Source organism: Schistocerca cancellata, chromosome 2, assembly GCF_023864275.1.
Source record: "Schistocerca cancellata isolate TAMUIC-IGC-003103 chromosome 2, iqSchCanc2.1, whole genome shotgun sequence".
NCBI classification, from domain to species: Eukaryota; Metazoa; Arthropoda; class Insecta; order Orthoptera; family Acrididae; genus Schistocerca; species Schistocerca cancellata.
In genome coordinates this window covers 166,208,266-166,352,444 of record NC_064627.1, presented here as the reverse complement: position 1 = coordinate 166,352,444, position 144,179 = coordinate 166,208,266, and the positions used below count along the sequence as shown (strand labels likewise).

Here is a 144,179-nt window from a genome sequence, read left to right as displayed (position 1 = left end):
ACACTACTGACCATTAAAATTGCTACACCACGAAAATGACGTGCTACAGTCGCAAAATTTAACCGACAGGAAGAAGATGCTGTGATATGCAAATGATTAGCTTTTCAGAGCATTTACACAATGTTGGCGCCGATGGCGACACCTACAACGTGCTGACATGAGGAAAGTTTCCAATCGATTTCTCATACACAAACAGCAGTTGACCGGCGTTGCCTGGTGAAACGTTGTTGTGATGCCTCGTGTAAGGAGGAGAAATGCGTACCATCACGTTTCCGACTTGGATAAAGGTCGGATTGTAGCCTATCGCGATTACGGTTTATCGTATCGCGACATTGCTGCTCGCGTTGGTAGAGATCCAATGACTGTTAGCAGTATATGGAATCGGTGGGTTCAGGGGGGTAATACGGAACGCCGTGGTGAATCCCAACGGCCTCGTATCACTAGCAGTCGAGATGAGAGGCATCTTATCCGCATGGCTGTAACGGATCGTGCAGTCACGTCTCGATCCCTGAGTCAACAGATGGGGACGTTTGCAAGACAATAACGAACAGTTCGACGACATTTCCAGCAACATGGACTATCAGCTTGGAGACCATGGCTGCGGTTACCCTTGACGCTGCATCACAGACAGGAGCGCCTGCGATGGTGTACTCAACGACGAACCTAGGTGCACGAATGGCAAAACGTCATTTTTTCGGATGAAACCATGTTCTGTTTACAGTATCGTGATGGTCGCATCCGTATGTGGCGACATCGCGGTGAACGCACATTGGAAGCGTGTATTCGTCATCGGCATACTGGCGTATCACCCGGCGTGATGGTATGGGGTGCCATTGGTACCCGTCTCGGTCACCTCTTGTTCGCATTGACGGCACTTCGAACAGTGGACGTTACATTTCAGATGTGTTACGACCCGTGGCTCTACCCTTCAATCGATCCCTGCGAAACCCTACATTTCAGCAGGATAATGCACGACCGCATGTTGCAGGTCCTGTACGGGTCTTTCTGGATACAGAAAATGTTCCACTGCTGCCCTGGCCAGCACATTCTCCAGATCTCTCACCAACTGAAAACATCTGGTCAATGATGGCAGAGCAACTGGATCGTCACAATACGCCAGTCACTACTTTTGATGAACTGTGGTATCATGTTGAAGCTGCATGGGCAGCTGTACCTGTACACGCCATCCAAGCTCTGTTTGACTCAATGCCCAGACGTATCACGGCCGTTATTACGGCCGGAGGTGGTTGTTCTGGGTACTGATTTCTCAGGATCTATGCACCCAAACTGCGTGAAAATGTAATCACATGTCAGTTCTAGTATAATATATTTGTCCAATGAATACCCGTTTATCATCTGCATTTCTTCTTGGTGTAGCAATTTTAATGGCTAGTAGTGTAGATGAAGATGGGTTCAGTGTTAATGATCACTTTTAAAACGATGCGATAGTCGATAATGTAGTGATATTTTGGGAAAAAATAAGCTACCTAAAACAGAGTGCCGCTCGAACGGGGCCTGTTGTGTTTATCCCAGAAAGAACGACGGATAACGGTTAAGTGCGAAAAATGTAACAGATTTATTTGTGTATGTTTGCAGGTGGGGCTATTCAACCACCAACTTATTGTTACAATTCGTGGTTAAACCTTCAGCTGTCATTTATTTTGGAAAATTCGCTACCAGTTACGGCCAGTAACCATAATCAAGCTCAGCCTAAAACGAGTAAATCAAACCGTTAGAGATTATACAGTTTACAGGGAAATGTGAAATTGAATAGTATTTCATTGACTGGCATAAACGACGGGAAAACTACGCCAAAATTTGAACAAAAGTAATTTGCTCTTTTAAGTCCACCATAATACGTAAAAATTTCTCAGAATAATAAATGTGTACGATAATTTTTGTCAAGAAACAAGTACACATCGACAGCTAGTAACACAGTGACAGATGTAACTAGGCTAAACATATAAGGATAAATCAAACACAATGTCATGTCAGAGATAACACTATAGTATGCGCTAGCAATTGCAGTATCAGTTTACTAAGAGGTAGAATATAATTTTTGGTTGCAAATAAGCACTGTACATTAGTGAGCTAGATTGTTAAATTCCGAACATAAAAACGTAATATATCAAGAAATGTTACACTGGCGACTCTAAAATACATCGTAAATGCCGAAAATAAATGAGCTTGAACTATAGAAAATCATTTAATGACATTAATACATCAAGAAAGCCACATTAGCGAAATTTTATGTATTACGAAACATCGTAATTGCCGAAAAATAAGTCAGCCAGAACATACAACTGGACTAAGATGTTCTTATGTTAACAGATAAAAACCAAGATAGCATATACAAGCAAGTAAACATCAGCTCACTTGCTAGTACAGCAACTTACTTGCTAGTATATGCTATTTTGGTTTTTATCTGTTAACATAAGATCAACTTAGTGCAATTGTATGTTCTAGCTGACTTTTTCGGTAATTACGATGTTTTGTAATACGCAATATTTCGCCAATGTGGCTTTACCTGGTGTATTGATGTCATTAAAAGCCGGCCGCGGTGGCCGAGCGGTCCTAGGAGCTTCAGTCCGGAACCGCGCGACTACTACGGTTGCAGGTTCGAATCCTGCCTCGGGCATGGATGTGTGTGGTGTCCTTAGGTTAGTTAGGTTTAAGTAGTCCTAAGTTCTAGGGGACTGATGACCTCAGCAGTTAAGTCCCATAGTGCTCAGAGCCATTTGAACCATTTTATGTCATTAAATGGTTTTCTGTGGTCCAAGCTGATTTATTTTCGAAATTTACGATGTATTTTAGAGTCGCCAGCCTGAGATTTCTTGATGAACTACGTTTTTATGTACGGAATTTCATGATCTAGCTCACTAATGTACAGTGTTTACTTGGAACCAAAGATTATAATGTACTTTGTAGTAAACTGATACTGCATTTGTTAGCATGTACCATAGTGTTATCTCTGACTTGGCGTTGTCTTTGACTGTATCCTTTACTGCTTGGCCTAGTTACGTGTGTCACTGTCTTACTAGCTCTCGATATGTACTTGCTTCTTGACGATAATTATCGTACACACTAATTTTTGTGAGAAAATTTTTACGTGCTATGTTGGACTTAAAAGAGCAAATTACTTTTGTTCAAATTTTGGTATAACTTTTCTGCCGTTTATGCCAGTAAGTGAAATACTATTTAACCTCACATTTCCCGGTAAACTGTGTAATCTCTAATGGTTTGATTTATTCGTTTTGGGCTATGCTTGACAATGGTCATTGACTGAAACTAGCAGGGAGTTTTGCCAGATTTTAGTCCAGCTTGTGCAAAATTATGCTATTGTTTGACACACAGTTCATGAGACATGACTTCATAAACATTGACATGGGTGAGATTTGGAAATCAGTCGCCTGAAGCTGTCTTATACATCGGAGTTCGTTTCTTTAAAGAATCGGAGGTGGAGGGGAGTGGGGTTACTTGTAGCATATTATAACATTTAAAACGAGCGACTACAGTAGAATGTTGCAAGTTCAATCACGAAATGAGGGAAGAACTAAAAGGGTAATGAAGAGACGAGGAATAACGAAGTCTACTGTAATTTTCCACACGCATAAATTAGTTGCGTTATTAGTTCATTATGAATTCACAGAACTGTAATAAGCGGGAGAGCAGAAACTAGATTTTGCACGGGAATGTACCAACCACATTAAGAGATATACTAGAAAAATCCATACATTATCGATATCAGTAAGAGCGTAGTTTAAGAAACTTGCGATTAACTTAAATAACCATTATTAATTATATGTTGACGATGTTGTTTCATGAGAGACGTAAGAAATGTCAAGAAAATCTTAGACCTACTGCTAAATGGAAGAAAACAACGTGTGGTAAGAGATTACGAGGCAAGGTTTTTTAATTTTCAGATTCATCCGTTACCCCAACAATATTTCGAGCTTGAGAGTTGGAAGAAAAAATGAGAGGGGGGGAGGATATTTTCTAAAATTTACTATCGTTATTTTTCATAACTACACATCTAAATGAGTAGAGTCACCAATAACTTTTTTTTGAGTCATCGGTCTTCTGATTGGTTTGATGGGGCCCACCGCGAATTCCTCTCCTGTGCCAACCTGTTCACCTCAGGGTAGCTCTTGCAACCTGTCCTCAGTTATTTGCTGGGTGTATTCCAATCACTGTCTTCCTCTACAGTTTTTGCCCACTACAGCTCCCTCTAGTACCACAGAAGTCATTCCCTGACGTCTTAATAGATGTCCTTTAATCCTGTCCCCTCTCCTTATCAGTGTTTTCCACATACTTCTTTCCTCTCAGACTCTGCGCAGAACCTCCTCATTCATTACCTTATCAATCGAACTATCGAACTAATTGTCAACATTCTTTTGTAGCACCACATCTCAAATGCTTAGACTCGCCTCTACTTCGGTTTTCCCACAATCCATGTTCCACTACCATACAATGCTGTGCTCCAAACGCACATTCTCAGAGATTTCTTCCTGCATTTAAGGCCTATTTTTGATACTAGTAAATTTCTTTTGGCCAGGAATGCCCTTTTTGCCAGTGCTAGTCTGTTTCTGATGTCCTTGTTGTTCCGTCCGTCGTTGGTAATTTTGATGCCTAGGGAGCAGAATTCTTTAACTTCCTTATCCCCAGATCAGATGTTAAGTTTTTCGCTGTTCTCATTTGTGCTGCTTCTCATTACTTTCATCTTTCTTCGATTTACTCTTAATCCACATTCTGTACTCATTGAGCAGTTCATTTCATTCAGCAGATCATGTAATTCTTCTTCACTTTCACTCAGTTTAGTAATGTTCAAAATGGTTCAAATGGCTCTGAGCACTATGAGACTCAACTTCTGAGGTCATTAGTCCCCTAGAACTTAGAACTAGTTAAACCTAACTAACCTAAGGGCATCACAAACATCCATGCCCGAGGCAGGATTCGAACCTGTGACCGTAGCGGTCTTGCGGTTCCAGACTGCAGCGCCTTTAACCGCACGGCCACTTTAGTAATGTCATCAGCGAATCGTATCATTGTCATTTTTCACCTTGTATTTTAATTCCACTCCGGAGCCTTTCTTTTATTTCCGTTATAGCATCTTAGATGTACAGATTGAACAGTAGGGGCGACAGATTACATCCTTGTCTTACACTCTTTTTAATCCGAGCACTTCGTTCATGATCGTCCACTCTTAGTATTCCCTCTTGGCTCTTGTACATATTGTATATTACCCGTCTCTCCCTATACCTTACCCCTAATTTTCTCCGAATTTCGAACATCTTGCATCAGTTTACATCGTCGAATGCCTCTTCTAGGTCGACAGAGCCTGGGAACGTGTCTTGATTTTTCTTTAGTCGTGCTTCCATTATCAACCGCAACGTCAGAATTACCTCTCTGGCGCATTTACCTTTCCTAAGGTCAAACTGATCGTCATCTAACACATCCTCAATTTTCTTTTCCTTTCTTCTGTATATTATTCTTGTAAGCAACTTGGATGCATGAGCTGTTAAGCTGATTGTGTGACAATTCTCGCACTTGTCAGCTCTTGCAGTCTTCGGATTTATGTAAACGATATTTTTTCCGAAAGTCAGATGGTATGACGCAAGACTCAAACATTCTACATACCAACTTCAATAGTCGATTTGTTGCCACTTCCATACTTATCTCAGAAATTCTGATTGATTTAATGTCATCTATCCCTTCTGCCTTATTTGATCTTTAGTCCTCCAAAGATCTTTTGCGTTCGGATTCTAATACTGGATTCTATATCTCTTCTAAATCGATTCCTATTTCTTCTTCTATCACATCAGACAAATCTTCCCCCTCATTGAGGTCTTCAATATACTCTCTCCTCTTCATTTAATAGTGGAATTCCCGTTGCACTCTTAATGTGATTATCCTTGCTGACTTTCCTGTATGCTGAGTCAGTACTTCCGACAATCATTTCTTTTTCGATTTCTTTATATTTTTCAAGCAGCTATTTAGTCTTAGATTCCCTGCACTTCCAGTTTGTTTCAGTCCTCAGCGACTTGTATTTCTGCATTCCGAATTTCCCCGAACGTTTTTGTTCTTCCTTCTTTCATCGATCAACTGAAGTATTTCTTCTGTTAACCATGGTTTCTTCCTATACTGCCTACTGAGCTATTCCCTCTTGCTGTATCTATAGCCTTAGACAACTTCAAGCGTATCTCGTCATTCCTTAGAAGTTCTATATCCCACTTCTTAGCGTATTGATTCTTCCTCATTAATGTCTTGAACTTCAGCATTCTCTTCATCACTACTACATTGCGATCTGAGTCTATCCAATATTTGATTCCGGAATCTTTGTTTGACCGTGACGTAATCTAACTGTAATCTTCTCGTATCACCTGCCCTTTTCCAAGTATACCTCCTCCTCTTGTGATTCTTGAACAGAGTATTCGCTATTACTAGCTGAAATTTATTACAGAACTCAATTAGGCTTTCTCCACTCTCATTCCTTGTCCCAAGCCCAAAATCGCCTGTAACCTTTTGTTTTCCTCTTTCCCCTACAATTGGCTGTTAGATTTTCATCACCCTTTACGTACTGTATTACCCTTTCAGTACCCTATATACTTTACCTTTTCATCTTCAGCTTGCGACGTCGACTTGTATACCTGAACTATCGTTGTCGGTCTGATAAGAACAACCCTACCATTGAACTGTTCACAGTAACAGCCCAACCTTCCTATGTTAACGAATCCTACTCCCGTTATACCATTTTTTGCTGATGTTGATATTACCCTATACTCTTCTTTCCATTTCACTTCACTGACCACTACTATATCTAGAGTGAACCTTTGAATTTCCCTTTTCAGATTTTCTAGCTTCCCTACCACGTTCAGTCTTCTGACTTTCCACGCCCAGACTCGTAGAAAGTTATCCTTATGTTGGTTAACTTATGAGATGTGTTTTATGTTCACACCCTTCAGACGACTCTTCAGGAACTGCTGTCACATTATTTTTACTTCTAATACATAATTTTTCGTTTCTGTTCTTAGTTTCTAGACAAGAGCCATAGACTTTTCTCCTTCTTCAAGCAGACATTACGGACGTTGGTTTGTGTCACTGTGTAACTCCTATATTCGTGGTAGTGTACTCTGCTGTTCTGAAAATTGTTGCGATAGTAGGTTTAGATTTGTTAGAATGTTGTATCATTACTGTCGTTGTTCACTATGACTCGCTTCATAATTCCAGCCTTTTGATTCATAAGAAATGCTTATGATGTACTGAGCTAAACGGCGGAGAGATCTGAGACTCTTAGCTCTGCTGATACATTTAGAGTACTACTTGATTTAAGGAGCAACATTCTTTTGATTTTCAAAAGTTTGCGGCGTAGAGATTTTTTTATTTATACTGGAAGGCTTCCTTACCGCAGTGACTTTTAAGGTTATTCGTTTCTCGATTTTACAGGTTTGCAGGAATACAATAAACGGTCAAGTAACGCAGCGTTGTATCAGTTCGGAAGAAGATATTTTTGTGCAGTCTGATTCATCCGCCGCTGGAGTTTTGCAATGAATTGCATTTTGAAGTCTTTACCGCAAAGGAAACAAGTCGTCGCAGTACACATTTGTTTTATCACGGGAAACGCTGCTACTGCTCTCGCAACAACCGCAGACGAAGATAAATTCTCCAGGAACTGCAACTGTTGCGAAAAATTTCGGGATATAAATCGGGAAGAGCTTCTTGCAATAACCTTCGGTTACCGTTTCTGTCTAACTCAAAGCAACAGAAACCGTAGCTAAACTCGTAGGTTTCCGCCGCTGATGTCAATGTTGCTAGCGGCATAAATTTTCAGCCCTTATTCGAACGATACTTAAGTGTTGCTCCTCTGTCTGGCACCCTTAACACGCAAGACAGAAAGAGAAAAGAGATGAAATTCAAAGAAGATCACCACGTTTCTTCAACGGTTCGTTTAGTAAGCACAAAAGCGTCACAGGAACTCTGGAGCCAGACGCTACAACGTAGGCGTTGCTCATATCAGTGTGGCTTATAATTAAAATTCTGATAGCGTACGTTTCTAAAAGAGTTGAGCAACGCGAGAAACGCTGAAGCTACGATCAGGAAAGCTGCAATTCATACTGAGGTTTACCAACTATAATTGTGCCCGAGTACCATTCGGCACAGTGACAGTGATAGTGGTACACATAGTACTCTCCGCCAATCACCTTAAGGTGGCTTGCGGATACGTTGTAGACATTCCAGGAGGGTAAAGCATATATCCATGTGCCAAGTCAGTCCCGAATTTGTGCTAACAGTCTCTAATGGAACACATCATAATGGATTGTCTGCCATGATCGGTCGCAGTTAACTTTTAAGAGATGTACGCCAGGGATACCGTACTCAGAATCCTATATCTTTCCAGGCGAAATAAATGCATAAATGGATTTATCTAACAGGCTCATCGTTGAAACTATTCTTCTAGATATCTTTTGTCAATTCTTTGATACTTTGCCATTCTGAATTGTTGCATATCATCGAACAAGGTAGGAACAGAAAGGAAACAAAATAAGAAAGGAGTAGAAAGTTAAATTAAGGGTGTACATTTCAACCTACCGATAACAAACATTTCCGTTCAGTGTCATAATGGAATTGTTCAGATTCCTTTCTGAACTCCTTGAGTCACGGTCCCAGATCAGCAAACACACCCAGTAGACTCCCAGTGGAAGATGTTTATTGAATCTCATCGTTCGAAGTGACTATGGTACAGGATGCTGCTGTGTCTGTCTTATCCCCCTGGCGCCTCTGCCATGCCGGCAAGTACATACGAACAGTATGTTATCAGAGCACGAAAGCAAGAGTAATCTTCAGCAACCGTACACTTTCTGAGACAAACAATCTGTAATTTAAGCAGGGACCGTATGAAGAACTAATCAAAATGTTTTTGTTGCGCCCTGCATATACACTGACAATGAGATGACAATAGTCATGGGATACCTCCTAATATCGTGTCGGACCTCATTTTCCTTGCCGGAGTGCAGCAACTCGATGTGACACGGACTCAACAAGTGCTTGGAAGTCCCATGCACAAATATTGAGCCAAACTGCCTCTATAGCCGTCCATAATTGCGAAAGTACAGGGTTATTACAAATGATTGAAGCGATTTCACAGCTCTACAATAACTTTATTATTTGAGATATTTTCACAATGCTTTGCACACACATACAAAAACTCAAAAAGTTTTTTTAGGCATTCACAAATGTTCGATATGTGCCCCTTTAATGATTCGGCAGACATCAAGCCGATAATCAAGTTCCTCCCACACTCGGCGCAGCATGTCCCCATCAATGAGTTCGAAAGCATCGTTGATGCGAGCTCGCAGTTCTGGCACGTTTCTTGGTAGTGGAGGTTTAAACACTGAATCTTTCACATAACCCCACAGAAAGAAATCGCATGGGGTTAAGTCGGGAGAGCGTGGAGGCCATGACATGAATTGCTGATCATGATCTCCACCACGACCGATCCATCGGTTTTCCAATCTCCTGTTTAAGAAATGCCGAACATCATGATGGAAGTGCGGTGGAGCACCATCCTGTTGAAAGATGAAGTCCGCGCTGTCGGTCTCCAGTTCTGGCATGAGCCAATTTTCCGCGGGCTACGCGTGAAACTTGCCCGCACGCGTTCAACCGTTTCTTCGCTCACTGCAGGCCGACCCGTTGATTTCCCCTTACAGAGGCATCCAGAAGCTTTAAACTGCGCATACCATCGCCGAATGGAGTTAGCAGTTGGTGGATCTTTGTTGAACTTCGTCCTGAAGTATCGTTGCACTGTTATGACTGACTGATGTGAGTGCATTTCAAGCACGACATACGCTTTCTCGGCTCCTGTCACCATTTTGTCTCACTGCGCTCTCGAGCGCTCTGACGGCAGAAACCAGAAGTGCGGCTTCAGCCGAACAAAACTTTATGAGTTTTTCTACGTATCTGTAGTGTGCCGAGACCATATGTCAATGAATGGAGCTACGGTGAATTTATGAAATCGCTTCAATCATTTGTAATAGCCCTGTATAGCCAGTGCAGGATTTTGTTCACGGAATGACCTCTTGATTTTGTCCCATAAATGTTCTAAGGGATTCTTGACGGGCGATCTGTGGGGCCAAATCATTCGCTCGAATTTTCTAGAATATTCTTCAAACTAATAGCGAACAGTTCTGACCCAGCGACATGGTGTCCTGTCATTCGAAAAAAATTCCATCGTTTTTATGTGGCTGCAGATCGTCTCCAAGTAGACGAACATAACCATTTTCAGTCAACGATCGATTCAGTTGGACCAGATGTCGCGAAGTCTCCACGTAAACAGACTATACCACTATGGAGCCACCACCAGCTTGGAAAGTGCTTTGTTGACAACCCGGGTCCATGAATTCGTGGGATCTGCGCCACACTCGACACCTACTGAAATCGGGACTCATCTGAAAAGGCCACAGTTTTCGAGTCGTGTAGGGTCGAATTGATACGGTCACGAGCCCACGAGAGACGCTGCAAGCGATGTCACGCTGTTAGCAAAGGCGCTCGCGTGGGTCGTCTGCTGCCATAGCCCATTAACGGTAAATTTCGCCGCACTGTCCACCGAATGCGTTCGTCGTACGTCCCACACCGATTTCTGCGGTTATTTCATGCAATGTTGCTTGTATGTCAGCACTGACAGCTCTAAGCGAGCGCCACTGCTCTCGGTCGTTTAGTGAAACCGTCGGCCACTGCGCTGTCTGCGGTGAGAGATAACGCCAGAAATTTGGTATTCTCAGCACCCTCTTAACACTGTGATCTCGGAACGTTGAATTTCTTAACGATTTCCGAAATGGAATGTTCTATACTTCTAGCTCCAAATACCATTCCGCTTTCAAAGTGTGTTGACTCTCCTCTTGCGGTCATAGTCCGACCCCGTTAGCTGAGTGGTCGACACCCATTCCTCCTCATGGTGGCAACACGTATGAGGTTCCCATTACTAAAGTCGATGTCATTCACCGGTTACTACTTCCTCCGGTTTCGATCGTACAAGTCAATGGGAGGCTTGTGGGACAGATTCCTATACTCCGCTCTGTGCGTCAAGGATGCCCTATGTCTACTTTACTATATGCCATTGCACTTTAGTGCCTCATCACTGGTCTTACCTCTAGAGTGTAGGGTCTCACTTTACGTGACTGCACCTTTCACTGCAGGGCTTACGCAGACGACCTCCTCTTTCTCACCTGCTCCTCCACGGAACTCAATGATGCCATCCAATGGATCCACCAGTATGGACGTATTTCAGGTAGCATTATTAATGTCCGCATATCGAGTATGATGCACATTGGGCGCTGCCTCCCGGTTATGGTGCCGACCCCACTCCCAGTCAGTACCAACCTTCGTTACTTGGGTATCGAATTTACGAGCTCCACACACTGTACAGGGACCCTCGCTTACCGGCGGCTTTTGCAGTCCATTCGGCACCATGTTCTCGGTCAGGTGCACCGTAACTTAAACCAACTCCAACGTCTGTCCTACGTCAACATGTATTTCGCCCCTAAACTGGTACACGTCGCCCAGATCCTCCCAATGACGTTACTCCTTGGCCGCCGCATCCAGTCAGCCTTTGGATATTTCGTGTCAGCGGGGACACTTTTCAAAAGTCCGCTACGACACTCTAACACTGCCTCCTGCAAAAGGTGGCCTCGGAGTCGTCAACGTGCGGGCACGATCTGCACTCGTTGTCCACTCTATGTTGCGGCACTGGCCGGGCCGGTTCCCTCCTTACTATGCAGTCTCTTAGATATCCTCCGACCAGCTTCCGTCGATCCATCGATCAATGTGGCAGCTATTTCTCCATTATTGTACCATGTCGCCAATTGTTTCATAGAACTCAGCTACGTTCGGACCTCCCCGTACAAAAGACTATTGTCGTTTGTTTATGCTGTCCAACCCTTGCGACCCCATGGTGCTACAGCACCCTGACATAAACTGGCGAACGGTTTGGGGGTGTGTGCATGCATCCTTTTTACCGTCGTCTGTGCCTGCACTCTGGTATGTTTTAGTCTATGGCAAATTCCCGACTAATAGTGGCCTTTATCGCGTAAGACTGGCCACCTCCCCACTCTGCCCTGAATGTCAGCTCGAAGACACCGACGAGCACTGTCTTACGTGCCCCCTAAAACGAAACGTTTGGCTCCTCATCCATCGAATCGTGGGCCTTTACCTCCGTGCCCCGCCAACGACGGTAACCCGAGATTTCTTATAGTTCAAAAATGGTTCAAATGGCTCTGAGCACTATGGGATTTAACATCTGAGGTCATCAGTCCCCTAGAACTTAGAACTACTTAAACCTAACTAACCTAAGGACATCACACACATCCATGCCCGAGGCAGGATTCGAACCTGCGACAGTAGCGGTAGCGTGGTTCCAGACTGAAGAGCCTAGAACCGCTCCGCCATAGCGGCCGGCTATGAATCTGTAAATGAGAGGGTATGCACACTAACCTTAGCACTACAATTGTGGACGAAAAGAGTAAAGTGAACAGCTTCCGTTTTGAACGACAAGAATGACTTGAAGCTCCTATTTCATTATGACAAATGATTAGCGTAGATTACACTAAAATACATTCGGTGTTCGTACCATTACAAGAGGTGATAAATGAGGCAGAAAAATCGTGTGAATCCATTGAAATGGTAGCGCGAAGAGTGATTACTGCGCTGACCTTCACGGTGATTATTCGCTTGCCAGGTGCATGCAGTCCCATCTCTAGTTCCTGGAGGTGCATGGTCAATGAACGACAGAAAGTCGCGTGACGTCAGAAACCGGCTTCTGTGACGAGGCCAGCGGGGAAGCACAGCGGCTGGGCAATGTCAGGATCACTCTGCTGTGTATCGCAGACTCTTGCTACAGACCAAGAGGAATAAGAAACGTCAAGGCCGGCGGACCGAAGTGACATAATACGAAGCGCGTTTGCAAAACAAGTGCCACTTTGTTTTGAAATATTGCCGCTGGAGTTCTGTAGACCCCGTACGGCGCATATTCGCTAAGTACCTTCAACTGTTACAGTAGTTTTCGTTTGCATGAACGTTTATTTACACTTCTTTAAAATTGCTCAGCACAGTCTAAATGCTGCCATTTGTGAAATACTTGCTCTTATTCGTTTCTTAAATGCAAGAGACAGAAAGCTACCGAAGTTCCTCCTCAGATTAGCGAGGTGTATGGAGAAAACGTATGAGCATTGATGGAATGGTTAGAAAATTGTGAAGAGCATTTAAAGAAATGAAGTTGGTGACAGTCTGTCATTTCTGGTGACCTGGAGAAGAATGATGACTAAACTGTTCCAGAAGATGGACGCTACACGATTTCACCATTATCTGATGCTTTTCCTCCCGTTTCAAGAAGCTTCCTGTATGAAATTGTGCTGAACACTGTGTGCTTCCAAAAATGCTGATTGATTTGGACAAAACCAGTCGTTTAACCAGTGCAGTGACTTTCGTGCAGAGAAAGTGAACATAGGTTGCTCTTTGCAGTGGAGGTGTTAACCATCCCCCGCGTAACTGAAGTTGCAGCAAAAAATTTCAGTCCGAAAAATCAAGTGCACTGTGTTTTCGAATGGGCAGGGTGTTGTGCTAGTCTGCTCTTCTTTTTTTTTACCTCGGTGTAGTACCGTCAGTCCAGACAGATATTTTGAGATCATAAGGAAACTGCGCCGTGCAGCCCAAAAGAAAAAAATGGCTCTGAGCACTATGGGACTCAACATCTTAGGTCATAAGTCCCCTAGAACTTAGAACTACTTAAACCTAACTAACCTAATGACATTACACACACCCATGGCCGAGGCAGGATTCGAACCTGCGACCGTAGCAGTCCCGCGGTTCCGGACTGCAGCGCCAGAACCGCTAGACCACCGCGGCCGGCCCCCAAAAGAAAAGCGAGCGCGGCATGCTCAGTAGAGAAGCCATTTCCCTACATGACAATGTCTCCGTCCTTGTGGCCTAACTTCGCTGTTTGGTCTCCTCCTCCGAAGTAACCACCACTGCCGGCCGGAGTGTCCCAGCGGTTCTAGGCGCTTCAGTCTGGAACCGCGCGACCGCTACGGTCGCAGGTTCTAATTCTGCCTCGGGCATGGATGTGTGTGATGTCCTTAGGTTATTTAGGTTTAAGTAGTTCTAAGTTCTAGGGGATTGATGACCTCAGATGTTAAGTCCCATAGTGCTCAGTGCCAGTTGAAACAGTGAACCACCACCATGTGGCCCATCGCACGCAAGGTCTCATCACTTCGTATGGTATGGAACAATCTGCCGTATAGTCGTTTGTTCTTGCACTTACGAACAGCACCTTGCTTGTCAGCTCTGCGAGAGTCCCAGGCAGCAGATCTCTATGAGGATGGGTGTCGGAAGCAGGTCTTTCGACACGATAAGTGCCTTAATATAGGTGGAAATTATGTTGAAAAGTAGATTAAAATCCAGGCTTTCATGTAAATATAAAGCATTACACTTTTTTAGCTTATTATTTTATGTTAAACGTTATATATCTTAGTAAAGTGCCTCCTATGATTCACCACGATAGTTATTGTTTTCTTATTTAAAACCATTTACAGAGGACTGTAATAGAAAAATGAGGGTCAGAGAGAGTTCTGAGTGCATTGACGTTCACGGAGGACTGTAATATAAAAAAAGAGAGTTTCAAGAATTCTGAGTGCATTGAAATGACAGTTTTAGGAATTTCTTAGAAATGAAAATCTTGCACTAGAACGAAGGAAGTTTTGTATGTCCAATGTCCATCAAAAAAAAAAAAAAATGGCTCTGAGCACTATGGGACTTAACACCTTAGGTCATTAGTCCCCTAGAACTTAGAACTACTTAAAACTAACTAACCTAAAGACATCATACACATCCATGCCTGAGGCAGGATTCGAACCTGCGACCGCAGCAGTCCCGCGGTTCCGGACTGCAGCGCCTAGAGCCGCACGGCCACCGCGGCCGTCTGTATGTCCATCCTTTCGGTTGAAGATTTGAGGGATTTCGGCCGCTCACATATGCTATAAAATGGAACACCTACAGCCGTCCTTACGATGTAATTTATTAAATGGTTACCGTTTTCGGAGCTTCAGTACATCGTCTTCGGAATTTAACTGATGCTGAGGCGTTTAACTCAAATCGTATACGCGATACCATTAGTGGCCAACATCTATGAACTGACATTCGCAGACTACCTGAAACTATGATGTTGTGTCTCCAACCGTCGGCTACCATTTGACAGGAGAAACATTCAAAATAGAGCGCCCAAGGACTGTTTCTCCAGTTTGGTAGTTGATGTTTGGGGACACAATATCATTGTTATAGGCAGTCTGCGGAAACCAGTTTATTTATAGATGTTGGCCACTAATGGAATCGTGTATACAGTTTGAGTTAACCGCCTCGGCGTCAGTTAAGATATGAAGATGGTGTACTGAAGCACCGAAAATGGTGACCATATAACAAATATCATCCCAAGGACGCCTGTAGGTGGTCCGTTTTTATACAGGATGAAGAAACGTTTTCGCCACATTCAGGGACGTGGATACTCGACCCAAAATTATCGAACTCCCGCGGTTTGAGTATGAAATGTGAATTGCCAACAAAATAAAGAGAATCCTCCTGTTGTATACCCTAACTTTTTCCTGTAAAAGCCAGGGCGGCACTTACCAGAGCTTCAATATCATTTTTTTTAAAAAAAAAGAAAAATATAGAGTTGACGACGGCGTCATTAGAGACAAACTCCCGTCAGGGAAAGAAATCGGTTGTGTCTTTTCCGAACATTACATCTCAGCGTTTGCCGCAAGTGATTTAGCAAAACCACGCAAAATCTAAATTTAGAGGGCTAGACGTGATTTTCGATTCTCCGTCCTTCGAATGGGAGCCATTGTCTTACCACTGTACACCCGCCGTCAGTTTCACCGTCTTTGATAAGAGTGTGTAATATGCCAGGAAGCTCATCTCAACTCATAATCACATGGGTAAGGAGAAGTCAAATGGAAACAACATACACGCGTAAAGTAAGTAAACTGTCTATTATCCCAAGAGTAATCGCCATAACTGTTAAAACATGTATTCCACTGTGAGACAAGACGGTCAAGCCTTCACGAAAAAACGTTTGCGGTTGCCTGCGGAATCATGATTGTACCGAGGTGTGATGTAGCTGTTCGACCGAAGGAAATCAACAGCTAAAAACATGGAATTAGCATGGGGTGGGACCAGGACTGTACGGGGGATGTGAGCGAGCCCTCATATTGCCCCTTTTTGTTTTGACTACGCTGCAGAATTTTCGCTGGGTAGCCCTTACGCATCTTGCACACCGTCCCGATATCTCTCCAAGCGAATTCCACTTGTTAGGAGTCTTGATGGAAAACATTTGTGGCCGACGATTTGTTTCAGAAACCTGGGTACAATCATGGTTCCGTACACAACAGAAAACATTTTTCTATAGAGGCACTGAACGTTTTGTCTCACAGTGGATTGAATGTATTGACATTTAATTTTGAAATAATAATAAGCTTATTTACTTCGTATTGACATTTACCTTTGGAATAATAATAAGTATACTTACTTTTCCCTACCATTCTGGTTGTAACTGGTCTACTGCTTGTAAGAAAATGTCCGATATAGACTTTGGTATTCTGGGGATATTAGTTTCGTTGACTTTCAAATTCCGCAGGAAAGACTCAGTAGGAAAACAGGCGTACGTTCATCGGTGACGGTACTGACCATTCCGAAGTGAAAATCTCGGATATACCTTAGATCCATTCTCAAAAGTTTCTGCAATATAGGTATTAGTAGCTGTCAGTATTTTAGCTGTGTAGACTGAAAGATGTTATTGGAGTAGAGGCGGCATGTTAAAGCACCACAAAAAATGGTTCAAATGGCTCTGAGCACTATGGGACTCAACTTCAGAGGTCATCAGTCCCCTAGAACTTAGAACTACTTAAACATAACTAACCTAAGGACATCACACACATCCATGTCCGAGGCAGGATTCGAACCTGCGACCGTAGCTGTCTCGCGGTTCCAGACTGTAGCGCCTAGAACCGCACGGCCACTCCGGCCGGCTAAAGCACCACAAACCAGGGTCAGCTGTACCAGGCTGTATGCTACCAAATAAGTCATCTTGTTTTACTCTTTTTCTTTTATTGGGCCTCCGTCCTCTCCTTACAGCCCAATCCAGTCTTACCAAAATTGCCTTCGTCGGTGTTAGCTAACGATGTCTTCTTAAGAAGGTTTGCTAAAATACTATTGGAAATTAATTTTTTTTTTTTGAAATCAAATGTGTTCTTTAAAAGCAAAACTCTTTTCCAAAACTAAAACTCTTGTAGGAAAACAAAATTTTTATTTTATCCTATATTCACATCAGTAAAAAAAAAAAATCACTGTTAGCCATAATATCTTTGGAAATAAACGTCTTCTCGTGAAGCCAAAATCCTTTAAAAAATAACAATGTTCTTGGAGACTGATACCCTTTTGTAATCGAAACTTATTTCGACAAATAAACTATATATCTAGTAAAGTAGTACTATTATCATATTGTGGATAGAATAATCTTCTTATTCAGTGAGGAATAAACCTCGGGTATCGTACACAATTTAATGATTAAAGGGAAAACAAAACGAATTAGAAACAAAGCTACTATAAGCTGAGTTGAAGTGAACAAGATACGTGATTCCAGCCTCTCGATGAGGAAATGAAATCCTCATGGAGCAATACCAACGCGGATACATTCCTAAGTACAATAAATGGTTTATGCTTGCAGATTAACCAGTTACATTAATGTGACCACCTATCAGAAGCCTGAATAATCGCACGAGCCGCTGCGAGAGGTGCAGGAAAAGAGTCAGTGGACGTTCAGGAAGGTACCGCCGCCGGCCGCTGTGGCCGAGCGGTTCTAGGCGCTTCAGTCCGGAACCGCGCTGCTGCTACGCTCGCAGGTTCGAATCCTGCCTCGGGCATAGATGTGTGTGATGTTCTTAGGTTAGTTAGGTTTTCCGTAGCTCTAAGTCTAGGGGACTGATGACCTCAGATATTAAGTCTCATAGTGCTTAGAGCCAGTTGAAGGTACCGCCAGGGACGTGGAGTCATGCCGGCTGCAGCGCTCTGACAGATACATAACGGGCTGGCCAGAGCACTGGAGCCTGCCTACATGGCCCCACACATCCCTGGCGGTACCTTCCTGAACGTCTATTGACTCTCTTCCTCCATCTCTCGCAGAGGTTGGCTATACAAATGTGGATATTCAGGCTTTCGTCAGATGGTCACCCTCATCTGATTGTACAATGTACGTTGTTACGATACGTTGCAGAAGTAGCCTGAAGTCTACTTGAATGTGTAACTTCACTCGTCCTGTATCACGGAAGGATCTTTTCAAGATGGAATCTATGCAACACGATGCGTAACTGACTGAATGAGTGAATCTAGCAACTATTTCCCAAAGGCCTGAGATCCTTTCGTATCCTTCCCGAAGACACCGAAAATTGCAGTTAGTGAAGGAAATTTGCAAAGCTAAACAATACTGTGGCACTCATGTGATTGTTTCCACTTTACCTGGGTAGCAAGGAGAACTACGGCTTTAGTGTCTAAATAAAATGACTAAGAGTAGTAATATAATCCACACATATTATAAAAATGGATGCACATATGTATGTGTGTATGTTTGTATGTTTGTGCATTTGTGTATGTATGTTTGTACGTATATATGCTCCACATCTCCTTACAAACCACTTGGGGGGGTTTCAAAAATACTTAATACACGTATCACTTACTGTCTGGAAAGAATCACTGTGGGGGTAAGAGCCCCCTAACTATCAAAAGGGTGGGGGTGAGAAATCAGTGTAGCTCACGACCCGCGAATATTCATTATTTATTCTTGTACAATATTTGAGAACGAGAGCACTTAGTGACTTGCAACAAACCTTACACATAATTTCAAATCTGTACCAAACATTTTCTCGCTAACAGCCCCCTCAAAATGATGAAAGGAGAAAACTTTATCGCTTACTATATTTTGGCTGTTCATACAGAAAAAATGCCACGTGAAGAATGAAGTTTTAATTTTTTGCTTCTTTTCTACTAATTCTGTTCGCAACAAATTTTATAGATGGTATTCGCATATACCGCTAAATCTACCAGCAAAACTGTGTAACAGTGCAGAAGATACGATGTCATAAATACTAAGATGCGTGGAAAACTGCTGCATCATGGACGACGTTTTGATTTGTTACTTCTTTGCCATTAACTCTATTCGCAACATATTTTGTAGATATTATTTACATATGACGCTGAATGTACCCATAAGAATAATATTTTTATGGCATATAGTTCACGAGGTATGACCTCATATAATGAGCTGCATGAAAAACTTTCACATCCTGCAAGGCGTTTTAATTTATTACTTCTTTATTACTAACTGTATTAGCGACTATTTTCGCAGATAGTATCCATATATATGCCACTGAGTGTACATATAAAATAGTGGTACTGTACAACAGAGTTCGGGATGTATGACGTCATAAACCTTGATCTGGTGAAATCGAAACTGCAGGCCGAGATTCGCTAGAGATACATGTAGAATACGAGTACAGATATAGGTAAAATATATTAAATGTTTATGATATGCGCTTCTGCAGGCAAAACTGTGGGTAAAAAGCTCCTCCTAAGGACCTGGATTGATTTCAGCCAAGCTTCGTACACATGTTACCTATTATAAGGGGTAAGAGCCAGTAGCCTCCTGATCAGATGGGTGCGAAAACCTCGAGAGAGAAAGGGGGGGGGGGCAGGAAGAGATGGACAGACAGGGAGTGTCAAGACAGGAGAAGGGACAGGAGGAGAGGGACATAATAGAGGGTGAAGTGATGATAGAGTGGGAGAAGGAGACTGAGTTACAGGAGAGAAGGATAGAGAGAGGGATAGGAGGAAGTGAACAGAGATAGGGAAGACGAGGAGATGGTAAGCGAGAGGAGAGGAGGAGAGAATGGGTAAGAGGAGAGAGAAGGGCGGAAGGAGACAGGGAATGAAAGATAAAGTGGACAGAGAGTGGACGACAAGAAGATGGACAGTCAGGAGGGCGGAAGAAAGGGATAGAGAGCGGGGGAAGGAAGAGATTTAGTAATATAGCTAGTAATATACTCAGCTAGCATTGAATATAAGCACAAATAACTACCACCAGCCACTTAGAAAATATTTTTTTATTCCCTTCACCTAATTTTCCAGCCCTTTCAGGCTCCTCTTCAGATGGCACATGCAGAAATTCATATTTACGTTCTTAGCGTGATGCTGGGAAGTGGCTCTGTGACAAGAATATAAGCTTAATAGCAACGGGACTGGTAAGGAAACCGAATAGAAATAGTGTCATATCACACAGTTGCTAGAAATGGTGTCATAAGGTGGTTTTGTAATCCACAACAAGCAGTGGCTTTATCAGTGAGCTGGAGAGATACAATGGAGCTTACGAAATGGTGCGAGGTGCTCTGCTTCCTATATTCTTTTCCTGGTCGGGTTCGTTCACCGCACGACTCGTCGAAGAGACCACTAAATAGGTACCAATATCAGTAGCACTGCATAAATGATGCAAAAACTACCAAGTGGCATCACTGATAACAAAAACTATCGCGTAACAGACTGTTTGCAAGTTGTGAATGAATCGGTTATTGAAACAGTGAGTATGAGTCATCTGCGATTCACATATAATGAAAACTCTTGTGAGTCGCTTTGAACTAAGTCTGTACTAATGCCCCTTAACAAACAGAACATTAATTCAACGTATATTAGAATACGGAAGAATACATGCGGCAATTGAACAACCTCCAGCATGTGTCATCAGGGTAGTGATAAATTCAAAATTGAAAGTTTAATCAGACAAGATTGCATATCACCAAAACTATACTCATCAGCCCTGCAGCAAAGTTTCAGATTCTTTAACATGAAAAACGAAGAAGAACTCCATGTTAAAGAACATCTGAACAACTACGCTCCGATGATGACGTTATACTACTGGCACATGAACTGCAAAACTATTGGAAGAAGTTAATACAGCTGTGTTGAGAGTAGCGTCGAAAATGAACCATAATACCACCACTGATATACAGCGGATGTATCGAAAAGTAAATGAAATCTTAAGAGCATTTGATGTGTTTTGGTTTACAGAGCAAGTATACGTAACGATAGCGTGGATACCAAACGAAAGAAACTGAAGAGTAAATATGATCTGGAGTGATTCTGGAATTTATAGAGCCTTCAAAACTAAGCTTCAGATGCACACTAGTGTCCAAAATTAAAGCAACTAACGGAAATTCTGCAAGGTTGCCTTTATTTTTCCACGAAACAGTATAAACAAGTGATAGTAAAGCAGAAACAATGTCAAGAATACAGATAAAATTAATTGCTGTATTCATAACGGTAGACAAAAATGTTCTTCGTTTCTTCCAATATAACAGATTTGCACACACATTCCGGCAACTGGTTAATGCGCTCAGTATGGGGTGTGACCCTCTGGCAGCAATACAGGTCCGACAACGAGGGGCATGCAGTGAATGATGTCATCAATCTTATGTTGAGGCAATAACGCCCTTCCTCCCTGCAGAGCTGTTCGCCAGTGTTGGAGAGTGCTTGGTGGATGCTGACGGGATGCAACCTGTCTCCCTAGTGCATACCAGACATGATCTATGGGAATCAAATCGGGAGAGCGAGCAGGGCACGCTTTGCGTGCAACATTTTCCGTTTCCAAGAAAACATCAACCACCCGTTCTGTGTGAGGTCGGGCGTTATCGTCCATCAAGACGAAGGCTGGGCCCACACCAACACGCAACAAGCGCACATGAGGTACCAAGATTGCGTCACGATACCTGGCAGCAGTTAAACCTTGCCGATTCATCCGAACAATTTCTTGAAGAAGTGTTCAAGTGGTCCACATAATCCCTGCCCATATCATTAGGGATCCTCCTCGATATCTACAACTACATCTACATCCATACTCCGCAAGCCACCTGACGGTGTGTGGCGGAGGGTACCTTGAGTACCTCTATCGGTTCTCCCTTCTATTCCAGTCTCGTATTGTTCGTGGAAAGAAGGATTGTCGGTATGCCTCTGTGTGGGATCTAATCTCTCTGATTTTATCCTCATGGTCTCTTCGCGAGATATACGTAGGAGGGAGCAATATACTGCTTGACTCTTCGGTGAAGGTATTGTAAGTAGGCTGTTTATGTTTTCTTATTGGCAACCTTACGTAGTGCTCTGTATGAAAATCACTGGCTGTGCTGTGTGCAGTCTGTAGCCAGTTTGCATTGTTGTCTGCCATTGTAGTGTTGGGCAGCGGCAGCTGGATGTGAACAGCGCGTAGCGTTGCGCAGTTGGAGGTCAGCCACCAGCAGTGGTGGATGTGGGGAGAGAGATGGCGGAGTTTTGATAATTTGTAATACTGGATATTATGAACTACTATAATTATTATGACTGTTAAGGTAAATACATTGTTTGTTCTCTATTATCATCTTTCAATTGCTAACTATGCCTATCAGTAGTTAGTGCCTTCTGTAGTTTGAATCTTTTATTTAGCTGGCAATAGTGGCACTCGCTGTATTGCAGTAGTTCGAGTAACTAAGATTTTTGTGAGGTAAGTGATTTGTGAAAGGTATAGTTTAATGTTTGTCTGGGCCATTCTTTTGTAGGGATTTTTGATAGTCAGATTGCGTTGCGCTAAAATTATTGTGTGTCAGTTTAAGCACAGTCGTGTATAAATTTTTCTAAGGGGACGTTTCATATGTCGACCCTTAGCCAAGGATATCTCACTGGAAACTTCTGATTTTTTCTTCTAGTTTGTGTAATTAGTGTAGCTTTTGTTTATTGCTAGTGCGTAATTGTATTGAGAATCACCTTTGTAGTTGCAGTCTTTCATTGTTGTACAGTAAAACAGTTTTGGCATGCATGTAGATTTGCACCAAGTATTTCGCAGCTGCGCTTGCAATTAACTAGATATTATTTTCAGTGCTATGTTAATGTATTTCCCTATTTTTGCTCTTCAAATTGTGTTTTTCTGTGTTGTTCTGTGAAATATTGTGACAATAATGGCGTGTGAAAAACGTAATACTAGGCTCCAAAGTAAACTGAGAAATGACAGTGAAGACGAAAGTAGTGTGTTAGCGCCACCATGTAATGAATTAACTAATGTTCAACATAGTAATTTGGTAACTGTGCATAGGGAAATGGAGCGGGCGGCAAACAATGGCGTAAGCAGTGAAACAATTAGTGAACAGGGAAGCATTATCGATCGATCGCTCGGCAACAGCTCGCCTCAGGAATCCGAAATGATAGGACACAATTTTGCAAATACTGTAGAGTCAGGTTTTGCGTCCTCACCATTTTCTCAAATAAGTCAAGATACATTTTCTGCTTGTCAAAATGTGAATGTTGCTGGTGCAAATGCACTGCCGAAAAGCGTAGAGGAACAGATTCCAGACACTAATGCATTGTTATTACAATCAATGCAACAAATGGGACAAAATCTTCAAAAATTAGACACAATGGAACAGAATCTTCTAAAGTTAGACACAATGGAACAAAATCAGAGACAAACACAGCAAAAGCTTCAAAAGTTAGACACAATGGAACAAAATCTTCAAAAGTTAGACACAATGGAACAAAATCTTCGGAAGTTAGACACCACACTTGAACAAACACGTGAAGATTTAACTACTGAGTTACATAACATTGAATCGAAATGTCAAAAAGTCTGTAGTGACGTAAAAACACAAATTTGTGAGCATTTTCAACCTATTTTTTCGCGGCACGAAAATGCATTACAGAATCACGAAGCAGCCATAAAAGAACTGCAAACCATTGTTCATGAAAATCATGAGACCTTGTGGGCTAAAATTGACTCAGTTGCATCTACCGATTCGGTTACGCAACTTGCAAAAACTCAGGAAAACTTAAAGGACACAGTAGATTCGATTTCAACACAAATGGACACTCTGAAGCTTGGTTCAGAAAAACACACTGAGGAAATGTGTTCACTATCGGAGAAAGTAGCCGAACTTTCGGATCAGGTCACTAACTTATTTACGAAGGTAGATGATAATCTGAATGACACAAAACCGGTAGTCTTTAATGACACAGAAGAGTGCGAACAAATTAGGAAACTGAAACAAAATCTGAATCAAATTAATACGCAACACAAAAGAGAAATCCGGGAAGTACAAGATCAGCTGACACAGGTAATACAAGAATTACGTATTTCAGAGGACACTCGCGCTCCAATATGGGAAGAGGGACATAGAAATACGGAACAGCCACAAAATAATAACACAGGGCACTTCGGAAATTATGAAAGAAATTGGCAAGGTACACCGAATTTTGAGATGGAACCGCCGAAACGACGTAACAATGACCGACATGCGACTCGCCGACATGATGATTTTGATTATAAGCTGTTCATTACTACACGTAAATTCAAAACGTTTAAGAATTCTGCCAACGACATTCATCGACAAGCGTGGCTCCATCAATTCTCTCATTGTTTTCCTCACAACTGGTCATTGGAGCACAGGTTAGAATTTATGTGTGGCTACTTGGAGAATGAACCAGCTGTAAGAATGCGATCGGTCATTCACGATTGTCACAGTGAAGGAGAATTTTACCATTCGTTCCTCTCAGCATATTGGTCTCAAGCTGCACAAGACCGAGTAAAACATAGTATCATAATGATGAAATGTTTCGAACAATCTGAATTTTCCAGTCTTATGAAATATTTTGAAGACATGTTGCATAAGAATCAGTATCTTTCAAACCCATACAGCCCCTCAGAACTCATCCGCATTTGCTTAATCAAACTGCCTGAACATTTACGACACATTATTTTAGCAGGACGTTGCAAAGACGACATTGAAGCTTTTCAGGGACTGTTACAAGAACTGGAAATTGACACTGACAATTGCGGAACGCGAAAACAGGAGCACAACAATTGCAGGTCACATCTGTCACAATTCCGTGATGACAGAAATAATACACGACAAGGCTATTCTTATAACGTAAATCGTGACCAAAACAGACACCTGAGGGTATAATTACATTAATCCTCAGGGGGGTACACGCTTACTTTGTGTATCATGTGTTTGGCAAGCACAAGGAGCCCTAGCTAATATGGTATTTGCTTATACAACTTTACACTTCGGTACCATATTTCTCTAACACAGAATTACACAGCTATCTGATTATTTAACAGAGAAACAAACATTTTTTTTTACTACATCAGTGACACATGTTTACGCAATCACACCGTCGGATAACTTCACACTTACGAAATTGTATTTTGTCTGTACTTTGTGAACTGTTCATATTTTTTCGGAACCATTGTGATACTATGAGAGCTTTGAATGGTGTATTTGGTAAGGGAGCATGATTTTAAAGTACGTTTGAGGTAGATGACACTCTTGAAATGAGCAGAGAATTTTTTTTAGGTTTTGAAATTATTGGGGGAAGCTACGACGATTTTGAGATTTGACTGAGGCGTTATGATGTTATTATTACGACAACGATGTGTATTATGCTGTTGAGGAATGGGTATTATGATATGTATTTATTATGATGAAATATTGAAGAAGTGTCAACGAATATGTATATGTGTAATAAGGTAAGGAATAATGAGTAGTGGTTAGGGACTCTGGTTTGTGAAAAAGGATGTTGGAAACCAAGAATCGTACTTTAAGAGTTATGAAATGTGTGTAAATGCGAGAATGTATCACAATGCCGACGAAAATTTTCATGGACACTGTTATATCAATAAGATTTTGTTTCTACCGATTTGTAACGCAAATTCTTGACCTGTGAAATTTTTTATATGAGACTGTCTCTGTAGCGGAAACTGCTGTCGTAAATATTTCATTAAGAAAGGTAAGCGACCTTGACGTAATGCGTTTTTGGCGCCCAGCTGAGAGGTAGTCGTCTGACAAAAGAAAGCCATTAGGTGGAGAAAAAAAAAAGGCCATTATCCTCGCCATTGACATTCCTTTGTAGAAAGCATCGCTAATACGACACGCTCATTACTTGGAAAGATACTTACATCTGCACACCTGATTATGACAAGCGTCTTTCCACGAGAATTGAGAGAATTTTTACTGCTTTATGAAATGCCATATGGCTAATGAATGATGTTTCATGCCGTCCTTTGTACATATTTGCTCATTTTCTTTAATATCTAGTTTCTAGCTGCACTGCAGCATTGGTTAAAATAAAATTTTATGAATGTACTAATATACACTCCTGGAAATTGAAATAAGAACACCATGAATTCATTGTCCCAGGAAGGGGAAACTTTATTGACACATTCCTGGAGTCAGATACATCACATGATCACACTGACAGAACCACAGGCACATAGACACAGGCAACAGAGCATGCACAATGTCGGCACTAGTACAGTGTATATCCACCTTTCGCAGCAATGCAGGCTGCTATTCTCCCATGGAGACGATCGTAGAGATGCTGGATGTAGTCCTGTGGAACGGCTTGCCATGCCATTTCCACCTGGCACCTCAGTTGGACCAGCGTTCGTGCTCGACGTGCAGACCGCGTGAGACGACGCTTCATCCAGTCCCAAACATGCTCAATGGGGGACAGATCCGAAGATCTTGCTGGCCAGGGTAGTTAACTTACACCTTCTAGAGCACGTTGGGTGGCACAGGATACATGCAGACGTGCATTGTCCTGTTGGAACAGCAAGTTCCCTTGCCGGTCTAGGAATGGTGGAACGATGGGTTCGATGATGGTTTGGATGTACCGTGCACTATTCAGTGTCCCCTCGACGATCACCAGTGGTGTACGGCCAGTGTAGGAGATTGCTCCCCACACCATGATGCCGGGTGTTGGCCCTGTGTGCCTCGGTCGTATGTGGTCCTGATTGTGGCGCTCACCTGCACGGCGCCAAACACGCATACGACCATCATTGGCACCAAGGCAGAAGCGACTCTCATCGCTGAAGACGACACGTCTCCATTCGTCCCTCCATTCACGCCTGTCGTGACACCACTGGAGGCGGGCTGCACGATGTTGGGGCGTGAGTGGAAGACGGCCTAACGGTGTTCGGGACCATAGCCCAGCTTCATGGAGACGGTTGCGAATGGTCCTCGCCGATACCCCAGGAGCAACAGTGTCCCTAATTTGCTGGGAAGTGGCGGTGCGGTCCCCTATGGCACTGCGTAGGATCCTATGGTCTTGGCATGCATCCGTGCGTCGCTGCGGTCCGGTCCCAGGTTGACGGGCACGTGCACCTTCCGCCGACCACTGGCGACAACATCGATGTACTGTGGAGACCTCACGCCCCACGTGTTGAGCAATTTGGCGGTACGTCCACCCGGCCTCCCGCATGCCCACTATACGCCCTCGCTCAAAGTCCGTCAACTGCACATACGGTTCACGTCCACGCTGTCGCGGCATGCTACCAGTGTTAAAGACTGCGATGGAGCTCCGTATGCTACGGCAAACTGGCTGACACTGACGGCGGCGGTGCACAAATGCTGCGCAGCTAGCGCCATTCGACGGCCAACACCGCGGTTCCTGGTGTGTCCGCTGTGCCGTGCGTGTGATCATTGCTTGTACAGCCCTCTCGCAGTGTCCGGAGCAAGTATGGTGGGTCTGACACACCGGTGTCAATGTGTTCTTTTTTCCATTTCCAGGAGTGTAGATATTTTATGCCTACAGATCCAGTAAATAATTTTATGATCTATTCAAAAAAACGAAGGAGCATAAAAAGACATTTCCCTTCACAGGAATTGCATATGGAATTTTCTTTTCAACTACTTGGTAATTTTTTTTGTAGAATAACTTCTTGTGGTGCACCACTTTAATTACATAGACATTAAGATGTGAATATACATTTCCCTTGTCTGCATTGTTGTTTTTACTGTAATATTTTTTCTGCTTGAGCTATGTCATATTTAGGTATAAGTTACTGCTGTTTGCCAGGCATAGTGTTACTGAATTTGACTTTGTGTTACCCTGCTAAGCCAGTTTATTACTGATTTATTTTTCTTGTTTGCTGCTCATTGCATATTAGTTGTAATATTGTTGCTTACTTTGCCAATTTGAATTTTTTGTCATTGCTGTTTGTATTAATTGTTTTGTGCTGCTGCATTGCCTCGTCCCGTAGTTTATGCATCTGAGCTCAGTAGATTTAAGTTAGCTTAAGAGTGGGTAGACTATATAAGAAACTAACTATGATGAATTGGAAGAAATGCATTGAGAAGCTATAAGAAAATGGTGTGGCCAAAAAAAAAGAATTTTGAAAGAGGATATGAACAAAAAAAGTAGGGTTTAGGGACAACAGGTTTAGGTAGGATTTTCTTGGAAATAAATGTTGAGGTAAGATAATGGTAAATAAATAATGAGGTAAGAAATGTGTGAACAGAATACAGAAAGCATGCTTGGATAGAATTTTTTGGCTGGAGCAAATATCGAAATAAGACGAAAGATCTATGGAATGAAGTTTTGGGTTGGACTGTAGTACCAAATGTTACACTGAAAACGAACCCTGTCCTTTCCTTTTGTGTTATTCCACTATGTGTTTGTGTACCCTTGTGTATTTGTTTTCTTCCTGTCTCTGTGTAGTTTCATAGAATTTTTTCTTCTTCTAATACTAAGCTACATTCACTATGATGAGGAATACTGTTATCCTCAAATATAATTGGCATTAATAATATGTTACTTACCTTGTAAAGATCCTTAGACATTATTTATTCTGTTTTGTTTTAATGCTCATGTGTAAAGTTGATGTTTCAAAAGTTATTCTGATCTTTTATGTATATACTCATGTCATAATTCCTGTAACACTGATGTATATGTTATTTCGATTCTTCTGTAAAGCCTGCGTTACCACAAATGTTATCTGTATTGTTATGTTCTTTAATGATGTATTTTGTACCTTTGTAATTGTATTCTTATGTTATAAAATTGTAATTGACACCAGTTCATCAAATTAAGTAACTTGTAAGCATTCATTTCACTGCACACGTTTCTGTTGGTCATAGTATATGGACAATATGTGAGAAGTAGGGACTGTTAGTGTTTGCACGTGTGTTGATAATTCAGCAAGGGACTGGATAACAGCATTGCTGGTTCTAAGGACAATTCCAAAAACTTCGTGAGTGTACAAGTGGTGGTTTATGGACTTGCTATATTGTCTGCAAGACTTCTAAAGACAAACCCAAAAACTTTGTGCGTGCACAAGTGGTGGGTTATGGACTTGCTATATTCTCCGCAAGACTCTTCAATGATGATTGTGCACCTGCACAGTCGCAGCAGATGGCTGCTGGCCGTCTCTACAAGGACTGAAGTGGGTCTACACCTTTGATGACCCACCAATATCATTATTTCTACAAGGACTGCAGTGGGTCTGCACCTCTGGTGGCCCACCAATACCATAATCTCTACCAGGACTACAGTGGGTCTGCTCTGTGATGACCTACCTACCAATCTTCTTCAAAACGCCGAATGACTCTGCTGTGGGTTTGCTCTGTTGTGGCCCATTACCTGTCAGCATGTCAAGAGTCAGCACTGTCTTTCCGTTGGAAGGACAACACTACTTGTTCAAGACTGCATGGAAATCCACTACTTCTGTGTGCAATTTCTTTTACTAATGAGACTTTGTGAAAAAAAACTGTAATTCCTGTTATGATGAATGATCAGGACTATCTTTATGGACTGTGAGAAAATTTTAGCTTTTGACCAACATTGTATCAATAAGTGTGTGCATTTGATTTCTTTGTTATTGTAATTATGAAAAATTTTATCAAATCATTATTGGCCACTGTCCAAAACAATTTGTAAAATTTTTTATGGGGAGCATGGGGCTATGTAAGTAGGCTCTTTATGTTTTCTTATCGGCAACCTTACGTAGCGCTCGATATGAAAATCACTGGCTGTGCTGTGTGTAGTCTGTGGCCAGTTTGCATTGTTGTCTGCCATTGTAGTGTTGGGCAGCGGCAGCTGGATGTGAACAGCGCGTAGCGTTGCGCAGTTGGAGGTGAGCCGCCAACAGTGGTGGATGTGGGGAGAGAGATGGCGGAGTTTTGATAATTTGTAATACTGGATATTATGAACTACTATATATATTATGAATTTTAAGGTAAATACATTGTTTGTTCTCTATTATCATCTTTCATTTGCTAACTATGCCTATCAGTAGTTAGTGCCTTCTGTAGTTTGAATCTTTTATTTAGCTGGCAATAGTGGCGCTCGCTGTATTGCAGTAGTTCGAGTAACTAAGATTTTTGTGAGGTAAGTGATTTGTGAAAGGTATAGTTTAATGTTTGTCTGGGCCATTCTTTTGTAGGGATTTTTGATAGTCAAAGTGCGTTGCGCTAAAATTATTGTGTGTCAGTTTAAGCACAGTCGTGTATAAATTTTTCTAAGGGGACGTTTCAGTATGTTCTCGAAACTTTGACAAAAGACCGTACCGAGCTACTGAGCGCCTCTCCTGCAGAGTCTTCCACTGGAGTTTATCTATCATCTCCGTAACGCTTTCGCGATTACTAAATGATCCTGTAACGAAGCGCGCTGCTGTCCGTTGGATCTTCTCTATCTCTTCTATCAACCCTGTCTGGTACGGATCCCACACTGCTGAGCAGTATTCAAGCAGTGGGCGAACAAGCGTACTGTAACCTACTTCCTTTGTTTTCGGATTGCATTTCCTTAGGATTCTTCCAATGAATCTCAGTCTGACATCTGCTTTACCGACGATCAACATTATATGATCATTCCATTTTAAATCACTCCTAATGCGTACTCCCAGGTAATTTATGGTATTAACTGCTTCCAGTTGCTGACCTGCTATTTTGTAGCTAAATGATAAAGGATCTATCTTTCTGTGTATTCGCAGCACATTACACTTGTCTACATTGAGATTCAATTGCCATTCCCTGCACCATGCGTCTATTCGCTGCAGATCCTCCTGCATTTCAGTACAATTTTCCATTGTTACAACCTCTCGATACACCACAGCATCATCTGCAGGTCATTTATGTGTATTGTGAATAGCAACGGTCCTATGACACTCCCCTGCGGCACACCTGAAATCACTCTTACTTCGGAACACTTCTCTCCATTGAGAATGACATGCTGCGTCCTGTTATCTAGGAACTCCTCAACCCAATCACAAAAGTGGCCTGATAGTCCATATGCTCTTACTTTGTTCATTAAACGACTGTGGGGAACTGTGTCGAACGCCTTGCGGAAGTCAAGAAACACGGCATCTACCTGCGAACCCGTGTCTATGGCCCTCCGAGTCTCGTGGACGAATAGCGCGAGCTGGGTTTCACATGACTGTCTTTTTCGAAACCCATGCTGATTCCTACAGAGTAGATTTCTAGTCTCCAGAAAAGTCATTATACTCGAACACAATACGTGTTCCAAAATTCTACAACTGATCTATAGTTCTGCACATCTCTTCGACGTCCCTTCTTGAAAACGGGGATGACCTGTGCCCTTTTCCAATCCTTTGGAACGCTACGCTAGAGACCTACGGTACACCGCTGCAAGAAGGGGGGCAAGTTCCTTCGCGTTCTGTGTAAAATTGAACTGGTATCCCATCAGGTCCAGAGGCCTTTCCTCTTTTGAGCGATTTTAATTGTTTCTCTATCCCTCTGTCGTCTATTTCGATATCTACCATTTTGTCATCTGTGCGACAATCTAGAGAAGGAACTACAGTGCAATCTTCCTCTGTGAAACAACTTTGGAAAAAGACATTTAGTATTTCGGCCTTTAGTCTGTCATCCTCTGTTTCAGTACCATTTTGGTCACAGAGTGTCTGGACATTTTGTTTTGATCCACCTACCGCTTTGACATAAGACCAAAATTTCTTAGGATTTTCTGCCAAGTCTCTTTCCACCATGCTTAGGTCCCGAAATCGTGTTCCACGTTCCTTCCAGATGCGAATCCATCGAGAATCCAGACCAAATCGGGACTCATCTGTGAAAAGAACATTGACCCACTGTTCGACGTCCAGGTGGTATGTTGAGGAGTCCACCCTAGACTTTCCCTTCTGTGAAGACGCATTAGAAGTAGACTTACAGCAGGTCTCCGACAATAAAGACTACTCTTCCGAAGCCTTCTGTCAGCGTTTGTCTCGATTCAACACGTCCAGTGGATGCTGCAAGGTCTAATGCTAATTGCTGTGCAGTATTAAGGTGGTACCGTCGTGCCCTTACAGCCAAATAACACCCTTCTCGTTCTGATATCGGCCCTGCCCCGGTCTTTGGGATAGTGTTTCGGTCTCCAAAAAGTTATCCGAAAACAACAGAACGATTAAGATTAAGCCCTCTGGCCACATTCCTGCTTCCATTCTTATTATGGTCCTCCAGCACAGAGCGCCCGGTAGGCGTCTTCTTTGTGCCATCCCACCCCGTCTGTGACTGTATACACAGCGATTGTGGATGTCTTACTACCTGGCACACACTACCCAGTTTGATACGTGCCCTGACGGTATCGTTGGTGTGGTTGTCCGTTGACCGGAATGCCACATTCGGTTTGTTGCTTTAATTTTGGACACCAGCGTATTTGAAAAGGAAAGCTCACAATCGACGTGTATTACCATTGTGACACATTAATCCCTAATTTATGTATTCATTTCAAATTAGAAACTTTATTTACCATCAAAAACAGTTTTGAATTTATGCATCAATGGAACATATTCACATCTACAAATATTTTTGCAGGAATGACTACCACAAACGAAAGCACGAAACTGTAATAAGTCTTTGTATCTTTGAAAGTATCGAAAATTAACGGCTTTCGATTAATACGCGGATGAAGTAGGACAACGTGGCTGATACAAGTACTAAGCACCCTCCTCTATGTACCCTCTCTACCCAATTTCGCACTGTTGTGTACAGTGAACAGCGGTTTGTAGCATATATTAGTAGATGTGGCTGGAGAAAAAAAAAAGGTTGACGCCTAAAGTTGACAGGAGTCCTACTTGAACAAGTATGCTTATGACATAAACGTAATGATGCCATGCGCTTTCTACCCACAAAGAGGAGGATAAAGTACCGTGTCTACCCAGTGCATGCACTTGAGTTATCCTTGGTCAGAAACGTATTGTTGTTGTTATACACTTCAGTCTGAAGAATGGTTCGAAGCAGCTCTCCACGTTACCTAAGGGGACACGCCCCTGAATGGGCTGCATTTTTATCATTATCTTCACCCTTGAACTGCAATTGATCTATAAATGAGAGATAACTCAAAATTCTTACACAAAATTAGGGTAATTAGTCAAAGCATTTCCCAAAAAATCATTGACTTTTATTATACTTTGGTAGTGACAACAATATTTATAATAGTATAAAAAACGAAACACTATTTCACTGCAGTACCATTTTCTTTGAAACCACTGACTGCACAGCTTGGAAAAAGAGTCAGAGTAGAGACAACATACACATAAGTGTTTTATGCCTCCAGTTTCCTTCCCTGATGCTGATCTGTGGAAAAGACAAGTAATTTATTTTACTACAACAAAAATATTTAAAAATATTGCTCAAATATTACCGACATCATCATTATGTTACAAATTTTTCAGGAAATAGTAGGCAAAAGAGGTAGAGGAGGTCATTTTAAATATCTGTAACAATTTTTGTGAGTTTAATTTCAGTCGTTTAGGAGAAAAGTGTACCCGATGATGAAAATTCAAGTTTTCGGTAAATCGCAAAAGAAGATTTACAGATTTATTAACTTACCACTATGCTCGTTTAGAACATTCCAGCTGCACACTCCAGTTGTGCTACTGTTTCCTTTTCCTCCATACTCTTTCTCTTCAGTCTTTTATTTATCCTTGACTCCTTGGTACCAGCTTCTGCAGCTGCCTCTGCTTCGGTTACCCGCTGCTTATCATTAGCAGTTAGAGCTTAAACCATATTCCTTCTTTATAATATTGATCCTTGAAATTGCATCATCACTGAATGTTATTATTGCATCCATTACACCAATCTTCAGCACTTTCAGCCCAACAAATACAGTTTTGGGTAGTCCCTCCCACATACAACTGTTGAAGCTTTCATTTGCGTTCTGAGAGAGACCATGCATACATTTCCTAAGTAGATTTTTATTTGAAGTCCCTATATATAAGCGTTATTGCCTCCATTACAACAAGTGGTAAGGAACGCTTGTGGGTATATTGTATGCCTGTAACATTGCTCTACCAGTACTTGCACCACTAATCTTCCCCTTTTGGATACAAAACACGCTGTGGAGTTTCATCTGTTGACACACTGTGAAACCATGTTGCCCAAACAGCTCATCTCATGTTCGCAAAATCTCATACATTTCTCCTTATTGTTAGTCCATAATATTGAGCTAAAGAATCAATTTCACTTTTTGTAAAACGACCTGGACCAACTATGTGTTTTCCGTCTGAAAGATTTCTTCCGCGGAAGTCTTACATAATTTTCTCAGCCGAGCTCCCATTCTTTCCTGTACATGCCCAACACATTCAAGCTTTTCTATCAGAGTGACCCCATATGGTCTGTCATTAACAACAGCAGTGTGTCCTTTACAATCTCCATCCCCAAGGAAGCCTACATACCTCACACCACGACTGACCTCTGATCTTCTAAAAATGTTTAGAACTCCTTTCGTTTCCATGTTTCCACTTGGGCCATCAAAGTTCTTTATACAAACATAGGTGCCAATAAATTTACTGGAACAACCCTGGCAGTGCTTTGTTAGACATTCATAATCTAGTATCTTACCAGTTTCAATAAACGTGGCAGTTACAAGCCCATTCAGAGAAGTATGACCTCTCTTCTGCCAAGATCCATCAAATGCTTCTGGAATGTCTGTATTCTCAGACAAGACGTGTTTCAAACTCGAGCAGTTCATCCACACATGGAGCACCTTCTCCCTGAGCATTACAATGCCAGATCGCACACGAGCACTGTGACATCTGCAACAATCCAGTGTCATCGACAATCCTCCGTACAGTCGTGACTTGGTCCTATCCCATTTTTACCTGTTTCCAAAATTAAGGAACACCTTCGAGGACTTCATTTTGATAGTGGTGAAGTGGTGCAAGCAGAGGTGAGGTTGTGGCACCGTCAACAAAGTCAAACATTCTACCATGACGGTATCAACAAACTGTTCTCTCGTTGGAAGAAATATTTTCGTCGCCGAGGTGACTATGTTGAGACATAAATAAGTAGGCCTAAAGAATAAACAGGTAGAGTGTTAACATTTCAATGTTTTATTTAGAAAGCTGTAAGAGTCTTCACACAAAAAGTTTGGAGGCATTGGTTTTCAGCACGCCCTCTTAAAACTCAGGCTGCCAAAAGGGAGAAAATTATTTCTCAGAAAGAGGAAATTGTTAACATGTAATACAAATTTAATTGGTAGGAAGTCTTCCCTGGTATTAAATATCTTCAACATTTCGCGGCCCTGTCAGCAACTGTATAAATATTAATTTTAATTTTAATAATCAACAGCCTCAGTTGCACCGTTTCCCTAGAATTTACTTCGGTTTCAGTCGGGAGAACCCAACCTTCTTCAGAATAGCTTTAACTACCGTTTGACCATAGTGGACATCGTCATGCTAAAACTACAAATCCATAAATTATCGTCAGACTGTAAAAACTTATCTGAAAATGCCTCGGCCCCACTTCGCGACCACGATGCGGCAGCCACGAGTGCTGTACTAGGATTTGTAGTTTTAGCTTGACAATGTCCACCATGGACAAACGGTAGTTACAGTTATTCTGAAGAAGGTTGGGTTATCCCGACTGAAACCTAGGTAAATTCTAGGGAAACGGTGCAACTGAGGCTGTTGATTATTAAAATTAAAATTAATCTTCCTGATGGTATTTGCTAAAGTGTAGGCTTGTACTGAATTGAAAAATGAATTGCAAGTAGTTCAGAGAAGAGAACAGAATCTCTTAAAAAGTGGTGCTACAAAATAATGGTGAAAGAACTAATGTTGACGTGCTCAACCCAAATGAGACACAAAGAATTTTGTGATACATTTGACTACAAGAAGGAATTGTAAGATGGAAGTCGTCCTTAACCATCAAAGAATCGTTAATTTGCTAATCAAGGAAAGCGAGGGGTAGGTAAAAACTGCAGTCAGAATTGTTCACGTTGATGTAGGCTGCGGTAGTTATTAAGTGATGAAGACGCTAGCACACGGACCTTGAACTGGAACGTTGAGCGTGCCATGTTTCTGACGTCATAGCATTGAAGAAGCGTGGAAAAAATTCGGATGATTTAATTTTCAGCACGCTGTTGTACGTCCTCCATACTTCAGCAATAATCACTTACTTTTTGCCCAAAACGCAAAACTCATCTATAATTTTTGATGACATGCTTCTCATCTAATTCTCTGTATATCGCCTAATTTAATATGACTACATTCCTTTACCTTTGCTTAACTTTTCTTAACATTCATTTGATGTTCTACTTTGAAACACTGTCCATCCCTTTCCTATCTCATTTCGTTTACCACCTCTGAAAGAATTACAACGTTATCCTCAAACCTAGAGGATACTATTTCTTCTCTCTGAACATGCTTTCCCTGTCGAAATTTGTCCTTGGTTTCCTACACTGCTTGCTCAGTGTATAGAGTGAATAATAGTCTACAACCATTCCTCAATCCACATCAATTACTGCTTCCCTTTCATGTCCTTCATTTACAATCAATTATAATAACTCGAGTTTGGTTTACGTACAAGTAGTAGATAAACTTTTGCTCCCTTCAGAATTCTAAAGAGTGTTCCGTTCACATTGTCAAACGCTTACTCTAAATTTACAAATACTTTAAGCGTAGGTTTGCCTTATTGCAGTATTACCTCGAGTATGTCTACATTTCTCTGGAAATCAAACTGATCTTCCCCGAGTTTGACCTCTATTACTCTTTCCATTCTTTCGTAAATAATTCGTCTCAGGATTTTGTACCCTTGACAAACGGTACCGTTACATGTTCATCTGTGACTACGCACTTTCTTTGAAATTTAAATTATTCACATTTTTTGACGTCTGAGTGTATTCCGCTAGTGCCACGTATGTTGCTTACCATGTGAAATAGTTTTGTCAACTTACACTACTGGCCATTAAAATTGCTACACCAAGAAGAAATGCAGATGATGAACGGGTATTCATTGGACAAATATATTATACTAGAACTGACATGTGATTACATTTTCACGCAGTTTGGGTGCATAGATCCTGAGAAATCAGTACCCAGAACAACCACCTCCGGCCGTAATAACGGCCTTGATACGTCTGGGCATTGAGTCAAACAGAACTTGGATGGCGTGTACAGGTACAGCTGCCCATGCAGCTTCAACACGATACCACAATTCATCAAGAGTAGTGACTGGCGTATTGTAAGGAGCCAGTTTCTCGGCCACCATTGACCAGACGTTTTCAGTTGGTAGAGATCTGGAGAATGTGCTGGCCAGGGCAGCAGTCGAGCATTTTCTGTATCCAGAAAGGCCCGTACAGGACCTGCAACATGCGGTCGTGCATTATCCTGCTGAAATGTAGGGTTTCGCAGGGATCGAATGAAGGGTAGTGCCACGGATCGTAACAAGTCTGAAATGTAACGTCCACTGCTCAAAGTGCCGTCAATGCGATCAAGAAGTGACCGAGACGTGTAACCAGTGGCACCCCATACCATCACGCCGGGTGATACGCCAGTATGGCGATGGCGAATACACGCTTCCAATGTGCGTTCACCACGATGTCGCCAAAAACGGATGCAACCATCATGATGCTGTAAACACCTGAAAAAATGACGTTTTGCCATTCTTGCACCCAGGTTCGTCGTTGGGTACACCATCGCAGGCGCTCCTGTCTGTGATGCAGCGTCAAGGGTAACCGCAGCCATGGTCTCCGAACTGATAGTTCATGCTACTTCAAACGTCGTCGAACTGTTCGTGCAGATGGTTGTTGTCTTGCAAACGTCCCCATCTGTTGACTCAGGGATCGAGACGTGGCTGAACGATTCGTTACAGCGATGCGGTTAAGATGCCTGTCATCTCGACTACCAGTGATACGAGGCCGTTGGGATCCAGCACGGCGTTCCGTATTACCCTCCTGAACCCACCGATTCCATATACTGCTAAGAGTCATTGGATCTCGACCAACGTGAGCAGCAATGTGGCGATACGATAAACCGCAATCGCGATAGGCTACAATCCGATCTCTATCAAAGTCGGAAACGTGATGGTTCGCATTTCTCCTCCTTACACGGGGCATCACAACAACGTTTCACCAGGCAACGTCGGTCAACTTCAGTTTGTGTATGAGAAATCGGTTGGAAACTTTCCTCATGTCAGCACGTTGTAAGTGTCGCCACCGGCGTCAACCTTGTGTGAATGCTCTGAAAAGCTAATCATTTCATATCACAGCATCGTCTTCCTGTCGGTTAAATTTCGCGTCTGTAGCACGTCATCTTCGTGGTGTGTTAATTTTAATGACCAGTAGTGTATGTTCTCGCAAAGACCTAAACATCTCTGAATGAATTTCATCCATTCCGGATGCCTTCATTCCAGTTAGGTTTTTCGGGTATGTGGGAGCTGAAGAAATCATTTTGTATTGTTTTTACTGTACTTCTATAGCGTTTCAGATGGTGCTGCGAACGCAGAGGGGAACCCTCCACTTTTAACGAAATGTAGCTAGAATGTTTCAGTGAATACAGAGGGACAAATGAGTGGCGAAATGATGCTTCCTGCGCGCTGGCACAGGTGCAATGCAATCCCTGAGGATTCACAGACACGTGTATCCGGCAGGAGGCGACGTTGACGATCAGTGCGGTAACCCAACGCTTCCTTTCGAGATAACACTTTTGTAATACCACGGCGAGACTCCAAAACCGGATCTTTCCACAACACATGCTGAGTCTAGAGCCCCACTGCAGACTGTTAACGAATGTGCGAGCATACGGAATAGGCTCCCAGATATGTGAGTGGCTAGAAGACATCTTAAGCAATAGAACCTGTTATGTTGTCCTCGACGGCGAGTGTTCGTTGGAGAGAGGAGTAACATAAGGGGTGCCCAGGGAAGTGCGATAGGTACGGTGCTATTTTTTTTTATATACATAAATGATTAGGCGGACAGGGTGGCCAGCAAATGTGTATTTGACCACTAATGCTGCTGTGGTGTACAGGAAGGTGTCGAAGATCAGTGGTGGTAGGATGATACAAGATGGCCTAGCCATAATTTCTAGTTGGTGTGGTGAATGGTAGCTGGCTGTAAATGTAGAAAAATGTAAAAACGTAAGTTAAAGCGGATGAGTAGGAAAAACACACCCATAATGCTCGGATACAGCGTTTGTATGTTAGTTGCAAACTACAGCGTGCACACACTTTATTCAACATGTAAACGTCACTACAGATATTCGAATTTAGATTATGATATGTTAGATATGCTGCCATTATCGGCGATGATGTGGTGCAGACGAATAGCAGAATTCTGCATGACCCGCTGAAGTGTGGAAACAGTGATGCTATCGCTGACTTCCTGAATAGGTGTTTTCAGCTGAGCAATGGTTTTGGGGTTATTCCGCCTTGAATATATCCTTACAAAAAGGAGTCGCATGTGTTCAGCTCCATAGAATATCGAGGCCCATGCCAGTGGCCTCTGGATACCCCAGAGCCAGAACGTGGTCCTCAAAGTGTTCGTGCAGTACATGAAACACTCTCCTGCTTCGATGGTGTCGAGCTCCGTCTTGCACGAACCACGTCTTTTAGAAATCAGGGTCACTTTGGATAATGGGGATGAAATCATCTTCCGAAACCTTCATGCTCCGTTCGGTAGTCACAGTGCCATCGAGGAATATCGCACCGATTATTCCGTGACTGGACACTGCACACCACACAGTCACCTGTTGCGGGTGAAGAGCCTTCTCGATCGCGGAATGCGGATTCTTAGTCCTCCGAATTTTGGTTACTCCCGAACCCAGATAAATAAAAGTTGGATTCGTCGCTAAACCAAACCACAATGATCACACTAATTCTCACCATGCCCCACGGGCAGCTGTGCAGTTTGAACGTCCTAACGCAAACCGTTCAGAAGTTACGGCGATTTACTTCATATAGTTCAATAATTGTCACCTTGTAGATGCAGAAGTAGGACTACAAAGCTTGTAACGCACAAAATACGTAAGTCGGATTAAGAAATTTGGAAAGTAACCGATTAAATCGAAGCTAGATAATCACAGTAGAGGTTTCACAGCTCTATATCACATGTCACTCAACAGCAAATATTAACTATGACCCAAAACATAAACACTGCTAAAATTATGTTATTTAGCATTCAAAAACATCTGAAAGTAAATAACTGATTAAATAAAACATTCTAATACAATATTTGCAGCATGCTGTCACATGTACATAAGTGTAACACAGTATTCTTACTATCTATTTTTTTTTTTTTAATTGAGCGCACTGTTGCCTACGCACAGTCACTGTTCCAGCTGGACTGCTGATAGTGCTTAGGGTCAGTACGTGACGTCTGCCTGATCTTGGCTTAGTTGTGGTTGTTCCTTTGCGTTTCTACTCCACAGTCACCTCACCAACAACCCGCCAGGGCAGCCGAAAGCGCTAATGCGCTGCTTCCTGGACTAGGGTAGGCGTGCCCGCCCCGGATCGAATCCGCCCGGCGGATTGACGATGAGGGTCGGCAAGCCGGCCAGCCTGGATATGGTTTTTAGGCGGTTTTCCACATCCCGCTGGGTGAATGCCGAGCTGATCCCCATGTTCCCCCTCAGTTACCCGACTCGCAGACATCTAAAGACATTCAGACTATTTCATGGCTTACACTAGACACACACAGCTGGGGTACACTACTTACGTCCTGAGGGGTTCAGGGTGGTGTCAGGAAAGGCATCATGCCACCCTTTGCAACTAACACTGCCAAATGTGTAATAACACGGCCGACCCCGCGATGGCGAGGTTCAAAGGCCGACAGAAAGAAAGAAAAGAAAGTCACCTCACCAACATACGACTTGGGCAACTAGAAGGGTTGAAGTGTCCTGGATTGATCTGTTACTCAGGTGACAAACAACGAATAGAACACGTTCGCAGTCACTGAGCGCTAGTGACCGACACTTCTGGCTGTCACTGCTTCTCTGGCAGCATAACATACCCCACCTCCTTTTAGGGTAGCGAGTCCGACTCTCGTGACATCTAGTCGACTACTACACATCATATAGAACCGTCAGGATGGTTTTGATCACTTAGTGTATTCCATTGTAAGGTGTCAGGCAAATCCAACCCCTTCCATGAAAACCCTGACATGATAGCAAATCCAGCAGCATGTCACATAGCTCCAAATAAATCTGACATTAAATTAACCAAAGTAATATGATCAATGAGTGAGCAAATGGAATACCACAGACTAACACAAGAACGCCTAAATGCATGTCATACCTTCCCACCGTGAAACAGACGCAGTTCCAAGGGAAGAAACGAGAACAGAAGCCGAGAGCAGAGTCGTGTAGGCTAGGAGGCCCTACGATAAGGGACGGACACCCACGTCTCCAGCCGACCGTCAGGACCACCCCCCAGCCCATGTTAAAAGATAGAGCCCTCCAGAAGAACGGTATAGATCTTACGATAACACTAAAAGGACCACACCAGCTGAAAGTTTTAGTGTGAGACTATACGCGTCTCTGTTACGTTGCCCCACCACGAAAAGTATAACGTTTCTCATTGGATAGACAGAATTTTTGTAGGCAGAGCTTAACGTTAACATTGAAACCCTGATTGGTCAGTTGAAAACACAGCCAGATACCTTTTTTTAAACCAACTTCGGTAAATTGTAGTAAGGAGAAGTTAGGAGAGAGTTGCTTCCGAGAAGGCGAGGTGCGTGGAGCTGCGCTGCCCGCCGCCCCCTGACGCTGCCTAAACACCGACAAGGTAATGAACGCACGGGGTGCTGCCATAAGGCTTCACTCAGAACTGCAATTGGCTCATCTGTTATATCCCCTTTTTACGTAATACTAGTGTCGATCGTCAATTGAACTTCGTGGTAGTCACATTTGCTACTAGAAGTTAAAATGTGAAACGCGATGATTTTTCTGTTATATAATTATTGAGAAGCCACATCAGCCACTGTAATTTTCGACATGTTAAATAAGTAATTAAAGATAATTGAGGGTCACTGTAAACCATTTTGATAGTTTTCTCTTTTATGAAACTTAATTTAAACCTAGATTATAGATGTGATATGGCATAGGTCATCCTTCGATCTATTAGAGAACTTGGAAACCCATTCAGGGAATATTCATTCACATTTTTGTTGAACGCAGTTGGTTTTTATCATCCTGTATTAAAATATTTCCTTTTATCAGTAGTGCAATTTATAAACAATGTTTTGTGAGTAGAATAAAATTTCCAGTGGTAAACTTAACTGCCTTTTCGACGTTATTTTACCAGCTAACGAAAAATAGGAAAGCCTTGAACCCCTTCCACTAAATTTAGTTAGTATTAAGATTCTTTTACAGGGAGTGCAGTGGAGCTGACGCTAGAATCATTAAGTATTTGATTATATCATCGCTAGTCTCACTGAACTCTTCTGAACTCTACATGTCATGTGTGGTCTGGCGTCTCCTTACCAGCAACAGGTCCCAGGTTCAAACTAATCAATTCCCTAAAAAACACGCTCAGAGCGTCGTTGCGCGAAAGTGGTAGGGAGACACGACTTAGAACAAACAGACACCACGCAGAATGTTAGACCATCACGATTGTATCTTAGTTACCAGCCACAATCACATACAATGCCTAACTCCTTTTGGACATGTTTTAGATGGAAACGATCATCTGTTATGTTACAAATGATATCTTTGCGTGAAAGTCTCTAGGTTTCTTACAACTGGCTTTTCTTGGAGCTGATCGTTTGAGAGAAGCTTATTTTCTTTTAGGAATGCCATAATATTGGAATTTGCAAGTGGGAGCCACGACGTTTGTATCATGGATTTACTCCGAAATTTTTTCACCTTCAGAAGGCCATTAAAACAACATAATGTGCAAGTAGTAAGGTGCACTACTCTCGCAGTTCCGAGAAAATCGCAAGAGAAGTTTTACGAGTCTATTATGTGGGCTCCGTATCTGTGAGCAGGTGGCGGACGTGAGTCCTTGGTGATCAACTGGTTAAGTTGGCGCTTTCCGAGAAGCTCATGGAGGAGGCAACAGTTAGAATCCCGCTGGCACTTACTTTTAATCTATATTTTTTCATCACTGATCACATTAATTAATTTATATGATATCTGAGAATTAATGTGACGAATAAAATACCTCGAGCATTTTCATGAAGTTGTAGTGAATTTTATGTGTGATTTGCCTATTTACCATTTGCAATCAAATTTTCAAGGACGACGGACAGTCTTAGAGAGCCCAAGTCAAAATAACGATGCGAATGGCGTTATTCAGTGATATAGCAAGTCACAATGTGCCAGACCACAAGCGTAATGTACAATTACACGTCCTCACATGCTCGACATCACACGTTGCAGGATGCTATTTGTCATACAGACGTGGAAAACATAAACTGATACTTCATGTAAATAGCGTAAATAAAAATTTTCATTATGCCGGCCGGTGTGGCCGAGTGGTTCTAGGCGCTACAGTCTGGAACCGCGCAACCGCTGCGGTCGCAGGTTCGAATCCTGCCTCGGGCATGGATGTGTGTGATGTCCTTAGGTTAGTTAGGATTATGTAGTTCTAAGTTCTAGGGGACTGATGACCTCAGATGTTAAGTCCCACAGTGCTCAGAGCCATTTGAACCATTTTTAGCAATTTCGAAACGTTGGATTGTGGGTCCAATATTTTTCAACGAAACAACAAACGCACAACGATACTGCAGTGATATCCTGTACTCATTCATAGGAGGACTTGGGGTAAGTGAAATACTGAACGGTTATTTTCAACAAGATGGTGCAACCGCGCATACAGCTCGCGTTTCAATGTCACTGATTGCTGATGTTTTTGGTGATCGCATAGTTTCACAGGGACTTTGGCCTCCACGATAGCCTGACCTAACAGCACATGACTTTTTCGTCTGCGGTGCAGCGAAAGCGACTGTCTATAAAAACCGTCCAAAATCGATCGATGACTTGAAAACTGCAATTTCCACTTTCACTGCTTCTGTTACAGAAGAAATGTTACAGCTTGTTTTTGGAAATAAGATTGGACGAATTGAATTGCGTATTCAACAACAGGTAGGACACTTTCAACATTTAATGTGAAAATCTGGAAGTAAAAATGAGTATTTAATAAATTAATAATTTGTGTTTCACTGAGTTTCATTTCGGTATATTAACTGCGGCATACGGCACACGCGGCTTACAATCATACGACACTGCGGAGAGACTTTTTGAACACCCTGTCTATTCGACACGCTTTTGTCTCTACAAATAACAGTAATTTCGAGTAATGGTTGTTTGTTACTGTTCAGTACTCGATGTACATGAGAACAATATATTGAAATACCTCACTGCCTCAGTGTTGCCACCTTCATTTTAAATGCCAAATTGAAAACACACGTGTCTGTAGCTGTCAACATGTCTGTTTGTTACGTCCGTCAATATCGTGGAGTGGCTGTCACCGCAATTACCCAAATGAGTTCCTTCAACTGAGGCTTCTGCTTTTATTCCAATACTCTGTGATATTATTCCGATGGTATCAGATTGTTGTATAACGTATTGGTACCACCATGCCGTCGTATCACAGTTAGCAACAGAACTGCAAGTTTCCGTCCATTGCTAACAGCGGTTGTGCACGATCTGACGGACCCAGTGGAGCACACCCATTGAGCCACGCCTACAGTGGCTCTGGCTATGATCGCCCTCTACCATCTGGATGTAGGATTGCCGGCGGCAGCGACTCAGCTCACTTGCACTTGGGGTCACTTTGCCTCGTGACGCTAGAAACACGCCATCTAATCGTGGCTCCATCACCACAGTTCGGCTTAGTACATTGAGACTCTTTCTTGTTGACACTGATGAGTTGGAATCTGTTCCCTGCTGTACTCTTTGTATTGGGTATTCGTTTGTTAGGAGAGATAAGAGTTAAGAAAATCTTTTGTTTATTGTGTCATCCTGTCCGCCAATCACTTCTGCTCCTGTCCAACTTTTCTACGACGACAGTTGCCCCGCCACTCTGTAGCCCACCTCTCCTTACCATTGTGTACGCATTACCAAACAACACAGACAATCGCTGTGTCACAATTACTACTCATCTTATGAATTAAATTTCATATAATTTCAAGCTGTTTCAATGCCCAATTATACTGATTATTCAGTGAATCCAAATAACATTGGGAGTCCATTACGAACTATAAGTCTGTCCAATGTTTATATCTAACTGATTAAACCGGTTTTAAAGGGGTGGAAGATCTGAAAACATACAAAATAAAAAATCACAATACAAAATTAAAAGTAAGCAGGATGTTGCCGAGATGTAAAACAAACAACTCCGTTTGATCAGAGGTTCAAAACTGAATATGCATTTTGCCTAGGCAAATTATTACGACAGTTATCAATATCTTGACTGATTAACAGTAATTAAACATCCCATTAAAAATAAAATGAGCTTTCAGAATAAAAGTATTTGAGCTTCTGTTTCGAATGAAATACATTAATTGCTTGAAAAGGCTTTTCTAAATAGGTGCTGAAATTAAGATGAACAGTTTTCTCATAACAGGCTTTTTTTAATGGAAGTGATCCCCAATGTCACTCCCGGTAAGAGCTGGTTCTGACATCCAATACCTGTTATTAAACCTGGGAATATTCGTCTCGGTAGCTCCAGGGGCAGTATGGCTGGATGCCACCCAAAAGGACGCTGGTTCGATTCCCAGCTGGGTCGGTGATTTTCGCCGCCGTTAAAATAGGTGTGGTGTTGTCGTCATCATTTCATTATCATCAACACGCAAGTCTCCTGAATAGCGACAGCTAAAAAGACTTGCACTTGGCGGCGGCAAGCCGCCACACGACGTAAAGGGAGTGCTGAGAATACTTTCCAAAAGACAAACCAAATACGAAAAGAACCGATAAAATAATTATAAGTAAAAATATGCATGAATAAACTGAAGGACAATTTCAAGTAAGTTTATGTAGTGACCGAAAGTGTATGATGTGTTACATCAGAACCCAGTTTAGTTGTGTAGATTTTTAGGTTCTAGCTTACAAAGAATTTTTGATCTGAAACAATAGATTTGCAGTAGATCTCAGATTTATGAAAAGATCAGCGAGTTCAGTAGTATTATATAAGAGAGTGGGCTCGTGGCGATGTGTAAGTTTCAACTAGCCTCCCTGTCACGTAGCTGGAAGCCACGATGTTGTACCTACGAAATGCTTGGGTAGTAGCGGGATTATGTTTTAAGGGGGATAGGACGTCAAACGGGCCGCCTTGGAGCAGGACAAGCATCACATGACATTTTAATTTACAGTAATAATAATAATAATAATAATAATGAGCGTATGGCATTGGTGGTCCGGAGACCCCTCGCGGGGTGGTTCGAAAGCCGCTCCACAAGTTCTTTAACGCCAGTACGGCGACTTGTAAGTGAATGAGGACGAAATGATGATGAAGGACACCTAACACCCAGTCATATCGAGGCAGCGAAAATCCCTGACCCCACCGGGAATCGAACCCGGGACCCCGGGCTTGGGTAGCGAGAACGCTACCACAAGACCAGGTGCCGCGGACTTAATTTCTAGTGTTTATACTTTTACAAATAAGTTCACAAAACTTTGTCAGCATCACCAGGAAGGATTCAGGATTCACATTCATTGCAGTGGAAGTTCGAAAACATAACAAAATAATTTTTTTTTACTTGCGAAATTTCATCATTTTTTCACTTACTAATGGCTGCATTTGTTGCTATAGGTACACTTTTCTTCATAAGTTAGAGAGATTCTTCGATGAATTTTGTACAGCATACATACCATACTTACAGGTGTATGAAACTCTAGAATTTATTTAATTTATGAAAAAACAAATGAGCTGTTGTATTTTAAACTTCACGTTTAGAAAAAACACAAATTTTGTAGTTAATTACCTCAATTTTTACCACAGTTTTTAATAGATTTCGAAAATTCTACACTTTCATACACCTTTAAGTATGGTTTGTATGCTGTGCAAAATTCATCGAACAATCTCTCCTACTTATGAAGAAAAGTGTACCTATAGCAACAAATACTGACATTTATAAGTGAAAAAAATGATGAAATTTCACATGTAACAAAAATCATTTCGTTATGTTTTCGAACTTCCACTGCTATGAGTGTGAATTCTGAATCCTTCCTGGTCGTGCTGAGAAGGTTTTATGAATTTATTTGTAAAAGTATAGACAGTGGAAATTAAAATGTCCTGTGGTGCCTCTCCTGCTCCAAGTCAGCCCGTTTGACGTCCTACCCCCCTTAAATCGAAGGACTTCTAATAACATTTTGTAAAATTTCTACCCTTCATGATATACACTCTTCGAAGAAAAAGAAACGCACTATGAAGGAATTATCCGAATGGGGTGGAAATCGATGGATGTGTTTTACATGAACAGACAAACAAATGATTACTATTTCATAAAAATTCGATCATTTATTTAAGATGACGAGCTTCACAAACTGAGCAAGTCAATAACGCACTGATTCCCCACTGGCCCCTATGCAAGCAGTTTTTCGGCTTGGCGTTGACTGGTAAATTGTTTGATGTGATCCTGAGGGATATCATGTCAAATTCTGCCCAACACGCGCGCTAGCTCGTCAAAATCCCGAGCTAGCTAAAGAGTCCTGTCCATAATGCTCCAATCGTTCTCGATTGAGGAGAGATCCGGTAACCTTACTGGCAGGATTCGGCAAGCACAAAGACAAGCAGTAGAAACTCTCGGTCCAGGTTGGCTTGCCACAAAGGGCAACAAAACGTGTAGTAGAATTTCGTCGACGCACCGCGGATGACAACCAAAGTAGCATTATTAGTAGTATGGTGTTCTGGCTTACAGCAGGTCTTGTCATGGGTTAAGCCTCTTCCACTTTTGTCTGTCCCTAGCCAGTCTTTTCATTTCTGAATATCTGTCTCCTTTTATATTGTCCAGCATTTGATATCAAAATGGTTCAAATGGCTGTGAGCACTATGGGACTTAACTTCTGAGGTCATCAGTCCTCTAGAACTTAGAACTACTTGAACCAAACTAACCTAAGGACATCACACACATCCATGCCCGAGGCAGGATTCGAACCTGCGACCGTAGCGGTCGCGCGGTTCCAGACTGTAGCGCCTAGAACTGCTCGGCCACCCGGGTCGGCATTTGATATCTTATTTTTCCTCTTCCCCTTTCTCCTTCCACCTTTCCTTCTATTCCTTCCTTCAATAAACAGTCCCCTCTCAAACAGTCCAGTTCCGTTTCCACCTTGTGATAACTTTCACCATATTTCTTTCTTCTCCAACTCTTCTTAATATTTCTTCATTCCTTACTCGGTCTTCAGGTTTCACTTTTTGCATTCGTCTACATATCCACACCTCTAGTGCCCCCAATATTCTTTCATATTCTTTCCTCAATGTCCAGGTCTCCGCACCATATGGTGCAACGCTCCAGATGAACATTTGGCAAGTCGTTTCCTCAGATCTTTGTTTAGTGGTCCACAAAGTAATTTCTGTTCCTCTTGAATCCTTCTTTTGCCATTGCAAATCTTTTCCTAATTTCTGTTGAGCAATACATATCATCCATTATTACACCACCCAAGTAATTGAAGTTATTCACTTGCTCTGTTTCCTCTCCCCCTATTTTCATACGGCATTTTCTCCCCTGTCCTCCAAAGAGGTCGTGGTATGAAAAGAAGTGGCACCTCAGACCACCACTCCTGCTTGTCGAGTCGTGTAGCAGGCGTCAGTCAGGATGGTATCTCACAGCTGTCCGGGACGTCGCCAGACACGTCTTCGGCTTTGACGCTCATTGACTGAAGTAGAATTTTCTTTAGTCAGTCCCACTTCGAAAAGAACCCCAATGGCCAGCGAAGACGTATTTGGAGATGCCCTGGACAGTGGTGTGATACCAACTTGACTGTCACCCACCATACTGCACGCCAACCAGGTGTGATGGTCTGGGGTGCCATTTCATACCATAGCAGGACCCCTTTGGTTATCATCCACGGCCCCTTACAGCACAGCGATGCGTGGACGATCTTCTGCGCCCCGTTTTGTTGCTCTTCGTGGCAAGTCATCCTGGGTTTTCATTTCAGCACGTTAAGACCCATCCGCACTCGACGAGAGTGGCTATTGCTTGTCTTCGTGCTTGGCAACTCCTGCTTTAGTCAGCAAGTTCGCCGCGCCTGTTCCCAACTGAGAACACTGGAGCATTATGGACAGGGCCTTTCAACCAGCTCGCGATTTTGGCGATCTAACGCTCCAGTTGGACAGAATTTGACCAGATATCCCTCAAGAGATCATCAACCAACGCCGTCAATCAATGCCAAGCCGAATAACTGCTTGCATAAGGGCCAGAGATGGACCAACCCATTATTAACTTGCTCAGTTCGTGAAGCTCTTTCTCTTGAATAAAACATCCAGTTTCATCTGAAACTGTAATCATTTGTTTGTCTGTCTATTTACATCAAATCTGCAGATCTTTGTCCCACTCGGATAATTATTGTTATCTTAGAGTGTATTCGCCGCTTGAAACTGGTATGCCAAATTTAAGGACGAAAATACACGACTGGCCATTAAAATTGCTACACCACCAAGATGACGTGCTACAGACGCGAAATTTAACCGACAGGAAGAAGATGCTGTGATATGCAAATGATTAGCTTTTCAGAGGATTCACACAAGGTTGGCGCCGGTGGCGACACCTGCAACGTGCTGACATGAGGAAAGTTTCCAACCGATTTCTCATACACAAACAGCAGTTCACCGGCGTTGCCTGGTGAAACGTTGTTGTGTTGTCTCTTGTAAGGAGGAGAAATGCGTACCATTGCGTTTCCGACTTTGATAAAGCTCGGATTGTAGCCTATCGCGATTATAGTTTATCGTATCTCGACACTGCTACTCGCGTTGGTCGTGATCCAATGTTAGCAGAATATGGAATCGGTGAGTTCGGGAGGGTAATACGGAACGCCGTGCTGGATCCCAACGGCCTCGTATCACTAGCAATCGAGATGACACGCATCTTATCCGCATGAGTGTAACGAATCGTGCAGCCACGTCTCGATCCCTGAGTCAACAGATGGGGACGTTTGGAAGACAACAACCATCTGCACGAGCAGTTCGACGACGTTTGCAGCAGCATGGACTATCAGCTCGGAGACCATGGCTGCGGTAACCCTCGACGCTGCATCACAGACAGGAGCGCCTGCGATGGTGTACCCAACGACGAACCTGGGTGCACGAATGGCAAAACGTAATTTTTTCAGGTGAATCCAGGTTCTGTGTACAGCATCATGATGGTCGCATCCGTGTTTGGCGACATCGCGGTCAATGCACATTGGAAGCGTGTATTCGTCATCACCATACTGGCGTATCACCCAGAGTGATGGTATGAGGTGCCATTGGTTACACGTCTCGGTCACCTGTTGTTCGCATTGACGGCACTTTGAACAGTGGACGTTACATTTCAGATGTGTTACGACTCGTGGTTCTATCCTTCATTCGATCCCTGCGTAACCTTACATTTCAGCAGGATAATTGACGACCGCATGTGGCAGGTCCTGTACGGGCCTTTGTGGATATAGAAAATGTTCGACTGCTGCCCTGGCCAGCACATCCTCCAGATATCTCACCAACTGGAAACGTCTGGTCAATGGTGGCCGAGCAACTGGCTCGTCACAATACGCCAGTCGCTACTCTTAATGAACTGTGGTATCGTGTTGAAGCTGCATGGGCAGCTGTACCTGTACACGCCATCCAAGCTCTGTTTGAGCCAATGCCCAGACGTATCAAGGCCATTGTTCTGGGTACTGATTTCTCAGGATCTATGCACCCAAATTGCGTGAAAATGTAATCACATGTGAGTTCTAGTATAATATATTTGTCCAATGAATACCCGTTTATCATCTGCATTTCTTCTTGGTATAGCAATTTTAATGGCCAGTAGTGTAATATTCGCATGACATGTGACAGACAAGTAAATGACAATACATAGCAAGAACTGCTACAGTCTATTGCAGAACAGAAACGACACTTTTATTCAAAGATAGTGATTACCTGAAGTAACCGCAATTCATGAAAGTCTCCTGGACATTTCAGAAGGCGAAACATGTCATGATAGGGTGTATGCTGACCACGAACGGCGATACATGGTCTGCAACGCACCCCCATGCAGGCCACAAGGTTGGTAAGGAGTTGGTGTGGTTGGGTGCTCCATTTCTCCACCAGTGCGGCTGACGACTGCTGGATGGTCTTTGGTACAAGTGGACCTGCTGTAGTACGACTCCTAAAACGCACTGCATAGTTGCTCAATGAGGTTTAAGTCTAGGGAACGGGCAGGCCAGTCCATTCCTCGAACATCCTCTCATTCCAAGATTTCCAGCTGCGCACTTCGATCTGACGGCGAACTGTCATCCGTAAAAAAGAATGAGACCTGGTAATTAAGGAAGCCAGGATTGGGTCAAGATTGTGGACGAGGCCCGAAACAATTACTATTGGTTTGCTTTGCAATTGCGCTCATTTATTTTAGTAAATATTTTTTGAAAACAGGTCAATGAGGTCGCAATCAGACTTTCAAGGCACGTAACCACAATCACGGCCGAAGGCCTTTAACGCCCAAAATGGCAATTATTAAAAAAATAGCAAACATATATAAAATACAGACAGCAAATCCAATGTGGTCGCAACCAGAATTTTGAAGCAAGTAACCACAATCACGGCTGAAGCCCTTTAACGGCCAGAATGGCAATTATAAAAATTTAACAAACATACTGTCAAACGGCGAGTGGCATAGCAAAAGTTAATTAAAAAAAACATATCACCAAAAAGTGAGACAAATGATGGTAACTTAGTAATACAATAATAAAATAAAATACAAGGGCCAGTGACAGACTGTTCAAATGGTTCAAATGGCTCTGAGCACTATGGGACTTAACTTCTGAGGTCAACAGTCCCCTAGAACGTAGAACTACTTAAACCTAACTAACCTAAGGACATCACACACATCCATGCCCGAAGCAGGATTCGAACCTGCGACCGTAGAGGTCGCGCGGTTCCAGACTGTAGCTCTTAGAACCGCTCGACCACCACGGCCAGCTGACAGACTGTGCTCCAGCAATCGACCTCTAAGTAGGTCACACCAAAAACACTTTCGCGAGTGAAGGGCAGCCAAGAGTTGCATTCAGATCACAAGATGGTAACTCGGACTGATGGATGTCTAACGAGCGACTAATGATGATCTTGGTGAGGCTACCTGACATCCAACAAAAGAAATGCAAGATGTAAAATTACGCCAAAGCCGGAACCGGTGGTCTGGGCTCCGCCCGCAGAATACTGTGCTTAGAGCGCCCGGAACAAGAAGGAATGACTATCACTGAGGTAGAAGAACGCCATCCAACCTACAATCATGTAGCTGTCAAACGTACACGCCTCACCGGACAGCGACGGCAAGGCGAGGAAATGTACACTGCCGTTACATACACTGACCCTCAGGGCGTTGCCACAAGACAGAAAAATACCGCTGGTTGAACTTAAGAATCTAAGAAGCTGAAAACAATAAATAGTCATTAGAAGCTCAAGAAGGCTAATCAGATCCGCCTTCCCCAGGTACTATACTCACTGCTTTTCGCCTCGGCGACACTACGAGCAGCAACCCGAACCCAAGACACTGGAGAATTGCGAAATTTCACGATAGAGGAGGTTCCTCTACGCGAATTGCTACGCACTCAACTTAAACATGCAGGATCCGGTTTGGACGAGGTCGTGTACCCTCGTGACCACTGCCCTTCGATCCGGCAGTCCATACACGCCGTCAGTGGTCCTGGCGTTTTGGCGCTCTGCGCGGACCTCCCTGCTCCTCGTCCCCAACCGAACTCCACACTCACACCACACGGAAGAAGAACGAGGTTGCCCCAAAGACAGGGCAGCAGAACTACATATCCATAAGCGCAGCTGCTGCCACTAGCGGACAGGCAACGCTTACGAAACCAGGTGGCGCCAGTGAACACGAGAAGGAGACGAACAACACAATCATGCCAACTACACGATACAGTCTGGCCGAAACCTACACACGGCACCAACGCGAGCCGCAGCACGGCTCAATGAAGTCAGGGCCGAATGCAACCGTGGAAAAACGCACATGGGGAAGGAGTACAGTGTCACAATAACGTTTACCGGTGTGTGTACCATGATCAAAGATTTGGAGGTCAGTACGCCCACGCAACATTATGCCTCTCGACACCGTAAGACCTGGACTACCAAAACGATCGGCTGGTCCCGGCGGAGGTTCGAGTCCTCCCTCGGGCATGGGTGTGTGTGTTTGTCGTTAGGATAATGTAGGTTAAGTAGTGTGTAAGCTTAGGGACGGATGACCTTAACAGTTAAGTCCCATAAGATTTCACACACATTTGAACATTTGAACCAAAACGATTATGTCCGACAATATGCATATCTGCTAATCCACAAAATGAATATCGTGCCATATTTAATCGGAATACTTATTATGCATCGCAGGAGAAACGTCAGATATAAACTAGATCAGATATAAACAAATGTCATGTGTAAACACGTCTCCATAGCAGAATATCGTCAGCGTTGATACATGTGCAGATTGACATGTATCGACAATATCATTCGACATCGTAACAACATGGATTTTATTAGTGATTACATAATTTCGCTAGATTATTCGCCTAAATGTGTTGCCCATAAATTTTCCTTAATCACTCAAAAACGAAGGATATTAGGTCATAAGTTTATACAGTTTCTTTTCCTGTTTTGGTCTTAGAAATCCGAAGCAAATGTCTGTAGAATTACATGTTCTTCGCACTACAGGATAAAATGAAACGCGACCTCTTATTGTTAATTGTTACTAATCTGCCAACATACTAATTAATATAGGAAATAAATATCCTAAATGTGTCTACGGTTTTTATGAATTAACCGATGTAGTTCGCTTATTATATTTCTGTGTTCATGCTCCTTTTACCGCCGCCATCAGATCTAAATGTGTAAATTCTAAAGCCGCCCGCTTAGACACAGTTGTTATTGCGACTGACAATGAACTTTGTTTTGTATGTTCTAAGTTTTGATATGATGATGATGGCAGCAGCCGGAACATTATAAGTGAAGAAATACACTAAGCGGGGTGGACGGCTTCATTAACAAAAATCACCTGCAAATACGTATTTTCAGTGTGAATAAGGTCCATTGTTCCGATATCCATTACTGTGAAAACTTGAAGAAGCTCTCAGAAACATCATCTGAATGCAGAAAGTTTAGGGCTTAACGTTCAGTCGATGATGAGGTCAAGGACGGACCTGAAACGTGGGTTGAAGAAGGAAGTGTTAGGAAACTGACCGTGTCTTTTTCAGGAAAAGCATCCCAAGCGATATGAATAACTCATGGAATGAATATTTCCTGCGTAATTTAGTAAAACAATAAACTTTTTATCTCTCTGGTTAGATGCGGTCCGCCATTAATACCTTTCCTGTGCCAACATCTTCATCTCAAACTAATACTTGACACGGCGTCCTCAATTCTTTATCGGATGTATTCCAAGGTCTGACGTCGTCTGCGCTCTACATCTCCCTCCTTCTTGTCATGTTCCTCTCCTCGCTGATCCTGTGAAGAAACTCCTCATTCTTTATCTCAGCAATCCACATTACTTTCATCATCCTTCTATACTACCACATCTCAAATGCGGACCTTCACCTTTTTACCCTCAGTTCGCATTGTTTTCGCGGAGTGTACTGCTTTATCCATCAGTACTTCTTGGACTCCCGATGAAAACAGCTGCCGTTTCCTCGGTATTTTGGTATACGGGAGACCGACTACGTCATCCGAGATATGCCCATGTCGTTGTGACGTCCTCACAGCACCTGCAAGGCGGTCGTATTATGCTTCTGCGCACGTCTTGACTCTCATACAGAGCTACGTGCATAGTGTGCAGCATGCAACACTGCATTCTCGAATGCCGTACTAATTCCCGAGTCTTTCTGGGTTTGCTAAACATGCTACGTGCCTTGGACGAAGAAGCCCTGCGGAAGGCTCCGGACTCTGGTAGGAATAGAGTTCAGTATTTCCGTCTCTCCTTATTTACCTCTTCCGAGGTTTCCCTGGTAAGACTTAAGAAAAATCAAGACACATTCATAGTACTTATTCATCTAGAAAATACACTCCCGGAAATTGAAATAAGAACACCGTGAATTCATTGTCCCAGGAAGGGGAAACTTTATTGACACATTCCTGGGGTCAGATACATCACATGATCACACTGACAGAACCACAGGCACATAGACACAGGCAACAGAGCATGCACAATGTCGGCACTAGTACAGTGTATATCCACCTTTCGAAGCAATGCAGGCTGCTATTCTCCCATGGAGACGATCGTAGAGATGCTGGATGTAGTCCTGTGGAACGGCTTGCCATGCCATTTCCACCTGGCGCCTCAGTTGGACCAGCGTTCGTGCTGGACGTGCAGACCGCGTGAGACGACGCTTCATCCAGTCCCAAACATGCTCAATGGGGGACAGATCCGGAGATCTTGCTGGCCAGGGTAGTTGAATTACACCTTCTAGAGCACGTTGGGTGGCACGGGATACATGCGGACGTGCATTGTCCTGTTGGAACAGCAAGTTCCCTTGCCGGTCTAGGAATGGTAGAACGATGGGTTCGATGACGGTTTGGATGTACCGTGCACTATTCAGTGTCCCCTCGACGATCACCAGTGGTGTACGGCCAGTGTAGGAGATCGCTCCCCACACCATGATGCCGGGTGTTGGCCCTGTGTGCCTCTGTCGTATGCAGTCCTGATTGTGGCGCTCACCTGCACGGCGCCAAACACGCATACGACCATCATTGGCACCAAGGCAGAAGTGACTCTCATCGCTGAAGACGACACGTCTCCATTCGTCCTTCCATTCACGCCTGTCGCGACACCACTGGAGGCGGGCTGCACGATGTTGGGGCGTGAGCGGAAGACGGCCTAGCGGTGTGCGGGACCGTAGCCCAGCTTCATGGAGACGGTTGCGAATGGTCCTCGCCGATACCCCAGGAGCAACAGTGTCCCTAATTTGCTGGGAAGTGGCGGTGCGGTCCCCTACGGCACTGCGTAGGATCCTACGGTCTTGGCGTGCATCCGTGGGTCGCTGCGGTCCGGTCCCAGGTTGACGGGAACGTGCACCTTCCGCCGACCACTGGCGACAACATCGATGTACTGTGGAGACCTCACGCCCCACGTGTTGAGCAATTCGGCGGTACGTCCACCCGGCCTCCCGCATGCCCACTATACGCCCTCGCTCAAAGTCCGTCAACTGCACATATGGTTCACGTCCACGCTGTCGCGGCATGCTAGCAGTGTTAAAGACTGCGATGGAGCTCCGTATGCCACGGCAAACTGGCTGACACTGACGGCGGCGGTGCACAAATGCTGCGCAGCTAGCGCCATTCGACGGCCAACACCGCGGTTCCTGGTGTGTCCGCTGTGCCGTGCGTGTGATCATTGCTTGTACAGCCCTCTCGCAGTGTCCGGAGCAAGTATGGTGGGTCTGACACACCGGTGTCAATGTGTTCTTTTTTCCATTTCCAGGAGTGTACATTACAGGGTCAGTTAAAAAGTAATACCTCCAATTTTTTCTCTTCATCTAAAGTTTTTTTAGAGGAAAGTTGGTATTTTTCGCTATTCCAAAAAGCTTATTCCCCAATGCACTGTAGTAGTAACTTCCTGGGTCAAAATGATAGTAGTGCAGTCACTTGCAAAATGGTCGTCATCGTTGTTCGTCTTATGCAACGCTATGTGATGGAATTCTTGAATGCAGAAGGTAAAACGCCCATTCGCATTCATAAACGTCTGAACATTGTTGACGATGTTGCAACGGAGAATATCAGTACTGTTAGACGACGGTTTCGTCGCTGTAGCGAAGCTAAAAGGCAAACACCCTTGACTGACAAAACGCGGATCGGTAGGCCGGTTGATTTCTTTGTGCAGGAATGCACAATAAATTCTGTCCAATACGTGATAACCCACAAAGAGCTTAAGGCACCTCTTCAACGACTTCGCTCAACAAAAGGCATGATGGATGGTCTTCTTTTGCATGACACTGCAAGACCACACTCCAGTCTTCACACCACTGAAGAGACTGTGAAAACTGTATGGGAAGTCTTGCCTCATCCCCTATACAGCCCTGATCTGGCACCATCAGACTTCCATCTGTTCGGACTGCTAAAAGAAGCTCATCGTAGGATTCACTTTGAAGGTGAGGGGGTCGTGAAATCTTCCGCGAGTCACTGGCTTCAGAAGCAGAACCGTGCGTTTTAGCACACTGAAACACATCTCCTTCATAAAATACGGACCAAAACTGTGGAAATGGATGGAGGCTATATTGAAAACACATACATTAATTATCAATGTTGTAGTTTCCAGTCTATGTTGTCCATTTGAACTTTTTGACAAATAAAAAAAGGAGGCATTATATTTTAGCTGACCCACGTAAAATGGTGCAAGATGTTTTAAATTGTCGGGAAAACAGATGTAAGCTATTGGGAAAGACGAGTAATATACAATATGTAGAAGAACCAAGAGACAGCAACAAGAACAGAAGACCAAGAACGAAGAACTCGCATTAAAAAGGGTGGGGTGCAGTCTTTTACCCTGTCGTTCAAGCTATATAGCTCAGAGCCAATGATGGCAATAAAAGAAAGTTTCAGGAGTGGAATTAAAATTCAGGATGTCAGTGACAGGATTCGCTGATGACATTGCTATCCTCAGTGAAACTGAATAAGAACTACACGACCTGCTGAGTGGAAGAAACAGTATAACGAGTATAGAATATGGACGAGGGTAAATCGAAGGAAGAGGAAAGTAATGAGAAGTATTCTAGATCAGATTAGAGATTAACTTAGCATCAAAGTTGGTGACCACACAGTAGACATGGTGAAGTAATCCTGCTACGTTAGGAGAAAAGTAATTCATTATGGACGAAGCAATGGGGACAAAAGAGCAGATTACCAATGGTGATGAGGTCACTCCAAGTCAAAAAGAGTCTGCTAGTCTCAAACATCGACATAAATTTCAGAGAATGAACGTTTGTAGCACAGCATTGTATGGCAGTGAACGGTGGCATTAAACGATTTGGAAAACTTAGAAGACCTCTACCTATGTGGGTGGACGGAGTTATGAACCACTGTCCTACTGTTTTACCGCTGTACCTCGGTCCAAGGAATACGCCACTGCACCTCAGACACACAGAGCAAAATGCTAACTACCGGGAAATTAGAGGATTCTATCTCATGCAAAAGTGCGTAGCTAATGTTCTAAACGGGCATCTTCGCGAGTTGCTTAAAACGCTAATTAATAATTAATAATGTCGTGTGACTAGGGCCTCCCGTCGGGCAGACCGTTCGCCTGGTGCAAGTCTTTCGATTTGACTCCACTTCGGCGACTTGAGCGTCGATGAAGATGAAATGATGAAGATTAGGACAACACAACACCCAATCCCTGAGCGGAAAAAAATCTCCGACCCAGCCGGGAATCGAACCCAGGCCCTTAGGATTGACGTTCTGTCACGCTGACCACTTTTTTTTTAATCTTATTTTGTTCTATATTGTTCGTTGGATTTGTTCGTGGCGGACGTCCGATGACACTCGTTCAGGTTGTTCGTTGATACGTTTGTAAGTAGGCTGTTTATGTTTTCTTATTGGCAACGTTACGCAGCGCTCTGTATGAAAATCACTGGCTGTGCTGTGTGCAGTCTGTGACTAGTTTGCATTGTTGTCTGCCATTGTAGTGTTGGGCAGCTGAATGTTAACAGCGCGTAGCGTTGCGCAGTTGGAGGTGAGCCGCCAGCAGTGGTGGATGTGGGGAGAGAGATGGCGGAGTTTTGATAATTTGTAATACTGGATATTATGAACTGCTATATATATTATGACTATTAAGGTAAATACATTGTTTGTTCTCTATTAAAATCTTTCATATGCTAGCTATGCCTATCAGTAGTTAGTGCCTTCAGTAGTTTGAATCTTTTATTTAGCTGGCAGTAGTGGCGCTCGCTGTATTGCAGTAGTTCGAGTAACGAAGATTTTTGGCGAGGTAAGTGATTTGTGAAAGGTACAGGTTAATGTTAGTCAGGGCCATTCTTTTGTAGGGATTTTTGCACGTCAGATTGCGTTGCGCTAAAAAATATTGTGTGTCAGTTTAAGCACAGTCCTGTATAAATTTTTCAAAGGGGACGTTTCACGTTTACTCAGTTTTTTTATTACAGAGGTAGCTAAAACCACTCAGCTACCGGGGGCAGACGCTTAAAGCGCTGAAAGAACAGTACGTATCCTTCGCACACATTTACGGTGGATTCTGGAGCGCCGGCCGCGGTGGTCTCGCGGTTCTGGGCGCTCAAGTCCGGAACCGCGCGACTGCTACGGTCGCAGGTTCGAATCCTGCCTCGGGCATGGATGTGTGTGATGCCCTTAAGTTAGTTAGGTTTAAGTAGTTCTAAGTTCTAGGGGACTGATGACCACAGATGTTAAGTCCCACAGTGCTCAGAGCCATTTGAACCATTCTGGAGCATGTACGAGCAATTATGGTGCAGTCATGAGTAGCTGTGTATGCGAACAGGTTTCGCTAGTTACAGCTAATAAAGCCCCCCCCCCCCCCCCCCCATGAACCATGGACCTTGCCGTTGGTGGGGAGGCTTGCGTGCCTCAGCGATACAGATACCCGTACCGTAGGTACAACCACAACGGAGGGGTATCTGTTAAAGAGACCAGACAAACGTATGGTTCCTGAAGAGGGGCAGCAGCCTTTTCAGTAATTGCAGGGGCAACAGTCTGGATGATTGACTGATCTGGCCTTGTAACAATAACCAAAACGGCCTTGCTGTGCTGGTACTGCGAACGGCTGAAAGCAAGGGGAAACTACGGCCGTAATTTTTCCCGAGGGCATGCAGCTTTACTGTATGATTAAATGATGATGGCGTCTTCTTGGGTAAAATATTCCGGATCTCCGGGCGGGGACTACTCAAGAGGATGTCGTTATCAGGAGAAAGAAAACTGGCGTTCTACGGATCGGAGCGTGAAATGTCAGATCCCTTAATCGGGCAGGTAGGTTAGAAAATTTAAAAAGGGAAATGAATAGGTTAAAGTTAGATATAGTGGGAATTAGTGAAGTTCGGTGGCAGGAGGAACAAGACTTCTGGTCAGGTGACTACAGGGTTATAAACACAACGTCAAATAGGGTAATGCAGGAGTAGGTTTAATAATGAATAGGAAAATAGGAATGCGGGTAAGCTACTACAAACAGCATAGTGAACGCATTATTGTGGCCAAGATAGATACGAAGCCCACATCTACTACAGTAGTACAAGTTTATATGCCAACTAGCTCTGCAGATGACGAAGAAATTGAAGAAATGTATGATGAAATAAAAGAAATTATTCAGATTGTGAAGGGAGACGAAAATTTAATAGTCATGGGTGACTGGAATTCGAGTGTAGGAAAAGGGAGAGAAGGAAACGTAGTAGGTGAATATGGATTGGGGCTAAGAAATGAAAGAGGAAGCCGCCTGGTAGAATTTTGCACAGAGCACAACTTAATCATAGCTAACACTTGGTTTAAGAATCATGATAGAAGGTTGTATACATGGAAGAACCCTGGAGATACCTAAAGGTATCAGATAGATTATATAATGGTAAGACAGAGATTTAGGAACCAGGTTTTAAATTGTAAGACATTTCCAGGGGCAGATGTGGACTCTGACCACAATCTATTGGTTATGACCTGTAGATTAAAACTGAAGAAACTGCAAAAAGGTGGGAATTTAAGGAGATGGGACCTGGATAAACTGAAAGAACCAGAGGTTGTAGAGAAATTCAGGGAGAGCATAAGGGAACAATTGACAGGAATGGGGGAAAGAAATACAGTAGAAGAAGAATGGGTAGCTTTGAGGGATGAAGTAGTGAAGGCAGCAGAGGATCAAGTAGGTAAAAAGACGAGGGCTAGTAGAAATCCTTGGGTAACAGAAGAAATATTGAATTTAATTGATGAAAGGAGAAAATATAAAAATGTAGTAAAGGAAGCAGGCAAAAAGGAATACAAACGTCTTAAAAATGAGATTGACAGGAAGTGCAGAATGGCTAAGCAGGGATGGCTAGAGGACAAATGTAAGGATGTAGAGGCTTATCTCACTAGGGGTAAGATAGATACTGCCTACAGGAAAATTAAAGAGACCTTTGGAGATAAGAGAACCACTTGTATGAACATCAAGAGCTCAGATGGAAACCCAGTTCTAAGCAAAGAAGGGAAAGCAGAAAGGTGGAAGGAGTATATAGAGGGTCTATACAAGGGCGATGTACTTGAGGACAATATTATGGAAATGGAAGAGGATGTAGATGAAGATGAAATGGGAGATACGATACTGCGTCAAGAGTTTGACAGAGCACTGAAAGACCTGCGTCGAAACAAGGCCCCCGGAGTAGACAACATTCCAGTAGAACTACTGACGGCCTTGGGAGAGCCAGTCCTGACGAAACTCTACCATCTGGTGAGCAAGATGTATGAAACAGGCGAAATACCCTCAGACTTCAAGAAGAATATAATAATTCCAATCCCAGAGAAATCAGGTGTTGACAGATGTGAAAATTACCGAACAATCAGTTTAATAAGCCACAGCTGCAAAATACTAACACGAATTCTTTACAGACGCATGGAAAAACTAGTAGAAGCCGACCTCGGGGAAGATCAGTTTGGATTCCGTAGAAATACTGGAACACGTGAGGCAATACTGACCTTATGACTTATCTTAGAAGAAAGATTAAGGAAAGGCAAACCTACGTTTCTAGCATTTGTAGACTTAGAGAAAGCTTTCGACAATGTTGACTGGAATACTCTCTTTCAAATTCTAAAGGTGGCAGGGGTAAAATACAGGGAGCGAAAGGCTATTTACAATTTGTACAGAAACCAGATGGCAGTTATAAGAGTCGAGGGGCATGAGAGGGAAGCAGCGGTTGGGAAGGGAGTGAGACAGGGTTGTAGCCTCTCCCCAATGTTATTCAATCTGTATATTGAGCAAGCAGTAAAGGAAACAAAAGAAAAATTTGGAGTAGGTATTAAAATCCATGGAGAAGAAATAAAAACTTTGAGGTTCGCCGATGACATTGTAATTCTGTCAGAGACAGCAAAGGACTTGGAAGAGCAGTTGAACGGAATGGATTGTGTCTTGAAGGGAGGATATAAGATGAACATCAACAAAAGCAAAACGAGGATAATGGAATGTAGTCGAATTAAGTCGGGTGATGCTGAGGGTATTAGATTAGGAAATGAGACACTTAAAGTAGTAAAGGAGTTTAGCTATTTGGGGAGCAAAATAACTGATGATGGTCGAAGTAGAGAGGATATAAAATGTAGACTGGCAATGGCAAGGAAAGCGTTTCTGAAGAACAGAAATTTGTTAACATCGAGTGTAGATTTAAGTGTCAGGAAGTCATTTCTGAAAGTATTTGTATGGAGTGTAGCCATGTATGGAAGTGAAACATGGACGGTAAATAGTTTGGACAAGAAGAGAATAGAAGCTTTTGAAATGTGGTGCTACAGAAGAATGCTGAAGATCAGATGGGTAGATCACATAACTAATGAGGAAGTATTGAATAGGATTGGAGAGAAGAGAAGTTTGTGGCACAACTTGACCAGAAGAAGGGATCGGTTGGTAGGACATGTTCTGAGGCATCAAGGGATCACCAATTTAGTACTGGAGGGCAGCGTGGAGGGTAAAAATCGTAGGGGGAGACCAAGAGATGAATACACTAAGCAGATTCAGAAGGATGTAGGTTGCAGTACGTACTGGGAGATGAAGAAGCTTGCACAGGATAGAGTAGCATGGAGAGCTGCATCAAACCAGTCTCAGGACTGAAGACAACAACAACAGCTAATAAAGATTAAATACCTGACGCAGAAGAGTCGCAACGCGCTGACAAACTAGTCTCGATAGCGACCCAGACGTCTGGCGGACTACCGCTGCCGTAAGAGCTGTTGGTTCAACGCAAATACAAGACGGCTTCCTGACCGATAGAGCGTTGGGGCAGCATTTTGAAACCACTGCATCCAAGTGTCAAGATTTCGGAGATCGAATCACTGAATTGCGTAAATCTCTTCAGATCGATATGTTTGAATTGTTGGCGGAAGTGGAAATAGAATATGGTAACTTTTAACTTGAACTTCGAGCACTCTTTCAGAAAATAATCGATACACAACTTGGGAGCAAACACATTTCTTAAAATTGTATCTGTCTCGCAGATACAACAGAAGTTATGGAAGATCCGGTAGGCACTGTTATCGTCCCATGAAATCATCTGAAGCTTTGACTGAAGAAACCCGGATGAGTGAGAGTACGACTTGCGCACACAGAATCTCGCGAAATGACCACGCCGTGAAAACTCGAGAAATTAGAGCTGATACAGAGGTTAACTAACAATCATTCTTCCCACGCGCCATTCGCGAATGGAGAAGGTATGTAGAGATCAGCTAGCTGTACTAGATGTAACCGCTGCCACACATCAACAGGTAGTTTCAGGGGTATAGTCGTATGTGTAGATGTAGATGGAGATGGAGGTGAACATTAAAAAGAAATTGAGGACAAACTTGTAAGTGTCACAGAGCTACGAATAAGTTGGATTAAATAATCGGAAACGTTCGCTATACGTATCTCAATTGAGCACTGAGTAATGATGCTGAGGTGGAGAATTAATTCTTCCTGATATGACGGTGATCTTCATCTGTATACACCATGTTGTTGCAGTCGTTGTAGTTGATGATGATTGTTGTGGTCATAGCCCAGACTGCGCTATGTGTTACACGTGAGATAACGGGAGCGGATAGCATGTGATCATTGAGTTGGTTAGGGAGGGGGATGACTCTTGTAGCGATGTGTGGATTAGTACTTTCCATGTGGGGTTCACAGACGTTATTGCTGTGATATGTGTGATGGAAGTGAGATAATGAAATGAAAGGGTGCGGGAATCTAGCGATGTAGGGGAATACATTTTCTAAGAGGAAATTTGTTATTGCGCAAGCTTCGCACAGTTAGTTGTGGACTTGTGGTTTGAACTGGCAGTTGTCGTCGATTGAATTTAAGGTGGGATTGGTTTATGGGATTATAAAGAAAGTTATTTCGATTGATGAGAAGACGGCTAATCTAATAAAATAATGACGAATATGGATATAATGAAATGAACGGATATTTGGTTGCGCTGTAGTCACAAAACGAACATCTTGTGCAGCGGGAGCAGGACACAACAAGCTCTTGGGGACCATACGCGTACCAGTGATATTGATTGATATAGTTCGTTCTCGTTTGTAAAGGGATAATTTTTGCCTTAGAATTTGCGGAAAAGTTGTAAGAAATAATGAAACGAATATTCGATGGGGATGGAAGGAGTGAAGATGAAATGACGTAATTTTTGTAGTACAAACTGTCCGGATGTGCTGAATCTGTATTTTACACTACGTACAGTGGGAACTGAAGATCGTGTCAGGACAGGAGTCTAACTTAGATTTCATATGCCCCTATAGCAGGAAATCCGGTTTCGAATCGAAGTATGGCACTATTTTGAACTGTCTCTAAAAATTTTCTAAAATTTGTTGACCAGTAATAAATCTAAATCGCTAGGGACTCTAGAATGGGTCATTATTTGTTCAATTATTTGGATTTTTAAAAGGTCTGAAGAAGGAAAATTTTCGTAACCTTAATTTAAATAATTAGAAGAATTTCGATGAAATTTGCTTTCTTCGGAATATGATTATTATTCCTTATCGATGTCACTGCTGTGCTCAATGAAAGTGAAGAAGAATTACAGTATCTGTGGAATGTAATGAACAGTCTAATGACTACAGAATATGGATTTAAAGTAAATTGAAGAAAGATGAAAGTAATGAGAAGTAGCACAAGTGAGAACAGCGAGAAAATTAACACCTGATTTAGAGATCACAAAGTTAAGGAGTTTTGCTACCTAGGCAGCAGAATAACCCATGCTGGCCGGAGCAAGGAGGACATAAAAAGCAGACTAGCACTTGCAAGAAGGGCATTCCTGGCCAAGAGAAGTACACTAGTATCAAACATAGGCCTTCATTGGAGGAAGGCGTTTCTGAGAATGTGCATTTGGAACACGGTATTGTTTGGTAGTGAAACATGGACTGTGGTGAAACCGAAACAGAAGGGAATCAATGCATCTGAAATGTGGTGCTACAGACAAATGTTGAAAATTAGATGGGCTGATAAGGTAAAGTATGAGGAGGTTATCCGCAGATTCGGCGAGGAAGGGATTGTATGGGGGTAACTTTGACTAGAACAAAGGAGTGGATTATAGCACACGTTTTAAGACATCATAGAGTAACTTTCCACGTATTAGAGGGATCAATAGAGGGGAAAAAACCGTAGAGAAAGGTAGAGATTGGAAAACATCCTGCAAATAACTGAAGATGTGCAAGTGCTACTCTGAGATGAGGAGGTTGGTACAGGGGAGGAATTCGTTAATGCTTCACATCAAACCAATCAGAAGACTGGGGACTCAAAATAAATTGATTAATTGATACATAAAAATAAAAAAATCGATCTCTCACAAAAGGAGATACATGTGTGTTCACGAAGTTCTTTGTAAGGTGGGCATATCATTAAGATTTTTCTAAGTTATCGATGTGCACGTCAGAAAGAGAGCGAGTTATGTTACTGTCAAATAATCTTTGGTCTTTTTGTGGCACAATCTTTGCCTCTGCGCAGTCTGATACAATCTTAGTTGAAATATGGTAGGTGACGAACGTATTCATTTGTGCTCTGTTGACTCATGATTATATCTGTAAGATTAAGAAAGATTTATTGTAGATAGCAAGGATGAATATGATGTAAATATTGAAAGGCGAAAAGTATACAAACTTTTTGAAGAGAAGAAATTTGAGGTAAGACTGCAGCACAGCGCAGCTAATTTGTTAGAATAAGTATCGTCAGCTACCAAACTTGCTCAGAGCTGAGAGAAAGACCGTCCCACTTCCCTGAGTCATGCACTATCAACTGATTAAGCTGTTTGTTATTTATAGAAGTTCTCTGTTGACATTATACCCTTTTCAAATCATTGTTCACTTTGTTGAACATAGTATTATTCAGACCAATGTTACGTGTGAAGATCACGCCAAATTTTACTCTGTCTTTTTGAATATTTCATTCTAAAATCGTTGTCTTGGAATGTCATTTCACAGGAATAGTTGCTCTCGACATCCTATTGTTTAAAGAAGGTTTATCATTACGCATTACCACATTGGACCATATAGTATGCAACAGTTGGAATATTGTTTGGAAATTTTATTTAAAAATAGAAATCTAGATTAGCCGCTGTCTGCTTGCTGTTGTTCTTTCGCGAAATCTGCAACAATGTTGTCAAGATGAGAGGTAAGTGGAAATTTTGATTACGACCAGATAATTGCTTTACTTCAGTTGCATATTTGATATAAAGACAAGTTTTATTCACACCAGTTACAGTTCAGACGTATTACGTCCTGTTTAGTCAAAGGTTAGCATACGAGTTTAAGTTGAATAACAGTTAGTGGGTACATAGTTTTGGTAATACGTTGACTTTTTGTGGAATGGGAGATAATTTTATTCTCGGCTAAATTTCATACAGAAACATATAGTGGGGAGGTTGCAGCTGTAGTTGCAGAAAACGTTTGTAGATTGTCGAAAGTGGTTGCTACTACGCAGTAAAACGGTGTAATGCAAGATGCAAACAGTCGCGACGCCTTGAAAAACAAGTAACTTACTGGGAGAAGATATCTTGCTCATAGCGGGAAGCCAACAACACATCATTTCTTAGAACACGCTGCGATAAAGCCTTGGAACCTTTTTCAGCAGACATCAAACCGTTATGCTGACGTTCCTCGACTAGCATCTGTGCACTACTTCCTCCCCCTTGACTCCGCCTCGTATTATCGAGCGTGGCAACACCGACATGGCGTTCCCAGAAGCTAGTGCACCGCGAACGAGGTCAATGGCACAGCGGTGCTTCCCTGCCTCCCGCTGCAGCGTGTGACGTCACGCAACTGCGTCCTATAAAAGCAGCAGCCGAGCGGTTCCACGGTACCAGAAGTTCCTCTCAGACGGTCCGAAAAGTTGCAATCCACACCAAGATGAAGGCCTACCTGCTGGTTATCCTGCTTATCGGTGAGTCTCCCATACTGCTTACAATGGCGAGACTGTTGGCCGTTGCGAGGTCGTTCTTCATAGCTGCGCTCCCAGGAATATTGATTTTGCGGGTGGTATCTGTAGAAGCGGAGACAAAGTTACAGAAATGTGATATGTTTCTCTTCATTGACACTTCTTTGCAGGATGGGTCTGTAGGGTTTCGCTTACTTAAATTTGGGAAACTTTCCTTTAATACCACTTTTTATGTGCCTTTCTTGTGAATAGTGTTCACATTGTATTTTACATAATCAAATTTTCGATTATTGCAGCGAGTTCTTACGGAGTTTACCGCAGTGTTTTTTTATATTTTTTAGTACAACTCTCATTTATTCTTCAGTCTCAGTTCTACATTTTTAATTACATGACATGTTTCGATCTCTCTGGATCGTCTTCAGATCTAAGTGGCTGCGTCGGCAATCCGTTTTCTTTGTGTCAATGATCTTTCCTTCTTGGACGACCAGTCATGTTGAAATTTTTGGAAGGAATTTCCACCTTTTGTCTGTTAACTGGTCATTTATTTTACACTGTGCAAAATAAATGAGCAGGAAATTTCTTTCCAAACATTGTCTGGGTCAAAATCTCATATCAAAGTCCTCTGACATGAGGTTCTGACACAGACAAGACGGGTTGCTGATGCCGGCCGCTGTGGTCGAGCGGTTCTAGGCGCTTCAGTCTGGAACCGCGCGACTGCTACGGTCGCAGGTTCGAATCCTGCCTAGGGCATGGATGTGTGTGATGTCCTTAGGTTAGTTAGGTTTAAGTAGTTCTAAGTTCTAGGGGACTGATGACCTCAGATGTTAAGTCCCATAGTGCTCAGAGCCATTTTTTTTGACCAGAGAGTTTAAGAAAACTGAAAGAAACTCCAGGTGCGTAACAAGAAAGAGTAATAGACTGTTAATATCTTCAATTTACATAACTGTCAAATCAGACAGGGCCAGCTGCATATGTCCGTTAACTATTCTGTTCTCCACTGTGGAACAACATCTCTACATGATTGGACTAAAATGCAAAAAGATTTTCCCCCTATTTCGTTTGTGGAACTAAATAATGACAGCTCTTTTTGAGGGAGACTGAATGCATAATAACGCACACAACCTATGGAAACCGCGTACGTAATAACTGTAAACACCTAGAGACTGTAATAGTGTCTGGTCAACTGAGAGTAATAGTGCTAGTTCTAGGGGACTGATGACCTTAGATGTTAAGTCCCATAGTGCTCAGAGCCATTTGAACCATTTGGTTGCTGACGCAATTATGTTCTTAGATCTGAAGATCATACAAAGACTTCGAAACATATCGTATAATTAAAAATGTGCAACTGGGAATTGTTTGAAATATTAGTACAGTCGCTGAGTCGTTCGGGACGAATATGTCGTCTAAAGCGTACTGCTTTTGTTATTGATGACTGCAGAGAAAGAACTGAAAGTCTGATGAGCCTCCAAGTTACATATAAACAAAAATTATTTTCATTCTTATTCGCCAGTTTCTACAGCTATGACCGTCCGCACCGATAGCTGAGTGGTCAGCGTGACGGATTGCCGTCCTACGGGCCCGGGTTCGATTTCCTGCTGGGTCGGAGATTTCATCCGCTCAGGGACTGGGTGTTGTGTTGTCTTCATCATCCTTTCATCCCCATCCGGCCGCAGGTCGCCCAATGTGGCGTCGAATGTAATAAGACCTGCAGCAAGGCGGCCGGACCTGCCCCGCTAGGGGCCTCCCGGCCAATGACGCCAAACGTTCACTTCCATTTCACAGCTATGACCAGTTTTGCAGAACTACTACTGTTGCGGGCTCAGAACGTGACCGACTGTGTGTACGATTTGCGTAGATGACGCCTCTAGACGGATGAAGAGCCGTAATATGAAAATCAGAAATGGCAATATGTTTAGAAGTTTGCGACTGTAACTGAAAACGAAGGTATGTTATAATAACCAATAAATGTCGATGCTACGACACCACATAGTTAATTTAAACACGCAAGACAAAGCTGAGGTTTGGGATGAAGCCCTGGGCATTGATGCGTAATTTACCAGGTTAGAAGTGTAACACCGGAATTTCCCTATAGATGGTGCTAGCCGACAGTGCATGGCCCGTGAGACCGCGTATGCAGCGCCATCTGCTTCCTGTAACGGTTGACGACGAATGTCAACACGCAGTAACCCAAGTTCCATACTTCGTTATTTGTTTCAGACTGGTAAGCATGTCGAGTTTTGTGCCTACGACTTGCGATTTGCAGAAAGCATCAATTTTCTGTTACCATTTGAAGAAAACTACTGCAGAATCGCATCGAATGCTTGTCGAAGCTTTCGTTGAACATGCTCTTGGGAAAGCACAGTGTTTAGAGTAGTTCAGAAAATTCAAAAGTGGTGATTTTGACCTGAAAACAACTAGCATGTGAAAGCACCGAAAAAGTTCGAAGACACCGCATTGCAGGCGTTATTAGATGAAGATGATACTCAAACTCAACAGGAACTCGCCGAAAAATTGAATTTGAAGCAGAAAGCTGTTTCTCTTCTGTTTGAAAGCTATGGGAAAGGTGCAGAAAGAGGGAAAACTGGTTCCGCATGAACTGAATGAAAGACAAAAAGCAAATCGAAAGACCACTTGTGAAATGTTGCTCGCCAGATACAAAATGAAGTTGTTTCTCCATCGAATAGTGACACTGATGAAAAATGGATATATTTTGAGAATCTTAAGTGTCGTAAATCATGGGTCAATCCAGGCAAACCATCGACAACCACTGCAAGACCAAATCGCCTTGGAAAGAAGGCAATGCTCTATGTTTGGTGGGATCAGAATGGTGTCATATATTATGAGCTGCTAAAACCTGCTGAAACTACCAACAGGAAATGATCGATTTAAATCAAGCACTATCTGAAAAACGAACGAAATATGGAGAAATACAACACAAAGTAACATTGCTTCATAATAACACCGCATCATACAAAGAAAAACGGGTAGAGGAAACGATCGAGGCATTCATTTGGGAAATACTAGGGCATGCGGCTTATTCTCCAGATTTGGCTCAGTCCGATTATCATCTGTTTGCATCACTGGGACACATTCACCCTGAACAACGCTTCAGTTCGTATGAAAATGTGCGAAAGTGGTTCGCTGACCGGTTCGCTTCAAAAGAAGAATTTTTTTTGGCGTGGCATTTTAGCCTGCCGGAGAGGTGGGAGAAAAATATAAATAGCAATGGAGATCATTTTGAATAAAATATTGTTTATCAGTTTCAAACAACTGACGTGTAATTATTGAAACGAAATGCCGGTTTCGTACTTCTACGCTGGTTACCACCATATTAATATCAGTTAACTGTCTTCGCTACTGAGTAGCAACCAGCGCGAGGATTGTTTGGGTAGGTGCGTGGAAGAAGTATTATTTCAGTAACAATATCAGTCGTTTTCAAGTCATAATGAGTTTTAACTCGTTATTCGCTAACAAAAGACAACAAGCGTTTGCCACTAATGCTAACAGTTGTTGGTGACGATTCCTCTCATTACTTATCACCCTTTAATTACTGTCCACTGAAAGGTGACAGTTATGGCATCGCAAAAAAAACCACGACTTTATTAGAACGTATCTGTACTGCATTTAATGATGAAGCGTAGGGAGCTAAATATATTTTTAGTCGTTTAATAATGTGGTGCAGAGTAGAGTGCGTTTCGAAAATCTAGGAGAACGTCCTTACCGGTTCATCTGTATCAGCTATTCCCGCGACTTTGAGTGTGCATAAAGCAAGCTGTGCTTCAAATGAATAGTTTTTCCCTGGTGACTGGTTTTCTTTCGTACTACTGCCGTTCCAGGCGCTGCCGTTTGCCCGTCGAGTACATCACGGTTTTTCCTAATTGTATTCGCAAGCGGTATTTCACTCAAGTGTTATAAAATGTGAAACAACGAAAAGTCTAAATTAAACGTAACAAACTGATACATTTTAATGTTTAACTCACTTATTGCATGGTGTCATTTGGCAACAAGGAATTAATTTGCATATAAATTTAAGGAAAACAGTCGTACACGCCTAATGTTACCGTCTGGCGACACATAATTTGGCTGCATCGAGATAGACTGTATTTAGCATCACTTGGAAGAAACAACTGAAAATCTATAATCGTCGCTGAAGGTCGAATGTACGTAATCACACGCGAAAGCGGCTTAAAGAATGAGTTATTTCTGCCTCTTAGATTATTTTCAGTTAGATTTTAAGGTTGGTAAATGATGCCTAATGACAGCATAGATTTTTTTCCATGTCTCTGTAACTAAGCGCCAACGAACGGAAAATATTGATTGAATCAAAATAAAATCAAAATTTCTATGTTCAGCATTTTATCTGATAGTACCGCAAGCCTATCTGGTAAAATCATTTGTGTGTATTGAGATATTGCAGGTTTCCTTGGAGCGCACTCATTTTTACTTTCGTCACTATAGAACAACTGTCAAATGTAGCGTTACAGGTTCCGTTATTCAATAACTCAAAGAACCTGCAGCATATCTATGAACATACTTTGTCTGATAGTATATTGGTTATTGGTCAACGAGCAGGAGTCGTCCGATTTTTGACAGAATCGAACTCCCATGTCTAGCACAGCTGTAAACTCGGAAGGACTTAGATGTGGAAAAAGTTGGAAATTATTGAAAGGTATCTATACGTGCTGGATCTGCTTGATGATCGGTGTCCATAAAAATGAAGCATGTATTAACATGGAAAGTGGGAAAACAGTATGTGGATATACATGAAAGAAAAGCCTTTGGTGTTTAAACGAACTGAGTTACCGGATCTGCACAGTTATGATCGTTGAATAAACATTAAATAAATAACTTCGCCATATTCATCTTTTGCATAACGGATACCAGTATGACGTAAAAATGGAAGTTTGCAAGGGAATGCAAAAGCATGTGCTCTGGAAAGATATCTCATTTATTCACGTCACAGCCTAGCAAACTAATAAACGAAATACTACTAAGCGGCTGATGATTGCTGTTCTTTGTAAAACTCTCGGCTGAGTTACAAAATTACATTTACAAATGCGTCTTGGAGACCCCAACAAAATTCATCATTAATTATGGAAAGATCAGAGGAATCTTTCAACAGCAACATTCACGCACATATACACATATCATAGAGATTCAGGACAACTATACGAACTATACTATAGTATAGGACAACTATAAAAATTTAACCAGAATGCACCTGATTAGCAAACGGTTCATCCCTTCGCTTGAGCGCCCGAAGCAAGTGAACAAGAATTCATCGATTTGTAAACTGTTAATAATTGCACCATAGACGAAATTCTGAAATTAATTTGGACGTTTCACCCCGAGAACCAGTAAATGTGACTTGTAACGATTCTCATAGTCACAAACAAAAGTTCTGCATAAAATGAACGTTAAAATTCAGAATAACTAAGCAAATTGGACGGAATACATTACTATGTGACATGATCTGCAAACTTAAGGCTCTCAGGTCCGTACTTAACACATGCTGAGGCAACAAAGATACGTGCCAACTAGATCACGAATTGAAATCGAAATTAACAAAGTTTCAGAAATCTATTGAATTATACTATACTCTTGAGATCGCCAACGAACTAAATCAGACCGAACTGAGGAGATACATCACGCGCCCACGTGCCTGAACAAAGGTAGAGCAGAACAATAGTTTCCACGCGTGGCTAAGTGCAACTGCCCATATAGTTCCGAAAGTAGCAAGAAAAATTCCGTATACCACTCAACGAGCAATGAGTGATGAGAGCACATCACGACGTTAATTTTGACTGGAGCTGAAATCTACAAAAATAAGGTATTGAATTAACTATGGATAGGCACACTTACACTTAGTCGATGTCGCCGGTATCGCATCTCCCGAAACACTGCCGAGCGTACTTCTGGAACCCACGCGTCCCGTTCCGACGGAAGTGTCCAGGGAGCTCCATATTGTGTGGTGCCAACATACACAAGAGCTTCGTCCTAGGCGAACAGAAACCTCTTTACTACCCGTCACGTGCTTAATAGGACTGGCATTCTACCACAGTACCAAACTACTTTTGTTCCGACAGATGTATATACTGAATTTTTTAAAACTTTTTTTTTGCACTCATTCATTGCACTCATTAATTGACAGGAAGAAAGGATGTACGTACTGACGTATTGCGCATAAATGTATTGAATATGCGTGTGGGTTTCCGATAGTTACCAAAAATCTTGGTGAAATGTGAAGTGAAATAAAGGTGATATATATTCTGTCCACTGTAGACACACTCAGCTGCTCGGTCTTTTTTTTTATGTAATTGACAGTTAGCGCCCGGAATTGAGGTGCCAGAGGTAGGAAACTTTAAGTTAAATCTTGAGCAAAATCATGAAGAGGCTCATGTAGAGGCTCTTCATTGTTGGAAGTGGCTAAGAGCTTTCATTCTCGAACACTAGATGAATATAATCTGGGTAATTTGCGCGCCGCCAGTTAACGCCGCCCAAGACGTATTCACAGTTTGTAACTTTAATCCTTGACTTTTAGTGTTCAGCTTTTAACATAAGACTGTACCTTTTAAAGAGTTTATTATGATAGAATTTTACAGCTTTCAGTTCCGTAAACAATTACATGAAATATTGAACAAAATGTCTGATCAGGTGAACGTCTGCAACTAAGGAACATATGTACGGAATAAAAATGCGTTTTTGTTGCTAGCAGTTTTCTTAATTTATTCCACGACTGCTTTAGAAGCTTAAAGCTTCATCTTCTACATCTACAGCTACATGGATACACTGCAAATCCTGTATCATTTCTGTGACACTATCTCCCGTATTTCGCGATAGTACAAAACGTGCTGCCCTTCTTTGAACTTTTTCGATGTACTCCGTCAGTCCTATTTGGTAAGGATCCCACACCGTGCAGCAGGTCGGACAAGCGTATTGTAGGCAGTCTCCTTAGTAGGTCTGTTACATTTTCTAAGTGTCCTGCCAATAAAACGCAGTCTTTGGTTAGCTTTCACCACAAAATTTTCTATGCCAATTTAAGTTATTCGTAATTGGAATCCCTAGGTATTTAGTTGAATTTACGGCTTTTAGATTGAACTGATTTATCGTGTAACCGAAGTTTAACGAGTTCCTTTTAGCACTCATGTGGATGACTTCACACTTGTTATTTACAGTCAACTGCCACTTTTCGCACGATTCAGATATCTTTTCTAAATCGTTTTGCAGTTTGTTTTGAGCTTCTGATGACTTTATTAGTCGATAAACGACAGCGTCATCTGCAAAAAACCGAAGACGGCTGCTCAGATTGTCTCCTAAATCGTTTATATAGATAAGAAACAGCAAAGGGCCTATAACACTACCTTGGTGAACGCCAGAAGTAACTTTTGTTTTTCTCGATGACTTTCCGTCAATTACTAGGAACTGTGACCTCTCTGACAGGAAATTACAAAACTAGTCACATAACTGAGATGATATTCCATAAGCACGCAATTTCACTACAAGCCGCTTGTGTGGTACCGTGTCAAAAGCTTTCCGGAAATCGAAAATCTTCAGGTGCCACCAAATAATTATGAACACACAAATGTACGGCGATCGGGCCAGTCAATCACTGGGGATCACATCCACGTCAAACAAACGCATGGGAGCATCGGACGAGCTACCACAGCGCGCGCCTGGACAGCCCGACACGGAAGAAGCTTTAAGATTCTAAACCTGTCGTGCTATAAATTAAGAAAATGACAAGCAACGAAGCGGATTTTTATTCTATAAATAAAACAATGAAAATCAAATTTTTGTTGGCTCTGGAAGCCGCTCGGCAGGCAGCCTGCGGCTGGTACCGGATGAACGTTTTAGCCGTTCAGTAATGTGGTCTACAGTATACGAGGGTCACTCCAAAAGAAATGCACACTATTTTTTTTAAATCCATCTTTTAGTCTACATGTTTGAAAGTTTTACAGTGTGTAGATACATCCTTTAGGAACAATATTTTCATTTCTCCACATCATTTCCTTCCCTCTCAACTGCCTTACGCCATCTTGGAACCAGCGCCTGTAAGCCTGCACCGTAGAATTCTGGACCAACCTGTTGGAGCCACTGTTTGGCAGCGTGGAAAAGGGAGTCATCATCTTCAAACCTTGTTCCACGAAGAGTGTCTTTCAGTTTCCCAAAGAGATGATAGTCACATGGAACCACGTCAGGACTGTAAAGCGGGTGTTTCAGTGTTGTCCATCCGAGTTTTGTGATCGCTTCCATGGTTTTTTGACTGAAATGTAGCCGTGCATCGTCGTGCAACAGCAAAACATCTTGCTTTTGCCGATGTGGTCGAACACGACTCAGTCGAGCTTGAAGTTTCTTCAGTGTCGTCACATATGCACCAGAATTTATGGTGGTTCCACTTGGCATGATGTCCACAAGCAAGAGTCCTTCGGAATCGAGAAACACCGTAGCCATAACTTTTCCAGCAGAAGGTGTTGATTTGAATTTTTTTTTCTTGGGTGAATTTGCATGATGCCACTCCATTGACTGCCTCTTCGTCTCTGGTTAAAAATGAGGGAGCCATGTTTCATCACCTGTCACAATTCTTCCAAGAAATTCATCTCCACCATTCTCGTACTGTTCCAAAAGTTAGCTGCATATCGTTTTTCTTGTTTCTTTGTGAACCACTGTCAACATCCTGGGAACCCACCTGGCACAAACCTTTTTTTAGCGCGAACAGTTTCAGTATTCTGCAAACACTTCCTTCCCCTATCCCAACGTAACGTGACAACTCGTTCACTGTGATGCGTCTGTCGGCAGTCACCAATTATTTAACTCTCAGCACATTGTCTGCAGTGTGTGCAATACGAGGCCTGCCGCTGCGAGGACAATCCTCAATATTGCCGTGCCCGCTTTCATCACGTAACCTGCTTGCTCACCGACTAACTGTACTGCGATCGACAGCAGCATCTCCATACACCTTTTTCAACCTCTTGTGGATGTTTCCCACTGTATCGTTTTCACAGCACAGGAATTCTATGACAGCACTTGGCTTCTGACGAACGTCAAGTGTAGCAGCCATCTTGAAGACATGCTGTGACGGCGCCACTCACGGCAACAGGTTGAACTAAGTTTGAAAACAAGCGGGAAGGATGTATCTACACACTGTAAAACTTTCACACATGCAGAATGGAAACTGTATTTTTACAAAAATAGTGTACATTTCTTTTGGAGTACCCTCGTAATAACTTTCGGACCACCTAGGAAGGTGGTTCTACATGTTACTCTGTATCAACTATTCGAACAGCATCGAGTGTGAGTAAAGCAAGCTGTGTTTCGCATGAGTAGTTTCTCTGTAGTGGTGTGCTTCATACGACTTGTTCCTTTTCCAGGCGCTGTCGCTTGCATGGCGGACGCGGCGACCACGAGTTGCTCTTGCCCGCAGTGCATCATCTTCGACCCCATCTGCGCCAGCAGCTACAAGAACGGACGTCGCGGTTTCAGCAGCGGCTGCCACATGCGTTGCTACAACAAATGTCACGGCACGGGTAAGTCAAGTCGCGATGTGGTGACTCGCCCATCTGAGCGATGCGCTGCCTTCTCGCTCGAAAGCTCTCTATTCATTACGGCGGAAATAGTGATATACGAATGGCTTTCAATAAGTAATGCAACACATTTTTTTCTCTCCCAGTTTCGGTTGGAAAAATTCGGAAATTGTTGTGAGATATCGTGAAATATGCCCGCTTCAGCCCTTATAGATTTGTGAAATTCCGATAGGTGGTGGCGCTATCCGCAGCCTTCAAAAGGGCGACTGTAACGAAGGTGCGTTCCAAGCAGAGGGTTGCCATCGAGTTTCTTTTAGTGGAAAAACTAGAGCACAGCAGATATTCAAAGGCGCTTTCAGAATGTCTTCGGAGACCTGGCAGTGAACAAAAGTCACGGTGGGTCGTGGGGCGAAGCGTCTGTCATCATCGCAACCTGTCCGATCTCCCGTGTGCAGGCCGGCCGCATACAGCTGCGACTCATGCAATGTTGGAACGTGCAGACACTCTCATTCGAGGTGATCGGCTAATATTTAATTCTAATTTCGTTCTAGACAGCTGCAGGTCATCAATGGGGTCTGTTCTTTCCGACTAATGTGTGTGTTGGTTAGGGACGCTACTAATGTAGTGTGTGGACATATAAGGTGAGAATGTGGGTCTCGTGGGAAGCATGCGCGAGATAGTCCCTGTAGTCGCACTATCCGCTGTGCCCCCGATGGCGTTGTAACACGACAAAGGCTGCACGCTATTGGGATGGCGGATTCCTCCCTTTGCCCACGTTGCCACCTCGTGGATACTGACGAACACCGCTTAACATGTGGATTGGCGTTAGAGGTATGGCTGCTAGTGCAGAAGATCCTCGCCTGCTACCTCCGTATCGCGCCTCGCACTATTGAGCCGCGGCTCCTCCTTTGTCCAGAGGATACTTATTTCCCCCCTGCGAAGACTCGCGCTCTCACATGGTTTAAAGGCATGTCCATATACTACCTCTTTCGAGATGATGAGAAGATGGTGCTTGATTACTGGCAATTTCTCCCGGACAGTCATAGCACACTTGAATGTACACCCCGATACCGACAACTATTTGCGCAGTGTCTTCGATAACCCCCCTCACAGTTTGGGGGAGGGGGGGGGGGTACCGGGCAGAGGATGGCCGCCGTCATGGAGCTCCACACCCCGCGAAATGTTGTACCAATTTGGAACATGGAATCTGTACGCAGATGGGCCATGCACATGGAATGGCGTGCGGGATTTGGTTACATTTTTCTTTCTTTGTTATCTATCATCACACTATTAGTTTCAAATTCTATTTCATAGTTTAGAAGGAACTCTTGTTCTGTTGTTGCTACGGATGTACATTCTAATTTTGTTTGTCGTAACTGAAAGACGCCTTTTTCCATTTAAAAAAAAAGTTGGCAGAGAAAATAATTTACAATTTAAAAAAAATAGAAAAAAAATAAAAAACACAAAAAGAGAAAAAAAAGTCTAGAAGACAGCACAATCTCGTGGTGCTCCGAGTTCCCTAAAAAAAGAGGTTAGCTTTTAAGTCCCATAAGCGGTAAAAAATGGCTCAGTCGGATAGAGCGTCTGCCATGTAAGCAGGAGAACCCAGGTTCGAGTCCCGGTGGGGGCACATATTTTCACCTGTCCCCGGTGATACATATCAACGCCTGTCAGCAGCTGAAGGTATTTAATTCTAATGAAATACCTCGCTCTTCGAATGGACGTCTCTTTTGGTACTCCTGACGCACTCGTTACTAGTTGGGACACTGAAAAGTGTGTACCCACTGCGTTCCTCGCTTCCTAACAGGATACCATAAAGGGCAGCGGACGACAATCTGTGCGGAGTTGCTTGCACGTTACATAGCTGGTCGTGACAATTTTTTGTCGAACGACGTCACAGGCTATGAAACATAGATTCGTCACATTTAGCAGAAAGGGAATGGCAGTCCATGGAGTGACGCCACACCACCTTTCCTCTGAAGAAAAAGTGCAAATTCGCTTCTTCAGCCCGTAAAGTCTGGGACTCTGAAAGGGTTATTCTTTTTGGTGTCCTCCTTCATGGTGCAACGATCAAGTCTAAAGTGTATTGTGCTACCCTCGGAAACTGAAGAAACGACTTCAGCGTGTTCGTAGCCACAAAAAGCAAACGAACTTTTCCACCTCCGTGACAGCGCAAGGCTTCACACAAGTCTGCGCACCCGAGAGGAGCTCAGAAAACTTCACTGGCCTGTTCTGCCTCATCCATCCTACAGCCAGCCTCGCCCCCCCCCCCCCCCCCCATGAAAGATGCACAGTACATGAAGTAGAAAGTGGAAGATTGGGAAGTTATTAGTGCAGAAAGATGTTAGCTCAAACGTCGACCAGTAGAGTGGTACCATGCTGGCATACAAACACTCCTACTAAGGCGATTTGAGGCAGCTGCATTGAACGGAGATTACGTTGAAAAAAATAGCATTTCGTGGCCAAATGAGTGCAGAATAATGTGGTGTATTTGAATCCAGAACGAAACCAATCAGCTTTCAGAAAAAAGTGATGAATTACTTATTGAATGCCCTTAATACCACGAAAGACACTGGGGCATTCGTCTTCTTTTATGGTACTTAGAACAAATAACTGTACAAACTGCCACCCAGATTGTTGACCTATGCAATGGAAGCCAGAATGCTGCAGCAGCAAATTTTCAGTTCCACATAATCAATCAACTTTAGCCCATATAAACAGGTACTCGTCAGCATTCAATTTCTTCTTTCTTCTGGTACTCAATACAAATGGCATACTGGGAACAAGCGTACCATATGGAACCTTAGCTAGAAGTCCTGTTGTCTCTGCTATACTCCATGTTTTCCAGGCTAAAATATTAGCATCTGGAAATGCTTCAAGGCCACCGTAGTCACAGTGATTGCCCCACACTACAGCTAGTGTAAGCCATGTACTGCCTCCAAAAAGAGCTTGTACATCACATGTGAAGTTCAGGCGGAGTCCACGAAACACAACTGGGACCTCCTATCAGTTGTTGTTTATTGAACTGCTTGGTCACCCACTTACGTCTAAGAGACATAACATACTAAATTGGTCCAGAGAGGAAGTATCGTTTGGGTATTTATAAAGATTAGCAATTCATTCTCTTTCATTTGTATTTTATTACAGAAAAATCTACACACTTTAAACTACTGTTCGACACACTCACCGTGCAACTTAAGGCATGTGTCATACCTTCTTCCTAACTGCAATATACCCGCTTCGTAGAATTGGACCGCCTCTGACGTGGACCAATTTTGGACGCTTACCTTGATCTCATTGCCGCGTGCAAAGTACTGCCCTGCAAGCAATATCTTGAGATGAGAAAACAAACAGACGTTGGTTAGAGCTAGGTCCGCGTAGTATGAAGAGTGATAGAATAAATTCTTCCCACCAAGCCTGTTATTCTGTACTGCGCGCTTCAACTTCTTCAACATACCACAGTAATCAGTAGTGTCGATTGTTGTACCTCGTTCCATCCAGCCCATTAAAAAATTTCTTTAAAGGTCCTAAAACGCGATGCACATGATTTTCCTTCAAGAAAGAAGTGGCACTGCTTTCTTTGGTTTCGTTTAACCAGTGTGCCTCCATTCCAGTCAGTGTCGTTTCGTTTCACGTACCTTGTAACAAATCCATGTCTCATCGCCTTTCCTTCTGCCGCACAACGCTGCAAAACTCCAACGCTGCTTCCCTCCGTTTTTGAACGTCTGTTAGTGTTTTCGGTACCCATCGCGCACACAGTTTTTTGTAGTGCTAATTTTCAGTCAGGAAAGTGTGTAATAAAGCTCACTTTTTTTTAAAAAATGCATTGACAGATCACAAATCGTTCCTCGCCTACTGGAGCGAACTTGTTCGTCGATGCAGAGCACCAGTTCTTTAATGATCAACAACGGACATCCAGTTGGTTCCTTATAACGGGCATTTTCCCTTCCTTCGTTAAACATCGTAACCCACTTTCGTACCACGTCTTCACTCGTCCTGTTCTATAAGTAAGTTTCGCTTGCCTGACGATAAATTTCATTAGCTCGAATATTTCTCGCATTCAAAAGTTTGATCATGGCTCTTATTTCACAGCTGTCGGGCCGATCGATAGTTTTAAGCATCATTACCGACAATGACTTCAGACGTTGTCATAACGAAAGAAAATGGCTAAGCTACTTCGTTCTCGAGCTGAATGATGTAGTACTTACTTTCTGGATCAGCTTTGTACACTTTAGTACGCGAAAAGCAATGAAGACACAGGTTACACTGTGCAATGAAAAATCACATTTTTATTCGTAACCCCATCCTAACAGGCTAAAGTTACATGATATTTTATTGCTTCTTACAACGGACTTGCTGATGTATACTTGTTGACCGTACAGTGCACATGTAGTGGACAGAGCTGTTAGTTAATTACACTATCCAGTCACATTAATGTGACCATTGTCCGCGCCTGTTATCTGAGTGGTCAGCGCGGCGGAATGTCATACCTAACGGCTCGGGTTCGATTCCCGACTGGGTTGGAGATTTTCACCGCTCAGGGACTGGGTGTTATGTTGTCCTTATCATCATCATTTCATCCCCATCGACATGCAAGTCGCCGAAGTGGAGTATACTCGAAAGACTTGCAGCAGGCGAACGGTCTACCCGACGGGAGGCCCTAGCCACACGGGATTTCCATTTCCAATGTGACCTTTTGTCAAAAACCTGAATAATCACATATTACAGTGCGGGTGTGCAGGAAGAGAATCAGTGATATTGTGGAAGGTACCGATGAAGGTCTGGAGCCATACCAACTCCAGTGCCGAGTCCAGCGGCGTTAGGTTCTCTATTAAGGATCCAGGCGACCATGAACAGCCCGATCGAGATGGTTCCACGGATTCTCGACTAAGTTTAAATCCGAGGGGTTTGGTGGCCAGGGAAGTGCGGTAAACCCATCCTGGTGCTCTCCGAATCACGGGCATACACTATAAGCTACGTCACACCTTGCACTGTTCTGCTGGTAGATGCCAAACTGCGTGGTCGTCAAACTGAACATGGTCGTCAGTGGTAGATGCATACTTCTGTTGATCCATTGTATCTTTCAGAATGACGAGATCATCCAGGGATTTCCCCAAAACATTCCTCAGACCATAACGCTCTCCACTCCGTCCAGGATTCTTCCAACGATTGGTGCAGGTCCGTACACACCAACTGGCATTTGTCCGATGGATAATAAAACGTGATTCATCTGAAAAGGCCACCTGTCGCCAGTCAGTGGACGTCCATTTGCGATATTGCCGTGCAAGTTCCAGCTTTCGTGGCCGATGAACAGCGATCAGTATGGGTGCACGAATCTGGTGCCTACTGCGGAGGCCAATGCGCAGCTCTGAACGGACGTTGAGGAAACACCGTTGATAGCCCCTCAGTTCATCTGCACGGTCAGTTGCTCAACACCTGCTCGTCTAGTAGTCCGTACACATCTCCGTAGCCGCCATGAGTGGCCTATGGCGCACCACAGTTGCCTCGGCACCAGTTTTGGATGTTGTTGTTGTTGTTGTGGTCTTCAGTCCTGAGACTGGTTTGATGCAGCTCTCCATGCTAATCTATCCTCTGCGACCTTCTTCATCTCCCAGTACTTACTGCAACCTACATCCTTCTCAATCTGCTTAGTGTATTCATCTCTCCAGAATATTTTAGCCAAGAGGACGCCATCATCATTTAACCATACAGTAAAGGTGCATGCCCTCAAGAAAAATTACGGCTGTAGTTTCCCCTTGCTTTCAGCCGTTCGCAGTACCAGCACAGCAAGGCCGTTTTGGTTAGTGTTACAAGGCCAGATCAGTCAATCATCCAAACTGTTGCCCCTGCAACTACTGAAAAGGCTGCTGCCCCTCTTCAGCAACCACACGTTTGTATGGCCTCTCAACAGATACCCCTCCATTGTGGTCGCACCTACGGTACGGCCACCTGTATCTCTGAGGCACGCAAGACTCCCGACCAACGGCAAGGTCCGTGGTTCATGGGGGGGGGGGGGGGGGGGGTGGGCGCAGTGTTGGATAGCGTTAGCGCCGCCATTTTGCCATGCACGGTATAGTTCACCGACGGCGGCACGCGAAATTTACAAACTTAGCCATTTCGGAAATGCTTCCATCCTTGACCCGAAAGCCAATGATCCTACCCTTTTGGACGTCACATAAGTCGCCCCTTTTCTACACAACCGTAACGACTGCATTGTTTACCGCGTCCACCAATACTTGTTATATACCCTTCAATGCTAGTGCTCCCACCTGCCGTCTATGAGTGGCCATTGCACGTAGACGTCGAAAACAGGCAGTGATCACATTAATGTGATTGGACCGTGTATGACCAATGTGCAAGTTAGTCTCATTCAAATGTAGACAAAATGTAATCAGCAACAATAAATACACTCCTGGAAATGGAAAAAAGAACACATTGACACCGGTGTGTCAGACCCACCATACTTGCTCCGGACACTGCGAGAGGGCTGTACAAGCAATGATCACACGCACGGCACAGCGGACACACCAGGAACCGTGGCATACGGAGCTCCATCGCAGTCTTTAACACTGGTAGCATGCCGCGACAGCGTGGACGTGAACCGTATGTGCAGTTGACGGACTTTGAGCGAGGGCGTATAGTGGGCATGCGGGAGGCCGGGTGGACGTACCGCCGAATTGCTCAACACGTGGGGCGTGAGGTCTCCACAGTACATCGATGTTGTCGCCAGTGGTCGGCGGAAGGTGCACGTGCCCTTCGACCTGGGACCGGACCGCAGCGACGCACGGATGCACGCCAAGACCGTAGGATCCTACGCAGTGCCGTAGGGGACCGCACCGCCACTTCCCAGCAAATTAGGGACACTGTTGCTCCTGGGGTATCGGCGAGGACCATTCGAAACCGTCTCCAAGAAGCTGGGCTACGGTCCCGCACACCATTAGGCCGTCTTCCGCTCACGCCCCAACATAGTGCAGTCCGCCTCCAGTGGTGTCGCGACAGGCGTGAATGGAGGGACGAATGGAGACGTGTCGTCTTCAGCGATGAGAGTCGCTTCTGCCTTGGTGCCAATGATGGTCGTTTGCGTGTTTGTCGCCGTGCAGGTGAGCGCCACAATCAGGACTGCATACGACCGAGGCACACAGGGCCAACACCCGGCATCATGGTGTGGGGAGCGATCTCCTACACTGGCCGTACACCACTGGTGATCGTCGAAGGGACACTGAATAGTGCACGGTACATCCAAACCGTCATCGAACCCATCGTTCTACCATTCCTAGACCGGCAAGGGAACTTGCTGTTCCAACAGGACAATGCACGTCCGCATGTATCCGGTGCCACCCAACGTGCTCTAGAAGGTGTAAGTCAACTACCCTGGCCAGCAAGATTTCCGGATCTGTCCCCCATTGAGCATGTTTGGGACTGGATGAAGCGTCGTCTCACGCGGTCTGCACGTCCAGCACGAACGCTGGTCCAACTGAGGCGCCAGGTGGAAATGGCATGGCAAGCCGTTCCACAGGACTACATCCAGCATCTCTACGATCGTCTCCATGGGAGAATAGCAGCCTGCATTGCTGCGAAAGGTGGATATACACTGTACTAGTGCCGACATTGTGCATGCTCTGTTGCCTGTGTCTATGTGCCTGTGGTTCTGTCAGTGTGATCATGTGATGTATCTGACCCCAGGAATGTGTCAATAAAGTTTCCCCTTCCTGGGACAATGAATTCACGGTGTTCTTATTTCAATTTCCAGGAGTGTATAATAATTTTTTCATAATGCGGGGCCATAGTCATAATATATTTCCTTAAAGTCAGTATCACCATTAGACTGTTGTTTATTTACAGTGATACATTTACACTTACACAATCATGATTTCGGCTTCAAAGTGCCATTAACAAGTGTTTCCTGAAAGCAGGTTAGACAAGGGACCCGCCATCCCCTCCCCTCGTAGTGCCACGGCGCACAGAGGGGCTACGCTCTGCCGGCAGTCAGACCAATAGTCCATTCACAGATTTGTAATATAGACTTTTATCTATCATCTTATAGTTGAGTCAGCGTAGGTTGATTCCTAACAGTTACGGTGGGTACGGCCCGGCGGTCGCTCGTGCCTGCCTCAACCAGTAACGAAACGCGATTTTGTAAACGTCTCTCTGGCAACGCCTCATTATTGTCACAGCTGTATAGACGGCTACAGTTACAGCCTGCAGCCGTTAGCGCCTCGCGTCTGAAAACTGGTAACAGCGCTGCAGCAGACCTCTTTATTGTGTTCCTTTTTTTCAGTTATGATTGGCAGTCTGTGAATTATTACTAGAAGCCACTCTAGACTTTTTGCGGTCTGCAAGTTAAGCATTTCTTGACAACAAATACGTGTCTTCAGAGATAAAACTCAGTAAGAAGAAGTATTGTAGTCTGAGTGGACAGATTTCTTAGAGCTTGGCTTCGATGCATATTTATTAGCACATTTCGTGTTCGTTGTAAACTATACTATACTGACCAATTTGTAGTAAAAATCGATAACACATTTTGTAAATCAGTAGCACAGCACCTATCAGAAAGTCACTGCGGAATGCCCATTTTCAGGTAATGCACAAGCTTTGTCTGATAGCTAGCAGCATAATTTACTGCTGGCCGATAATATTCATTCAGCCTATTGTATCACAAGCCAGTCTTAATTTCATTTCCTCCTACACATTTGGTTGGAACAGTAAGCAGTAGAGATGAGGTACAAGCCTTAAACATGCGTGTATCAATCTGTGCTGCACAAGTCCTCATGTTCTGCGATGGCAACTCCTCTTTTACACCAAAGACATCCGAACGAACTTACATATACTATAATGAATACAATTAGTTTTAGGGTTCGAATATAGAATTTTCAGAAAGATTAATTAACTTTCCTCTCAAAATATTAAGTTTTCAATCTGTTCCTTTAGAAAAGAAAGTTTAAGAGTTAAGAGCGACTGCTGTTAAATTTCCTTGCATTATAATAATTTTCTGGAAAGCTACATAACCATTTTTTCCTTCTGTTTCAGATTACTTCCAGATCAGTAAGGGAAGCAAATGTATATGAAGCGACAGCATACAGTGAACCAGCAATTCAACCAAAAGACGTTATTTATTAATTTGTCTTACGTTTTTAAATTTTAATAAACTTTTTTAAAAAAATAATTAAACTTATTTAACCTTTACTGTACACATCAAGATGTCACTGTTATTAATGAAAAGACAAAAGACGCAATAAGAAACAGCAGACTGTGATCAGGGATATACTTTATACACACAACAAACGGTTCATGACGACACAAAATCTGAGTTTATAAAAAAATGAAGGTACACTCAGTTTCTCACAAATTTTTAGCAACACAAGGTCACAACACATGATACTTATGTGACAAAGTTAACAACAAAAAGGCAGCATATCTTGGGAAAGTAAGACAGAACACAACTGTAATTTCTAGTAGAGGCGATAATGACAGCAGATGATTTAAAATGACTCCTTTACTTTCACCAATACTCATACTGATCTTGCCACTTCGAAGTGTAGGAAATCTTCTAAGTGACATCATGCAGGTGGTGAACGTTAATCTGGAATCACCGAAGTGGTCATACGGCTGCAAGGGATGAGGACCTTATCTTTTGCTTTCCCATTGAAACTTCGCTGAGTTTTCTGTGGGAGATGTGGTTCTTGCAGTTATAAAAGCAACCATACGTTGTGAAAGAAAAAAAGGAAGTTTAGAGCTCTCGAAAGTGCTATGTTTTCCTATTGGCATTTATTCACATACCTTTCCTTAGAAACATTGCCTGCTCTGAAACGACTTATAATGCTACTCAAACTGACAAAGCAGTTTAAAAGACGAACAGCGCGGTACATGTCGGCAAGATGCATAAAACGTTCTGCTTGCGCCTGCAAAGAGGGTTCGTTATAGCATATTCTTATTAGTACTTCATCTGTTCCAGATGCCTTTCCATTATTAAATGATTGTAGTTGCTCGCCCGTTATGCGATCACTTAGCTTAGTATCTTCCATTTTACCGTGATTACAATGTCTGAATGGAGGGACCATATGATGTCCTAGGAAAACCTTTTAGGAAGACTGAAATCAGTATCTCGGCCTTCCCTCAATCGTCTTCCGTTTCGGTGCCACTATGGGAACTGAGCTGCTGAACTGATGATTTCGATCAGTTTTTAGTCAAATCAGTTGGAAAAATTTTACTTTCAAACTCAGTGACTCTTCTCTCAATGATGTTCTTAGACTCATTTTCACTTCGTTCAACTTCTGTTTGTCAGCTATGATTAGATTTCGCTGAAATCTGTGACGCTCACTTTGTTTACGTAGCAACTTGCTAACATGATAATTAGATCACGGTGGGTGTTTCCCATCTCTTAAAACCTCTCTCGGAACATACTTGTCCAAAACTTATTCAACGATACTTTTGAATTTCATTTATTTGTTCTTCACATCTTCGTCCTCAGAATGGATGTTTGATGTTGACTAATTAAATGGCTCTGAGCACTATGGGACTTAACATCTGAGGTCCCCTAGAACTTAGAACTACTTAAACCTAACTAACCTAAGGACATCACACACATGCATGCCCGAGGCAGGATTCGAATCTGCGACCGTAGCGGTCGCGGGGTTCCAGACTGAAGCGCCTAAAACCGCTCGGCCACGCAGGCTGGCGACTAATCAAATACTCGGCTGTTTGTTTACTGACACTTTAGCTTATTAAGCAAAAATATTTTCCTCAGGAATTATTAGTATCTTATAACTGTGATGATATGATGAGTCGTTTTTACCTATGGAAGCAAATACATAAGATGCAGACATTTAATTTCACCTTTCTCTTTAGTTAGATGTGGAGTAGGTAAGCTCTGAAATTAAATATAAAGGAACAGGAAAGTGATTCAACTGCAACAGTAAAAATTCAGAAATTATTTAACTGAAAGATATTTGTTTTCGTAATTACTGGAACCCCCCCCCCCCATGAACCATGGACCTTGCCGTTGGTGGGTAGACTTGCGTGCCTTAGCGTCACAGATAGCCGTGTCATAGGTGCAACCACAACGGAGAGGTATCTCTTGGGAGGCCAGACAAACGTGTTGTTCCTGCAGAGGGGCAGCAGCCTTTTCAGTAGTTGCAGGGGCAACAGTCTGGATGATTGATATGGCAAAGAGACCTTGCTGTGCTGGTACTGCGAATGGCTGAAAGCAAGGGGAAACTACAGCTGTAATTATCCCGAGGGCACGCAGCTTTACTGTATGGTTAAATGATGATGGCGTCCTGTTGGGTAAAATATGTCGGAGGTAAAATAGTCCCCCATTCGGATCTAAGGGCGGGGACTACTCAGGAGGACGTCGTTATCAGGAGAAAGAAAACTGGCGTTCTACGGATCGGAGCGTGGAATGTCAGATTCCTTAATCAAGCAGGTAAATTAGAAAATTTAAATAGGGAAACGGATAGGTTAAAGTTAGATATAGTGGGAATTAGTGAAGTTGGTGGCAGGAGGAACAAGACTTCAGGTCATGTGAATACAAGGTTATAAATACAAAATCAAATAGGGGTAATGCAGACGTAGGTTTAATAATGAATAAAATAATAGGAGTGCGGCTTAGCTGCTACAAACAGCATAGTGAACGCATTATTGTGGCCAAGATAGACAGGAAACCCACGCCAATTACAGTAGTACAAGTTTATATGCCAACTAGCTCTGCAGATGACGAAGAGTTCGATGAAATGTATGATGAGGTAAAATAAATTTTCAGATACTGAAGGGAGACGAAAATTTAATAGTCATGGGTGATTGGAATTCGATAGTAGGAAAAGGAGGGGAAGGAAGTGTAGTAGGTGAATATGGAATGGGGGTAAGAAATGAAAGAGGAAGCCCCCTGATAGAATTTTGCCCAGAGCATAACTTAATCATAACTAACACTTGGTTCAAGAATCATGAAAGAAGGTTGTATACATGGAAGAACCGTGGAGATACTGGAAGGTTTAAGATAGATTACATAATGGTAAGACAGAGATTTAGGAACCCGATTTTAAATTGTAAGACATTCCCAGGGGCAGATGTGAACTCTGACCACAATCTATTGGTTATGAACTGTGGATTAAAACTGAAGAAACTCCAAAAAGGTGGGATTTAAGGAGATAGGACCTGGATAAACTGACATAACCAGGGGTTGCATAGAGTTTCAGGGTGAGCATTACGGAACGATTGACAGGAATGGGGGAAAGAAATACAGTAGAAGAAGAATGGGTATCTTTGAGGAATGAAATAGTGACGATAGCAGAAGATCAAGTAGGTAAAAAGACGGGGGCCAGTAGAAATTCTTGGGTAACAGAATTTAATTGATGAAAGGAGGAAACATAAAAATGCAGTAAATGACGCATGCAAAAAGGAATACAAACGTCTCAAAAATGAGATCGACAGGGAGTTCAAAATGGCTAAGGATGGCTAGAGGACAAATGTAAGGATGTAGAGGCTTATTTCACTTGGGGTAAGATAGATACTACCTACAGGAAAATTAAAAGAAACTTTTGGAGAAAAGAGAACAACTGCATGAATAGCTCAGATGGAAACCCAGTTCTAAGCAAAGATGGGAAAGCAGAATGGTGGAAGGAGTATATAGAGGGTCTACATAAGGGCGATGCACTTGAGGACAATATTATGGAAATAGAAGAGGACGTAGATGAAGGTGAAATGGGAGATATGATACTGCGTGAAACGTTTGACAGAGCACTGAAAGACCTGAGTCAAAACAAGTCCCCGGGAATAGACAACATTCCAATAGAACTACTGACAGCCTTGGGAGAGCCAGTCCTGCCAAAACTCTAGCGTCTGGTGAGCAAGATGTATGAGACAGGCGAAATTTCCTGACTTCAAGAAGAGTATAATAATTCCAATCCCAAAGAAAGCAGGTGTTGACAGATGTGAAAATTACCGAACTATCAGTTTAATAAGTCACGGCTGCAAAATAATAACGCGATATCTTTAGAGACGAATGGAAAAACTGGTAGAAGCCGTCCTCGGGGAAGATCAGTTTGGATTCCGTAGAAATGTTGGAACACGTGAGGCAATACTGACCCTACGACTTATCTTAGAAGATAGATAAAGGAAAGGCAAACCTACGTTTCTAGCATTTGTAGACTTAGAGAAAGCTTTTGACAATTTTGACTTGAATTCTCTCTTTCGAATTCGGAAGGTGGCAGGGGTAAAATACAGGGAGCGAAAGGCTATTTACAATTTGTACAGAAACCAGATGGCAGTTATAAGAATCGAGGGGCATGAAAGGGAAGCAGTGGTTGGGAAGGGAGTGAGACAGGGTTGTAGCCTCTTCCCGATGTTATTCAATCCGTATATTGAGCAAGCAGTAAACGAAACAAAAGAAAAATTCGGAGTAGGTATTAAAATCCATGGAGAAGAAATAAAAACTTTGAGGATCGCCGATGACATTGTAATTATATCAGAGACAGCAAAGGACTTGGAAGAGCACTTGAACGGAAAGGACAGTGTCTTGAAAGAAGGATATAAAATCAATATCAACAAAGCAAAACTAGGATAATGGAATGTAGTCGAATAAGTCGGCTGATGATAAGGGAATTAGATTAGGAAATGAGACACTTGAAGTAGTAAAGGAGTTTTGCTATTTGGGGAGCAAAATAACTGATGAAGGTCGAAGTAGAGAGGATATAAAATGTAGACTGGCAATGGCAAGGAAATCGTTTCTGAAGAAGAGAAATTTGTTAACATTGAGTATAGATTTGAGTGCCAGTAAGTCGTTTCTGAAAGTATTTGTATGGAGTGTAGCCATGTATGGAAGTGAAATATGGACGATTAATAGTTTGGACAAGAAGAGAATAGAAGGTTTCGAAATGTGGTGCTACAGAAGAATGCTGAAGATTAGACGGGTAGATAACACAACTAGTGAGGAGATATTGAATAGAATTGGCGAGAAGAGAAATTTGTGGCACAACTTAACTAGAAGAAGGGATCGGTTGGTAGGACATGTTCTGAGGCATCAAGGGATCACCAATTTAGTACTGGAGGGCAGCGTGGAGGGTAAAAATCGTAGAGGGAGACCAAGAGATGAACACACTAATCAGATTCAGAATGATCGAGTATAGATTTAAGTGTCAGTAAGTCGTTCCTGAAAGTATTTTTGTGGAGTGTACCCACGTATGCAAGTGAAACATGGACAATAAATTGTTTGGACAAGAAGAGAATAGAATCTTTCGAAATGTGGTGCTACCGAAGAATGCTGAAGATCAGTTGGGTAGATCACATAACTACTGAGGAGATATTGAATAGAATTGTCGAGAAGAGAAATTTGTGGCACAAGTAGAAGAAGGGACAGGTTGGTAGGACGGTGTTCTGAGGCATCAAAGGATCACCAATTTAGTACTGGAGGGCAGCGTGGAGGCTAAAAATCGTAGAGGGAGACCAAGAGATGGATACACTAATCAGATTCAGAAGGATATATGTTTCAGTAGGTACTGGGAGATGAAGAATCTTGCACAGGATAGAATAGCATGGAGAGCTACATCAAACCAGTCTCTGGACTGAAGACCACAAGAACACAACAACGATTTCCGAAATTGATTGTCTTATGCGTCTGACTACCATTCCGAGTTCAATGTCTGTTCATTCCCGTCGTGCGGCCATAATCACGTCGGATATCTTTTTACACGAATCACAACAACAGTTACTGGACATGAGTTATTTAATGAAACCGTTACTACAATTTTTTTTACCAGTACCTGTTGAGATGGGGCCAATCTGTCCTCTCATTCCCGTTTCCTATTATATAGAAGTAGATACAAAAGGCAATGTTGTTTCTAACATGTTTGTTAAACTTGAATTTTCGGGAATGCACTGGGAAGTGTGTGAATATCCACTACTTGACAATTGCTAATGAACATATCACAATTGGTACACAATACCCGATCAATGATGTTAGAAGGAAATGTAGAGAGCGGGAAGTGTTAACTGCAGTGAAGCCTGTACATATTTCTTGCAGTATGGTCTTCGACGAAGATTGTTGTGGAACCGATGAGTTAAGACTTCTGTACGGCAACATGTCTGCAAGACATAATCTGAGTGCTTATGATCACGGACGAGCAGTTGGATAGCTCGAAGCCCATCGAAGTATCACTGTTGTGGTCACAGTAACAGATGTGTCCAAAAGTGTCATATCGCGGTTATAAATGGCCGCTGGAGGTACAAATGCTATCAGAATGCTTGCCAGTAATCGTAGACAGAGCACTACACCTGAAGAGTTCGATACGTAGCTTTAGTTGCGAAAAGAAATAGACATCTCATTCCTAGGCAGATCGATGCAGGTCTTGTAAACCAGGCTGGTTTGTTTGCTCGGAAGGCTATTAAATGCATCCAACTTCAACGACGCCATCGCCAATAAAGAGTTCGTTCGTGTAGGGAGAATGTTGGTTGGGGTCAGCCAACAACGGTCCACAGTGATGTACTACGACGAATCCCAGTTCACTGTGGCAAGTGTTTCTCGCCACCAGTTAGTGTGGAGAGAGAGGCGGACACGATATGCGCCAGAGAATGTTTGTGAAGGTCATTGATATGGACTACGGGTTATGGTGTGGGCAGGAATTATGGGCAACGGCCGAACGCCGAACATCGCTGCATATTTTTGCACGAGGAACCGATACAGCATAGCGGTATTGCATTGAGATTCTTCTGGATCACATCTGTCTGTTTAAGGATGCTGTAGTTCCCGACTTTCTGTTTGTGGACGACAATGCCCACCCGCAGACGACACACTGGAAAATGAAGAAATTGAACGTATGGAATGGCCTGCGTACACCGAGGGCCTAGACCCTATAGAGAATGTCCGGTATGCTCTAGACAAAAGTGTTTCTCAACGAGCGTATCTTCCCTAAAGCGTGCAAGACCGCCTTAAGAAAAGAGTGGGAAAATATATCCCCCCCCCCCCCCCCCCAAGGATCAACAGTTTTGTTGGCTGCAAGAATAACAATGCAAAATGTGCATTAGTGTTCGAGGTGAGCATGTTCTTACCTGAGAGTCCGATAGCGACCTTTATGTTGGGAGTCTGACCTGTGTCAAACATGAACGTAAGGGATATGTGTCATCCTGCTTTCACATGTGGTGAAAACTGTAACATACCACTCCTCCTCTGTTATATAAGTACTGTGTTTCATGTCGTCCATGATTGCCTGTAATTATTTCTGTCCAACAGTGTCTGTGTTCGTTAGCAGTTGTCAAACGTTGTATCATCGTTAAGTAGGAAGAAATAATATTGGTTACTGACTGTTTAACAAACTAAATTTCTAGGTCCATGTGCAGAATTTCGTAATGTTGATGGAAATCAAGTGTTGTCTCCCTACAAAATGGATCGACAAATACTGATGCACTAAGGTTTTCTGCAGAGAGAAATACATTTGTGGATACAGCTTCTTGCTAGGGGCACTGATTTATTTTGATGTTACAGTGGTGGTATAAGGCACTGTTTCAATTACGGGAAAGAGGGTGCTTGTAGGACGTTTACTGCCAAACAGAACAGCTGAGTGTTGTCCAGAAATCTGAATACTGTGTAGGTTTGTGAAGAGAGAAAAAAGAATAATGTTTCTCTATAAGTCACCACACCGATGCCTTTGCAGACCTAACTTTCAGACAGTAAACACTTGATTTTGTTTATCCATTTGAGTATTTCATTGCTCCAAGCAGTATTATTTTTCTTCGGTTTGAATTCCTTCGACAAAGACACGTCATTAATTTCGGATACTGGTTTATTGGCATCTGTATCCTGGGAACCGTGTCAGTTATTTATATTTATTTTCGTTATACTGAGCAGTACTTCGTTCGCTTCACGGACGAAATCCGATCGTATGCGGACAGTCTTCAGAAGTTACGAAATGCGTACCACACCACCGGCCAACTGCTGGAGATGATGCTCTGCGGATTACGTGAGAGGCAGTAATCACCAGTGCAGCTGCTCAAGGTCAGCAAGTGAGTCAACCTCGGCTGGCTTTACACTAAGGACAAGTCTGCGTTCATACACAGGCAGCGCCCTTGTACCGCGATGCTGTGTGTACTGACGAACGCTCTGGCCGCTGTCGAATCTTCAACACTTTAGATAAATCTATTCAAATGGTTCAAATGGCTCCAAGCACTATGGGACTTAACATGTGAGGTCATCAGTCCCCTAGACTTAGAACTACTTAAACCTAACTAACCTAAGGACATCACACACATCCATGCCCGAGGCAGGATTCGAACCTGCGACCGTAACAGCAGCGCGGTTCCGGGCTGAAGCGCGTAGAACCCCTCGGCCATAGCGGCCGGCGATAAATCTGTTTTTGCTGCCACTTCTGATGTGTGATGCTCTTCGTAACAGTGGTTAAGTAGCAACTGCAGTGTTCATATTACATGTTTCCGCTAAAATCAATATTCTCATACGTGTACAACTTACTTTTTTTCCTCTGTCAAAGCCCTTTCTGTCCAACCAGACTGTGTGGTTAAAATTAGTACTTTATTTAGCAGTACTGTGTTGTTAGGTGCATATCACTCCAAAATAGAACTGAAGTCAAATAGTTGAAGTCTATACGACTAAAGTGGGTAAAAAAGAGTGCCAAACTACTACAAAAGAATAGCGAATGTCGCGCACCTTTGAATGATGTTCGAAATAATGTGCAGCAAATGTGGCACGTCAAACGTTTTTCTAATGTATTCTGTTTCTTATTTTTAAACAAATCATTTCACCAAACATTTATTTTATTTTCAAGTTTTGTTCAGAAACCATGAAATACAAATATATTTAAATATCAGTCGGTATTGTACTATTATTAAGAGTATTTAGATGAAGAGTAAGCGCAGAAGTTTCACCTCATGCTGTAATTTGATATTTATCTCAATTTTTCAACATCGAAGAACGAATCCAAAATTCGTACACGACTGTAAGTATTTTTGTGCAGGCCTTGAAGGGATGAACTTTTCGACACATTTACATAGCTGCCAGCGAATGTTCGTGAAATATTTCGATTATCCCTCAATTCACTAGTTACGCGTTTCTTAATTACCGTGATCTCTTTCAAGCACTTAAACCTATTTTGGGAACACTGGCCTTCACACTGATTAGTTTGCTGTACTGTTTGTCAATTTCCCCTGAAAAATAATCACCAAAGTAATGAAGATAAACCTTGGACTGAGTAACCAGCAACCATGGAAACACACGTGTTTATTTTGCACGCACAGGTACTAAAAAAGTGTACGCGGGAGTTCGCAACACTGTCCTGAAAAAAGGTGTTCATTCAGAAGACCTTACGACAGAAACTATATACAAATCCAAAACACGTTGTTCGTCCTGCACTACAGCTACATATAATGTAGGAGAGCATATCACGATAATATTTATTATAACAGTGGTAAAACGTATGGAATCCAGGCCAAGTGATTAAACAGTGTTACCTATTGACACCGGTACAAAAGATTACATAAGTTAAAGGATAATAAGAAATGAGTATATAAAATATGAACAAATAGCCATCATGTGCATTTACAACTTCTAGGAGCATAATGAATAGTCCATTAAATGTCGGGTATGCAGCCGCGCAAATAAAATTTGCGCGGCTGCATGCCCGAAATTTAATGGACTAAATAGCCATCAGTACAATAGTAGCAAATGCAAATACCAGAAACAGAATGGAAAACGTAGGGGACAATAACTTAAGATGTGTGTCGTGTAAGATTGACTGTAGACCGCATTAATGTCTCTTTTTTCATTTCATCTCCAAAAGCTGCTCTTATTTAAGTTTATTTTCTTTTTGGAAAATGCCTGTTTTCTAAAAACAGAGAATGTGCCTAGATCATACTTATACGTATTACTAAACATCAATGTGAACATGTTTATGAGTTCTGATAGTACACCAGCTGATGAAAAATATTCGAACACCTATTAGTGGACACTGATGTGGCGTGTGTCCACCCTCCACCTTTACATGGCTTGAACTCTGCTGGGACACTTTCGATGAGATGTCGAATATCTGTGGAGGGATGGCAGCCAATTCTTCCCCTAGAGCCGTAACCAGAGACGGTAACGATGTTGGAGGTTGGCGTCTGGAGAGAAGTCGCCATTCTAACTCATCCCTAAGGTGTTCCACTGGTTTCAGACCGGTATTCTCGACGGACCAGTTCTTTTCAGGATTGTTACTGTCCACAAACCGTTACCTCACTGATGCTGGTTTGTGACAGGTTGAATTGTCACGCTGGTACAAACACTCATCGACTCCGAAATGTTCCTCTACTGCTTGCTTCGCTGGATTAACCATGGCTACAAACCTCAGGAAGAATACTCCGGTATTTGCTTTTGACAAGGAATCCCGTCCTGTTCAGCCGACATACCTGGAAATAGATGACTGGATTACACAGGTAATTGGTCTAAATTTTGAAACCGTTCATACCTGACAACTGGATCAGGAAAAATACTGTGTTTTTGGCAAATTAATCAGTGCTTCGACTGCTGATAAAGTGTTACGAAAGTGGGGCAATGAAGTAGATTTTGTGCATAGAAATGGTTATAAAACTAAGGTTTCCATCTATAGAGCGGACATTCATTACAAAACCGTTCGTGTCTTGAATCTTCCCATTGAAATTGAAAATGATAAGATTAAGGAAGCTCTTTCAAACTACGGAGACGTTAAATCAATTGCAAATGAAAGATGGTCGCCTCGCTTTAAACTGCAGTGTTTTAACGGGGTCCGCTGTGTAGAGATGGACGTTAAGACGAATATTCCGTCTCACATAACTGTTTGTGGGTATAAGGCACAAATTGTTTATACAGGTCAGGAAGCTATATGTCATATGTAACGAAACCGGCCACTTCAGACAGGAATGTCCGCGGCGAACTGTTGTTCTTAAAAGTAATTTGATACAGCGTCAGAAGCTTACCTTAAATGATCTGTTACGAAAGAATAGCCCGGAACAACTGGTTGAGGATGTCAACGCAGCGGGCCAAGCTGATGTCTCCCTTCGCGATAACAGTCAATTTCCCCCGTTAACAACAAAAGGAAACCCTGTTGACACTACTCGTGAAACTGAAACGCAACCGAAATAACGACCTCTGTAGATATCTGATAGTTGTTCAGAGGACGAGCTGTCTTGTCCCACTCCCTCACTTCGCAAGCAAAAACAGTGCGATGAGAAGGCAGCGGAACCTGAAGGCAAAATGTGAATGGAAACTAATGAACATAAAGATAATACACATACGGTACCTGAAAAAGAAGGGGGTGTAAGCAGCATTAATTTGCAAGAAAAAACAGGTGCAGTAGCCGATTGCAAAGATCAGAATCTATCTGTTAATAAACAAATTCAGGGAGAGGTTGCAAAACTGCAGTCTCCATTTGTTTCCCTCGATCAGAAAGTGAGTGAAATTAATAAAGAACGGGGAAGTGGTGGCCAAACTGAAATCACGGTCAACACCTCAGGGCAGGCACCGGCAACCGAAATTGCTAAAACGTCTCCTGCTGCTCCAGACAAGCAGCGAAGTAAAATACCGACGCAACCAAATGGGAATGTAGCACGTAACCAAGGGAAGGGAAAATCCGGTAGGGGCGACCCAAGCCCAAAGAATGTTCAGTCCGAAACGGTCGTACACGAATCACTGGAGGAAAAATCAGAAAGTTTACCGGGAAATCAGTCTGCTTGCGGTACAAGAGAAAACATCAGAAGTAGAAAAAAACGAGACAGTAACTAATAAACTGATTGAAGTGTTATTCCATGTTCAGCCTTCCGAGAAAACTGTTACAGCTTAACTGAACCCTGAACCACAGTAAACTAAATTAGTTCGTGAAAACAACTACATAGTGACAGCACAATCACGCAATCTAATTCTGTCACCACTATAAACATAAATAAAATCACGACCGGTTTGAAATTATCGGCCCTTAAGGAATTTTTGTACGAATCCGCGACTGATATTGCCCTGTTACAAGAAGTTCTAATTTTGGATTTGGTAATTCCCGGTTTTGTCAGTTACATAAATGTGTCTCCCGAAACAAGTGTTGGAACAGCTATTTTGGTGAGGGAAGGGATTACAGTAAGCGAGGTGGAACGACTGGAATCCGGAAGGGGAACAGGACTAAATATCTATGATGGGACTATCATCAACTTGTACGCCCCTTCAGGAAGTTCTCATCGAGCTGACAGGGCACGTTTCTTCAAAGATGACTTGATATACTTGTTAAGGAAATCGCCAAGACAGTTATTACTTGGAGGTGATTTTAATTGTGTTTTAAATCGAAAAGATCAGTTACCTAATTTTAATTTCTCAAGTGAACTAAAACAATTAGTTACTGGTTTAGAATTAAAGGATATATGGGAAATCAAATACCCCTCCACTGTTGAGTTCACTTATGTCACGGCAACATCACGTAGCAGGATTGATAGACTATATATTTCTAAAAATCTTGTAACTTCCGTGACAAAAGTAGAAACCATTCCTACGTACTTTTCAGACCATGCATAAATCTAACAAGACAGCCGGTCCTCCGATTCAAGAATCAGTGGAATTTGAACACTTCCTTGTTAGTAAATCATGATTTAGAAGATCTGATTAAAGAAGCATGGGCAATATGCCTGCGAGCCCGTAGTAGATATGCCACTGCTACTGACTGGTGGGTTAAAATGGCAAAGCCAAAGTTGAGGAAAGTTCTTATTCAATACAGTGCCCAGAGCGCAAGCGAAATGAAATGCACTATAGAGTATTACTATTCCGTTTTGAGAGATCTATATGATCAAGTCTCAGCAGGTTCCTCACTTCGGATAGCAGACATCAAGAAAGTCAAAGCCAAGTTACTTAATATCAAGAGAAGTCAAATGGAAGGGTTGAAAATAAAATCGAAGGCAAATTCGGTGTCAGAAGATGAAACTACTTCACTATATCATTTAGTGAAGCATACGAAAAACGGGAGAAGGACTTTTATTCAAGAAATTCGAACAAAACACGGTACGATTCTCAGAACCCAGCAGGATATCATGGGCGAGATTTATCGCTATTATTGCGAGCTATATTCTGTACATCAAAGTAGTGATGCTTCCTCGGAAGAATTCCTTGACATCCTAGCCCCACAGCTGACAGAAGATGACAACGAAAATTTTCTCGAGGTTGTCAGTGAAGAAGACGTGTATGAGACTCTGTGCACCTCACCACCAAAAAAATCTCCAGGACCGGATGGTCTGCCAGCAGAGTTTTACATCCGTTACTGGACAATAGTAGGTGCGAAAATCACGGACATAGTAAATGAGGTTATTCAGGGTAAAATGATTCCGGCTGAGTTTAAGGAGAGTAAAATTGTTCTGGTGCCAAAAAATAATGGAAACAAAGATTTAAATAATTTTCGTCCAATTTCATTGCTGAATTCTGATTATAAATTAATAGCTAGAATAATAAACATGAGAATTTCATGCCTTACAGATAAAATTATTAGTCAACATCAGAACTGTGCGCAAGGCAGAACCATTTTTCAAAATCTAGCGTAATTCAGAGATATCATTGCAATAACTTCTGTAACAAACATAAAGTATGCTTTACTGTTTTTAGATTTTTATAAAGCGTTCGATGTAGTAAACCATGAATATCTTCTACAGACATTGAAGAAAATAAGTTTCAACGATAGGGTCATACAGTTGATTAAGAACATAGCAACTGGAATAAATGCCAAAATAGCGGTGAATTGTCAACAATCCAGGCCGATGCAAATACAACGAGGTGTTCCTCAAGGAAGTCCTCTGTCCATGTCGCTCTTCGCCATTTCGCTAGAACCTTTCCTCCGACATGTCCATGCTGCATTAAAAGGCTTAACATTATCAGGAAATAAAACAGTTATAAGAGCCTATGCTGACGATATAGGGGTCATTATAAGGAATAATCACGAGGTAACCATGCTAGCAACAGTGATTGATTCGTACTGTAGAGCATCTGGAGCCAATGCAAACGGAAAAAAAGTAAGATGTTAAATCTCAGAGGTTTTGATAATATCAACGTCGAGTGGACAAAATAAGTCCGACAACATAAAACACTTGGGATCACCCTGACAGCATGCCCTATGAAAATGACGGCTTTAAATTGGAAAGTTGCAGCAGATAAAGTGCAAGGAGCCATTGTAGAGAATTTAATTCGATATATGAACCAAGTTCAAAGAACACAGTATATCAACTCATGCATCCTTGCTAAGGCTTTTTATACTGCCCAGCTGTTTCCACTACCGAGAATGATAGCGAGGAGAATAATGTCCAAAATCACAAACTTTTTGTGGAGAGGTGAAGTGTTCAGAGTACCTGCTAAAGTAGCCACTTTAGATCCTAAAAATGGTGGACTAGGATTAACTGATTTAACGGTTAAAGCCTTTGCCCTTTTTATCAAAAGGCAAGTTAATTTAATAAGAGACTCGCGAGAAAGCATAACCAGCCAACTTTTCGAGATCATTAAACCTCCAAGCCTGCTTCCCCCGATTGACGTGCAGAATATCAACAGTCGCTTACAGCACGTGAGGATTTTCTATGTTGAGTTTAGTTATGTCAGTGTCGAACTCAGGCAGTCCCGACACTTAACATCGAGAGCCATAATGCGGGAACGAAAGAAAAGCGAAGGAAGAAACAAAATAGAACGACAGATTCCAAACATTGAGTGGACTGAGATTTGGAAAAACATTAGTTCTAATGTGCTCACGTCTAATATAAAAACGTCATGGTACAAGACAGTTAACAACATAGTTAGCACCAATGAAAGACTGCACGCAATCGGACTCTGTGAAACAAATTTATGTCAACAATGCCATCTAGTTGACACAGTAATTCATAGATATACTTGCAGTGGTCACATGAATAGTTGGAAGTGGATCCGGGAGCAAATAGCTCTGATTACAAGAACATCCCCTGAGTATATACCGCTGTCATTGATACACGGGCCTGAAGCACGCTGTTTCCCAGAAGCAAAAAATAACGCTGTTTACTGGTTGCTGGGAAATTTTGTTAACTACGTCCTTAACAAATTAGGATCCGATAGCATCATAGAATTCAAGGTACACATGCTGTGTGAGTTCCACAAAATTAGAACCTATTCGAATCACAAGAAAAAGTTCGGTAATATGCTAAAAATTGTATTTGAAAGAATGGGCATTGGTTAATATAAAAAAGAAGACTGTGTTGACAGTGATGTATTGTAGTTACCTTAAGGATACTATTTAAGATTTTACAGTATATTTGTGATGTGTGCTTTTTCTACTTCAGAGAGTAGTTTTTTGATATTTATAAGCTAATGTACAGAACTTATGTGACATTGAGATTGTGTGTCTAATAGCGCCAAACACAAAACATTAAAGGTGCATTATTGGCTTATACTAGAAATTTGGAAATTGACAGTTTTTATAGAAATGTCCTTATCGATTGCTTAAAATCATAAGATTTTATCTGATAAATGTAATATTCAATGGCTGGCACATTGCCCTGTTCATTTTTGCAGTGAAAGACTGATTATATAGATCTGATCACTTCAGATACTTAGATTCAATTAATGTCCAGAAAGTGTAGTTGGAAGGCTAGTCAATTTTATTATAGATCTTCTTTCCGCCATTCTCAAGTATTTCAGAAATTGTCTAATATGATTATTAAACTGCTTTATATTTAAAATTATCCCACCAACTTGCTGATATCCATCATAAAGAACTAATTATGCTTCTGTAAAGATTACAGCTCATAATTCAAAGTGCAGATTTTACTTCTTCAGGTTGAAGTTTGAATGTCTTTAAAAAAAATTTTCTTGATGTTTAATTTAATTCTTTCTGGTAATTTAGTCAGTAACACAATCTTCTGTTGTCTTTCCTTAACGTCAGCGTAATTGAAATGATCAAACCGTTTTGTTTAAATAACTTCATGTATGTATAACTTAGTATGTATTTGGAATGTGTAACATTGTTTTTTTAATAAAGGTTTTTATAAAAAAAAAGCGTGTTCGGACAGAGGGTTAGCTGCCCTCTGTAATAAAAAACTGAGTTAATGGATCAACGACGAACTGAAACGGGTGTCTTGCGACGTCCGCCCCGAGCAGATACAACGAACCAAAGCGTACAAAATGAGATTAAAAAAAGAAAAGGTTGGTAGAACACTTGCCCGCGAAAGGCGAAGGTCCCGAGTCCGAGTCTAGGTTCGGCACACTTTTTTAATCTGCCAGGAAGTTTCATATCAGCGCACACTCCGCTGCAGAGTGAAAATCTCATTCTGGAACAAAATTATCAATAATTTAATTTGGAAATGTGGTTTTCATTCATATGTGACAAATGTATCAGACACCACCTGATGGCAGTTGCCTTGTGGGCGATATGAACAAAATGAATTATGTCATACCACTGTTTTATCCTGTGACATAGCATTTAAATTTGGCTAATAAGCTGGGTTGCTCTTGCAAGCCGGCATAAGTGGCCGTGCGGTTCTAGGCGCTGCAGTCTGGAACCGCGAGACCGCTACGGTCGCAGGTTCGAATCCTGCCTCGGGCATGGATGTGTGTCATGTCCTTAGGGTAATTAGGTTTAACTAGTTCTAAGTTCTACTGGACTAATGACCTCAGAAGTTGAGTCTCACAGTGCTCAGAGCAATTTGAATCATTTTTTTTGCTCTTGTAACCAATATAATCAAGTACTTTATGGTGTATTTGACTTTTTATATGTTATAACAGCATCGTTGTATGTAAAAGCAAATACATTAATAAATTATTTCATATATATCTACAGATCTGAGAGTAATTCATTTGGAACCGATACTGGTTATTTAAAAAGAGTAAAATAATGTAGACGGACAATAACAATATCTGATGCATGCATTTGTTGGAAGAGAACGATCCTGTTCTTCCTCTGGCATTACCACTGCACACACTTGTTATGCGACACTGGGGGCCAAAAACATAGTTCTACATCATCCGCCCAAAAAGTGCAGAACTGATTTCATTCCTGGCGTATAAGCGATGTCACCGCAGCAACCACGTTGGCAGCTTGAACTAGCAGCTGTATGTGCATTCGATCATTCAGTTGTGAGCAGGCAGTATTACGTAGTAGACGTGCGACCATAGTAGGTCTATGTTGTCTAGCCACAAATAGTAATGGAGCATCACCCCTATATCAAGTGTTCAAGATATTTCCAGGACATCTTGAAAAAGAGGAATGTGTTGTGGAAAGTATGTCCCACATTCCTTGAATCTCGATCAAAAACGATGACGCCAGGACATCTGCCACGAACAGATTGAAAAGCAACGGGCGGACGGTCTTTTTATGGAAAAACTCATGAGTCATTAGACTTGGTTTTATCAATATAAACTCAGCACAGAACGAAAGAGTGAAGAAATTCTTCGACATAACCGACACTGAAGACAATGTGACACGTGAGTTGAACAACATCCGAGAGGACGACTTTTCTGACAATTTCACATGGTTGCACGAACTGTGGAAATATCCGGTCGCTGGACAGCCTTTGGCAAGTGAACAAGTGAAAATGATAATCGTCGGATTTTGTGTTGTGGGTAAAATGACAGAAAAAGTGGAACAACATTATTGCATCAAATTTTGTCTCAAACTTGGCTATTCTAAAGTTTAAAGAATCCACAAGATTCGATAAGTGTCTGAGGATGAATGGGTACCACACAGATAAAGAAGTGGAACAACTGATTCATAGATGGGCGCTCATCAATGAAGAGTGAACCACGTTCAGGTAAGCCCTCAGCATCCGCAAATGATTTTATAACTGTTCAGTTAACGATCTTGGTGATGCAGAAAAGAGGAATCAAGATCACAGAACTTGGACTAGAGATTAAAATTCGTACTAGATCCATTCAGTCCATTTTAACGGGACATATGGATCTCAGGAGGATCTCAGCAAAACTTGAGCCAAGGTTGCTAACAACTGAGTAGAAGCAACTTAGTTCAGAGATCGCACAGGACATGCTGGATACTGTGAACAGTGGCCCCAACTTTCTTAACGTAGTGACTACTGCTGATGAATACTGAGCTTATCGGTAGCACCCAGAAAAAATTGAAGCATCCATCATCCACGAGACCCAAAATTGAATTACAACTTTATGTTTTGTAAGTCAACATAAAAAAAGCTATTAACTACAGAGCGATTCATGAACGTATTATTAGAAAGCTTACTCAGTGTCATGTCAATAGAGTTGTTGGACAACGCATTGAGTAAGTTATAGTCTTTCGACAATGAGTCAGAATTCTCATCCTGTGTGCTGCATCCTCCATTACATTAAAATCATGAGACAGCTTTATGTGCAGATTCAGTGGACTGTTCAAATGATTATAGCTTCGAAGGCCTAACGTTCGGGTTCGTTTCACACTTAAGGCAACTATTTTTAACCAACAAAACAAACACTCTTTGCATCTGGTAGCGTCAATTGGACAACGTCGTGTTGCACAGTGGTCCTAAATCTAGATAAAAAATAATGTCCTTTCGCGACCCACTGAAGGAGAGTCGATATAGCTTCGGGCATGACAGGGGCGGCAATTACGGAAATTAGAAACTCTGTCACCAGTGATCTTTCTTACTTCGGAAATTTTATTTTATTAATGAACCAATCATCACGTAAGGTACTCTGTCACCAGTGATCTTTCTTACTTCGGAAATTTTATTTTATTAATGAACCAATCATCACGTAAGGTCAGAGATCACTTATTTCTTATCGCATTTGAACTGAGTTAATGAAAGTATTGGCGCTGGACTAGGATTCTCACTTAGATGTTTCATTCGTGAGATCTGAACCACTTCGGGATGATACAGTTCCATCATTTCGTTGTATCTTCAACGTTCCAAACTACTCAAGGTCTCCACGGAAGGTATGTGTCTCAATTTGAGTCCTGGTCCATCACATTCATCATCTCGTTTCAAGCTGTAGCATGGACACAGCAAACTACTGATGAAAAATAATTGTAATAATAAATGAAAAGCACCAGTTTGCTTTTGTTCTACAATATTATTTTTATTGCTAACCGGTTTTCGGCTTACAAGGCCATCTTCAGACATTTACCGAGTATTATCACCAAAGAAGCTAAATGTTTGCAGGCAACATTGGAAGAGAAGTAACACATCTAGAGTGAAGTAGAAACATACAGTGAGTAACATCTTTGGAATGAAATAGAAAAACTGAACAGTACATAAATAACAATGGAGTTGACAGTGAAACCTTTAGCACAAAATAGGAATAGCATGCCTACATAACAGTTTCTATTAATAAACAAAACTAATAAAATAAGATAAAATTAGTACTAGACAAGGCTGCATCAAGAGGTATGAAACATGGAGAGTGATACACAACTAATTAAAAAAAAAGAGACAGTTGTCAATGTAAATACAGAATACACGAGGAACTTAAGCAATATCAATAAGATAAACAGAAATTAGTAAATGCAGAAAAATTGAGGTGTTTGAGGGAACCTACAGTTTGAGAGTGTGATGGTACTGCATTTTAACAGTAACATTATAATCAAAGCAGTGGCTGTATACCAGTTTACATTAAATAAATGAGCAAAGTAAAATATGAACAGTATTTGATGAGACAACTACAAGGGGAGTTAAACATGGACAGTAATACAAGTACAAGTTAAAAGCAAACCCTTAACTATTGAAACTACAGCATATGTGGAATACAAAGACAACTGCAACAAATAAAACAACTTAATGACTACAGGAAAATGGGAGTATGTAGGAAGAGAGAGTGTGGGAAGTAATGAACAACAAAGATGATTATATGAAGTTTAGGAGAGGAAATTCCTGGAAATTAACAAACATCTTGCTCACAGTCCAGATCTCATCCTAAATGACCAGACACAACTCAACACTTCCCCTCTCCTAAACTGTTGGCAAGCGGGATGCACTCAGCCCCTGTGAGGCAAACTGAGGAGCTACTTGATTGAGAAGTAGCAGTTCCGGTCTTCTAAACTGACATACGGCTGCGAGAGTGGTGTTCTGAACACGTGCCCCTCCATACCCACATCCAGTGACGCATGTGGGCTAAGGATGACATGGCGGCCGATCTATACCGTTGGGCTTTCATGGCCTGTTTGGGTAGATTTTTAAAATTTTTTTTTACTAGAAATGAGAAGGCAATGAACATTAACCGCTATACAGTGTGCCGTAGCTTAACAGCGATAAGGAATATTACTCAACGTAACTAGCAGTCCATTCTATGTTACTTATCGAAATGTGATTATTAGATCAAGATAATGTTGTCAAGGCATATGTACTCTCACATTCTCGCTTGTCTAGTAAACGAATATACACTACTGGCCATTAAAATTGCTACACCAAGAAGAAATGCAGATGATTAACGGGTATTCATTGGACAAATAAATTATACTAGAACTGACATGCGATTACATTTTCACGCAATTTGGGTGCATAGATCCTGGGAAATCAGTACCCAGAACAACCACTTCTGGCCTTGATACGCCTGGGCGTTGAGTCAAACAGAGCTCAGATGGCGTGTACAGGTACAGCTGCCCATGCAGCTTCAACACGATACCACAGTTCAACAAGAGTAGTGACTGGCGTATTGTTACGAACCAGTTGCTCTGCCATCATTGACCAGACGTTTTCAATTGGTGAGAGATCTGGAGAATATGCTGGCCAGGGCAGCAGTCGAACATTTTCTGTATCCAAAAAGGCCCGTTACAGGACCTGCAACATGCGGTCGTGCATTATCCTGCCGAAATGTAGGGGTTTCGCAGGGATCGAGTGAAAGGTAGGGCCACGGGTCGTAACACATCTGAAATGTAACGTCCACTGTTCAAAGTGCCGTCAATGCGAACATGAGGTGACCGAGACGTGTAACCAATGGCACCCCATACCATCACGCCGAGTGATACGCCAGTATGGCGATGACGAAGACACGCTTCCAATGTATGTTCACCGCGATGTCGCCAAACACGGATACGACCATCATGATGCTGTAAACAGAACCTGGATTCATCCGAAAAAATGACGTTTTGCCATTCATGCACCCAGTTTCGTTGTCGAGTACACCATCGCAGGCGCTCCTGTGTGTGATGCAGCGTCAAGGGTAACCGCAGCCATGGTCTCCGAGCTGATAGTCCATGCTGCTGCAAACGTCGTCTAACTGTTCGTGCAGACGATTGTTGTCTTGCAAACGTCCCCATCTGTTGACTCAGGGATCAAGACGTTTCTGCATGATCCGTTACAGCCATGCGAATAAGATGCCTCTCATCTCGGCGTTGGGATCCAGCACGGCGTTCCGTATTACCCTCATGAACCCACCGATTCCATATTCTGCTAACAGTCATTGGATCTCGACCAACACGAGCAGCAACGTCGCGATACGATTAACCGCAATTGCTATAGGCTACAATCCGACGTTTATCAAAGTCGGAAACGTGATGGTACGCATTTCTCCTCCTTACACGAGGCATCACGACAACATTTCACCAGGCAACGCCGGTCAACTGCTGTTTGTGTATGAGAAATCGGTTGGAAACTTTCCTAATGTCAGTACGTTGTAGGTGTCGCCACCGGCGCCAGCCTTTTGTGAATCCTCTGAATAGCTAATCATTTGCATATCACTGCATCTTCTTCCCGTCGGTTAAATTTCGCGTCTGTAGCACGTCATCTTCGTGGCGTAGCAATTTTAATGGCCAGTAGGGTATTTAGGCATTTTTGGTACGATAAAGAGTTCACTTTAGGGAGAGAACAGAAACCCACAATAATCGGATGGAGACGTTTGCTGAACGTAGATCACTTAATCTATATTGAATTACTACTATTTACATTCCAAATTTAATATTCGGTGCAATCTGGAAATTTCTCCACATCAGACTAGGGCTGCTATCCTCGTCCAGTCTCAATTATACTACTGACAAAGTTTCGAAGACATTCTCACACCTTCACATGAGAACTCTAGATGGGGTACCCAAATTCTGTTCTGGGGATGGAACGGGAAAGGGGAGGGGAGAGGGATAGGCGAGGGAAGGCCTGGCGACAGGCAGGGCATTCAGCCACTAACGTTGCCATGTTCATATTAACATGTCGACCTCGTGAAGACATGGGATAACGCTAAGAAACAGAAGAACAACAACGTACATTCTGGAAACTTCAGGATGGAAGGAAATAACCCTGACTACGAGTTCAAAAAATGGCCACTTATATTAAGGACTTTCTAGAACTTTATCGGTACTTTAGCTAAATCTTCAAAGCACTTGAGAACTAATGCAAACTGGGTTGAACATTGCGCCCATGTTTAGACCGGACAGTCAATCAGCCATATCTTATTTGAACAGAGCGCCTACTTAATAAAAAGGACGCGTCCCAACCACTTTGACAAGCCACTCGCTGATATTTCTGCTGCGTAACACAAGAAATTCGCAACAACGTCGTCTTAATCCAATAAATCCACGAAATCAGCTAAATTCGGTACACAAGTCTCGGTTTTCTTAAGGCGTCGTTTACGGGTAAATTTGCAGTGGTGCATTTATATGTCGAAGTTGCTTACTCTGCCAAGTCGAACTGTAATTAATGTTTTCATTTTCGTAATGAACAACGACGTATGGTGTTCGTGGTCTTTGGTATCATTTAGCGTGAATAATACCTACTTTGTGAAAAAGAGACAGAGACAGCTATCTACACTTCACTGTCTTCCACGTTTCCTATATTGTGCAAGAACCAACTCTGCCTGAAGTACCGATAATCATCTTAAACTGTCTTAGTCAAACAAGCATAATTTGGCTAATAAACGTTATTGCTTTTTTCGAAGCGCAGAACATGGTATTTTTGTGCTAGGACTTTAAGTTGGAGAAAATCCTACGTCAACGGATATTGTGTATTCCAGTGCTTTCGGTGGTATGTTGGTAAGACGTGTAAGTTCTCGCGAAACACTTACCTACTGCAAAGCAGTCGACATATCAACCGCTGCTATTCTGATAGATTAACGTATGAGTTGAGGATAGCACTTGATATTACTGGTTTATGTTTGGAGATGTTCCGCAGAGCCCTCGCCTTTTGATGTCTTCCTCGTGGGCAGGAGACAGATAGCGAAGATCTTCGTGTCGTAGCGGTCTGTGATGACGCTGACCCTCTGATATTGAGCCCACAGGTGAGCAACACAGAGCAGTATGGAGAATGTAACATTTAGGGTTAGAGGCAGACAGGTTTACGTACTACCACTTCACATTGCAGATTAGATTGAGAAGTTCTGCATCTTCCAAAGTTGTCATCGTTGCTGGTACCTGTAAGCAAGCCATCAGTGACTGACACCTCCAGGATCACATCCCTACCATTCTAGAACTAATGTTTATTGGTTCACGGTCTTACCACTGCGACGGCTCGGAGGGGTGTCAGAGGCGATGGAGGCGCCTCTTGCAGCAGAAAAATCCATGGACAGCGTCGTCGTCTTCTCTGGTCTGCGGACAGGTCCGACCCGAACACTTGTTTCCCTCAAACAATAATTTCTCATCTCTGACACCAATACTGCGCCGATTTTACCATTCCCACTTACTGTCACGCTTCATTCAGATTTGTGTGTGATGTAATGCTATGAACGTGGGGATGGAGACCTTGCAGTTTAGGCCCTTAATCGCTAACTGACCAACCAACTTTTACCTCATGCTGCCTGTTTGCTGTCTGTGATACTTTCCTCTCAAGTCTCTTGCATTTGGGATAGTAGTTATATCCGCACTTCCTGAATCTCAGTCAGAATTTGTTGGCTGATGCCGGCCGATGTGACCGAGCGGTTCTAGGTGCTTCAGTCCGGAACCGCGCTGCTCTTACGGTCGCAGGTTCGAATCCTGCCTCGGGCATGGATGTGTGTGATGTCCTTAGTTAGGTTCAAGTAGTTCTACGTATAGGTGACTGATGACCTCAGATGTTAAGTCCCATAGTGCTTAGAGCCATTTGAACCATTTTTTTGTGAGCTGATAAAGGAAAAAAATCGTCCAGGCACACCGGTGACGACCTCGGTCGCCTCAACATTGTCCTGCTCGAGCGGGAGCCTCTCAGGCCTTGGACTAGCTGACCAATACTACAGTTTTTGCAACCATTTTTTCTTTGTGGGCAGAATATGTATCAGGTATGGCTGCACCGTCCTATGCGTTACTGGTGGTTCAGGGCAGCAGCAAATCCTGTCGCATGACCTCCCACGATGCCATTGACGTGCCTGTCCGAGCTACACTGAAAATCGTCAAACCAATGATCGTGTTTCTGTTTTCCCGCAAAGCAACGACGCATTAATGGACATGACATCAGTATTGAGTCCAAAGTTAATATTGGCATTTCAGTGTCCTGGCAGTTTACACGTTCATGTTGGCTAGGGTTGCCTTTAGCTTCTTCACTGATTCAGTGAGCGGATGCTCTTGCCATAATCGCCAAATAAAGCTGTCAATACGGGTTATTAACGTGATATTTAGTTACACAAGAGTTCGCTTGAAACATTTCTCTCATCACAACAATTTTAATACAAACTTAGCATCAGACACATCCTGCCTGTACTTTACTTACTGATAATCATGAAAATTGTCCACCGTAGTCCTGATAAAAACTAGGGATTTGATGGAACAGGATGTGATAATAATATGACTCGGCCTGGGCTAGATCTTGGATGGGTGACCATCCGGTCTGCCGAGCACTGTTGGCAAAACGGGTGCACTCAGCCCTACGTGTGACAAACTGAGGCGCTACTTGATTGAGAAGTAGCGGCTTAGGTCTTGTAACTGACCTACGGCCGGGAGAGCGTTGTGCTGGTCACATGCCCCTCCATATGTGGATCCAGTGACGCCTGTGGTCCGTGGATGATACGGCGGCCGGTCGGTACCGTTGGGGCTTCGTGGCCTGTTCGAGAGAGGGATTAAGTTAAGTTACAGTATGAGAAATTCAAAGAATATTTTACTGCAAAACTTGAATGTCTTCAATTATAATTAAAATAGAGACGGAAATAAAATAAAAACAGTAAATTACGATGAAAGCAAAACTCCCACAGGAGTACAACGTGGTGCGACTGAAGTTTTGTTTGGGCCCTGAGCAAGAGGTAGGTATTCCTCTGAGGACACATGAACAGCAAGAGGCTGACATCAGCCGGTGTTGCCGACGTCAATCTTGAGAAGCGTCCTGGGATACAGGATTTGCAGGAGGAGGAGGGCATCAACGGAAAGGTAAGACAATATTACGATCACAGGGGAGGGCAACAAGGATGAAGAACTACTTGACTGGTTAGAGCAATCAAATTCAGATTCTAAGATTGTGAACATTTTGCAATCAGCCGTTCTTCTGTCTCATATTTGTCGAAGTGCCTCCGCCTTGGGTCACAACTACTTTATTGAAAATGAACGACGGTACCTGCAGTTAACATGAGAAGTATAAAACAGGATCAATGAGTTACATTTAATGTCACTGTCTCGGTAGTTTTGTTGACACACATTTTGTATGTAACAAAGTGACCAGAAAATTAGGAAAGTTAGATTTTTCTTAGAGCTGTATTCAAACATAAAAATGTTATTTGCCCCAGTTCTTTATTTGTGGAGTGTATAGTCTTGTACTGAAGTTGAGCAGGTGCTAAAGGAACAGAGTTTCTCTATCTAAAAGATATTAACTTAATGTGAAACAAATCTGAAGCAGGAACAAAACAAAAGATTTGTTTCAAAGTGAACGGTACATCATTGAAATCAAATTGAGCTGCTAGGTAATATCATTGTGTGGCTCCACCGTGCATACTGTGACTTGCTAGACACTTCCTAGGTATGCTGTATAGAAGAGGCTAGTGTCGACGAAAGATCATACAGCGTCAGCAGCACATGTTCGTTAATGGTTCTGTCCTCCACTGCGAAATAACCTCTCTGCATGGTTGGCTCAATTGACTCTGAGCACTATTCGACTTAACTTCTGAGGTCATCAGTCGCCTAGAACTTAGAACTAATTAAACCTAAGTAATCTAAGGACATCACACACATCCATGCCCGAGCAGGATTCGAACCTGCGACCGTAGCGGTTGCTCGGCTCCAGACTGTAGCGCCTAGAACCGCACGGCCACTCCGGCCGGCTGCATGCTTGGACTAAAATGGAGAAAGACTGCTTCGTATGGGGATCTAAATGGCAGCTCTTTTTGAGGGAGATTAAATGCATAATAAAGAACACAACTTATGGAAACTACGTAGGTAATAGCTGCAAATATCTGGAGGCTATAATACTCTGGGCGACAAAGTCGTGGTGCGGCCTCATGGTCGCCAGGGCTACCGACTCAATAAGAAGTAGGATTTTCTCGTGAGGAAGAGGAAATAAAATCCTACAGAAGTAACAAGTATGTGGGAACAGTAATAAATCACTCCGATATATGTGGCAACAATGTAGTTCCAAATCACCAATGGAGAGGAGAGCTACTCAAGTTTCCCATGCGATAATATGCACTACCAGTATTATGAAGGCGAATGGAGGTATCGTGCTGCCTGAGAGAAACTTCGGATATTGTTTCAGTGGCTAAGGGAGCTGTGATACCGGGAGCCGCCCAGAAAAAGAAGAGGAGGGAGGATAGAGCTAACACTGGAAAAACTCCGTATAGAAATTAGAGGGCGACAGACATCTGAGACCGGATGAGTGGCACGGAAGCAGTCTACGGAGGTCGCAAATGGCTAACTCCTATTGTGATTAGCCGAAGAAGAAGAGAGGAATATTTCGGTTGCTCAGCTTCTACTTACTTTGTTTTTTAACTGTGCAGCTGGAGAAACGAGAACTGTCATAACAAAGTGTAATTTTCTAAATTATTTCTCGCCCATGTTTCTAACCAGCTCATGGAATTAATGTTTGTCCTTCATGACGTTGTTCGGAACCAGTAATTGACGACATTGGATCAGAACAAAAATGTAAGAAGATCAACTGCCGTTAGCGTTATTACGTATCTGTGCTTGCGAAAGTCCAGGAAGCAGTTTAATGATGTTAATTTATGCTGTGGAGCATACTGTGTTATTGAAGGAAATACACGTTTTTATGCCAGTTTTGGGGGAGTCGTGTAAATCGTTGTTACTAAAATCAGTGTTCTGTATATTAGTAAACCTCTTGTTCACTACTCAATAAAATTTCCTATATAAAAACTGATACTTGTTATATGTTATTATATTTATAGAGTTTTAAGCCATTGATCATTTATGAAAATCTGTTGCTGTTGAATATCTTATGATCCAGAAACGGATGAGGTATTATTATTCGAGAGAACCCAATAGATCATTGCTAACATGAAGGGTGCACAAACCACTTAGAAATCGAGACATAAGGTATCACAAGACTTTTGTGGAGTGATGGAAGGCATATTTACTTCGTGTCAAGAGAAAAGTGAAAAATCACTATGAGGAAATGATAACAATTTAATTAATTTTGCAAAATAATCGCAGCTGCACGATACTGTTAGAGTGTGGCACCGTTTACACATCACTATAACTGGTATCTATCCTAGTTGATGATCAGATTCGATAACAGACAATAAGTACGTAGAGAATAAATTATGGCATAGCAATGCAGTTCACACAAAATAAATACTAATCCTAAATATGGTTCTCAATATTGCCTAGTGCCTCTTGATATTTCATAGAAAGTACTACGATTCAAAACTCAAGTAAAATGCTTAGTTTTCCAGTGGAATCGCCTAACATCATCTCCAGACTCCTCACACTTTCCAGTCCTCTCCTCAACAAGCAGCATACACAAACACACACTCTTCATAGCAACTGCTGAAGCTGGAAAGATATTAATTGTAAGTGTGTGGATTAAAACAGGTAACTTGATGATTTTGAACCTTTAATATCCTGCAAAAATATATTCATTTGTACTGGGTTACAAAGAGATTACGATATTTGTATCAAATTAGTCTTAGACGTTATATTACGAAAAATCAGGATTGCCATCGCCTAGAGGCATACAAATAAATTGCTGGCGCTAATTGTAAATTTCTGCCGGACCACGACTGGAAGCCGGATGCTGCGCTCCTCCACCACGGTTGCCTTAACGGCATCGGCCATCCGGACACGCTTCCTGACCAAGACAAGTTCTCAATCTGTCACCCATCCAATAGCCTACAAATTCTCAACCTACCATGCTTACTCAGCGCCCCTTTCCTACAGCCCCACTGCTCGCAGCATTCACTATTAAGTCCAGCAGATGTTCAGACATGTCCGAAAGAAGAGACATAACTTATCTATGTGGTCCAAGAGGGGCCAGTAACTTAACGATATAGGTGAATCACATTTTCCAGGTCTTAGTATTGAGACTGAAGAGAACATTAAGCTGAGTATTTTGAGATGAAAAACTTAAGGTCGAAAACTAAGATTACAACGTTTTAGAGGTGTGACCTGGTTTTTCATATCTTGTTTAAATAACATAGAGACGTGATGAAGGTCATAGTGACTTGTTTTGTAGAACTCACTGAGTCACAAATCATTTATTGGTGCCATTAAATTCCAGCCACATAATATAAGGTACCAAAATAAACAGCAACCATTTTCTATTACGTATCAGACAAAACACGAATCACAGCGGTAAAGCAACCACTTTGGAAAAAAAGACACAAAATACACGTCTAAAAAACTAAAAAATCAGGGTCTGAATGTACTCTTGTAGAGTGCCTGACGCTTTTATGTTTCAAAGAAATGGAAGTCTTGTGATTTTCGATCGGTGAGTCTCCCAAGACAATATTTAGACAAACGACAATATTTTTGTTATTGCAACTCGTAAAGCTCGCTTTTGGATTATTTTATATTTAGATTCTATATTTATGTTCAGATTACTAAAAATGTAAAACACCACAGATACGTAGCGAGATATGCCTATTAAATTCTGTATTTATGTTTAGATTAATTATATTACAAGTGTAAAACACCACAGATACATAGCGTGATATGCCTATTAGATTCTATATTTACGTTTATATTAATTATACTACAAATGTAAAACACTACAGATACATAGCGAGATATGCCTAACTTGAGAAACATCACCTATGCACAAAATAAGATACGTACCAGTGGTCTTCTTTTGTAGAATCTCCTACAGAATTAACGCACTTTTTAAAGCTACAAATATTCAACTAGCCTTTTGAACAAATAACAACCTTTCTTTCGATAAAATTGCGTTCCTCCACCACTAGAACATCGAAAAATCACATGTGCCCGCTAGAATAGATTTTATGTTGGCCAAACGGGAAGAAATTTTAACGTAAGATATGAAGAAGACATTAGATAGATCGAAAATAATCAATCGAGCCTCTTGCTTCTCTTGACAAATCAAACTCTCACTGCTGATACGATCGAAAATACACTCAGATTCTGCGCAGAACACCAAAATGTTTTGCAATTACCATTCTGGAAGAGTTAGAAATCTATATACACACAAGAAATATTAAACGAACATACAGAATTTCGACACAGGTATTACCTCTAAAACATTATTTAACTTTTAGAACACGAAAATGGATAAATCGGAGGTAACAACCAAAAACAATTGTAACAATTTTTAGTTAATGAAATAATATCGCTGATGATCTGCACAATCTTTGTGAACATGTAGAATTTTTAAGAATGGAACTGTCAAACTACTGTCGCAAAGTAATTAACATTTTGTTTTCAACATATTTGCATCATTTACCATCTTATCAAAACAGTGACAGTTATAAGACAGTTTACTAACGACGTAATATGGAAGTCACATCAATTTAGATGTGAGTACAAAATAATCACTTTCATATAACCGCAGGTACTTGACAATAGCGGTAAATGCTGAAACAGTCTGTCGTGAATAAAGATTAATTGTGATAAGAACCTACTTAATGTATCTATTCTAATAATCATGTCGGTATAAGACATGTGTTATGCTGCTGGCACCAAAGAAGACGAAAAACAACGGAGTAAGTTGAGAATTATTTATCCAAGCTCAACATTTCTTTAGGAAAAACTTAACGTTCTTGTAAGCAGCTTACAATTCTGCATTTGAGTCTTTGACTTTATGTTTTTGTAGCCTTCGTAAATTTAAATCAATAATTGATGCATCTCAGAGCTCATCTTCAATAGATGATGCCAGGTGTACCGGTATGAAATGAGCGTTAAGATACAAATGTGTCGATAGGGAACATTTGTTGTGAAAGAGCCTTAATTTTTGTTTGTTTGGTTGGCATGACATCTGTAAAAGATATTTAGTATACATCAAGTCATGGAACAAACAACATCATATGTTTTCATCGTGTTAACACTGTCGAATTTTGTACCAGAAAGTGATGATTTGCTGAAAGCATTAATTTTTTGTTTTAATTTGAAAAAAAAGTGCTGCAGAGTCGCATCGAATGCTTGTCGAGGCATATGGTGATCATGCTCTATCAGAAGCAACATGCAAAAGATGGTTTCAACGGTTCAAAAATAATGATTTTGTTGTAAGAAATGAAGAACGTGGAAGACCAACATAAAAGTTCGAAGACGCCGAATTGCAAGCAATATTGGATGAAGATGATACTTTGATTTAGAAGCAAATGGAAGCAATGCTAAATGTTGCACAACAAACAATTTCTGACCGTTTGAAAGCTATGGGTGCCACATATATTGAACGAAAGACAGGTGGAAAACCGAAAAACCATTTGTCAAATTTTGCTTCAAAGACATGAAAGAAAATCAATTTTGCATCGAATTGTTACTGGCGATGAAAAATGGATTTATTTTAAAAACCATAAACGGGAAAAATGATGGGTTAATCCGGGACAGCCATCAACATCGACTGCAAAACCAGATCGATTCGGCAAGAAGACAATGCTCTGTGTTTGGTGGAATCAGAAAGGTGTGGTGTAACATGGCTTCTAAAACCCGGTGAAACTGTGAATACAAATCGCTGCAGACAACAAATGATCAATTTGAACTATGCGTTGATCGAAAAAAGAACAGAAAGGGCCAGAAGACATGGCAAAGTAATTTTTTTACACGACAATGCACCTGCACACAAAGAAAAACTGGTCCAGGATACAATCAAAACACTTGGCTGGGAGCTGCTACCCCACCCGCCGTATTCACCAGACTTGACCCCTTCCGACTACCATTTGTTTTCATCAATGAGATACGTATTGGCTCAGGAACACTTCAATTCCTACGAAGAAGTCGAAAATTGGGTGTCTTGATTGGTTTGCTTCAAAAGACGAACATTTCTATTGTCTTGATGTCCACAAATTGCCAGAAAGGTGGTCAAAATGTATATAAAGCAATGATCAGTACTTTGAATAAAATGTTTTTATTTTTCAATTCAAAATTAGTGTTTCATTTAAAAAAAAAAAAAACGCTCATTTCATACCGGTAGGCTACACCTGGTATCCTTACTAGCGCGTTAGTTACCGCCTATCACTTTCGACGCTACCAAGAAATTAATCACTCTCTCAATTCATATGGGTTATACCAGTGGACATAGTAAATATATGCTGGCTGTTCATTACAGTCTTCCAAACATGAAAATTATTTTCCTCATACTACTCACCATGTTATTCCTCCTCATCATCAGCAAACCGCACTCGTACATCCATTATGTATATTTCCGTACAAGAGAAACATTTTAATTGAAAGTCACTTGCCGGTGTCGGCGAATAAATACGATATTGCAGTACCTGTGTTGTTCAGAATTACGACGCAATGTTCCTTCGGACATGCATACAGATACTGCAATTTCGTATTTATCCGCCGACACCGAGCGAGCGACTTTCAATTAACATGTTTCTCCAGTACCGGAATATACATAATGGATGTACGAGTGCAGGTTGTAGACGCATGGTTGATTACATAGGGAAGTTTGGGTCTGTCCGTGAAGTGTGCTCGGATAGCCTAATGGAAAAGTGATCGCTCGTGCTAAGCGGGAAATCCGAGTTCGAGTCACGGTCCGGCACAAATTTTCGCATTCATTCAGCTGACGGCTGTCCATATTCGTAACTGTGAATGCTCTTCATACCGCACATCTATGTTTCCCTGATTATGTGAGGACACACCCTTTCATTTTGATATGTCAACTCAACACTTCCTGTGCTCTAGTGCATCTCTTGTTTGCAGGTAGTGGCACCTGAAGATCAAGCTTTAGGCTTCGACTCGGTCGTGGGATAAATAGAAATCACTGGCAAATGAAGAGGATGTTTTATTCGATTACTTATTTACAAAAGGGAAAGAAACAAAGCTGAAATTTAACGTCATATTGCCAGGATATCATTAGCTATAGACAAGACAGGAAAACACATCACATTTTACTTCAAGTGACTTAGGAATGTTCAGGAAAACACAAATCAGAACAGCCAAACGAGCTGTACATCTCTCCTTCTAAATACTAATCTGTTAGCGTAATCACTAAGTCACCTACCGCAGTGTGACTTTTTTACAGGCTGACAGGCTAACGATACTATCCTCCTGTAAAGCTGTTTAAAGATAACTTTTTTAACGCCACGTTAGATTCTATGATACCGTAGCTGAAGTGCTTTATTGTATTACAATCTGCTTGGTAAGAAAATGTGTTTGGATGAACTGTTCTGTCAAAACTTTTAAAGTTTTAAGACACGAATGCTATGCTTGAAGGTATACAATAGTTTCAAAATACCTACAGAAAGCACGTTGAACAGGAACACAATTTTAACAGTCCCAGCCAGTTTTCAAAAGCCGTATCCTCTGTATTGTTACTTCTCTTTTGCTTCTCCGGAACACTTTCCGAAAGGGTACTCACATCCTGATGTACCCAATGGGTGTATTATGATATGAGAGAAGTTGTGATAGATGACAATGACATGGCGTGATAAAGATTCATCAAGCCAACAGTAATCGATATAATTACATGCAATGGTATAAAGTTACAGTTTGTTATCGCAATTTCACATTCCCGTACCTCTTTCCCTCCTCCACCTCCCTCTCTTCTTTTTTCTCTTCTCTTTCTCTCTCTCTCTCTCTCTCTCTCTCTCTCTCTCTCTCTCTCTCACACACACACACACACACACAAACGAAGGTAGCAAATAAAAATTGTTGTTGATATAGTTACGGATGGTGTAGATAAAAGTGATTAACTCACGCGGATTTTGCAGTATTGCTTATCTCTTTCATTCTTTCATTTGTTAATGTCATATTTATTTGATTGAATCCCTTATTGTTATCCCTAAACAAGGAAGATATTATGTTTTTTATTTACATTGGTAAGTTATGCACTTCAATTCGTTGCTGAATAGGGCTACTTTCAAAGGTAAATGTTTCTATTTTATGGACATAGTCATCCATTTTATAGCTTCTACTTTGAACATGTGAATTCAGTAAGTATGGCGTAGCTTCGCTAGTAGCAGTAGAAATTGAAGTTCCAGTGGAATAGTTCCGATTAATGACGCCCTCTTTACAAGCCAATAAAATCCAAAGGAAATGAGTTTATTAATACACAACGAAACGGAAAGCTATGGAAACTCTCTTGGCGTCTGAATCGATCTGCTATTGATTATTCCTATTAGTAATGTAACGTTGTCACGGAACATAATAATCAGACGAGAGAAACAGCTGCTGACCTGAAACTCTCGGGGCAAAATTACCTTCAGCAAAATAGTTACTAAGGTGAAGGAATTCTTCGTTGAGCCCTACGATTCGTAGTACAGAAAAAAGGATTGTCATCTAGCTAACACGTGAAGTGAAGAAATAAGACCGTATGCCTAATTATTCTAATGACTGGCACTAGCACAAACCCTGGTGTTTGCTTTATAATACCTTTTTGAAAAATAATACCTAATTTAATTAAGTTGATGAGAAGAACGAAATAGAACTGAAGATATACGACTATTTCATAATGTGGCAGTTGTTTTTGGATTCTATGAATAAAATGATTTTACATGGAGCAAACAGATTATACATCTACATCAACATCTACACGGATACTCTGCAAGTCAGTGGTTTCATCGAACTACCTTCAAAATAATTCTCTATTATTCCAATCTCGAACAGCGCGCGGAGAAAACGGACACATATATCTTTCCGTGGAAGCCCTAATTTCCCTTGTTTTATTATGATGATCGTTTCTCCCTGTTTAGATCGGCGTCAACAATATATTTTCGCATCCGGTGGAGAAAGTTGGTGACTGACATTTCGCGAGAAGATTCCGCCATAACGAAAAACGCCATTGTTTGAATGATGTTCACCCTAAATCCTGTATCATGTCAGTGATACTCTCTCCCCTGTTTCGCGATAATGCAAAACGTGCTGCTCTTCTTTGAACGTTCTCGACGTACCCCATTAATCCTATCTGTTAAGGATCCCAGGTCGAGCAACAGTACTCCAGAAGAGCATGGACAAGCGTAATGTAGGCAGTCTCTTTAGTAGATCTGTTGCATCGTCTAAGTGTTCTGCCAATAGAACGCAGTCTTTGGTTCACCTTCCCCACAACATTTTCTATGTGTTCTTTCCAGTTCAAGTTGTTCGTAACTGCAATTCCTAGGTATTTCGTTTAATTTACGGCACTTACATTTGGCTGATTTATCATGTAACCTATGTTTAACGTATTCCTTTTAGCTCTCACGTGGATGACCTCACACTTTTCATGATTTAGGGTCAATTTCCAGCTTTCGCACCATACAGATATCTTTTCTAATAGTTGTGCAGTTTGTTTTGATCATCTGATGACTTTACTAGACGATTAATGACAGCATCATCTGCAAGCAACCTAAGACGCGTGCCGCAACTGTCTCCTAACTCGTTTATATAGATAAGGAACAGCAGAGGGCTTATAATACTTCCTTGGGAATCGCCAGAAATCACTTCTTTTCTACAGGATGGCTTTCCGTCAGTAACTACGAACTGCGACCTCTCTGACAGGAAATAACGAATCCAGTCACATAACTTAGACAATGTTCCATAATACACAATTTCACTAGGTGCCGCTTGTGTGGTACAGTGTCAAAAGCCTTCTGGAAATCTAAAAATACGGAATCAATTTGCAATCCCTTGTCAACAGCACTCAACATTTCGTGCATAAAGAGCTAGTTGTGTTTCACGAGAAGGACGTTTTCTAAATGTTAGATGATTCACATGGTGCCATCATCACAGTCATACTCCTTAAAGTTAGTTTTAAAACATATAAGATGCAAAACCTTTCGGTAAAAATGAAATACCGTTTTGCTAAACCCGATTACAAACACGTAAACAATACCATTTTTTCTCCGCACCAATCGTAACCACGAGTGTCTCTCTACTACTCGTTCGACAACAGTGCTTAAACAACCTCACTGTTCTATTGCAGCTCGTCAATCTGAAAAATATGGAAAAATATTACCCTGCTTTGCAGAAGAGGTGCATAGAAGAGCTGTATATACTTGTTTTATCACTTCGTTAATACACGCTCTTTTTTGCTTTCATGCTTCTCTTTCTCTGTCTCTCTCAGTTTGTTAATGTAGCCACGTACACTTCACTTTAGCACCGCCTCGAACATAATGTCTATTAAGCAGAACGCATTGATTTCCTTCAGAACCGAGCACCGTACACGAGGTCGACAGCGGTCCTCTGGTTTGAAGCAGAGTGGAAGGTCTAAACCGGTAGCTCAGTCGATTCTCCGACGGTATCGGATGCAATTTCTCGACCACTGCTACCGGGTGCAGGACTGTAGGGTTACCCTTAACAGGGCAAGCGTGCACAACACGAAGGAAGCGGCTACTATCTTAGGTTGCGATGAAAGACGAATTGCCTGCCGAAATTGAAGACCCATCAGCCACATTATTCTCTAGGAATGCTCGTCCCCGCAGATCGGAAACAGAAAAGGTTAGTACGATAACATAAAACTGCAGGAGCGTCGATGGTAAGATCCCAGAATTTGTACCGTTTATTGAAGGCAGTATTGGGAACAAAAAGTTGTGTGAAACCAAAAGCGAATAGCAACCAAATACTTGAATTCAGAGGTATACTTATCGTAAGGATGGTTTAGTCGCGGGTGGCGGCGGCGTATTTGCTACAGCAAAGAATTCGTTAATATCTAGCGAGGTTATCACGGATCCCGAATATGAACTAATCTCTGCAAAGTTAAGTGTCAAAGGTCAAAAATGGTAATCGGATACTTTTAAAAGACAATATGCGTCAGAAGCTGCATTAGTGGAGAGTATGAGAAAGTAAACAGAATGTCATCGAATAAGTTTCCTGGTCACGTTGTTGTAATAGAGGGCGACTTCAAATTGCCAGGTATAGATTGGGAGAGTCATGCTACCAAAATTGGTTCCAGATATACACTCCTGGAAATTGAAATAAGAACACCGTGAATTCATTGTCCCAGGAAGGGGAAACTTTATTGACACATTCCTGGGGTCAGATACATCACATGATCACACTGACAGAACCACAGGCACATAGACACAGGCAACAGAGCGTGCACAATGTCGGCACTAGTACAGTGTATATCCACCTTTCGCAGCAATGCAGGCTGCTATTCTCCCATGGAGACGATCGTAGAGATGCTGGATGTAGTCCTGTGGAACGGCTTGCCATGCCATTTCCACCTGGCGCCTCAGTTGGTCCAGCGTTCGTGCTGGACGTGCAGACCGCGTGAGACGACGCTTCATCCAGTCCCAAACATGCTCAATGGGGGACAGATCCGGAGATCTTGCTGGCCAGGGTAGTTGACTTACACCTTCTAGAGCACGTTGGGTGGCACGGGATACATGCGGACGTGCATTGTCCTGTTGGAACAGCAAGTTCCCTTGCCGGTCTACGAATGGTAGAACGATGGGTTCGATGACGGTTTGGATGTACCGTGCACTATTCAGTGTCCCCTCGACGATCACCAGTGGTGTACGGCCAGTGTAGGAGATCGCTCCCCACACCATGATGCCGGGTGTTGCCTCGGTCGTATGCAGTCCTGATTGTGGCGCTCACCTGCGCGGCGCCAAACACGCATACGACCATCATTGGCACCAAGGCAGAAGCGACTCTCATCGCTGAAGACGACACGTCTCCATTCGTCCCTCCATTCACGCCTGTCGCGACACCACTGGAGGCGGGCTGCACGATGTTGGGGCGTGAGCGGAAGACGGCCTAACGGTGTGCGGGACCGTAGCCCACCTTCATGGAGACGGTTGCGAATGGTCCTCGCCGATACCCCAGGAGCAACAGTGCCCCTAATTTGCTGGGAAGTGGCGGTGCGGTCCCCTACGGCACTGCGTAGGATCCTACGGTCTTGGCGTGCATCCGTGCGTCGCTGCGGTCCGGTCCCAGGTCGACGGGCACGTGCACCTTCCGCCGACCACTGGCGACAACATCGATGTACTGTGGAGACCTCACGCCCCACGTGTTGAGCAATTCGGCGGTACGTCCACCCGGCCTCCCGCATGCCCACTATACGCCCTCGCTCAAAGTCCGTCAACTGCACATACGGTTCACGTCCACGCTGTCGCGGCATGCTACCAGTGTTAAAGACTGCGATGGAGCTCCGTATGCCACGGCAAACTGGCTGACACTGACGGCGGCGGTGCACAAATGCTGCGCAGCTAGCGCCATTCGACGGCCAACACCGCGGTTCCTGGTGTGTCCGCTGTGCCGTGCGTGTGATCATTGCTTGTACAGCCCTCTCGCAGTGTCCGGAGCAAGTATGGTGGGTCTGACACATCGGTGTCAATGTGTTCTTTTTTCCATTTACAGGAGTGTAGGTACGCGTATGACACTGAGCATAATGTTTTGTCTAAAAATTACGTCGAACACATCGTTGGAGAACCAACTCGTGGAGGCAACGTCTTAGACCTCGCAGCAACAAAAGGACCTGAACTTCTCGAATCAGATAACGTGGAGGAGGGTATCAATGATCAAAAGGCTGTAATAACTCTTCTGGCTACGGGTATTATAAACAATATCAAGAAAGGTAGGATAACATTTTTGTTCAGCAAGAGTTACAGGATACTAACTGAAGAATATCTGAGTAGTTAGCATCAAATATTCAGTGCATCAGAACCAAATGAGATACCTTCAAGATTCTACAGAGATTATGCGAAAGAACTTGCAGCACTTTGTCGTAGGTCGCCAGAGCAACGAAGGGAACCTAACGACTGGAAAAAAAGGGCAGGTCAGTCTCGTTTCCAAAAAGGCCCGTAGGACAGATGCACATAATTATATCGTTGACATCAATCTGTTGTAGAATTATGGAACATGTTTTATGTTCATGAATTATGACGATTTTGGAGAACGAAAGTCTCCTCTACAAAAAACAACATGTATTCCGAAAACAGAGATCTTGCGAAACTGAGGTCGCTCTGTTCGTCTACGAGATACACTGAACTGTAGGCATTGACGCTCAGGTAGACGCCGTGTCCCTCGACTTAAGGAATTAATTTGACACTGTCCCGAACTGCCGTTTAGTGAAAAAAAGTTGCCGAGTATCTGACCAGATTTGCCACTGGATTTAAGACTTCTCTCCCGTCGAACAGAAAATGCCGCTCTTAACGGAACAAAGCGTCATATGTAAAGGTAATTGCGCGTGTACGCCAAGAAAGTGTGAAGGGTAGTCACTGTTTACAATGTATATGAATGATCTAGTAGAATGCGTCGGATGCTACTTGAAACTGTTCTCAGATGACGCGATTGCGTACAAGAAAATAGCTATGCCAGAAGGCAGTAATGATTTGCAGAATGACCTACACAGTATTAATGAATGAAGTAGGCACAAGCAGTTGATCCAGAAACCAAATAAATATGACATCTTACGTATACATAGGAAAAGATATCCGTTACTGTACAATTACACTATTCATAACAAATTACAAGAAATAGCTATCACCGCAAAATCTCTTGGAGTATCTGCTCTAAGCGACCTTACGTGGACTGCCTACATACGCTCCTGGAAATTGAAATAACAACACCGTGAATTCATTGTCCCAGGAAGGGGAAACTTTATTGACACATTCCTGGGGTCAGATACATCACATGATCACACTGACAGAACCACAGGCACATAGACACAGGCAACAGAGCATGCCCAATGTCGGCACTAGTACAGTGTATATCCACCTTTCGCAGCAATGCAGGCTGCTATTCCCCCATGGAGACGATCGTAGAGATGCTGCATGTAGTCGTGTGGAACGGATTGCCATGCCATTTCCACCTGGCGCCTCAGTTGGACCAGCGTTCGTGCTGGACGTGCAGACCGCGTGAGACGACGCTTCATCCAGTCCCAAACATGCTCAATGGGGGACAGATCCGGAGATCTTGCTGGCCAGGGTAGTTGACTTACACCTTCTAGAGCACGTTGGGTGGCACGGGATACATGCGGACATGCATTGTCCTGTTGTAACAGCAAGTTCCCTTGCCGGTCTAGGAATGGTAGAACGATGGGTTCGATGACGGTTTGGATGTACCGTGCACTATTCAGTGTCCCCTCGACGATCACCAGTGGTGTACGGCCAGTGTAGGAGATCGCTCCCCACACCATGATGCCGGGTGTTGGCCCTGTGTGCCTCGGTCGTATGCAGTCCTAATTGTGGCGCTCACCTGCACGGCGCCAAACACGCGTACGACCATCATTGGCACCAAGGCAGAAGCGACTCTCATCGCTGAAGACGACACGTCTCCATTCACGCCTGTCGCGACACCACTGGAGGCGGGCTGCACGATGTTGGGGCGTGAGCGGAAGACGGCCTAACGGTGTGCGGGACCGTAGCCCAGCTTCATGGAGACGGTTGCGAATGGTCCTCGCCGATACCCCAGGAGCAACAGTGTCCCTAATTTGCTGGGAAGTGGCGGTGCGGTCCCCTACGGCACTGCGTAGGATCCTACGGTCTTGGCGTGCATCCGTGCGTCGCTGCGGTCCGGTCCCAGGTCGACGGGCACGTGCACCTTCCGCCGACCACTGGCGACACCATCGATGTACTGTGGAAACCTCACGCCCCACGTGTTGAGCAATTCGGCGGTACGTCCACCCGGCCTCCCGCATGCCCACTATACGCCCTCGCTCAAAGTCCGTCAACTGCACATACGGTTCACGTCCACGCTGTCGCGGCATGCTACCAGTGTTAAAGACTGCGATGGAGCTCCGTATGCCACGGCAAACTGGCTGACACTGACGGCGGCGGTGCACAAATGCTGCGCAGCTAGCGCCATTCGACGGCCAACACCGCGGTTCCTGGTGTGTCCGCTGTCCCGTGCGTGTGATCATTGCTTGTACAGCCCTCTCGCAGTGTCCGGAGCAAGTATGGTGGGTCTGACACACCGGTGTCAATGTGTTCTTTTTTCCATTTCCAGGAGTGTAGAACCTTTAGTAGGAAGAGCAGACGCGAGGCAGATTCATAGGATGAAGCTTAAGGAAATGTAATTCATCCAGTAAAGATGCGGCTTACAAGGTGATTGTTCGTTCTGAGACCCTTACGGGGCAGGACTGATAGAAGAGACAAAGAAGCTACGACGAAGACGAGTGCGTTTCGTCACGGGACCGTTTGGTCGGCGCGAGAGCGTCTCAAAGGTGCTCAACTAACTCCAGTGACAGAGGCTACAAAAGAGATGCTGTACGTCACGGAGAAACTTAATACTGAAATTTCGAGAGAGTACTTTCCAGAAAGAGTGGGACAACATATTATGCCCTCCTTCATAAATCTCGCAAATTGACCACAACGAGAAAACTTGGGAAATTAGAGCTACTACAGAGGCTTACTGACAACATTCTTCCCTCGCGCCTTGCGGAATATTGATGTGTACAAGATGTAAAAGTAAATCCGGAAAACCATGTGTGCATGTATGCCGACCGCTCCCTCACTACCCATTGGCCGAAGCCACTCTCAGTTCAAATAGGCAAAGACATTAGTCTAGTCAATGCAGTGATGAATATGCGGTAGTCGATCGATGGATGCAGATAGAAAAGTATTGCTCATGAGAAACAGGCAAGTAATAAACAGAATATAATGGAAGATGGCAAACTATATCAGACGTCTTTATAAAATTTTTTGCTGTTGTTTCCAACAGACTTAGCCGTTCTCAATATGTAGACACCGCAAAGAAGTGAATATTGGCGTAGAGGTCTTCTACAGGTGTGTATGTGTTTGTACTGGTTATTGCTGTTATCGCTGTTTTCTTATCGAGAACACTGTCCTACCAACATGGAAAGTGTGGTGTCACCACCAGACACCACACTTGCTAGGTGGTAGCTTTAAATCGGCCGCGGTCCATTAGTACATGTCGGACCCGCGTGTCGCCACTGACAGTGATCGCAGACCGAGCGCCACCACACGGCAGGTCTTGAGAGACGTACTAGCACTCGCCCCAGTTGTACGACGACTTTGCTAGCGACTACACTGACGAAGCCTTTCTCTCATTTGCCGAGAGACAGTTAGAATAGCCTTCAGCTAAGTCCAGGGCTACGACCATTTCTAGAGAGAGTCTCACTTGTATCATCAAGAATGCTGTATACAAATGATGGATTAAAGTTAAATATTCCAGCAGCTACGTACTTTTCTTTATAGCATTCATTACGTATCCTGTTTCAGACTTAACGTAAGCCGGCGTGAGTTGACGCGTGCCCTTTCGGCTTCCTCGCCTTGTGTCTAGACTTTCTTGTCTAGACACAACAGAAAGAGATGCATTATACTACTAAACCAGACGTAGCACACTGTGAATAGTCTTTAGTGTTGTGATGTGCTGTGTATTGAACGTAGCATACATCCAATAGTGCGTGTTTCCCGTTTTGGGTTAATTTGCATCCACATATCTAAATATCTGGCTATACACTGTTTACATCACGGAACTATGTTTTCGCGTAACTCTTCTTATTCTAAGCTACTGAAGTTCAGGAAGGTGGTTCTGGGTATCTTCAAGCGATATTAATCTACTGCCTCATTAAATTTTTGGAAGGATGTCTGTCAGTTTTGCAGAGCGAAACAGCTGTTTTAAAATGTGTAGTCTAAGGTATTTTTGGTCTTTTGTTCTGAATGAAAGAAAGAAAGGTAAGAGTTAATTGGATAAACGTATATCATATACACCACACAAAAAAATATTTTATATGCTCCAAATCTGTACTTTATAAAAAAAAATGACTTTCTGTAAATTTAGAATGTAGACGAGACAAATTAAGAAATATCGTGAGACCTAGAAAAGGTATACAAAAGATGTCGAAATATGTTTTGTGACCGAAATATTTAATCCACACTACCGACTAATTTCCACTGGTCATTCACGATCAAGTAAACATGTACTAACGTACATAAGTATAACAAACAGGTCGCAGAAAAAGAAGCAAAAACAAACAATATCCCATACCCCATGGAGTTTGAGAAGGCCTCAACTTGTGGGGCCCTACAAATTTCACACTGTTTTCCATCTTTACTAAGCAAATGGTAAAACACTGCTACTATTAAGTTGTGCAGTAAGAGGAGAGAGATGTCTTACGAGATTTAGGGATGCATTTGTGGCACTGTACAGCAGCAATATTCTATGCTACGAAGTGCCGACAGAGCCTGTGCACCGATGTGTTGGAACGGCATCTTCCTGTAGATCATTAAGCGCCCTTCGTAGAAACGATAGAGAAAAGATTGTAGACTCCACTTCGACAACGTTCTCCCAAGGCTTATGTCCAACTTGACCGTAGGACAGTACCGATTCCAAATTCACTTCAAGGAAACGGTATAATTTTTCACCAACACCACGACAACCAAACAAACCCATGTTATACAACAATTACCAAAGCCACAATATTTCCCGTCGTGCTCAGCAATGTCAAGTCTGCTGTTCAGTAGAATCAGAGACAATCATTTCCAGAAATGCCCGATAATACTGTAATAAATAAAAAGTATGCGCAAATGCCCCCTCTTGCCCTCCCCCTTGCCGACAGCTAACCATTCTGCACGGCTTTATTCATAAAATTGTCACTATGATCGCAGACTCATTCAGTAAATTTCTTTCCTTAATAGAGAGTGAACAGATGTGACCTGGTAGCGAAGAAGAATTAGATACATCGACCTCTGTTTTTAACAATGAGAACCAAGGGCACGTATTCCCTCTTTTCCTACATTTTCTTTTGTTCTCTCTCTTTTCATTGTTTGCAAAACGCGACAACTTTGCATAAAAACCATTTAAAATACAGATGGATTAAAGGGATGAAATTTTAAGTACTCGGTACTGAGCGCTTATGGAGACCCTGCGTTTCTTAAAAGAATATTCAGCAAATATCACTGGCAATTTCTGGAAATGGAGGTACTGGTGGAAGTAAAGCTTTGACAAGTCGTGAATCTAACATGGATAACTGAGCTGGCAGATAACTTGCTCGCGAATGGCGAAGATCCCGGGTTCGAGTGCCGGTCCGACACAAAGTTTTAAGCTGTCATGGAGTTTACGTCAAAGGAAGCTTGGTCCTTGAGGCCATATCCAAATTGTACGCAATAACCACATCACATCTCGGACTCACTTATCGAGATCTTCGCGTTGAAGTACTCTCATGGGCAAAACCATCAACACTTTCAGCTTTCAGAGAATTTCTTCGCTTTGTCCCCGCTATTGAATTCAAAACGAATGATCGTCAAATTCCGATCCGACTGATGTGGGGTAGTAGTTTAGGATCTGAAATAAAATTCACAGAGAATAGGGCACTGTTTTGGATATCCAATATCGCTTTTCTCTGTTTGTCCTAAATCACTTTGGGCGGAGATTGCAAGGGCTTCCTTAAATGGGACAAGACTGATTGCCTTCGCTATGCTTGTACAATAAGCAGGTGCCACATCTCTAATGATCACGTCATCGACAAAAATTTTCATCCTGAAATTGCGACCAACGGGCTTGATGAAGATTTTCCTTCGCTGTGCTAAAATATGTAAGGCAAATGCCAATGAGGTCCTTTAAAATACCCACGCTTTTTTCCTGCGGCTGATGCTTTTAAAGACACGACATTTGTAAGTAGACTGTTTAGGTTTTTATGTTGGTAACGTCACGTAGCGCTTTGTATGAAAATATGCAGTACCTATGCAGTCTGTGACTGGTTTGCATTGTTGGAATTTTTGCTATTGTAGTGCTGGGCAGTTGGATGTGAACAGAGTGTAGCTTTGTGCAGTTGGAGGTGAGCCGCCAGTAGTGGTGGATGTGGGGAGAGAGATGCAGAATTTTGAGAGCGGACGATCTGGAGTAAATGTGTAATACCTGTATATCATGAACTGATATATACATATATAGGGTGGTCAGAAAATGTGTGAAATGCTTGTAGGGATGTTACAGGGCATGTTGCACTGAGACATAAATGTTAAGAAAGAAATTCCATACGTTGCGCCGTTTCCGAGTTATTTAGCATTGAAGTTAGCCAATCGGATCGTCGCGTGCGTAAATTCAAGTTTCAGCTAACGAATCAAAGCACTCGTGGGGCAACACCGCCCCTGGCAGGCCGCTTGAATGTGAGCGCGCGACGCCCCGATTGGCTAAATTCTATGCTAAATAACTCGGAAACGGAGAAACGTATCGAATTTCTTTCGTAACATTTATGTCTCAGTACAACCTACCCTGTAACATCCCTTCAAGCATTTCACACATTTTCTGACCACCCTGTATATATTTGAATATCGAATATTATTAAGGTAAATACATTGTTTGTTCTCTATCAAAATCTTTAATTTGCTAACTATGCCTATCAGTAGTTAGTGCCTTCAGTTGTTATAATCTTTTATTTTATTTATTTAGCTGGCTGTATTGGCACTCGCTGTATTGCAGTAGTTCGAGTAACGAAGATTTTTGTGAGGTAAGTGATTCATGAAAGGAATAGGTTATTGTCATTCAGGGCCATTCTTTTGTAGGGATTATTGAAAGTCAGATTGCGTTGCGCTAAAAATATTGTGTGTCAGTTTAGTGTTGATCAGAATAAGTAAAGAGAGAAATGTCTGAGTACGTTCAGTTCTGCTCAGCTGTTTGAAAATCAAATAACGTAAGAGGTTTATCAGTACAGTAGTTCATTAATATTTCTAAGGGGATGTTACACATTGAGCATCAAAAAGAAAATGAGGACTAACAAAAGGCTTATACTGGCTTGCTTTCATTGAAAATTTGTTGTTGTTCGTGGAGTGTTGCAGCACCTTGTTCAGGGGCTCAAATAGCTCTAGCACTATGCGACTTAACTTCTGAGGTCATCAGTCGCCTAGAACTTAGAACTAATTAAACCTAACTAACCTAAGGACATCACACACATCCATGCCCGAGGCAGGATTCGAACCTACGACCGTAGCGGTCGCTCGGCTCCAGACTGTAGCGCCTAGAACCACACGGCCACTTCGGCCGGCGAGTTCAGGGGCAATAACGAAATAGTTTGCTTCTATTAAACTTAATGTTTCATCGTTCCACAAACCACAACGAATCTCCAGTCTCCAATTAAACCAAAATAATTATAATACCGCCGAGAGTAGGTAGTGACAGGCGATAGTGCTACCGAACCATTAGTTTAGTCACTCATAGATGCAAGGAAGGAGGTACATTAGCTGTAGTAACGTTCGAAAAGAGCAGCTGCTACGCAGAAAGTGGTCCACTGCGCGAGGTAAACAAGCGAAAGACCACAGATAACAAGTTACGTACAGGAAGGAAGAGATCTCGGCGAAAACAGGAAGATAACACTGCATTTCGCAGAACGCTGTTGTAATACTGTTGTGAGACTGTTTTCGAGAGATATCAAACAATTGTGCTGACATTCTCCTAATAGCACTACTTCCTCCACCTTAACTAGGACGTGTAAACAGATAAGGCGCTCTCAGAAGCTGGCGTGGCATGAAGGAGGTCAATGATAGAGCGGTGCTTCCCTGCTTCCCTGCTGCTGGCTGTGACGTCACGCAACTGCGTCCTATAAAAGCAGCAGAGGATCGTTGCCACGTTATCAGAAGCTCGCTTCAGACTGTCCGAGAAGCTGCAGTCTACAACGAGATGAAGGCCTACCTGCTGGTTATCCTGCTTATCGGTGAGTCTGCCACACTGCTTACAATGGTCGTAGCTATAGACCAGGGCGCAGTGTTGTGGAAATGTCAGCAGTTAATATTCATTGGATTTTGTTCTGTTTCTTCCGTCGGTTTTACCGCTACCTTCATTGGGAACACTTTTCTCCCACTCTTGGGCATCCGTCCTTTGCTTAACAGGGCTGATGTATGCTAGGTAATTAAATTGTAAATGAATACCGTGAGAGCACGTAGAGTATACGATGGTGCTTATGTTGCTGATGCGGATGAGAGAGAGAAAATGGAAAGGATGGAGAAAGCTTACTTTTTATTTTATTTTTTAAGCCTAGTTTTTTTAGAGGTATCCCTTAGAGCTACCTGAATTCCCCTTAACGACTTATAAACATAATATATTGCATATATATTGCATTGCATGTTGTTAAATTTCATTTTGTGAGCTTTTTATTACCAAATTACAAATTAATTTACTTTTGCACACACACACACACACACGCACACACACACACACACACATCGATGCATGTACGCTCACCCCTCGCCTCTCGCAATTCCATCACGCTTATTACAAGAGTTATCACTCGTGGGATACGCATCTATTAATAATAAATATTACATCTTGATTAACAACCTTCTTATTTTTGTAGTACGTCTGCTTGGCCCGTGAAGATATACGATACTTGATAAGCATCATGATTCTGTTGTAATAACAATAATTCGTGTATATATGCAGTTTCGCGGGGGCCCTTAGCAAAGCGCTCACGAAGACAAGAAGATTTATTCAGGAATTTTTTTAAAAAATAGTAATAATAATAATAATAATAATAATAATAATAACAGACGTGGTTAATATCGTCTTCTTCCTTCTACGTACGCAGGGAAGACGTAGTCAATACGATGAAAATGTTTTTCAAAGGGCCCACATTCGAAACTAATCTTATAGCTGCCGCCAGGGCGTACTGGCGGATATGATGTCAGGATGGGAGACGGCACAGGGTTGACACGTGGTAACAGGCCAGTAAAGGCCCAGAGAGAAGCAGCTGCCAACATTGCTTTATTTTGCACTGTTACAGTCGTCGTGATGCGAGCAGGATCTTGGCGCCCCCCAGCTGTACTTCGTCATACTGACTAGCTAATCCAATCCTGTTACTAAAATTTTTAATAGGATATTAATTTGACATTTTGTAGATTCGTGCTTTAGTATCACAGCACTAATCATATAACTGGTCGCTCAATTTTTTTTAAATAATGTAAAATATTTGCAGAAAATCTACTTTCTGATCTTTAGAATCCACAAAATCCTTGATGCTATCACTAATTTCATTTCATGCTGAAGGAGGGCTTGATGAGGCGTGCGAATATGAGTCTTAAGTGTTTACAAAGTTGTCACACGCATAAAATGGATCTGTTGTCCTTATGTAAATGTAAAATAAAATTGTAATACATTAGCCTTGAATACAAATTAATAATTATCTTTGCAATGAGTGGTACGTTGAGCCTTCGGCACCCTCTTGGAGCCGGTACCCTCCGTACTTCTCATTCCTTCCACCCCTGGGCAGGGCTGTGTCGTGAGCTGGGCTTGTTCAAATGGCTCTGAGCACTATGGGACTCAACATCTTAGGTCATAAGTCCCCTAGAACTTAGATCTACTTAAACCTAACTAACCTAAGGACATCACACACACCCATGCCCGAGGCAGGATTCGAACCTGCGACCGTAGCAGTCCCGCGGTTCCGGACTGCAGCGCCAGAACCGCTAGACCACCACGGCCGGCAGCTGGGCTTGTCATCATACCAACTGTTTGGCAATGGGGATAGTTATATATACGAAGTATAAACACTGAGATGACAAGTCATGCAGTACACTCATATGTTTTACAACAAGATAGGAAAAAGAAACGATGTAAGAGAACAAAACCAACTACTGTATTTTTACTGCTTTGCATTCATCCTATGCTCCACGGAATAGTACGAGATATTTGCTATCACAGGCACTTTCTTGTCCCGGTATTTACCTGACAACCAATGACTCTATGCTGGTTGTTAACCGATGATGTGGTACAGACCGCCATCCAGAAATCTAGGAAGACGGAATCTACCTATTCACCTCTCTCAACAACAATTTACAAATTTGAATAAAGCAAGCTGTGTCTGGAACGAGTGCTTCATCTTTCGTGGTGCACTGCCGTCAGTTCACACAGCCTGTTTCTTCTGTTTCAGGCGCTGCAGCTTGCATGGCGAGTGCGGCGACCACCGGCTGCTCGTGTCCGCAGTGCATCATCTTCGACCCCATCTGCGCCAGCAGCTACAAGAACGGCCGTCGCGGCTTCAGCAGCGGCTGCCACATGCGCTGCTACAACCGATGCTATGGCACGGGTAAGTCGCCGGGGAGATTCGCTCGCCTGAAGACGACATTACCTCCTCGCTCGAAACATCTCCATTCACTACATATACACTACTGCCCATTAAAATTGCTACACCAAGAAGATGATGTGCTACAGGCTCGAAATTTAACCGACAGGAAGAAGATGCTGTGATAAGCAAGTGATTAGCTATTCAGAGCATTTACACAAGGTTGGCGCCGGTGGCGATACTTACAGCGTGCTGACATGAGGAAAGCTTCCAACCGATTTCTCATACACAAACAAGCAGTTGACCGGCGTTGCCTGGTGAAACGTTGTTGTGATGCCTCGTGTAAGGAGGAGAAATGCGTACCATCACGTTTCCGACTTTGATAAAGGTCGGATTGTAGCCTATCGCGATTGCGGTTTATCGTATCGTGTCATTGCTGCTCGCGTTGGTCGAGATCCAATGACTGGTAGCAGAATATGGAATCGGTGGGTTCAGGAGGGTAGTACGGAACGCCGTGCTGGATCCCAACGGCCTCGTATCACTAGCAGTCGAGATGACAGGCATCCGCATGGCTGTAACGGATCGTGCAGCCACGTCTCGATCCATGAGTTAACAGATGGGGACGTTTGCCGGACAACAACCATCTGCACGAACAGTTCGACGACGTTAGCAGCAGCATGGACTCGGAGAGGTTACCCTTGACGCTGCATCACAGACAGGAGCGCCTGCGATGGTGTACTCAACGACGAACCTGGATGCACGAATGGCAAAACGTCATTTTTTCGGATGAATCCAGGTTCTGTTTACAGCATCATGATGTTCGCATCCGTGTTTGGCGAAATCGCGGTGAACGCACACTGGAAGCGTGTATGCGCCATCGCCATACTGGCGTATCACCCTGCGTGATGGTATGGGATGCCATTGGTTACACGTTTCGGTCACCTCTTGTTCGCATTGACGGCACTTTGAACAGTGGACGTTACATTTCAGATGTGTTACTACCCGTGGCTCTAACCGTCATTCGATCCCTGAGTAACCCTACATTTCAGCAGGCTAAACTTTGCTCTCAAAATAATTAAGTTTTGTACCTATCTCCGATGTATTTATATTTTCAGTTAATTAAACAGGATGTTACAGAATGACTGACACTTGATACTTTGTATTATAACGTTCGTGCTAGAGATTTTCACGATCACTTTTCCTTCTGTTTCAGATTACTACCAGATCAGTAAGGGGAGCAAGTGCATTTGAAGCGACTCTATAGAGTGCTGTGGAGAGTCAACCAAAGAACACTATTTATTATTTTCAAATATTTTTAAATGTTAATAAACAGTTTATTTTAAAAAATTCATAAAAAATTTTAAATTTACCTAACCGTCTGAACATCTAGATGTCAGTATTTTTAGTAAAAAAAGGTACCAAGTCAATAACAGCAACTTATGATAAGGAAAGTGATTTTACACAGAACAAGCACAAGACGTGACAGACTGGCGTAACGAAACCATGCGGGTGCAGTTAGCGTCTCAGAACTCTTATCAAAAGAAGGAAGGAATCATGTGAGCTGAAAGGAATTTGAGATTTGGACCTTCCGAGTTCAACGTTTCACCACTATGGCATTTTACTTGATACCCTTATAGAAGATAACCCCTAGTTTTGTGGACGAGCGAAGCGAACTGGTAAAGCACAAGATTTGAATTCAGGGTGAAGCCGGTGCACATCCCAATCGGTAAAGCAGTTTTTATATTCTGTGGATTTTCCTAACCGTTTATGGTAAATGCCAGAGTGGTTGCATTGACAGGAACGTAGCCCATTTCCTTATCCATCCTTCCACAATTTGAACTCGAGCTCGTTCTCTAATAACCCCATCGTCGACGGGACATTCAAGCTGAATTTCCTAATATCCACGTCCCTTTTATGTAGCTGGTGTACCATTAAAAGTACTTGATACCTGTGTGTAGGAAAAATGTGAAGTGAGATTCAACAGCACAACAAAGTAAAAAGATATACATGCATTAATTGAGGCACGAAATGTGATTAGCTTTCGTATATTTTTCAGTGTACTTCGGTATTTATCATATCTAAGTGACACGTTAGTACATGGGAAGATTTTTGTTCCATTTCTGGATGGTTGTAGACTTGTTGTGACTGTCCACATGATTTCCGTTGCGACAGAGCACGGTGTGTGCTGAAAGTAGGAAGCGATTGGTCACCACGACTCTACGTTAATTTGTCAGTCCTTCCATATGTGGTTAGACTTTCTGATTCTCAGATCACAGGAAGGAAAAGGCATAGCACATCTTGCCAAACCGTGTTTAGGACTAGATCACGCTATTCAAGTCAGCCTCTAGTTTCTGTATGTACATTTACACCTAACTATACATTCATACTTTGAAAACCGCTGTGAAGTGTTTGACAGAGACTGACTGCTTAAATTGCTAAACAAAATTTTAGTTACTGCTTGACAGCAACTATTAGAAAAAATCATATTTAAGAAATTTCCGAACGTTTATTGCAATTATAGATGCTGCAGAATATTTCCATTTTTTTAAACAACAACCAACGTTAGTGTCTTAAACAGCAGTGAATATAAATTACAACCCTTTCCTTGTGCTAATGATTTTCTTGAAAGATAAGGTAAACATGATTATCATTAAATTTTCGCAAGGCAGTACATATAATTCAACACTTCTCGTAGGTATCCGCAAACGTTAAAAGTAGGCCACTCCAACAGTGGAGTAATACGTTTAGATAAAGTTCTATTTTTGTGACTGTGTGTCGAAGGCAATGTTTACCGAAAAACAAAGCCCCATAAATAACGAAACGCACTGGTTCTGCTGTGTTTGCAGTCTCGCGAGTTCTTCAATTAACTAATGAGTTACGGAACAATCTTTAGGGGAAGCTCAACTTACATAGATGAAGAAAACTGTTATAATAATTTTGACTGTTCTTGGCTGTAGAATTTTCCATAAATACCTCTTCAAAATATAATACACTCCTGGAAATTGAAATAAGAACACCGTGAATTCATTGTCCCAGGAAGGGGAAACTTTATTGACACATTCCTGGGGTCAGATACATCACATGATCACAGAACCACAGGCACATAGACACAGGCAACAGAGCATGCACAATGTCGGCACTAGTACAGTGTATATCCACCTTTCGCAGCAATGCAGGCTGCTATTCTCCCATGGAGACGATCGTAGAGATGCTGGATGTAGTCCTGTGGAACGGCTTGCCATGCCATTTCCACCTGGCGCCTCAGTTGGACCACCGTTCGTGCTGGACGTGCAGACCACGTGAGACGACGCTTCATCCTGTCCCAAACATGCTCAATGGGGGACAGATCCGGAGATCTTGCTGGCCAGGGTAGTTGACTTACACCTTCTAGAGCACTTTGGGTGGCACGGGATACATGCGGACGTGCATTGTCCTGTTGGAACAGCAAGTTCCCTTGCCGGTCTAGGAATGGTAGAACGATGGGTTCGATGACGGTTTGGATGTACCGTGCACTATTCAGTGTCCCCTCGACGATCACCAGTGGTGTACGGCCAGTGTAGGAGATCGCTCCCCACACCATGATGCCGGGTGTTGGCCCTGTGTGCCTCGGTCGTATGCAGTCCTGATTGTGGCGCTCACCTGCACGGCGCCAAACACGCATACGACCATCATTGGCACCAAGGCAGAAGCGACTCTCATCGCTGAAGACGACACGTCTCCATTCGTCCCTCCATTCACGCCTGTCGCGACACCACTGGAGGCGGGCTGCACGATGTTGGGGCGTGAGCGGAAGACGGCCTAACGGTGTGTGGGACCGTAGCCCAGCTTCATGGAGACGGTTGCGAATGGTCCTCGCCGATACCCCAGGAGCAACAGTGTCCCTAATTTGCTGGGAAGTGGCGGTGCGGTCCCCTACGGCACTGCGTAGGATCCTACGGTCTTGGCGTGCATCCGTGCGTCGCTGCGGTCCGGTCCCAGGTCGATGGGCACGTGCACCTTCCGCCGACCACTGGCGACAACATCGATGTACTGTGGAGACCTCACGCCCCACGTGTTGAGCAATTCGGCGGTACGTCCACCCGGCCTCCCGCATGCCCACTATACGCCCTCGCTCAAAGTCCGTCAACTGCACATACGGTTCACGTCCACGCTGTCGCGGCATGGTACCAGTGTTAAAGACTGCGATGGAGCTCCGTATGCCACGGCAAACTGGCTGACACTGACGGCGGCGGTGCACAAATGCTGCGCAGCTAGCGCCATTCGACGGCCAACACCGCGGTTCCTGGTGTGTCCGCTGTGCCGTGCGTGTGATCATTGCTTGTACAGCCCTCTCGCAGTGTCCGGAGCAAGTATGGTGGGTCTGACACACCGGTGTCAATGTGTTCTTTTTTCCATTTCCAGGAGTGTATTTTCACAATTGTTCCACGACACATATATTAATTAACGTCCTCCAGGGTTGCTAACATTTTTTTCTATTAAAAAAAAAAACAGCGCAAAGGGTGGACAGGATAATAGGACCAAAACGATCTTTACAAACTCTTAAATAGCCTAGGGTTAGTATAGTAAGTAATCAGACGCATGAACGTACATTGTTTGATAATATTAACGTTTCATATTAAATGTCGAAATGGGTAATTTGGTTGAGTGTAAGAATGATTTAAGGAATTTTCTGTTGGGAAAACTACTTCTAGCACATTGGAGGGTAACATCACAGAAATCCTTGAAATTTTATAGGAGGTTATATTTGCAATTAATGTTAGCGTTTTACAGTATGAAGTCATTTCAGTGTATTTCACAAATATAAAATGTATATCTTTCACTTATTTTCACATCCCAGGGACCTTTTCGGTGGGACTCATGGCATACGATTAATGCAAAGAAAAACAATTTTGAAGTTTGGCGAATAGAAATGCCATAAGGGTTCATCGACATTTTTCCTACACAATACCCCATGAAAACAATAGGTTCGTATTAGGGGAAAACAGGATTTCACAGCACTATACAGTTCTGGTTTTCTGTGGCTGCTTGAAATATCTGAGTAAATAGTTTTTAATTTATTGTTTATCAGCTGTCGGATGCCCATGAGAGCCAAAGGTACAAGGTCATAGTACGAATCAGCGGATGGTTTACAGAACTATAATTTATAAAAAAGAGAAGTTAAAGTACTAATTAAATTACGAGAGAGTATATGAATAAATAATACATCGATAGTAAAGTTCTCTACTAGAAGTAGGGGCTGCGCCACATTAAATTTTTTCAATTTAGATTTCACCAGTTAGTGTTTCTTTTGGAAGCCTTTTGAAAAGTAAATTTGCTGGACGTGCTCGCCATTCTGTACAAAGATTAAGGAAACCTTACCCAAGTGCAATTCATTTCTCCGTGTAGTGTTCACTAAATGAATGTTGCAATTTGTTGTAAATGAGTCGACATGATGGCATATACACTCTGAGAAGGGAAAAAAAGAAAGAAAACAGGAATGGATGGAAATCGGTAGATAAGATGTACATGTACAGACAAACAAATAATTAAAATTTAAAAAAAAGGGTGATTTATAGAAGAGAAAGAGGTTCACAAACTGAATAAATCAATAACGTGTCGCCGGCCGGAGTGGCCTTGCGGTTCTAGGCGCTACAGTCTGGAACCGAGCGACCGCTACGGTCGCAGGTTCGAATCCTGCCTCTGGCATGGATGTGTGTGATGTCCTTAGGTTAGTTAGGTTTAATTAGTTCTAAGTTCTAGGCGACTGATGACCTCAGAAGTTAAGTCGCATAGTGCTCAGAGCCATTTTTGAATGACGTGTTGGTCCACCTCTGGCCCTCACGCAGGCAGTTGTTCGGCTTGGTACTGGTTGACAGAGTTGTTGAATGTCCTCCTGAGGGATATCGTACCAGATTCTCTCCAACTGTCACTCTGTGTCTCAAAATCCCAAGATGGTTGGAGAGCCGTACCTATAATGCTCCAAACGTACTTCGTCTCCATTACGTTAAATACAGGGTGTACATAAAGTCCGGGAACACTTTCAATTATTTATTGCACAAGAACCAAACATTGTACAGATATCACAAATATATCATTTTGAAGTTTTTTACATGTTTACCGCCACAGCGTAGTCTGATAATTTGCCGATAGCCAGCGCTATTCGCAAACATGGTGAGTTCAGGTGCGGAGCAAGCTTTCTGTGTGTGTTTCATGAAATGGCCTCCCCAATCACCAGATCTCAGTCCGTGTGACTTTTTTTCTGTGGGGACACGTTAAAGATCTGGTGTATATACAGCCTCTACCATGTGATGTAGCAGAGCTCCGGGAGGGAATACGGGAAGTGACTGCCACAGTCGACGATGCCATGCTGGTACGGGTATGGAAAGAATTCGATTATCATATTGACGTCTGCGGGGTCACTCATAGTTCGCATATCGAATGTTTGTAAAAGAAAGCTTTCAGAGTTTCTCTTAAAAATACAATATAGGAGTAGCTGGTATTCGATGATACTAACCACTTTAATAACTTTAATCAGAGACTCAAACGAACCACAGAAAAAAAGTTCTTGTATCGCCATATCTAGGTATTGTTTTCGACAAAATTACTCGATGTTTCAAGAATACAAAATTATACACTACCTACTGAAGCACTAACAATCTGCAAGGATTATTGAGACACGTACCACGGAAACCTGAGCCGTTTTCGCAATCAGGAATCTACGAAATTAACTGTGAAGATGCTCAAAATGTTATATCGGACAAACAGGAAGGAAAGTTTGCACACGATTTAAAGAAAACACGCCGGCCGCGGTGGTCTAGCGGTTCTAGGCGGTCAGTCCGGAGCCGCGCGACTGCTACGGTCGCAGGTTCGAATCCCGCCTCGGGCATGGCTGTGTGTGATGTACTTAGGTTAGTTAGGTTTAAGTAGTTCTAAGTTCTAGGGGACTGATGACCTCAGATGTTAAGTCAAAAAGTGCTCAGAGCCATTTGAACTATTTTGATAAAGAAAACACGACAATAAGTGACAATAACCCACCCACCATTGCTACACACTTAAAAGATACCAACCACAAAATACCTAATGTAGATGAATCCCTTCAAATATTACTGAAGTGACAAAGGACAAATCATGGACGTAATGGAGAAAATTGAAATTTACGTCCCTCTAAAAGACCAGTCAGATAAGAGAATTAAGTGAGCAAAAAAAAAATAAAAAAAAAAAAAATAAAAAAAAAAATAAAAAAAAAAAAAGAAAAAACCTGCGGAATGTGAAATTCCTAGACAACGTTTTACCATTCTGCGACGAACCATTACAGAACCATAGAATGTAAAATTACTCTAATTAATAAACATGACTAATGTTAAAGATCACGCAAGCAAAAAGCAGTTTTTATCTGATTCTCATTGTTTTCAGTACCGTTTCATTGAGTACTGTGACCGATTTTATATGTAAGATCTCTGTAACAACTATTCAAAATTAAAATCTCTGTTGGTCCATCATGGCCAGAGGACATCGGATGGTAAGCAATTTTCGTTGTCAATAAAATTCACCAACAGCCGTTTACTTTAAGATATTTTATTCCGAAAGTAACCAGTTTCGCCATTTCATTTTGCCATCTTGAGGCCCCATACGCATAAACGAACTTATCATAAAGTGTCATAAATCACTGGATATCGTGAATTCCAATCATTATACAATTACTTTATACGAAGTTGCTGTCACGTCTTCTTATGAAGCAAGTGTATAACAATTGGAATTCACGATATCCAGTGATTTATGGCGCTATGCGATAAGTTCGTTTATTTGGATAGAAGCGTATTGGGCCTGAAGATGGCAAAATGAAATGCTGAAACTGGTTGCTTTCAGAATGAAACAAAATATCTTAAAATATGCCGCTGTTGATGAATTTTATTGACATTGAAAATTCAAAAATAATGTGCTCCCACAGTAACAGAACAAATATTAATTACTAAAGATGAAAACATAAGGTTCCAAGACAAATCCTCACAAAAGTCCAGAACCTTCATCTCGGAAGACGAGAGGAGAAGAAGATGAGAAAGAATCAAGAAATACTGGACCCTAAGAAAAGAACAACGCACAAAGAAATGATTGATCCAGCGTACGCCAAAGAGGGTGAAACTATAGAAGAAGAAGAACAAATATTTATAAGTAGCTTTAAAGAAATTACGTCCAATCATATTTACAACAATTATGAACGACAATTAAATGTAATTGAGAACAAAGGCATATATAGGTTAATCAGTAAATCTCTATAAAACAATTATAATCTTCCTAGTATTATGTACGTTAAAACGTCTGACCTTATATGTAAGAGCTTCGCAACAATTGCCTGAAAGTAACGTACACCTAAAATAGCGAAAAACCGTTGTAATTTATTTTGGGAGCATTATTCAGTGATAGGAGTAAGAACGTACATGGCATAATACACGTCTAAGGAATTATTCATAAGGTAAGTTATAATGCGCCTAGTATATTTACAGACGTACCTTGTTTCTGTGTCAAACTCACAAGCGTCACAAATGTGTCCAATGTATAATGCATCCGTTTTAGATATCTGAAAATGGCCTAAGACCGAAACCGTACAGTCGTACATGAAATAAAGAGAATGGCAACTGAAGGAATCACGAAATCACATGAAAGATTTACTGCAGCTGCAGATCCTATCACACTGAAAATTTTATAATCACTTAAAGTGATGGTGCAACTGTTACATGTTTGTGGTAGTGTGAGGCATTGACAAGACAGAAACTAGTCACTAACTGTCAGGATGTGATACAATTTCATAATCGATTATTGAAGTAATGTCGATTCGACACGCAGGAACAAACTCTTGAACCTAAAAGAAAATTTGCATAGAGTCAGGTCTATTTCGTCACATTCTTAAAAATATTTACGAAAACAGTACACCATTGTTGACTGCTCATTGATTCTGATGATACTTCCGAAATTGTATTTTAGGATTCCTGTAAGCACTGTATGTTTTCAATGTTGGAATCACTTCAATAATTACTCAATATTTTGCTACCATGAACTGAAGATTAGTAGCAAACAAGACCATAATAGGATATGCAGTTCCATGGGGGACCAACTCATTAGGGTAATTCCAAAATTGTAGCACATATGAACAAAGAAAGCTATAGAATAGTATTATAATTCATTTAATTGACTGTTCTGGAAACTAGTCATATGTTGAAGAAAAAATATCTTGTTTTACACATACAACTGTAGTCTAAACGCACCAATGGAATTAATATTACTAAAATATACTTGAGAGTGTCAAATCCTCCATAACTTCGGAGTAATTAAAGACTCTCAAACTGCAATAGCAGTTCAGGAATCATCAAGAAATCTGCTTTAAGATGGAACATATTACATATAATTTCACAACTCTTTTAAATTCCGTTAAAAATGAGCTAAGGTAGCAGACAGATTTAAGTTAGACCTGAAATAGTGGCCTCAGGTGTTATTAGTACCACATTAGTATACTGAAAATTCAAACAAATTTAATAGGCAACAGAAAAACTCGTTTAAGTTAGTAAAAATATGAATTAAAATAGATCTAAACTTCAGGCAGCTTAATTCAGTTATTAAATGTACGTTATTATATTTCGTTTTGCAGCATCACTTCCCTTAAATAGGTGGGGAGAGGGATGTCTTTAAATATATTCTGAGTTGACGTCAATGTCACTTGACAGTGAGCTGATGTTACAGGCCAAGTAGACCCGCAATAATATTAATTTTTTGATTGCTAACCAAAAATAAGCTTGCTACAGTAATAAACAAGTCCAATGTAAGTCAGGTCTGAGTTGTTCACAGAATAAATATTGTAATGGATGCAGGGCGTTGGGTACAAAGTAATTACTCACGAAGTCGATTGATCGAGTAAGCAAGGTCAAGTTTATTTATCAAATTACACAATAGTGACCCCAGGTATGAACAGCATAAATAGTAAACCGTAATGACTGCAAGTTAATATAAAAATTACTAACAGGATAACGCTGTTAAAAGTTGAATTTCAGCAGCAAAATATTATCAAAAATGTTTCTATTATAAAACTGTATCACAATCATCTTGATTTATCCCCTCTATCGAACAAACTATATTCATGGAACCCACTAGTCTTTCGAT

General features: G+C 42.4%; 1 protein-coding gene across 3 annotated transcripts; it reads left to right on the top strand.

Annotated features, from left to right (window-relative positions):
• Nucleotides 1-67,220: 67,220 nt before the first annotated feature.
• LOC126161480 (locustin) lies at nucleotides 67,221-135,417 on the top strand. Of its 3 annotated transcripts, none has more exons than XM_049917379.1 (3): nucleotides 67,221-67,296; nucleotides 76,659-76,814; nucleotides 85,839-85,971. In XM_049917379.1, the coding sequence occupies exons 1-3, from the start codon at nucleotides 67,263-67,265 to the stop codon at nucleotides 85,874-85,876; spliced, it is 228 nt and encodes a 75-aa protein (XP_049773336.1). In that variant the 5' UTR covers nucleotides 67,221-67,262; the 3' UTR covers nucleotides 85,877-85,971. The 3 variants fall into 3 exon arrangements, with proteins under 3 accessions (XP_049773336.1, XP_049773335.1, XP_049773334.1); XM_049917378.1 differs by lacking the exons at nucleotides 76,659-76,814; nucleotides 85,839-85,971 and adding exons at nucleotides 133,920-134,075; nucleotides 135,265-135,417 and having other exon boundaries at nucleotides 67,242-67,296; XM_049917377.1 differs by lacking the exons at nucleotides 67,221-67,296; nucleotides 76,659-76,814; nucleotides 85,839-85,971 and adding exons at nucleotides 131,507-131,708; nucleotides 133,920-134,075; nucleotides 135,265-135,417.
• Nucleotides 135,418-144,179: the final 8,762 nt, after the last annotated feature.

Excerpts from the sequence above, each read along its gene's own strand:
- LOC126161480 (XM_049917377.1), top strand. The coding sequence starts at position 131,522 with ATGAAGGAGGTCAATGATAGAGCGGTGCTTCCCTGCTTCCCTGCTGCT. Across the intron at positions 131,709-133,919 it reads GCTGGTTATCCTGCTTATCG|GCGCTGCAGCTTGCATGGCG; the intron begins GTGAGTCTGCCA and ends CTTCTGTTTCAG. Across the intron at positions 134,076-135,264 it reads CAACCGATGCTATGGCACGG|ATTACTACCAGATCAGTAAG; the intron begins GTAAGTCGCCGG and ends CTTCTGTTTCAG.